The 118,333-nt window shown below is 45.1% G+C and overlaps 3 protein-coding genes and 1 pseudogene across 8 annotated transcripts; 3 read left to right on the top strand and 1 right to left on the bottom strand.

Moving 5' to 3' along the window:
• The first annotated feature begins 3,989 nt into the window (after positions 1–3,989).
• C1H20orf173 (chromosome 1 C20orf173 homolog) lies at positions 3,990–6,855 on the top strand. The gene is made up of 4 exons (XM_063091253.1): positions 3,990–4,301; positions 4,538–4,720; positions 4,868–4,966; positions 6,793–6,855. The coding sequence occupies exons 1-4, from the start codon at positions 3,990–3,992 to the stop codon at positions 6,853–6,855; spliced, it is 657 nt and encodes a 218-aa protein (XP_062947323.1).
• Positions 6,856–34,741: 27,886 nt separating this feature from the next.
• On the bottom strand, positions 34,742–82,298 carry CEP250 (centrosomal protein 250). 6 transcript variants are annotated; one of them, XM_063097814.1, is made up of 34 exons: positions 82,229–82,298; positions 76,492–76,604; positions 73,573–73,861; positions 72,813–72,869; positions 71,603–71,685; positions 71,207–71,372; positions 70,132–70,238; positions 69,635–69,886; positions 67,896–67,992; positions 65,841–65,942; positions 65,159–65,320; positions 64,432–64,610; positions 63,946–64,128; positions 62,384–62,528; positions 61,408–61,554; positions 60,250–60,480; positions 59,174–59,367; positions 58,821–58,948; positions 58,439–58,608; positions 52,649–52,816; positions 52,104–52,238; positions 50,235–50,378; positions 49,452–49,585; positions 48,743–48,881; positions 47,428–47,770; positions 46,754–46,875; positions 45,695–45,815; positions 44,504–44,625; positions 41,473–44,085; positions 38,826–38,939; positions 38,488–38,643; positions 37,884–37,985; positions 36,847–36,909; positions 34,742–35,331 (listed from the first exon to the last, which is right to left on the bottom strand). In XM_063097814.1, exons 3-34 carry the CDS (start codon positions 73,756–73,758, stop codon positions 35,062–35,064), a joined length of 7,335 nt encoding a protein of 2,444 aa, XP_062953884.1. In that variant the 5' UTR covers positions 73,759–73,861; positions 76,492–76,604; positions 82,229–82,298; the 3' UTR covers positions 34,742–35,061. The 6 variants fall into 6 exon arrangements, with proteins under 6 accessions (XP_062953884.1, XP_062953894.1, XP_062953913.1 ...); XM_063097824.1 differs by lacking the exon at positions 71,603–71,685 and having other exon boundaries at positions 71,207–71,377; XM_063097843.1 differs by lacking the exons at positions 72,813–72,869; positions 73,573–73,861; positions 76,492–76,604; positions 82,229–82,298 and having other exon boundaries at positions 71,207–71,377; positions 71,603–71,659.
• Positions 82,299–89,341: 7,043 nt separating this feature from the next.
• Positions 89,342–89,716, top strand: LOC134390565 (small ribosomal subunit protein eS24-like; annotated as a pseudogene).
• A 6,104-nt stretch (positions 89,717–95,820) lies between these two features.
• On the top strand, positions 95,821–99,669 carry GDF5 (growth differentiation factor 5). Its single transcript, XM_063079085.1, has 2 exons — positions 95,821–96,445; positions 98,795–99,669. Exons 1-2 carry the CDS (start codon positions 95,821–95,823, stop codon positions 99,667–99,669), a joined length of 1,500 nt encoding a protein of 499 aa, XP_062935155.1.
• Positions 99,670–118,333: the final 18,664 nt, after the last annotated feature.

Here is a 118,333-nt window from a genome sequence, read left to right as displayed (position 1 = left end):
TTCATACAGAGAGCACAGCTGTGGCTTTTGCTGGCTCCTGCTCCATGCACTCAGCTGCTCCAGCCTGGATGCGGCAGAGGCTCAAAACAGTCGGAGGGTTTTTTCTTTCATTGTGGCTTCTCCCACCTTCATGTACTCTGTAAGTCTCTCCTCCTCTTCCCCCTGAGTTCTATTGGCCCCAGCTTGGCTGTCATTGCTGTTTTATAGTTGTAAATTGGCTGATTTGTGGGAGAGAGTGACACTGGGGACCGTCTATTCTGCCATCTTGACCAGAATTCCCCCACCCGTTTTCTCTTAATGGTAGCATCTCACTATATAGTTCCTATAGAATGTTATCAACACTGAGAAATTAGACTTCAGACCTTACTCAGAGTTTGTGGTGAGTTTTTTTAAAAGCTATTGTTTTAGTCTGTTTTGTGTTGCTATAACAGAATACCTGAAACTGGGTAATTTATAAAGAAGAGAGATTTATTTGGCTTATGATTCTGGGATAGCTGCATCTGGCATGGGCCTCAGGCTGCTTCTACTCATGGCGGAAAAGTGGCAGGCAGCCAGTGAGTACAAGTAAATCACATGGCAAGAAGAAGCAAGAGAGAGGAAGCAAGAGAGGGAGAGAGAGGAGGTGCCAGTGTCCTTTAAGCAATCAGGTCTCGTGGGAACTAATAGAGTGAGAACTCACTCACTACCCTTCTTCCCCCAGGGAGAGCATTAATCCATTCATGAGGGATCTGCCCCCATGACTCAAACAGCTCCCAACACTGCCACATTGGAGATCAAATTTCCACATGAGTTTTGGAGGGGACAACACATCCAAACTCCATCATTCCACCCCTGGCCCCCCAAAACTCATGTCCCTCTCACATACAAAATACAAACATTCCATTCCAACAGTCCTAAAAGTCTTAGTTTGTTCCAGCACCAACTTAAAAGTCCAAAGTCCAAAGTCTCCTCTGAGACCAAAGCAAAAGTCCTTCCAGTTGTGAACCTGTAAAAGTCAAAACCAAATTTATCTACTGCCAAGATACAATGGTGGAATAGACATTGGGTATACATTCCCATTCCAAAAGGGAAGAATAGGCCAGAAGAAAGGAAAAACAGGCCCCAAACAAGTCCAAAACCCAGCAGGGTAGGCATTATGTCTTAAAGCTCCAAAATAATGTTCTTTGACTCCAAGTCCTGCATCCTGGGCACAGTTGGGCATCTGGGCCCCCAAAGCATCAGACAGCCTCGTTCCTACAGCTCTGCCAGGTGCAGCCCAGTTGGCCATGCTGGTGCCTGTGGCTTTTCCAGGCCTACATTGCACATTACCAGTGGCCCCAGAGTTCTAGGGTCCTGGCAGCAGCCCTACTGCATTGGCTCTACTAGACATTTCCCTGGAAGGGGCTCTCTGTGGGGGCTCCAACCCCACTTTTCTGCTCAGTATTGCTCTAGTGGATGACCTCTGTGGTGGCTCTGCCCCTGCGGCAGGTCTCTGCCTGGGCTTCCAGGCTTTTCCATACATCCTCTGGAATCTGGGTGGAGGCTGCCATGACTCCACCGCTCTCACGTCCTGCCGGTCTGCAGACTTAACACAATGTGGACGCCACCGAGGTTTCGGGCCTCTACTCTTCAAGGCTGCTGCATGAACCATATTTGGGGCCGCTCTAGCCAGAGCAGCGGGGATACAGGGAGCAGGTTCCTGAGGGCAGCTGTGCCCCAGGTCTGTCCTCTGGGACAACTCAGTCCTTCTAGGCCTCAGGGCCTGTGATGGGTGGGGCATCCTTCCAGACTTCTCAAATGCCTTCAGGGCTTTCCTCTCATTTTCTCCGCTATTAGCATCTGGCTGCCTCACCACCAAGATAATGTCTTCAGCAACCAGTTTATCTGCTTCACCCATGCATTGTTCTCTGGCTCTCTGCTTCTTTACTGCATGGCCAGGCTGCAAAGTTTCCAAATCTTTACGCTATGCTTCCCTTTTAAATTCTGGCTTACATCATGCATTTGCCACCATAACTCAGAGTAGGCTGTTAGAAGTAGCCATGCAGCGTCCTTAATGCTTTGCTGCTTAGAAATTTCTTTGGCTAAATGCTCTGGTTCACAACTCTTAAGTTCCACCTTCCACAAAGTCCAAGGGCATGGATACAAGGCAGCCAGGTTCCTTGCTATGATGTAGCAAGGGTTATCTTTTGTCCAGTTCCCAATAAGTCCCTCATTTCTATCTGAGACCTCATCATCCGCATGGCCTTTACTATCCACATTTCTATCAGCATTCTGCTCACCACCACATAAGTCTCTAAGACATTCCAAACTTTCCCTCATCTTTTGATCTTCTAAGTCCTCCAAACTCCTCCAACCTTTGCCCATTACCCAGTTCCAAAGCTGCATCCACATTTTCTGGTATCTGCATAGCAACATGCCACTCCTTGGTACCAGTTTTGTTTTAGTCTGTTTGTGTTGCTATAACAGAAATACTCAGGCTGCTTCTACTCATGGCAGAAAGAGAGAGAGAGAGAGCGGGAGGGAGGGAGGGAGGGAGGGAGGGAGGGAGGGAGAGAGAGAGAGAGAGATCCAGGGTCCTTTAAACAACCAGCTCTCGCAGGAACTAATAGAGCGAGAACTCACTCATTACTCCCCCTCCCCCAGGGAGAGCATTAATTCATTCATGAGGGATCTGCCCCCATGACTCAATCAGTTTCCAACACTGCCACATTGGAGATCAAATTTCCACATGAGTTTTGGATGGGACAACACATCCAAACTCCATCAGCTATTAAATATTCAGTGTAGATTTCCCCTAGTTAATATGAACAATTTTACTGTTCTTATCTTACTAAAGAAAATGTTTTGATTAAAAAACAATAATAAAATTTTTTTTCTGAAATCTTATAAATAAAGTTTTCATTTTATAATAACTTCCACAAGGCTAGGGTTGAATTAAAGGGGGTGGCAGTGGAGATGAAGAGAAGAAAGTAGTTTAGAGATAGAAACAAATGGATTAAAAAATGGATTTGGGTGTTGTAGGAGAGGGAGGAATCAAGAATACATTGATTCAGGCTTCAGAATCCATGGGTTCTGGCTTCAGTAACTGGGGGATTGGTGGGACCATTTATTGAGATAGAGAAGTCTTCGGAAGGGGTTGGTTTATAGGGAAAATCATGTGTTCAGTCTCAGGTTTGTTCAGGTAAGATGTCCCTGAGACATCTAAGTGCAAGTCTGGTAGGCTGTTGGATATAAGATCTAGAGAACAGGAGAGGTCTGAGTTGAAGCTACACACTGGAGAGGGGGCATCACACACAAATAGTATGCAAAGTTCTCTCTCAATGCCTATTCACTTACTCTGTAAATATTTATTAAATGAGTCCAAGTCTTGGGAATGCAGAGGTAAAGAAGAGAGACAAGGCTGGTCCCTGTCTTTTTTTTTTTTAAAGATGACCGGTAAGGGGATCTTAACCCTTGACTTGGTGTTCTCAGCACCACGCTCACCCAGCGAGCAAACCAGCCATCCCTATATAGGGATCTGAACCTGTGGCCTTGGTGTTATCAGCACCACATTCTCCGGAGTGAGCCATGGGTTGGCCCTTGGTTCCTGTCCTTTTATATTCAGGGTAGGCTATTTGTGTATCAGAGAAAGGACAGAGTGGTGGCTTTTTCTAGGTGGGCTAAAAGAGAGAGGTCATAATGTGTGCTTTGTGATGAGATCAATGATATAACTGGTATGACACCAAGGACCCCACTGAGAGCTTCCTGAGGGATGTTATGGGACACATCACATGTTCTGTCTCTGCTGTGACATCTTCCATCTCAGGCCCAGTCAGAGTCCTCGTTAGGGGTGAGCAAATGGATAGGGAGGCAGGAGATGAGGGGTCAGGGGTGTGGAGTGGAGGGTTGGCAAGCCATGGAGGCCAACAGGACAGAAGGATGCTGGTGCTGTCTGTGGCCTCAGCCCCTCGTCCTTTCAGATAGAGAAGCCAGTCTGCTGCCTGCCACGGAAGCCATTGCCTGGGCCAGACATGAAGTGCTGGTGGCAGATTTTTGTCCTGTGTATCTTCTGGGTGCTCATCTTGTGGCTAATGACTTCCTACCTGGATCTGACACCTGAATCAGCACTCCAGGAAAAAAGAATGTACTTGGGAACATGGCATTGCAACTGCCCTTGGTTCAAATTCGGGATGTGCGGCTGCCCTTCTGGGACCCTCAACTGCTCCTCCTGCTACTACACAGTCAGAGAATGGAACTGGTTTGATGCATGCTATGAGAAGACCATGGGGTACCTGATGCAGACAAAAGAGTCTATGACTTCTGACATTGGGCTGTGGTGGCTGGTCAGTGGTCAACACAGGACCCAGTCCCATACTCTACCCTTCATAGGCCTGGCCCATCTCCCACTTTTCAGTTAAACTCCTGCCCTCAGCCCTGGCTTAGGACATCTCTCATCTTCACAGCCTCAACCAACCCCTGACCTCCAGATGGAGGTCTCACCCACCCAGGTCTGCTTTTCTTCCACTGGTTGCTGATATCTGGGCCCAGACCCCAGCTTCCTCCCTCCTGCTGTTTCTAGGGCATGAACTCAGCAAGTGTGTTTGGGAAAGTGTGGAAGATGCTGTTTAAAGTTATTCCCAGACCGTTGGTGCACCATTTTGATTTCTACTGTGAGACTTGTGCAGTGTTGGGGAACTCACTGATCCCACCAGGTTCTGGCCTCAGCAACAACATCGACCAGCACCCCATGGTCTTCAGGTGGGTACTGAGGAGAGGGCAGGAGCAGGAAGATCAGGCCTGTTCCAAAGTTCCACGTTTCTGCTCTCCTCCCCAGGATGAACCAGGCCCCTGTCCAGGGCTTTGAGATGGATGTGAGGAACCAAACCACAGGGTGCTTCGACTACCCCAGAAATACCAGCAACCAGGGTCCTGGAGGTGGCTGGTGCTGCTGCTGCTGAAGCTTTCTGATCTGTCATGGACTTCAGACACTCTGAGTGGTGAGATGGAGGTAATGTCCCCACATATTCTCAGTGTCAGGGTGAGGGGAGGTCACTGCTGGAGAAGACAGTGGGGGTGTTACCAAACTGAGTGGGGTCCATTTGCTGTGCTCCATGAAAAGCCATTCACCAAAGCATGTGTCTATGCAGTAGAGAAAGAAAGTTTAATCACAAGGCAGCCATTGTGAGAAGGCGGGAGACTAGCATCTCAGATCCACCATCCCCCAATGCGGGAGGTGGTACATCTATGGTGAAAGGGTTAGGGGCGGTGCGAGGCATGGGAGATCATGACTGGTTAAAGGGTTTGAAAGAGGCCTTCAGTGATCTGTGCCAGCGCAGGCTGCACGCATGTTCAGAAGGTGGCGCCATAAACTGGATCTGGAGGTGGAGCCCTCGCCTGCTGACCTCAAATGTCAAACATTCATGCAGGCTGAGTAGAGAAGTCTGCAGGCTCAGCTGGCCTAGTCTGGTCTGGATTGGGCCAAGCTAACCTCAAGGATCCTGTAAAGAAACCTTGGGCACACAGCTCATGATTTCTATGCCAGTGATCATCTTAAAGGGCGGATTGGAAGAAACAGAATGAGAGGTTAGTTATGGAAACTTACTGAAAGAATGAGCAATTTAAACAGGGAATAAACTTTATTTATTTATTTATTTATTTGTCTTTTTCGTGACCGGTACGGGGATCGCAACCCTTGGCTTGGTGTCGTCCGCACCGCGCTCAGCCAGTGAGTGCACCGGCCATTCCTATATAGGATCCGAACCCGCAGCGGGAGCGTCGCTGCGCTCCCAGCGCCGCCCGAGTGTGCCATGGGGTCGGCCCTAGGGAATAAACTTTAACTGAAAAGCTACAATTATAGAGGGTCTCTCAGAGTTTCTCAGGGTCTCTCAGAGCCCCTATAACTGTGGCTTTTCAGTTATTGGGGGCACCTGCAGGTCCTTTCCAGGTCTTGGGGGCTGCTGAAACTCTCCCACGTCCAATTCTTTCTTATATTTTGGAAGATGATCAGGTTCCCCAGTGGAGTGGAAGATGCAAAGACATCTGAGGGGACAGGGAAGGAGTAGGATGTGGCTATGGGCTGCTGTGAGAAGGGCCCTAGGTCAGCTCCCTCCTCTTCCTCCCAGGTACAACCAGGACAATTGGCTGGATAACCAGGGCCAGTATCTGTCCCTGTGGCCCACGGCTCTGTTCTATACCTTGTACACCTGTGCCCAGGCAGGAAAGATTCTTGTACTTTCCTCACTTAAAACTTCTGTTCTCCAGTGCCTTCAGCATAGAGTCTAAAGTTTTCTCCCAGGGGTTCAAGTCCCTGCATGATCTGATCCCCTCCTTTGCCTCCTCTCTCCCAGGGCTTCTTGGAGTCCCCCAAACACACCAGCTGCCTCATTGCCTTCTCACAGGCCATTCTCTCTGCCTGGAATGCCCTTCTTTTACCTCCCAGGGGAAATCCTCTCTCTCCTCCAATATAATAAGGAGCAGCTGCTGTCTTTTTTGGGCTCTGGGGTCACTGTATGAGAGTGTTTACTTCACCATGTCCAGAGTTTGTCTTCCCTGGAGAAGATGAGCTCATTCTCCTCCCAGCTCCCGGAGGCAGGCCGTCACACTCGATGTTGAATGAGGGCAAGTGGGGGTAAGGATGGGATTCAGCTTGCTGACACATATATCCCTCTCTCATCTACCAGGCCGCCCTGTTTGGATTTGGATCAGAACAGCAAGGAAAGTGGTTCTATTACTGGGAGGATGATAATCAGACTAATGTTTCCAAAGAGATACTGCCCATGCATCCACAACGACGCCCAGCTGAGTCTATACCTGTCTGAGTTCTTTGCGCCTCAGTGCAGGGTAATCTTGGGATTGCAGCAGCAGCAGGAGGAGGACTGTGAAGATTTTCAGGGGTAAAGGGCAAGAGGAAATTGTATGGAGATCAGTCTGGTACTGAATAAAATCCTGGCCTGATTCTCTTACCTGCAACCACAGTGTCTGGGAAGGAAGGGCCAGACTTGGCTTCTAGATCTCAGGGGCGATACTTAACGTTAGTTTCTCTGCTTTATACACTGGATCATTCAGGAGGTGGAAATTTAGACCCCACTCCATGTGAAATGCAAGCCCATACTTCTAGTTGTTGGGGGAGAATCTTTTCCCACTCAGATAGAAGAGGTGAGCCTCCTTGTTTCCCCATGCTGAAGGGTGGATTTTTTTCCAGCCTAGCTTTTCATTGAGGTTTTCAGTTTTCTGGGGGGCCTCAGTTCCAATTCTCTGCCTCCGCCTGGGCTCAAGTGCCTCTGCCCACATGGGCATTAAAACTCCTAAGTCCCTGGGCTGTTTTCCTGTTCTCTTTTCAATTCTGGCATCTGGGGACTTCCTGTTTTTCTTTAAATCTTTGCTCTGCATTTAAGATAATTCTTATTTAAACAATATATATGTATATGTTTATACATTTTCCAACTCAGAAAGGATATATAAGACATTAGGAATGGTAATGGACATTGGGAATTGCCTCTGGGGAGGAGGCTTGTAGGTGGGGAACAAGGGATGCGTGGATACTTTTCATACGTTTTGGATTATGTACCATAGATTCATATTATACATTAAAAAATAAATACAATTTTAAAAATTTTTAAAGTTTTGTCCAGCAGTTCCAGACATTTTTAGTAGTAGTAGGGTTTTCAGGTTATCTTTTAATTCATCAGTTTTCTAGAATTGGAGCCAAAATTAAGTCTTCGTAACTATCCTCGGTGTGTGACCAGGCCAGTGAATCCATGGGCTGCAGCTCATTGCCTTATTTGTCACGCTGAGGGGCATACATGATGGAGGATAAGGCACCTATGGCCAGGGATAATGGTGCTTCTCAAACCTTGATGGGCAGGTGGGAAAGTTAAGATACAGAATTGAGTCTTTTTCAACAAGGACGAATTGCTGCCACCAGGTGGCCGGGTAGTTCCCTTGGGGAATGGTACCTTATCAAGAACTGGCAAATTTGGGATTCAGAATAGCAGCAGACAGGTGGGCCTCGGTGAGGAGAGGTCCACGTTGTCGTGCTCAACGTAACCTCCATTCTGGCCACTTTGTTCATGTGCTCATTAAGCAAACACTGGGGAACAACTTGGGTATGTTGCCTTAACATTTTTTTTCAGTTTTAGACATCTATTTGTTCCTAGTATGGAAGACAAACATATTTATTTATTTATTTATTTTTAAAAGATGACCTAAGGGGATCTTAACCCTTGACTTGGTGTTGTCAGCATCACCCTCTCCCAAGTGAGCCACGGGTGGGCCCTAGAAGATAAACATTTAAGCTCTTTTACATCATTCTTCCCCTCAGGTATCTCCCTTTTCAGCCTCTGAAAATAGTTTCATCACCACTTTGGTTATTATGACTTTAAGAAAATTGCTTAGCTTCTTACACACCTATCATTAATTCTTTCCTAAGCTTTGAGAGATTGGCAAATCTCTTCTCAATATGATTAAACACACTAAGTAAATCAGTTTTATTATTTTGGGAGGAAGTAGGGACTGTTCAATATATATGTATTAGTTCGTTTTTGTTTCTTATAAAAGAATACCTGAAACTGGGTCATTGATAAAGAAACAAAATTTCTTTCTTACAGTTTTGCCAATGGTGAAAAATAGCAAAGAAGGTGGGGGGAAAAGGTGAATATTTAAAAACGCTCTAACCCAGCAATTCTACTCCTCAGTGTATACCCAGAGAATATTACACTTGTACAGCAGGAAAAATATGTAAGAACATTCTTAGCAGCACTCTTTCCAGTAACAAAAGCCTGGATATAACCCTCACATTGATCAACACAAGCATATTTTTAATTTTAAAGAACTTTTGTTCTCTGAATGTTTCTTTTTAAAACTGACCCGTTTACATCTCAGAGGCTCCAATCTGCTCTTAGCAACTAATAATGTAATTTTTGAAATATTCTGCTCCCTGTGTTGTCTGTTTCCTCTGAGTTCCTTTTCTCTTAATCTTTCTCTAGTTAGAAGTTTTTCTGAAATGTCTGGTAATCTTTTGCTTTCCTTTTAATCTTTTGCTTTTCCTATTGCTGCTTAATAAAAAAACCTAAAACTTAGGGGCTTAAGCCAACAACAACCATGTATTTGCTCATGATTCTGCAATTTGGGTAGGACCCAGTGGGAACATCTCTGTGTTCCGCATGGCTTTGGCTGGGTTGTCTCAAAAGGATCTAGCGAATCCACTTTAAAAATGGCTCATTAACATAGCCAGCAAGATGATTCTGGCTGTTGGTTTGGGGGCTTTCAGTAGGAACTGTTGGCTGGGGCTTTGGTTATTACCCATGTGGGTGCCTCAGTGTGGCTGCCTGGATTTATTCCCAGCATGGCAGATGGGTTGCAAGAGGGAGAATCCCAAGAGGAAGCATTCTAAGAGCTAGTAGAGGAGCTGGTGCTTTCACTGGGGAGACGTTCCAATGTCAATGTCTTTAGGTTTTTCTGTCAGATGTTTCCTTAGAGAGGAAATCTCCTACCTGAAGAATTATAAGCCTGGGTGCTAACAGGTTGGGATCCAAGTTGAGAAAAGGGGCTGGGATCTCACTGTGCATCCTCTCAATCCCCTTCCTTCACCTCAATTCCATCAGACCTCCAGGAAGTGTAAAGTATGTAGTCTCATTGGGGTATGAGTTGGGCGCATAGTTGCAGGTTGGAACTGGGAGCTGATTTGCTCCTTAGAAATAGTTCCAACCCATCCTCCTATTTATAACTCCACCTTCATTCCCGCGTCACAAATAGCTGGTAACTTCAACCCCAGACTTCCTATGGTAAGAATTGTCCTCCTTGTTCAGTTAGTTACCTGTCTCATGCTGGATATCAGCTTTTCCATGTTGCTGTGTCTCTTTCTGCTTGTCTCTCTGCTGCCCACCTTGGAAATGTTTGTTTATATGCTCATCTGGTGTTGCCTCTTCTCCAGTTTTTTTTTCTTTTGTCTTTCATGGGTTTGTGTCTTTTTCCTTTCTTTACTGTTATTTTAGGAAGGCGCTCAAAACTCCATGTTTAATCAAACACCTCAGCTCCTTCCTGGGACCCTCCTCATAGAGTCCATCTGCTGTGCTGTGATGAAGCCCAAACACTTGGAGGGGAATCAAGGCCTGTGCACAACAGTTCCACCGAGCCCCCAGCCAACAGCTCTTGATTCGCTATTGGGAAGGAAGAGCAAGCTCCACTTAGACCTTCTTACTTTGTTAGTCTCAGCCCAGGGAGTCGGTGTGAGGAATGTGCCAGAGGCTGAGAATGTTCACTCCACATAGTCACTCAAAACCTGGGGAAGTAAACACGATGTGTGTTTAAAGTACTATTGGACCTATGTGAGGTGAACTTAGATGAAAACTTCGGTTATCACCATATATTCATAAACAACCACTTCAATGATATTTTGTGTTCTTGGAAATCAGTGTTAGCTCAGAGCTCGTGTACAATAACCCACAAAAGTCTCCGCATTTATCTTTTTAAACTTATAGATACCATAGAAAACAGCATAGAAACTAACGTGGTTTTTGTCTTATTGTTTAGGCAGTTGGGCTGCTATACAAAATACCGTAGATTTGGTGGCTTAAACAACAGACAGCTATTTTCACAGTTTAGGAACCTGGGAAGTCTGAGATTAAGGTGCTGGCAGACTTGTTTTTGGTAAGGGACCTCTTATGGCTTGTACACAGCTGCTCTCTCACTGTGTGTTCACATGGCCTTTCCTTGGTGTACACACACACACACACACACACACAGACACACAGACACACACACACACACACACACACACACACAGAAAGAGAGAAAGCTCTCAAGTGTCTTCCTCTTCTTAAAAGGGCACCAATCCCATCATGAGGGCACCACCCTCATGACCTCATCTAAACCTATCAAAAACCCCACCTCCAAGTACCATTTCATTGGGGTTTAAGGCGTCAATGTATAAGTTTTGGGGGAAAACAAATATTCAGTTCAGTTCATGACAGTCATATATTTTGAAGCTGTTATTTGTTGCATACACATTCAGGATTGTTCTGTCTTCTGGTGGATTGACCCTTTTATCATTATGTAGTATCACTTGCTATCCCTGGTAATTTTCTTTGTTCTGAAGCCCACTTTATCTGGTATTGGTATAGCCAGTCCAGAGTTCATTTTATTAGTGTTTGCATTGTAGATCTTTTCACATCCATTCACTTTTAACCTAACTGTATCATTATATTTGAAATTAGTTTCCTACAGACATACATTTGGATCTTTAAAAAAAAAATCCACTTTTGTAATCTCTTTTAATTAGTATATTTAGACTATGTGCATTTAAAGTGATTACTTATATGCTAGGCCTTAAGTCTGCTATTATATTTGTTTTCTTTTTGTTTCCTTTATTTTTCATTCCTGTTTCCCTTTCTCTGACTTCTTGTGGGTTACTTGGACATTTCTTTGGTACAATATTTGGCTTTAGATATAATGTTTTTTAGTATATCTCTTTGTACAATTTCTTTAGTTTCTAGAAATTCCAGTATATTTAAGTAAATATTTGCTACTAGTATCAACATTTTATCACTTTAAGCAAAACACAGGAATCTCACCACCATTTGGGTCCCTTTACTCTTTACATATCAGACAATGTTATAATTTTGCTTTTAACCATCTAATACAACTGAAAATACTCAAGAGAAGGATAGTCTACAAAGTGTGGTATAGCCACACAATGGAAGACTATTCAGCCATATAAAGAAATAAAGTTCTGATCCATGCTACAACATGGATGAACATTGAATATGTTATGCTAAGTGAAAGAAGCCAGACACAAAAGGCCACATATTGTATAATCCCATTTATATGAAATTTCCAGCACAGGAAAATCCATAGAGACAGAAAGTAGATTAGTGATTGCCAAGGGCTAGATAGAGGGCAAATGGGGAGTGATTGTTAATGGGTACAGGGGTTCTTGTTGGGGTGATGAAAATGTTCTAAAATTAGATAGTGGCAATGGATGCACACCTTGTTAATATAATAAAATCCACTGAATTTTACACTCTAAAGTGATGAATTGTATGGTATGTGAATTATATATCAATGTTTTTAATTGGCTAAGGATTTGAATAGGTATTTCATTAAAGAAGAAATATGGGTGGAAATAGCACATGAAAAGATGTTCGACATCAATAGTCATTAGAGAAACACTGATTAAATACAAATGCGATACTACTACACACCTATTAGAATGGCTAAAGTTGAAAAGAATAACCATATGAAGTTTTGGCAAGAAATGTAGAAGAACTAAAACTTTCCTAAACTATTTTTTGAGGTGTTTTTTTTTTTTGGCAGCCAGCCAGTATGGGGATCCGAATTCTTGACCTTGGTGTTACATCATGAACTATTGTTGGAATATAAAATGCTTTAAGGAAAGACTGAGGAACTGCTGTCACACATTGGAAGAGACTAAGGATCCTTGACAAATAGATGCAATACGGGGTTCTGAATTAAGTCCTAGAACAGAGAAGAGATGCATGTGAAAAAAATGATAAATTTCAAATAACTTCTGTAATTTGGTTAATAGTATTGGACCAAAGTTAATTTCTTAGTTTGGATCATTGTTCTATGACTATGGAAGTTGTTAACATGAGGGGAAGCTGGGTTGGAGATGTGTGGGAATTCTTTGAACAGTTTTTGCAACTATTCTGTAAGTCCCAAATTATCTCAAAATGAAAGATTTTTTAAAAACTAATAAGACATAATACATAAAGTTGAATATGTGCATGCCCTAGGAAATTCTACTGTTAGGTATCTATCCTAGAAAAGTTCTTCCATCTGTGCACAGGAGGCTGGGGAAGAACATGCATAGTTGTGATTTTTTTTTTTAACATGCATTATTTTATTTTATTTTAATTTATTTTTTATTGAATCAAAATTGATTATACATATTTTGGGGGTTCAACATTGAGATATGTTGATCAAATCAATATTACTAGCATATATATTGTTACAAATCGTAATTATTCTTTATGCCCCTTGTCCAATCTCTCCCCTTCCCACCTCCCTCCTCTAATTACCCTAGATTTCTTCTCTCCCTCTGAAAGAGTAATGGTTACTCTGTTCATTTGTTGCCTAGATGATCTGTCCAATGCTGAGAAGTGTGATCAGGTCCCACAAGATTATCATAGAGCAGATGCTTCTTCTGTCACTCTGAAATGGGCTTTGTGGAGAGGGACATCCTCTTCTTTTCTTTATCTCTGCTGGTGACTCTCCTTGTGTCAATGCACTCCAGTGGCTGGTGGACTATCTGTGTGGTGGTTGTGGTGTCTAGCTGCTTTCACAGCAGACATGGTTATTGTGGTGGCTATGGTGGGCCACCCACATGGAGGTGATGTTTTTGGCATGCTCCTTGCTGCTGGTGGTGTGCCTGGTTGTACAGAGTGTCTGATCCCTGGCTCCATACCTCGGGTCCCCAAGTGGGCCCTGAGGCACTGGCATGGTGTGCCTGGTTGTGGGAGGGAGGTTCAGTCCCCTTCGCCATGCCGCAGGTCCCTGAGAGGGCCCTGAGGCACTGTCACGGTATGCCTGGTTGTGGGATGGGGGTTTGGTTCCTGGCTACTAGCCCCAGGTCCCCGGGTGGGCCCCAGGGCGTTGGTAGTGTGCCTGGATGTGGGAGTGGGGTTCGGTCCCCAGATCCAAGCCTCAGGTTCCTGGGTAGGTCCTGAGGCACTGGCAGTGTGAGTGGTTGTGGGCGGGGGTCCTGCCCCTGGCTCCATGCCTTATGTCCCCTGGTGGACCCCAAGGAATTGGTGGTGTGCCTGGGCCAGAACTAATTTGTTGTCCTTTGCTTACTTCTAAAGTGGGGGAACTTGCTGTGAGGACCAGTATTTGAGCTGAGTGGTTGAGCTAAATTGCTGTTTTGCTGCTGATTCCCTGGGGAAGGCTTTTCATGCAGCTCAGGTTTTAATGGTTGACTTTATAGGATTTCCAGGGTTAGCGAAATCCAATGCACCTAGGTTGTATAGAAACACTGGTATGGGCCTGAGTCTTTTTATCAAACTGCACCCCACGCAATTCTGTATTCCTGCCCAGTCTCCTAGTAGTGGTCCTATGCTGATTGGGAGGCAGATCAGCTGTCCTTGCTGTGTTCCAGTGTTCCCCTGGTGGGCCTGTCTCCCCCACTGCCTGTGCTGCAAACAGTTTCCATGGGACGGGCTGTATGTGGGTCCCTTGCGATGACTCACCGGCCTCCAAGTGGCTCCTTTTTTTCAGTTGTTGTGGCTCCTCACTCCTGTGTGGGTCCATGGGAACCCTATTAGTGGTCTTGGTGGCCCCCAGGTCCCAGGCTTTCTTCTCCCCTGCTGCCTCCAAGCAACTTCATCCAAAGGGCACAGCTGCGGCTTTTGCCAGCTCTTGCTCCGTGCACTCATCAGCTCCAGACTGGACGTGGCTGGGGCTCAAAATGGTCAGAGAGGTTTTTTTCTTTCTCTCATTGTGGCTTCTCTGGCCTTCACGCACTCTGTAGGCCTCTCCTCCTTTTTCCTTGAGCCCTAGCAACACAAGCTTGGCTGTTGTTGCTTTTTAATAATTGTAAATTAGTTGATTTGTGGGAGAGAGTGATGCTGGGGACCGTCTATTCCACCATCTTGACTGGAAGTCCCCACTTGTGAGACATTCTTTTGGACAGATCAAGTCATAAAGTGACCCAAGATTCAAGTAGTGGTGAAATGGACTCCTCTTCCTAATGGAAAGAGCGGAAAAGAATCTGTGGCCATACTGAAGCTACCAGTGTCAGGGGCCCAGTTGTGGTGGCAACAGTGATGGCTTTCCAGACAGGCCATTCTTGGGGTATTCTTCTGCCATGTCTTGCTTCTCTTGGTTATAGACTGAGCCTTGTTCTCTAGCTTTTGCATCTATTCTGTAAACTACAAAATATTTAACCAGTGAATTGTTTTTCTCTTAAGTTTACCAGTCTGTTTTTGTTGCCTAAGACCAACAATTCCAACTACTACAGTTAAAAAAGATAAAAAATCAGACTCTTGTTAAAAACATTGAATGCTGGAAGATGATGAAACAATGTCTTCAAGTGCTGGAGCTATTTTTTTCGACGTAGAATCTTTATATGCAGCTAACCTATTGATCAAGCCCAAGGGTAGTGTATTTGTTTCCTAGGGCTGCCATAACAAATTCCCACAAACCACGAAGCTCAAAACAACAGAAATTTATTTTTTCACAGTTCTGGTGGATAGAAGTCCAAAGTTCAGGTTGGGTCCTTCTGGAGGTTCTGAGGAAGAATCTGTTCCATGTTTCTCGCCCAGCTTCTGGGGGTCGCTGGCAGTCCTCAGCTTGTAGATGCATCGCTCTCGTCCCTGCCTCTATCTTCATATGACACCCTCCCCTGAGTCTTCTGTTTCCGAATTTCCCTCATCTTATAAGGGCACTAGTTGTTGGGTTATATATCCCGCCTTCACACAGTATTATCTCATTTTAATTGGGTTATATCTGCAAAGACCCTGTTTCCAAATATGGTCACATTTGCAAGTATCAGAGGTTAGGATTTAAACATATCTTTCTCAGGGACACAATTCTACCCACTACAATCAGAATAATGGCTTTTCCAGATATGCAAGGACTCAGAAATTTTATCTCCTACACACCCTTTCTTACGAAGTTATAATGAACAAAAACAGGATAGTCCTAGTTCACTACCAGACCATATAGGAAGCGATATTTATCTAGTCACAATACTGCACGTATTGATAGTAGATTTCTGACTTTTAGAATCATCTTGTCGTTCTGTGCTGTCCAATATGATGAATGAGCGCCTGAAACATAGCTAGTGCAAATGAGAAATGAAATTCTATATTTAATTTTAATTAATCTGAACTTAAAAATGAACCCAATCCAGCTATTGGAAAACTTTTAAGTTTGCTTGTTATAACTTGGGTATGTAAAACTACTTTCTCAACTGTATAATTTTATAAAATCTATAGATCATATATTCCTGACAAAAACTGAGTGTCTGAATTTAGATATACTTCAAGTGTAAAAATACACTGGATTTAGAAGATTTCTTTTTAAAAAAGAATGCAAAATATCTCAACAATATTTTTGTATTGATTATATGTTGAAATTATATTTGGACATACTGGGTAGATATATTATTCAAATTAATTTCCTCTGTTTCTTTTTACCTTTTTTTTTTTTAACTTTGGCTGCTAGAAAATTATATATGTGGCTCACATGCTATTTCTTTTGGACAGTGCTGCTATAAACAAAGTATATGAAATGTAATTATTCTTACACAACAGCATGTAGATGTTAGCCTTGATGATGCAAAGTTTAAATTATCAATGTTGGGAAATATAAAGGGAAAAAAATTGAAAAATAGAAGCATACAGGCACATATTCTCATTTAGAGAAACGGGCTTCAGGAAAACTTATTTTGAGGTTACAGAATGAGAAATGGGTTCATTATGTAAGGTTAGGATTCCCTATGTAAAGTTAGCAAGGTAACCAAGTGGTTATTACTAAACATAATGATATGATCATATATATAGCAGGGAGTCTAGATATAACATGGTGATATAGTGGTATAGGCATATTCTTTAGCAATATGGAAGGAAATGCCAAAATAGTTTGAGGAGGCAGCCTCTAAAGAGAAGTCTCAGGGTAAGGAGGTGTGAGGGGAGGGCAGGAGGCGACTGCTCCATGTTTAAAGACTTTCTGAATCATGTAATTAAAATAAAAAAACAACCTGCATGTTTTGACCTTGGGAGCAATTCTCAAAAAGATGAGAAAGTCAAACCCTGGGAGGTTTTAAGGGTTGGCCATACCAAGTATTCCCTTTCATCAGTATGGTAAATTCTCTCTGGCCTAGGAGGTTCCAAGTGGCCCTTCCCTCTCTGCCTCCTGCTCATCCACCCCAGCCCTGGCACAGTCCTCTCCCTCCTCACCCTCCCATCCCCTTGATGTCTGACTTCCAAGCCTCTCTTGTCATCTGGGCCCTGGGCTGAATGCCAAAGTGAAGGAGGGGGCCTTGCTCATACTCCTTTGTGCAGAAGGTCACAATGTGGCCTCTGTGCTGAGGTCCCTGTTATAGCTGGGCTGGCATTGAAGACCCCATTAGGCATTAGTCTCTTAGGGAAGGCCACAGGATACAAGAAGTATCACCTCTCCCTTCCTTTCAGCCTCTAGCCCAGGCCTTGGCAGCTTTCATTAGTGGTTAGCAGGTGGCTAGAGGAAAGAGGTAAGGTGTTGGGAGGATGTGTGGTGTGGAGGGTTGGGAGAAGGATGGAAGCCACCAGGATGGGGGTCGCTGGAGATGCCTGTGGCCCCAGTCTCCCCTCCTTCCCAGTGCCAGGTGTCAGAGTCAATCTATTGCTTGCCAGGTGCATTAATGTCAGGGCCAAAGATGAGGGTTCGATATTAGAATCTGACTCTGGTAGCTGCCAGTGTGCTTTCATTATGGCTGATGGCCTCCTTCCTGGACCAGCATTCCAGCCAGAACCGTGTCTGTAATATGGCCAGAAAACACTCAAGGACTTGCCATTGTCCCGGAAACTCTTCCAGGAAGTGCTGCTGCTCACGTGAGGTCCACATGGATTGGGGTCCACAATTACTCCACCTGCCTCCACATACATACCTGGAGAGCCTGACTGGTTTGACAGATGCTTCAAAAGGGCCATTGAGCCCCTGCAGAGGTCAGAAGATCCCATGTGCTATGATTCTCTGATGTTGTGGCCGGTCAGTGCACAATCTTGGTCTCTGTCCAGTTCCTGTCCCCAACCCCAGGCCCAGGCCATCTCTCCCTCATAGCTCTAGGTTCTAACCTTCTTCCACAGGTAGCGAAGTCTGGGATAAGTCCCTAAACTCCTCCCTCCTATGCTCCTAAGGACTTCAGGGAGTCAAGTCAGAGGACGAGGTTGAGAATAAGCAGCAGCAGCTGATGGAAGCATCTCCCAGATGCCCACTGGGCCATGTGGAGTCCAGATGCCTGACCTGTGCAGTGGTGGGAAACTCAAGGTCCCTATGGGGCTCTAGCCTTGGCTTCAGGATTTAACCAACATGACATGGTCCTCAGGTGGGTGCAGTGTAGGCCAGGAAGTCCAAGCCAAATCCTCCTCCTCCTCCAAATGCATCCTGCTCTCCTTTCCAGGATGAATGAGGCCCCTGTCCAAGGGTGTGAGGCAGACGTGAAGAATACAATCACCATGCGTGTTATGTACCCCGAGACTGCCAGCACTCACGATCCTGGTACCCAGCCGCTGCTGCTTCCACTGAATTCATCTGGTCTGGAGTTGTTCATAAAAGTACTCCATGAACAGAACACCTCCCAGAGGCTAAAAACTCTTGGTATGTCAGTGAGCCGGGGCCATTGTTGGAGATGACAGTGGGGACTCCTTGCTGGATATTGAGGCACCCCTAAACTTTATCTAAGCCTAAGAGCTGCTGTGTCAAATGATTCTGAACCGCTCCCCCATCCCTTTTCAGATTTCAGATAGTCACGTTTCCTGGTAGAACCAAAGAGAGCAAAGACAAGGAGAGGGACCCAGGGAGGAAAAGGGGTAGGACGATGTGGCTGTGGGTAGCCACAGGACAGGCTTCAGGTCAGCACCTTCCTCCTCCATCTTCCTCAAGTCTGGGTGATCAGCCTCTCTCCTTCCTCAGGTATATCCAGGAAAGCTGGCTGGGAAACCACGGTTGGTATCCATCCTTGGGGTTCGTGGCTCTGTTGTATGCTGTACACCTGTGACCAGGTAAGACATCTTTTGCAACTCACAGACCTTCATTCCTCTGCCACAAAATTTCTGTCTTCCCAGGGACTTCAGGTTAAATGTAAAGTTTTCTGTGTGGCTTTCAAGACCCTGTATGATTTGACCCCTCCTCTTTCCCAGGCTCCTACACCAGTCTTCTTGGGGTTCCCCAAACACACCAGCTGCCTCATGCCTTCTCACACGCTGTTCCTGCTGCCTAGGATGCCCTTGTCTCTCAGGCGAATCCTCTCTTCCCTCATTATAATGAGCAGCTAACTAATGCTCTATTATCTGGGTTCTAGGTCACTCTGTGAGTATTCAGAGTCTGTCTTCCCTGGAGAAGGTGAACTCCATTCTCTTCCCAGCTTCAAGAGGAAGCTTTGCACACTAGATGTTAAGTGAGTGTTTGCTGAAGAAATGGGGTGGGCGTGGGGGCAGGGCTGGATACAGCCTGCTACCTGACGGCCATCTTCTGTCTTATTATCCTATCTCCCAGGTATCCTTGTTTGGTTTTGGGGTAAACAATTTCAAAAAGTGGTCCCATTACTGGGATGATAAGTATTGATTTAAGAATACCATGCAAAATTTCCCAGCAGAACACCAGGTCACCTTTAAGCTGCACTGTGAGGGGAAGGTTGCTGTCTACAGCTGAGATGGTTCCACTGGAGGCCCTAGCAGGCTGACAAATAGCTAAGGGGACCTTGGAGTGTCAGAGAGGGACTGGGGCTTCAAGCTGACCCTGGATGGAAATCACTCTTCTACTGAATAAAATCCTAGCTTATTTCTCTCACTGGATTCCTGGTGGCATTAAAGGGCTATATTCTATTACTTATTCTCGAAAGCAAACATATCACCATGTGACTCTTTTACTATATCTAATCAAAAAATAAAATTAAGTGAAAATGGGGAAAAAGCAAACCCTTAAATGGATCTAACTGTTTATCAAATTGATAACACCAGAGAATAAATTATTTCAAGTTCCTTTAGGACTTAATACAGTGTTTATCCTTCATAGGATATTTTCTGTGGACAAAAAGAACTACAGAGAAATTTTAAACTTCACTCAGTATATTTACTTTAGTATTGGCATTATTTTTGAAACTATATAATATTATAGAATAAAGTAATTAAGTGATTATATTATTAGGAACCAAATACAAAATTAGACAGGTAAAGTTAAAAACTCTGTGACATTACGTTCAAACTGGAAATATCATTATGAACTCAATTTTTAATTTTTTTTATCATTGTAACTATTTAAAACTGCACAGTTCAATGGCATTAAGTACATTTACACTGTTGTGCAACCATCACCTCCTTGAACTCACAATTTTCAAAATACATTTTCTACCTCTGTCATCTGAATACCCATAACGTCCCAGGAGCAATGATCAATGCTGAAACCCAGATTTTGTTTCCTAAGTACTTTTTCCACTAAAAGATTCTAGGTCTGTACAAGAAAAGTACAAGGAAAACCTAGACATCAAATCTGGGATAATTGGAGCATCAGAAACAGCAACTGTCATGACTGCATCTAAGGAATATGTAGAAAACCATGAGTCCATAATGATACTCAAAGAGAAAGAAAAACAGTGCATTGGAGATGTCTATTACATCAACCCCTCATTCTGAAAATCAGGAATTAAAGGTGTGTGTGTTGGGGGCAGAGAATTTACCCTGCCTTTTTGGTAGAAACAGTAGTTCAAACCAAATAGCCTCAGCCAATGAGAGGTTTCAGTTGCTGGGTATCTGAAACAAATGTCCGCTACATTCTTCCCCTGCCCAACAAAGTAAAAGAAAAAGAAAAGAAAAACTACCCCTGCCCAACAACCACCACAACCTAACAAAATGCAACTATCCCTCATAGAACTGAGGGCACATTTGCCCACCAGTGGCACTGTGGTGTACGGGGTGTCTGGAAGTGAGGTAGCTTGGAGCCGAACCCAAGAATCCCCAAAGGTGTGAGTAGTGCAGCGTCTTGTTCCAGATACTGAATCCATTTTGGCATCGTATAAACATTGATATTTAGAGGAATAAAGTTAACCCCTGGAAAAATAAAGTTTTAAAAAATTGGTTGCCTCTGGAGAGAGGTTGGAGAAGAAGGCGGGTGGGAAACTGCTGCCTTCTTTTTAATTTAATTTCTTAACCATGTGTGTACAATTGTTTCATTTTAAATAAATGAAAAGAAAATCTACCAAAGAAAAATGTCAGATGGATAGGAAATTTATTTTTAATACTATTACAAAGTTTTCCTATAGATTCTTTCCTCAAGAAGGACCAAAAGGCTTTTCCTTTCTGCTCTCTGCCTGCTGCTTGGCAACCCCGCACTAGGAATAGATGACATCCCTCTCAGGGACACACCACACCAGCCTGGGCACATGGTCTTGCCCTTTTGAAATAGAGCTCCCTACACCCTCATAACATACGCTATCTGCTTCTGTAAAATTGCTTGCTTAACCTAAGTAATTCCATTTTGCCCCCTGTCTGACCTGCAGACTACCCCCACCTTCTGCATGAGAAACCACTGACCTTTTCATAGAAACAAAAAACAATTGCATAGAAACAGGGAGCCATACTCAGTGAATTATTACATGGGAACAGGAACCATACACAATGAAAACTTATATGCTTGACTGCTTGAATTGACCTCTATGACCTAGCTCCCTAGCTTGCTTTGTGCACCTGGACAAACCCATGTGCCAACGGGATGTAGTTTTTGTCTTTAAAAACCCCACAAGACCAAAGCCCAAGGCTGCTCTTCCTTGTTTGCCCCTTGGGAGACGGTCACTGGCCAGCTGGAGTGAATAAACTGCCCTTTTCTGCACGAGTGGCGTGTAAGTGCATTTCTTGTGGGAGGGTGCCTCACAACATTTTGGAGGCTCCAGTGAGATACTTTCTCTTGTGAGCATATCCCTCCCTGAACTTATCTCCTAGGAGAAGATAGAGAAGCTGTTCCTCTTCTCCCTGGAGGTAGACGGGGCACTTTACTCTCTCCCCAGGTAGGTGAGATCTCAGTAAGGGACGGTGCACCAATTGGTGGACTGAGTGGGAGGCTGGATGCCACATTAACTCCCCTGGTCCTTGGGCTCCCAAGACGTATCTGGGCCCAGTGGTAATTTGGACTTGGATTTGGGACTTGCAAGTCAACAGGAATTGTGTTTCTGTGTTTCTTGTTCATCTTTGTCATTGTGATTGTTGTGTCTGTGGATATCTTAAGGTAATGGGTAAGTCCTGATCTAAAGTCGCTTGCAGGGTCACCCCCTTGCAGGCAGTCCTTTCTCATTTTGGTTATTTTCAGAAAAAGGCCTCAGATTACGGGAAGTCAACTGACCCCTATGTTCTGCGAACCTTATGTGAATTAGAATGGCCCTCCTTTAATGTAGTTTGGCCCTCCTATGGCACCATTGATCAGGACATTGCCCAGAGAGTCCAAGATGTTATTTTCGGGGATCCAGGCCACCCCAAACAAATGCTATATATATCAGTTTGGATTGATATCATCTCAGAGACGCCACCTTGGCTTAAACCATGTCTTCAGCCTTGTGAGTGTAAGGTCCTTCTAACCAAGTCTACAGGTCAGGATCAGCAACAAAAGAATAAGCCATCGGATCATCACTCCTCGGGGGCTCCAACAGTGCTGCCGGCGACCGAGGACCTCCTCGATTTGCCTACACCCCTATCTCCTACCTCTGTACCTTCTGCTCCCCCCATTCCACCTTCCGCACCCCCTCCTTACCCCGACTCCACAAGTCCCTTCAGTCCTCCACACACGCGCAGAGGCACCTCTTATAATACGGAGGCTGGCCCCACTTCTACCTCCCCCTCCCCTGGGCCTGCTCCGCTGCGACCTCTCCGGCAGGCTGCTCTCCCTCCAGGCACCCCACTGATCCCTCCCCTTTCGTGGTGTATATCCCCTTTTCCACAAGTGACCTATATAATTGGAAAAATCAAAATCCTTCCTTTTCAGACAGCCCACATGGTCTCATAACTTTGTTGGAAACTGTTTTCTTCACTCATCAGCCTACCTGGGATGACTGCCAACAGCTCCTACACACCCTCATCACTGCTGAAGAACGGGAGCATATCCGCCGGGAGGCCCTAAAGACCATTATGGGACATGACGGACTTCCCACGGATGACCCTGAGCGACGCAATCATCTTTTTCCTCTGTCCCGTCCTAACCGGGACCCTAACTCCAATGCAGGTAGGGAGGCTCTCGATCAATATCGCCAGACTCTACTGTGTGGCCTATGGGCAGCAGCTCGCTGCCCCACCAATTTGTCAAAAGTAAGCGAGACAATCCAAAAGCCAGATGAGTCTCCTGCTGCTTTTCATGAAAGGCTTATGGAAGCTTACAGAGTATATACTCCAGTAGATCCCGAGGCCCCTGAGAATAGGCGAGCTACTAATATAGCCTTTGTTACTCAGTCAGCCCCAGACATTAGAAATTGCAGAGATAGGAAGACTTTTTTTTTTTTTTTTTTTTTTTTGTCTTTTTGTGACCGGTAAGGGGATGGCAACCCTTGGCTTGGTGTCGCCCGCACTGTGCTCAGCCAGTGAGCGCACCGGCCATTCCTATATAGGATCCGAACCCGCGGCGCCGCCGGTGTGCTCCCAAGTGCTGCACTCTCCTGAGTGCGCCATGGGGCCCGCCCGAGATAGGAAGATTTTGAAGGGAAGTTATTGTCAGAGTTGGTAAAAACCACTCGAGTATTCAACTCTAGAGACTCTCCCGAAGACAAACTAAATGAATGACTAAAATCATGGTTACTGCCTTGACTGAGATGCAACACAGAAAGCCCCGTATGAATAAAGGTTCAGGACAACCATGCGTAGGACAAAAGGGGGGATGCCCTCCTCTGGGACGAGACCGATGCACCATCTGTAGGCACCAGGGACACTGGAGAAAGGAGTGCCCCCAATGTAAGGACCACCAAGTCCTACAAGTAGGAACTTTAGAAGAGTAAAGGGGCCTAGGCTCCAACAACCCCCCTGAGGAGCCATGGGTCACACTTACTGTGGGGGGGAAGCCTGTGGACTTCCTGGTGGATACGGGGGCCACCTTCTCAGTCCCTAAAGAAACAGAAGAAAAACTGTCCAATAACAAAACCTTGATTCGAGGGGCCACAGGAGAATTCCAAGCATACCCCTGGGCCACCACTAGGATTACAAATTTGGGAAAAGGAACTATTACTCATGCGTTCCTTGTCATGCCAGACTGTCCATACCCCCTGTTGGGTAGGGACTTACTACATAAACTAAAGGCCACCATCTCCTTTGACGGGGACACTACTCACCTTACATTAGGAGGACAGCCTATCAAAATGCTAGTGACCTGCCCAATAGGAAAAGCATATATCCTACATGAATCACTCCAAAGCCAACCTACCAACCTCTTGACAAGTCTCCTAGGAGAAATCCCAGGTGTATGGGCAGAAAACAATCCTCCTGGCCTCGCTGCACATCGACCCCCAATAGTAGTGCAATTGGCCAGCCATGTCACACCCATACAAATAAGACTATTCCCCTAGAAGCAAAAATGGGAATAGCCAAACACATAACAAGACTCAAAAATAATAATATTCTTGTTCCTTGCAAGTCGACCTGGAACACACCCCTGCTGCCTGTGGAAAAGCCTGGGACCACTGACTACAGGCCAGTTCAAGACCTCCGACAGGTAAATAAAAGAGTGGAAAATCTCCATCCAATCACCCCAAATCCATACACGTTACTCAGTTTGCTGACGTGCACTCACATCTGGTACACTGTCCTGGACCTGAAGGACGCCTTCTTCAGTTTGCCCCTAGCCAAGGTAAGCCAGCCGCTTTTCGCATTTGAATGGACAGACCCAGATGGGTCCTTTTCGGGCCAACTAACCTGGACTAGACTGCCACAAGGGTTTTGTAACTCCCCCACTCTGTTTAATGAAGCTTTAAGCCAGGATTTAACCCACTACCGGCAGACACACACCAAAACCATCCTATTACAATATGTGGATGACCTCCTATTGGCTTCAAAGAACAAATATATCTGTTTACAAGCCACTAAAGACTTGCTAACAGAATTCCAAAGTTTGGGATACCGGGTGTCTGCCAAAAAGGCCCAAATATGCACAAAAAGGGCCACATATCTAGGATATGAAATTCCTGAAGGAAATCAGACTCTGTCCAATCATCATGTTGAGGTCATACTAAAAATTCCAACCCCTAAGACTAAACAGGAAGTCTGAGAGTTTCTTGGGGCAGTCGGATATTGCTGACTATGGATACCAAACTTGGCTGAAATTGATAAGCCCCTATATTCTAGCACTGGGGGAAAACAACCTCAACTGCACTGTTCAGAAATAGAACAAAAGCCTTTGAAGCTTTAAAACAGGCCCTCACTTCTGCCCCCGCTTTGGCCTTACTCAACATTAACAAACCCTTCATGCTGTTTGTTACTGAAAGAGGAGACATAGCAAAAGGGGTCCTCGCTCAATCATTGGGACCTTGGAAAAGACCAGTTGCCTATCTTTCCAAGTGGCTCGATCCTGTAGCAGCGGGATGGCCCCCATGCTTAAGAGCAGTGGCAGCAACAGCCCTCCTGGTAAAAGAGACTGACAAGTTAACAACAGGCCAGAGATTAACCATCATGGCCCCTCATGCAGTCCCAGCTCTATTGAACAGCTCCACTGAAAGATGCCTCAGCAATTCTAGGACTGTTCATTACCAAACTATGTTGCTAGACCAATCTCATATAGACTTTTCCAGCACCACAGCTCTAAATCCAGCTACACTCCTGCCTGATGCTGATGAAAACCAGATCATCCACGAATGTGTCGAGACTCTGGAGGCACTCCAAGGACTCAGGCCAGACCTAACAGATGTTCCCTTTCCTAACCCAGACGACACCTTTTACACGGATGGAAGTAGTTTCATCAAGGATGGTATCAGGTATGCCGGGGCAGCAGTGGTCACACTCACACAGACTATTTGGTCTAAAGCCTTACCTCCAGGGACTTCTGCTCAAAAAGCTGAACTAATTGCCCTCACTGAGGCTCTAAAGATGGGAAAAGACAAAACCGTCAATATCTACACTGACAGCCGGTATGCCTTTGCCACAGCCCACGTACATGGCGCACTTTATCAGCATCGGGGCCTCATAACCGCAGGAGGTAAAAAAATAAACAACAAATCCTAGATTTACTAGAGGCTATCTGGGTGCCTAAACGAGTGGCCATTATCCACTGTCGAGGTCACCAGAAAGACAATTCCACCAAAGCCCAGGGAAATCAAAAAGCAGACCAAGAGGCTAAACAAGTAGCTGTCACTGGGGTGCCCATTTCACTTATAACTATGCCACCCCCGTTCTACCATCTCAGCCTCACTATACAGATGAAGAAAAATTACATGCAGAGGCTCTCGAAACAATTACAGACAAAAGGGATGGAAATGTCTCCCTGACAGAAGAATCTATCTTCCCCAGGAATTAGGAAGAACTCTCATTTTCCAGCTGCATCAAGCCACCCAACTGGGAGCTATCAAGCTTGTTGAACTGTTATGCCATTCTTATTATATTTACAATCTTGATAAATTAACCAAAAGCATAACCTATAAATGTGAAGTCTGCCCCTAAAATCTCCGGAGCCAGGAGTCACAGATCACTGCCAGATGAACAATGGGAAATAGACTACACACAGGTAAAACCTGGCCAATACGGATATAAATATCTCTTAGTCTTTGTGGACACCTTCTCTGGGTGGGTTGAAGCTTTCCCTACCAAGAATGAAACTGCTCAAACAGTAACTAAAAGGCTCTTTACTGAAATTATTCCGCGATTCAGCTTGCCCATTGCCCTGGGGTCTGACAATGAACCTGCCTTCACAGCACAAGTATCTCAATTACTAGCAAGTAGGCTAAACATAAATTGGAAATTCCATTGTGTCTACAGGCCACAGAGTTCAGGTCAAGCAGAACATATAAATAGGACATTAAAGGAAACTCTAACCAAACTTACTCTAGAGACTGGCGAAAACTGGGTGAGTCTCCTTCCTTTCGCTCTCCTCCGAGCACGCTGCACTCTGTATGTCTCCGGTCTCACTCCTTTCGAAATTATGTTCAGGCGGCCACCGCCGCTTTTACCCAAATTAAACGATGAAATAATCCAGGAAATAACTAACCAAAATTTGCTTCAGTCCCTCCAGGCCCTTCAACAAATCTTCTCCAAAGTTCACCCATACATGCAAGAGGTATTTCAACCCAGGGACTTCCCTGAACCCCCACCCATATCAGACTGGTGACTACGTTGTGGGTAAAAAGACACCAGCCTGACAATCTACAAGCTCGCTGGATTGGCCCATTCCAGGTCATTCTGACCACTCCTACTGCTGTCAAAGTCGCTGGGAAAAGTCACTGGATTCATCATACACAACTCAAACCAGCAACCACTGCTGACCTGCCCAAACAACGGGCCATCTCACGGGACCCAACCAATCCACTAAAGATAAGACTGTCACGCGCTTAGTTTCATTTTCTTTGTGGGCCATGTTAATTGTTACTTCTGTGGGAACTCCCCACCAACCCAGAAGTTATACTTGGGAACTGAGGGATGCCGTCACTGGGGAAGTTATCCACTCTATCCACACCTCTGGCGCCCCCGTTTTCCTAGTAGACCTTTGTGAACTTATGAACCCGGGTTCTCAGCCCCACACTTATACTCCGGATGGATATTTTGGAGGAGGACCCATGATCATCTCCCCACACTCAATGCGGCCAGCTCAGTTATGAACAAGGCCTCCAGCAAACCCAATTTTATGCCTGTCCAGCAGCCTCCAGTCCTACCTGTCACTCCCAAGGAGAGTACTATTGTGCTTCCTGGGGCTGTGAAACTGAATCATCTCGGTCTCACACAGACCCCTGGATAATTCTTACCTGAAGGAAAAGCCCCTCAGGGCCTTGCCAACTGAACAAATGCAACCCCACGAATACCACGGTTAAATTCTGGAATCCTTATATAGATACATCCTGGAAGGCTGGACATACCTGGGGAATTCGCCTATATGTCCCCAGTAAAGACCCAGGATCTGAGTTTACTATCTGAGAACATACAACTTATGTTCCCATAGGGCCAAATAAGGACCTACTGCCCCAATCTCCTGTCCTCCTTCTGCCCAATAACAAGCCCCCTCCTCGGCCTTCCTCTAGTCCAGCTAAAATCCCCTATCAACCTACCCCCTGGTCCGACCTCCCATTCCAAAACCTTCCTTTAAATACTGTTGATGCATTATTCCACTACTTAAATATGACCGATCCCAATGTTACTCAAAGTTGCTGGCTGTGCTTAAACCCCAAACCCCCTTATTATGTGGGATTAACTATAGATAATATTAATATCTCTACCTCTTTAAGTCATAATTCCTCCATTAGGTACTTAAACCTAACCTATATTAACCAACATCACCTTTGTCCCTGGGGTTGAACACCTAAACTAACACTAGGTGGCATCCAAGGACAAGGACTTTACTTGTATTCCCCAAACTATAACCTGTCTGCCTCTCCTTATAATGCCAATTGCATCTGATCCCAACTAGTAAATAATACCAATCAACCCACTTACTTAGTTGCCCCAGCTCACACTTGGTTCGCTTGTTTAACGGGATTAACTCCTTGTATTTCTACCCAATATTTCACCTCTTCTAATGTCTCTGAAATGTGTGTTCTGGTATACATAGTACCCCAAGTATATTATTATGAGGGAGAGGCAGGTTTCCACCATTTTATCGCCAAACAGCTACACCAATCCTAATCCCCATATTAGTTGGCTTAGGGGTAGCTGGGTTTACCGCTGCAGGGACCACAGCCCTAATTACAGGAAGGCAGAACCTCCAAGAACTCAGTCAACAAATAAATATAGATTTAGGGGAATTAGAAAAATCTGTCAATAGATTAGAAAAATCCTTAGACTCTTTAGCTGAGGTAGTCCTTCGAAGTACACGAGGTTCAGATTTACTCTTCCTTAAACAAGGTGGATTATGTGTAGCACTTTGTGAAACCTGTTGTTTCTATATCAACCATTCAGGTGTTATTAGAGATAGCCGTGCATTAGTCAGAAAACACATTTTAAAAAAAGTCATATAGTAATAATAAAAATTGGTTTGAAAATCTTTTTTCCTGATCACCTTGGTTAACGACCTTAATAACAGCAATCTCTGGTCCCCTAGTCCTCTGTCTCCTCCTAGTTACTATTGGACCCTGCCTAATTTCCTGCCTCACTAGCTACATTCAAAAACAAGTACAACAAAAAAAATAAAAAAAAAATAAAAATAAAAATAAAAATAAAATAAATAAAAAATAAAAAAATAAAAATAAAAAAAATAAAAATAAAAAAAAAAATAAAAAAAAAAAAACAAGTACAATCAGTCAAACTCCTTGTCTTACATACTAAGTACAACAAATTAAGTACCGATGAATCAATGATTTGATTCCTTCCTAAAGAGTTGGGAATGAAATAGAGCTCCCTACACCTTCATAACGTACGCTATCTGCTTCTGTAAAACTGCTTGCTTAACCTAAGTAACTCCATTTTGCCCCGTCTGACCTACAGACTGCCCCCGCTTCTGCATGAGAAACTGTTGACCTTTTCATAGAAACAAAAAACAATTGCATAGAAACAGGAGCCATACTCAGTGAATTATTACATGGGAACAGGAACCATACACAATGAAAATTTATATGCGTGATTGCTTGAATGGCTCGTTCTTGGCCTCTGTGACCTAGCTCCCTAGCTTGCTTTGTACACCTGGACAAACCCGTGTGCCAACAGGATGTAATTTTTGTCTTTAAAAACCCTACAAGACCAAAGCCCGAGGCCGCTCTTTCTTGGTTGCCTCTTGGGAGATGGTCACTGGCCAGCTGGAGTAAATAAATTGCCCTTTTCTGCACGAGTGGCATGTAAGTGCATTTCTTGTGAGAGGGTGCCTCATAACACTTTTTCATCTCTGTCCCCATTACACTTAACTGCCAAGCCCTCCCTTGTCAGCTGGGCCCTGGGCTGAATGCCAAGGTGAAGGCTGTCTATGGCAAAGCCTACAGGCAGGAACTCAAAACATGACTTGTGGGATGAGATTGTTGATATAATTGGGCTGGCATCAACCCCTTCGTCAATCCCAGGGAGGCATTAGGACACACTGAATGTCACCTCTCCACTCCCTCCTCTTAGCCTCCAGCCCAGCCTCTGGCAGAGCACCCGTTAGGGCTTACTAGGTGGATAGGGAGGCAAGAGGTGAGGGTTGGGAGGAGGTGTGCTGTGGAAGGTTGAGGAAGGCGTGGAGGCCAAAGGCAGTGGGATGCTGGTGGAGTCTGTGACCACAGCTTCCCACTTTTCCCAGTGCCTGGTGTCTGAGTCAGCTGGCCACTTGCCATGTGCTCTGTCCCATGGGATAAGAATGTAACTTTCATGGGAGGTGTGAAGCTTGTGGGCCGCCTTGATGCTCACTTGTAGCTGACGTTTCCACTTTGTGGTCAGAAAAGTCTAACTGGAATAGTTAGCTGGTACTCCTTGAGAGCCTACCATTGCTCCCCCTTGACTCCATACATCTGGTGCTTAAAGTATATGTCGAATTCACTTTGAAAGGGCCCTCAAGCCCTTTCTTCCTCCAAGATGTTCTGTGACACTCTCCCTGGCCTCATCAGGAGCTGACAGTTTCTTCTGGGCATCTGGGTCATTCTGCAAGGGTTTGTGTCCAGGTTGTCTCTTCTGGAGATGAGCCTCCACCTTTTCAGCACTCAGTGTGGAGCTTTGCGACACAGACATTTAATGAATATTCACCAAATGAATGAAAAGCTTGACTAGGGGCAGGGGCAAGCAACCAGCCCATTTCATCTGCCAGGTGTCTCTGGAGGTGGCTCTTCATACAGGGAAGATTGTTATATCCAAAGGCTCCAGCCTGAATCGTCAAACCATAATGCAACAGCAGAAGCCAAGGTTATCAGTCAGCTGGAATGGGAGACCACTATGGAATTGGATCTGACCCACAGGGCTGGAATAGTCATAGACATAGGAGAGGTTTTGAAAGGAAACCAAGATGGGAGGTACAGGGGCGATGTAAGGGTTATCAGTCTGGCACTGAATAAAAGCCTTCCCTTCCCTCACCTCAACAATTAGTAGTAATTAAGGAAGAACCAAATTTGAACATGATTTCTTGTCCCGCTCCCTGCCTCCAAATAAAAGTCCATTAGCTGGGAATAGAGAACACCTACTCACTCTCAGACGGACACGTCACACGGCCTTAGCAGAGACATCTCTCCTGTGACTCCTAACCCATTCAGTATTGTACTTCCAAGCCCTCCCACCTGAGCCAAGCTTCAGGCCCTGTGAAGGCATGTAAAGAGCTGGTGGCACTGGCAGCAAAGGGCTAAGAAGAAAAGAGGTCATTATAAGTGGACCAAAAGAGGTCCACTTTGTGACCGGGCTACTGGTGTACATGAATTGGGTGAGACCGGTGGGGCCAGGGGCGCAGTCCAGAGGAGCCTCACCTCTCATCTTCACCTCCATCAGGGTCCAAGCAAAGCTGGTCCTAGCAGGGTAGAGGGCCAGGGCCCCAAGGCCTTGAGACCCCATGTTCTTGTCCTTCCTCCTCCCCTTCCTACTTTATAAGTGGGTGAGCATAGTCGGGCCTGCACCCCTTCTCTACTGTGCCCCAGGATCACATGGAGGGGTGTCATTGCTTGGAGCACACTGGTAGCCCCACTTATTCCTCCTCCCGCCCCTGCCCACAGCACCATTCCCCCTGCTCTTCAGAGTAGTAGTCAGGAAGGAGGTGAGACATTGCAGTGGGGACAGCTGAAGGTGTTATCTGACCCAAGGCCAAACTAAGCCTAACAGGGTACCTGTCCCACGGGCTGAGATGAGATCTACATGCAAAGTATTGGGCCTGGGGGTTGCCTTGCTGTTTTTGTGGCTGGGGTATCCCCACCTCCCTGGGTACTTCTGGAAATCCTGCCACTGGTCCAGAGCTGCAGAGGTGCTGTGGCTGCTCAGCAGGGCACCACCTCTGCAAAGCCTGCCTCCACCAGCAGGGTGCATCTGCCTGGTCTGATCCACACTTCACATGGACCCTGAAGCCTCTGATGGAATTAGAGACCACTCTGTCTCCAGAGGCTGGTGGATGGTCAGTCCTAGACTCTCAGCTGCATCCTCTCCTTGACCCCTTTCTCTGTTGGGCCTCCATCTCCAGTGGTTTCCAGCCTCCTCCTGTACCAGAACCTGGGGTGAGTGATCAGTGGTCTGTGCTCTTCTCCATAGGCACCAGTGCCAGGAAACCTAATCCAATTCCAGCTGACCCCCAGGACACAGCCAGACCCTAAGACCCATCCGTGCTAGTCCTGTGCTATGGGGGTTGGGGACTCGGGGAATCTGAAGTATTTGGAATATAGGATAACTATTTGGAGTATAAGAGCACCAGGCTGAGCTCAGGTGGGACACGAGGGTGAAGATTGGGAGAAGTGCCAGGCTGTGAGCTCTAATGCCTGCCTGACCTGCTTTCCTGTCTGCAGAATTAACCAGGCCCCACTTCTGGCCTTTGAGAATGATGTGAGAAATCAAACTTCCCTACACTTAATGCACTAAGAATGCTCACGACCTGGAGAAGCCCACAGGCTGCTGGTGTTGAAGCCTCCAGACCTAGTGTGGACTGCAGTGGTTTCTTCAGGCAGTATGACTGGTGGAGACCCCAGGCCTGCAGCAGACAGCCCTTGCCCTCACTAGTCTGTAACTGTACATTCCCCAGCCTCCTCACCCCAACATAACCACCAGCTTCTTCTTCAGTGGGTTCACTGGTGCCAGGCAGCTTTTCTGCCTTCAAAGTGCTGGCAGTCCCATGTGGGGAAGCATAGAAGGAGAGGTAATGGGGTCATGATGTGATGACTGTTGCTCTAACACACAAAGCATGGAGGCTTGTTGAGACATCAGGGGACAGTACCCACCAGACTCAGGCACTCCCTGGGAACAAGAACAGTGCCCAGACCCTGACTCCACTCTTGTCCCCTTACACTTTCAGGCATTTTGGGCCTGTACCAGCCTCTACCAAAGCAGACAAGATTAGGGGAAGGAGGAAATTTTGTGAAAGGAGATGACCTCTGTGGCTGAGCTCTGACCTTCTCCCCCACCAGGTTCTGGTGATCAATCGTGCCTCCCTCAAATACATCCACGATAACTGTCTGGTTGGTCAGGGACATTTCCCACCTGCTGGAATCCCTGCTGTGGTTATGCCCTGCTTCATGTGACAAGGTGAAGAAGGAAGCTCTGGCCTCATGCCCTTAGGCAAGGGTGGGTCCTACCTGGATGACCCACACTCCTTCCTTCATGCTTCTCCACTTCAGCTCTCTCTTTGGCTTTGGAGCTGATGAAAAGAGCAAGTGGCACCATTACTGGTGGGACCTTCCACAGAGATGATCCTACTGTTGGTCAAGGAAAATGTACTTTAGAAAGCTGGAGCAGAAAATCACTCACAAGCTAGAGTATGAAGGCAAGAGCATGGTCTCCACTTGAACTGATGGCCAACCCCAACCTGAATATCTGGTGGGGAGGGGAGACGCAGAGGGCTATGGTCTGTAATGAAGGTGGGGGTTTCTTGAGGGTTGGATGGGGAGGAAAGAACAAATAGAGGTAAGTATTGAACAAGACCCTGCTTGGCAGCCTCTAAAATGTCTTTCATCCACTGGAAGGTCTCTCCCCAGCTCCCACAGTATGAAGGGCTTAAGGCCTTGGCTCATGACCTACAGATAATAGTACTGAGAAGAAACTCCAAGGTAAAAAAAAAAACAGGTCCCCTCTGTCAGCCTCTGAGCCAGAGAACCAAAAAATGTGAGGAACCAGAAGTCTTGTTTGTCCTTGAGAACCCACAGCATAGAAAAGGCCTAAAGGCCAGGTGAGGATTTTAAGCCACAGGAAATCTGACTAAAGGTAAGGACCAGGCCAGTGGCTCTCTATGGTCCCAGATCTAGTTCTGGGAAATGTAAATTTTTACTAGGCATCTGTTGCTGAGTTGCATGCATGTTGCTGAATTTTTTTTGGGGGGGGGGGGAATGTTCTAGCAGTTGTGAACAGCCCCATCTCCACTCTGGTGTGAGGGGGTACAATGAGGCCTGAACTCCAAGTTGGTAGGTCTGGGTGAGTGGGGTGCTGCTCTCAAACCCCCACATTCTTTGCTAGGCCTTATTCCATCCCCAGGCTTAGGGGAAGAATTTCAGGTTATGGGTGGAATGCCACAGGAAGGTCATGGCCTGTTTCTTTAGGAAAACCATCCTTAGGCTTTGAGGAAGTTGCCAATAACAGGTCTTAAGCCTGTGTACTGGGTTCAATCCAGATCACCTCTACAAGGGACTGTCCGTAAGTGACAAGTTCTATCACAGTCCATCCTCTCAACTGGCTGACACATGGTTGGACTACAGGAGACCAGTCAGTTCCAGCTGATATTATCCCCTCAAGGGCATTCACCCAGAGTAGAAGGGGAATGGGGCCAGACAGAACTTCTGAAGTCCAGGGACTCAGACTTTAGCCAAAGGTCAACTCAGTGTTTTTGAGGCCCCAGAACTTGTGTTAAGTCAAGAACATTTGATGGTTCCTCATTGTCCATGAGTTAGAACTAGAGACTCTTCAAAATCTCCCCTTCCCCCAATCCAACCTCAGCCCTAACACCCTGCCACAGCCAGACCAGTCTTCTCACTTAAGGTATGCTTAGCAGTGCTCCCAACTCTTCATCCTTCAAGGCCACTTCATGCCTACCTTCCTCAGCCCCTGGAATTTCTACAGTACTTCTAGTCACATGCAGAATTGTCTGTGACTCGTTAACACGTTAGTCTGTCTTCACCAACTGGACTGCAGGCTCTCTGTGGACAGGGGCTTTGTCTTGTGTTTCTTCTGTACCCTTCCCTACCAGAGTGCATGGCATACAATAAATTCATGCCGCCTGACAGGAATTTTTGTGTGACTGCTTTGTATGAGTTTAGCAAATGCTTCTTTAATAAATTCCCTTGATGTGCTGCTGCTGCTACTGCCCAGCTACACAAGTGGAGACAGCAGCACAGAACTAATACAAAGACCCAGGGTTTATTGTTGAAGGGGAAGGTGAAGTGCTGAGAAAGTAAATTCTGGCCTCAGCCAGGGTGAAGCAATCCTCCGGGTGACTCTGTAGGCTTGCAGGCAGATGTAACTTGCCTCATTCTCGAGTCAGTCAGGGCCCTCCCTGCCTCGCAAGTTTCCTTACTCTTCCTGGGGCTCCCAGTTTAGGTAACAGAGCCAGACCCTTCTTTCGGCAAACCTGTGGCTGTGTGGCGGGGCCATGACCCACTCCACAGTCATCTGTCTGTGTGCTCCCAGGCTGGCCTGTAACCTGCCCTGGCTGTGGCTGCTACCTGGAGGTGGCTTGGGTAGGGCTGGGGCTGGGGCTGGGGTACAGCAGGACCGACCCTGGGGATGTAAGACTTTGAGTCAGGGACTCGTCCAGCTTGCGGGTCTCAGCCTCCAGGACAGTGGCCTCGGGGGCCTGGGCCACAGCAAGAAGTGAGTGGGAGAGGCTGTGGTGCAGGCCTGCTAGCTCCCGGCTGGTCTGAACTGAGCGAGCGATGTAGTCCTGCTTCTGCCTTCGCTCCAAGGCCAGCTGGGCTCGCAGCAAGGCCACCTGGTGGGCAGGAAAATCAAGAGGGAGAACAGCTGAGGGCCCTGAAGCTGTCCCAACTCTTTCTGCTCTGTATTCCCCTGACTCTCGTTGGCCCAGAATTTGAATCAACTCTACCACATACACGAATCTGCGAATCAGGCTTTAGAGTGTTCAGGGGAAGGGCCCTTTAGGACTCATAGAGAATCCAGTGAATCTCAAACCTGGCTGCACATGTGACTCAGACAGAGGGCTTAAAAACAACCATTTACCAACTTTACTGAAGAAAACTTTACATGTAATAAGATGCCCAGATTTTAAGTGTACATTTTGATGAGTTTGATAACATATATACCCGTGTATGACCATTATCCCAACCAAGACACAGAACATTTTGATCACTACAGAAAGTTCCATCATGTTCCTTTTGGAAGGTTTTAAAAAATATTCTGATTTAATTGGATTGGGTGAGGCCTGGGTATCAGTGGTTTTTTTTTCCACAGCTCTTCTGTTGGCTCTTACGTGCAGCTGAGGCTGAGGATCACTGGCCGGTCCTTCCATTGTTCACATGGGTATGCTGCTGAGATGGCCAGGAAGCAAAGATACTGGGATCTCAGGGCGGGTCAAGGACTAGGGCACAAAATTTAAGGAGGCATTCCATGTCAAGAGTGCCTCCTTAAATTCTACACCCAAGGACCCTCTCTTGTCCTAGTCTGGTCCCATCATCAGGATGGCTTTGTATGAGTTTAACAAAACTCAGAGTAATAGCTTAGGTCTAGCCACAGAGTCAGGCCCTGCCAGTAGTGACTACTGATTTCTGAAACAGACTCGGAAATAAAAATCCCACACTTAATTACTCCTGTGCCTTTGAAAGAAAGTGAACCTTTAGGTGAGGCCTAAGAGGCAAGAAGGCAGTTGATGTGGTTTCCCTGAGTGTGCCAGCTTGACCTGAACTATGGATCCTGCACTGGTGGCTGGTCCTCTTGCTTGGTGTGCTGGCAACAGTCCTATCTGCAATAGCACATCTGAGGGCAGAGGAGGCCAGGATGGTTCTGCTTGCGGTTCTGCTTGCTCTTGTCTGTCCTCTTAGAATCTTCTTTCTGCTTCTCCACCCTCTTCCTTTTCCTTGCTCTTCCTAAGTAGGAATCTGGAAGTCGGGGGCCTGGATCATGCTTTCTCCCCCACTCCTACCCTAAGCACACGAGAGGGCTCTTATTGTCTCCCATGGAGACTGAAGTTCTCTGAAGGCAGGAGATACTTCCCTTTTCCCTGCTGGAGGTGCACAAAGGCCGAGCACGTAACAGACTCTACAGGCTTGTTGCCTGAGTGCTAGGGAGGGAAAAGGGACTTAGAAAATGAGCCCTCCTTCTTTGTTCAATTACACTTCTGCACAACTATCCACTTCATCAAAACTAAGCATAAAATACACAGGTTTACCTGTTTTTTGAGGTCTTTATTTCTGAAGGCTCTAATGTCAAATAGAAGTTAAATCAATTTTTATGCTTAAAAAAAAAGAAAATGGATCCTTCCAGAACGTACCTCTTGCTGCAGTTCAACCATATGCTTTGCATCTGAGAAGCCCTTCTGTCCTCCTCTTCCATCCTAAGGAAGACAAATACCACTCCTGTTGGAACAGGCTTTCCCACTCCAGGCAGGCATCCTTCAGCCATCTCATCACAATCATGGGGGCCTGGGCAAGGGCTAGGGGCTGGTCTGAGTACCTGAACTGGCTGAACCTCTATGGGGCACCATGGACCTGGGGCCAGAAGAGGTCCAAGAGGACCCTTGCCAGCATAATGGGGAACCCCATGGAGACCTGATGCTGAACAAGCATCTAAGCATCCAAAGGCTTAGATGGCATGTGCTTCTTTGAGACACTTTTTTATTTAACAGAAGTATACCATGCATCTGCTTTGTGCTAGCCCTGGGCTGTGAGCTAAGAATGCAGAGAGGAAGTAAGACAAGGTGCCTGACTTTGGGAAGCTTTCATTAAAGGAAAGAGGATGGAGAGCTGGAGATGCTCAGCCACCACAAACAGTCCCTCCCTGCCAGGCTGCAAGGCGGAATCTATCAATGGACATACTTAAGCCAAAACAGTGCTGGGGATGTGTGGTTGGGGTCTTCCTGAACCCCTTACCCCCAAAAAGGACTCTGACCCCCAAAAATACCACAGACCCTCATCTTGAAAACTCAGTACTACGAGGAGCAACGAGGTCTAAGAAATCTGCAAAGCTGCACTCAAGATCCTGGGCAAGTCAGGGGCTGGCATGCACCACGCAGCACCCACATGCCAGGGATCCTGACAGAAGCCAGTTAGCCCTGCTCCTGGGAGCAACTGAGGCACTGGTCTGAGAGCAGAGCGGCTAGCCTTGACTCCACCCCCACCCCCTGACATTGGGCCTCCTCCTCAGGGACAGAACGAGCCATGATGAGTGGGACTGAATCCAGTCAGGAGGGGCTCTCCACTGTCTCCCTGTCTGTCCAAGGGTGGCCTGGGATAGGCAATGCAGAGGGCTGAGTTTCTGGCGGCTGGGGTTGGGCTCTCCTGAGACTACAGTTGAGGAAAACAGGTAAACCTTCTGTGTGGGTGATGAACCCGGGGCTTTGCTCATCGCCAGGGCCCCTGCCCGGGCTGCATGCATGGAATCCCTCTTCAGCTTCCTCCGCTCTCGCTCCACCTGCCGAGATACAAGTGACAAATCAGGGCTTGGCTTGGCTCTGAGGCTGGAGCACAGCTGCCTTTCTTCAGAGAGGGCCAGGCATGTGCAATGTGTCTCCAGAGGGGACAACAACCATGGGAAGCTCAACTCCGGGGCCAAGGAGAGTGCATGCTAGTGCAGCCCTGAGTGCAAAGAAGTGCTCCAGGGCAGAAGAGGTAGGGCCAGCCTCTAGGGCCTTTGGAGCAAAGGTCAGCTAAATTTTTCTGTATTAAGCATTTTAGGCTTTATGGGTCATTCCATCTCTGTTGCAACTATTCAACTCTACTGTTGTAGTGGGCAAGAAGCCACAGACAGTGTGCATGGCTCTGTTCCAATAAAACTTTATTTTCAGAAACAGGCCACAAGCTCAATTTGACCCACAGGCTGTAGTTTATTGACCCCTGCTTTGAGGGCTGCACGAGAAGTGAAGATGCATGCCCACTGGACCGTACAGGAGGGAGCTGAGGACGGCAGGAGTTACCTGCTCCAAGGTGGTCCGCAGCTGGACATTGTGGTGCTGCAGTCTGCTCCGGTCAATCTCCAGCCGTGCCACCGCTTGCTGCAGATGTTCAAGCCTTTCTCTCCATGGCTGCTTCTCCTCCATTCCAGAAGTAGGCTCAGCCTCCACTCCTGAGACCTGTGGGAAACACCTGTGAATCTCACCTGGGCAGTCCCTTAAGCAAGTAGGGTAACAGATAGAGGGCAAAGGGACCAACCTGGCAGTTCCGGGCTTCAGGAACCCAGTTCACAAGGGAAGAGGAAAAGCCCCCAGACAAGAGCTCCCTCCTGGGCCAGTGTGCTCACCAGGCCCCAGCTTACCTCTCCTGGCTGGACACCCTGCTGTCCTCTAGGCCCCCGCTCTGCTCTGCTGGTCGAGCCTGGGCTGTGTAGCTGCTCCTTCTCCAGAGCCTGTCTGGTGAGTTCTAGCTCATCCTGGGGTAGTGAGGTGTAGAACAAAATCATACCAGGCCAACCTCATATCTAGACCCACCCACCTTCCATCCTCATAAAAACTAGTTCAATTTCCTCATCAAGTTATAGTCTTATTTTTCCTGGAGTCTCTGAGCTATTCTAGTTCAGAACCTTCATTTTACAGATGGGTAAAGCAAAGGAGCCGAGAGGCATCTACACAAGGATACATGCTGAGCTAGCAAGTGTGCTAGGACCAGAGCCCCTGTCTCATTTTAGATCGTCCACAAAACTAAGCAATAACTTGGAGCACTGATGTGCTATGGAAAGAGCTGGGTGTTATGTCACCACTTACTGGCTCTATGACTCCGGTCAAGACATGAGCTCTCTCCAAACCCCAATTTCTTCATTTACTTATTTTATTTCTTCATTTATTTCATTTTCAATTTATTTATAATGACTACATGCTCCATAAAATAAGGACCAACCCTTAGGGTTAAATCCCTTTAGATAAATGGGGAAACTTAATACTAAATATTTTCTAGGCACACTGTGTTTCATAAATGACACTGGTTGAGAGAAAAAATGAGAAAGAAAAAATAGAACAATTGAGTGCATATGTGTGAGTGAAGGTTGTCTGGGAGGAAGAGCTCAGTGGTAAAAATCCTGAGCTCTAGAGTCTGACTACTCAGATCTAATTCTGGTTCTGTCATTTCCTAGCTGTATGACTTTGCACAAGTTACTTAACCTCCCCGAGCCATTCCTATAAATGAGGATAGCTGGCATGTAAAATGCATAGAATAAAAAATGGTACTACTGCAATGAAGGACTGCATCTGAAAGATGTCCTTGAGTGTTGGGGGCATGGGGGATGGTGAAGGGAGAGTGGGCGAAGTGATAATAACCTGAGTTACATTACTGACCTAATACTGCTCCGTAACCCAACAGTATGGAAGGAAGTGCCCTCCTGCCCAGTTATACTCCTTACTTTTGCTGTGCCTGTAAAAATGGGCCTGTAAATAGGAAAAGAGTTCCACTTATTGAGGACTTTCTTCCTAAGCACTTTACATGTCATCTCGTTTCATATCATCATTCCCTATTTTATTGACAAGAAATCCAAGGGTCAGAGAAGTGAGGGCACCTACCTAGGGTCACACAGCTAATAAACTGCAGACTATATTTCAAACCTCAGAATTTGATTCCAAAGTTCATAAATGTAACTCCTTCTCTACATATTGTCCCTTAACAATAGCAGAGCTTTGTGAGTTCTCAGAAGGCAGGTCCCTGGGGGATTGTGTGTCTGAGATGAGGAAGGGGCTTCTCTGGGCTCAGTCAAGGGACCAGGATGTAGAATCAATTTCCCTGGAAAAATGGGCTGGGTTTCTCTTGGCAAAAGAGACAATGCCTCTCTCTGTCCAGCAGTCAACCTAGCTTTCCTGATTGCCTATTCTGTCAGACCTTGTGCTCAGTGCTGGGTGTAGACAGGTGACTAAGACATGGTGCTTGGCCTTGAGGTTAAACGTTATACCCTAAATTCCTATCCTAAACTACTTCCTCTCTCACTTGACATTCTACCTACAGGAGCCCACTCATTTCTAACTGCTGATGACTCCAAAGTCTCTATCTCTAGCCCCAGTCACCATCCAACTTCAAACCACTTTATTGATTTGCCTACTAGACATCCTCTTACATGTCCCACAAGTACCTCACTCCATTTCCAAACTGAACTCATCACTCCACTCCTCTCTCTCAAACCTGCTTTTCTTCATTCATCTCAGTGAACAGAAACCTAAGTGTCATGACATCTTTCTGCTCTTTCTTTACTCCTCCCACCTCTTAGCCAATCAGCCAGCAGAAGTCCTATGAATCTGTCAGCTCTACCCCCATGTCTCCAATCACATTTACTACCTAGGTCACCACCTCTCCCCTGGAGTTTATTACAGCCTCCAAATTGGTCTCCCCAGATCTGTGGTTGCTCTACATGGCAGCCTGAGTGATCTTTCTGATCTTTATCTCTGATCACATCACTCCCCTGCCCAAACCCTTAATCCACTTCCCACTAGTTACCCAGGTCCTTAGTATGACATATAAGCCCTGAATCCTGGGGGCCCTAATGTCCTCTCTTCTCCTGCCAACTCTCCCCTCTATGTCCCAGGCGACCTGAACTACCTACAGAGATACTCCATATGCTCTCTCCTCCAGAAATCTCCTCCCTCACTGGTTTTACCAGAAAGCCCTTTGGAACCCAGTCCCAGGAAAGGTTGGGCATCCCTCCAGCATGCTTACAGCACACTAAACTTCCCCTGTTAGGCACTAACCACACTGCATTATAGCTGCTTATCCACTAGACTGTAACCTCTGTGATGGCAGGGGCTGTGAGTATCTTATCCTTAGTCTCCCGTCAAACTAGCACAGTAGTCTGAATTCCACTATGTTGAGGTGCTCACGATCTCTACTTTCTCACATCCTCTGAGTTGCCACAAGGCCCAGTGTGGCAGGCAGCCCCTGAGCTCAGCCAGATAGGGCTCTGTCCCCTGGGCCTTACTAGACTAGCTCACCTGCAGCTTCTGCTGTTCCAAGTCCCGCTCCAGGACAGAGGCTTGTAGGAACATGGCTAACTCCTGCAGATGGTTGACACTGGCTTTGCTCTGGGCCAGGGACACCTCCAAGTCCTGGGCCTTCTCCCTCCACTCTATCTCCCTGGCCTCTGTCTGTCTCAGGGCTACATGTAGTCGCTCCAGCTCCCGCTGCAATCCAGGCCCTAAAGCTTCATATTTTGGAGATGGCTCCTCCACTGAGGAAGCTTTGTGGCTGTGGGGTGAGGCCTCCAGAGTCTTCCTTTGCTGGGCCTCCCTCAGCTCCAGGATCTCCTCTTCCTTTTGGGCTAGAATCTGCTGTAGATCCCTCAGACTCTCACGAAGGCCTCTCTCTTCCTCTTCTCTTTCCTGCCCCAGGTTCGGGTTCTCTTGGATCACATTCTCCTGGCCCCTTTGGTCCAGAGGCTTCTCCAGCAGCTGCCCCTGTTCCTTCTGATGTCTCAGCTCTTCGTCCCTCTGGGCAAGTGCCTGCTGGAGCTGCTGCACATCCTCCTGGTGTCGGAGATCCTGGTCCTGGATCTCACCTTCTCGCTTCTTTAAGGCCTCCTCCAGCTGCCGGGCGTGTGCCTGGCAAGCGTCCAGAGTGGCCTGCAATGTGGCAGTGCTGGCCTCCAGGCTGTGGCTCAATTCTGCCTGCCCAAGGAGATGCTGCTCTTTCTCCTGCAGGGCAGCCTGAGCCTTGCTGAGGGCCTCCTGCAGAGCCTCAGCCTGGCTCCGGGCAGCCTCCTCCTGATCCTGGAAGGACTGGCTTTCTGCCCGCAGAGCCTCCAGCTCCTGGTCCCGTTCTGTAAGCATTGCCTCAGCCCGTAGCCAGCTGTCCTGCAGGGCCCTGGCCTCTGCCTCATGCTCCTGTGCCCGTTCAGCACACTGTTGCTGGAGGGCCAGCAGAGCCTTCTCCTGCTCTTGAGACTCAGCCCTTAGGTCTACTAACACCTCCTCCAGGGCCTGTACCCGCCGTCCCTCCACTGCTAGCTCTTCTTGGAGCCTTCGCACCTGCTCCTTGTGGTCCTCAAGCTCTCCCTGGCGTTCCTTCAGTGTCACATGGGCCTGCTCCAGAGCTCCTTGGAGCATGCTTGCCTTTTCCTTCACGCTCTCCTCCTGTCCCCGCGCCTGCCGCTCTTCTTGCTGCATGGCCTTAAGTTCCTGGTCTCTCTGGGCCAGGGCTCTCTGGGCTTCTTCCAGTTGCCGCTCAAGTGATTGCTTCTGCAGCTCCTCTTGTTCCCTGGCTTCCTGCAGGTGCCGCTGCAGGACCACTATCTCCTGCTCTCTCTGGGTCAGAAGCAGGCTGGTCTCACCCACCTTCCTGTGTAGGCCCTGGAGCTGCTGCTCCAGCTGGTCCTTGTGCTTCTGCAGTTCCTGGATATGCTCCTGCTGGCTTTCCACCTCCTTCTCCTTATCACGCAGGATCAGCTTCATGTGCTCTAGGCTCCCACGCTGTGCTTTACTCTGGCCCTTCCCTTCCTCTGCTTGTTCCTGCATCAGCTGCCTCTGAGAGGCCCGCTCCTGGCCTCGCTCTCTCAAGGACAGCTTGATCTGTTCCAGGTCCTCCTCTAGGATCTTGGTCTGTAGCATCCTTTGATCTTCTAGAACCTGAATCCTCTCCTTCTGCACCATCAGCTCCTGGTCCCTCCTCTCAAGATCCTGAGTCAGATACTCTTTCTGCCTCTGCAGCTCCTCAATCTGTTCTCGCTGGGACTTCGCCTCCTGGTCCCTCTCCTGCAGCTCTCTTGCCAGAAGGGTGCTGTGGTTCTCCAGTTCATGGATCTGGCTGCTTTGTGCCTGCAGCTCCTGGCTCCTTTCTTCTAGATCCAGTGTAAGGTGGGTCAGAGCCACCCTCTGCATTTCCTTCTGGCCCTCCAGCTCCTCAATCACTTTTTGCTGGCACTCCATTTTGTGATGGTTTTCCTCCTGTTCCAGGGCCAGGCACTCCAGAGTAACCAACTGCTTTTTCAGATCCTGAATCTGTCCTCTCTGGGACTCAATCACTTGGGCCTTCTTCTCAAGTTCTAGAAGCTGATGCTCCAAGATGTTCCTCTGAGTCTCCCGATCCTTCTCAAGCTCTTTGATTTGCTCCCTCTGCGCAGTCAGCTTCTGCTCTCGCTCCTGGACGGCCATGGGCAGATGCTCTAAGACAGACCTACACTTCTCCAGCTCCTGAATCTGTTCTTGCTGCAGATCCACCTCTTGGTTCCTCTTCTTCAGGTCCAGAGACAGCAATTCCAAAGCAGCCTTCTGCATTTCTCGTTGCTTCTCCAGTTCATGGATTTCTCCCCGCAAAGTCTTGACTTCCCCTTCTCTTTCGGACAGGGTCTGGGCCAAGATAGCCAAATTCTCCTGCAAGGCCTTCCCTTGGGCCACCTTCAGCTCGCCCTGGTCTTGCAGAGCCTGGGCTCTCTCACGTTCACTCTCCACCTCCTCATTTTTCAGTTTCAGTGCTGAGCGAGCTGTTCTCAGGTCTTCTTCCAAAGCCCTGGCTGCAGTTGCCTGAGCCCTGGCTTCTGCAACAGATGCTTGCAGATGTTCTATCTGGGCTGTCAGGTTCTCCTTGGCTGCTTGAAGTAACTCTCGTTCACTCTGGAAAACAAGATGCAAAAGCACCTTAGACTACACTTCCCTGATACTGTCACTCCAACACTAGCCTTTCTCTTCCTTATTTTGAGGCACGAGCAGTGACAAGGAGTTAGGCAAAAAAGTGGTGTATTACACTTAAGCTGATACTGTAAAAGAACACCCTACCAGCCCCCAGGACTGTGCTATGCCCAGAGGAGACAGTCTGCTACAAATGAGCCATCCCAGACTCTGGACCTTCAGAGCAAGGGATAAAATCTCTACCTCAATTCAGAAAAATAATGTCCCTTGGGGACATGGGGACAGCCTGAGAACTGAGAGACTTGCTGAAGGAAGTTAGGCACATGGCCAAGGGAGCTAGAGCCTTGGGCCTTACAGGACTACTCCTGAGGCAACCCCCTCCCCAAAACCAGTCCCACTGCACCTGGGCTTCCATTCCTTGTAGCTCTGCTTGCCGTAGGCGACTCTGTAAGGATGCCACAGTTTCATGCAGTTCCATCAGCTCTGATTCCAGGGAGTTCTGTTTTTCTTCCCACTTGGATTTCTCTTTGGGAAGAGGAGAGGTAGTGGAGTAGGGCCCATGGTTGGCGGTGGAAGAAAAGAGGGATGTAGAGGCAGATGGAGGATGGGGAACAGAATCAAAGGGGAAGAAGGCCAAGAAGGAGAGAATTACATCCAGTGTGCTAGAGACATTACCCATCTGCCAGCTGCCCCTATGTGTCTAGGATCCCTATTGCTGCCAGACTCATGTCTGTCTGCTGCCTGCCCTAGTACTGCCTGTTAGTCATCCTAACACCTCCTCATCCTAATCACATAGAGATCCTCCACCCTTGATTCAACAGGGTTGAGCTAGATCACATTGGAGGCCCCTCCCAGCCCCTTACGCTATGGTTTTCAGAGGTTCCTAGAGATCTGGGTGGCTCTGCTGGCTGCCCCCATCTCTGCAACATGCACTGAAACCCAGCTCTATTCATGTGGCTGTCACTGCCCTCAAATGGCCTCAAGAAAGGCCCAGACCCATTCTCCAAGTTGTCCTCCTCTCTTCCACAGCAGAATCCTGAGCTTCAAGACCTTTCCCTTTCCTTTCCTTTCCAAGCTTGGATTTGTTCCACAGATATGTTCTCACTTCCAGGGACATGTTTTTCCCATATTCCCCCACTTTGCTTTCTCCCAAATAAGCCCATAATACTTCTGCCATCAATGCCTAATTTTGAGGACATAGTTGGAGATGAAAAAAATAAGTAATGTAGATAAATTATTAAAAATGCAGAATTTTATCGTATTCTCATAGTCCTGGCCCTGGGTGTCCAGTTTTTTTTTTTTTTTTTTTTTTCGTGCAATGATAGAAAAGAGAGGTCTAGTGAGCTCATTCTCTCAGATCACCAAATCTGTTCCTCCTAATCCCTTCTTCCAGGATAGCCCTCAGAGGCCACACACAGCAGAAAAATAGCTCAAGGGAGAGTCATCACCCTTTGGAGATGCCTCTATATATCATCTCACAGTGGTGGATAAACAGTAAAATGAGTGGCTGCTAAGCCTGCTCCTGCCACTTCTGGACTTCCCACCTATCCTTTCTCCTACCCCCAAATCTCCCTCCCTGTCTCAAGCTTCTCACCTTCCTGGCTCTGGGAGAGCTGTCTCTGCAGATCCTGCAGCTCTGTGTGGACCTGGTTCTTCTCAGCCTCGGTATCAGTTAGACGCTGTTCCAGCTTCTGGGTCTGATCTCTCAGATCATTCTGGGAAAGGAAGGGGATGGCTAACCTCAAGCTCCTTATTGCCACAAAGCTATCCCAGCCAGGGCTCAAGCTCTGTCTTCACTCTGTGGTGGCCATCGTGGACTTACTCCCAGGTGCTGGCTCATTTACCTCTGAATTCATACGCATTTAGCTCCTTGAAGTGATGACAGGCTCTGTTCCAACTGACTGGAGCCGAGAATCCTCTTCTGACCTATGTCTTTTGAAATGGAACTCCTGCCCAAAGTCTTAGCCCAGAGGTCACCTCTTCCTGCCTTCTGACCTTCCCCAAATCAGAATGAATTGTCCCTTCCTTCTAGTTCCAACAGTGTATCATTTGTATCTGTTATTGATCCAATACAGTATGGTTCCTCCACTATGTCACAAGCCTTCCTGAGAGCACAGATCAGGTCTTTCTCCTTTTTGTATCTCTAGCTTAGAATGACTGGCATATAGGTGGTGCTCAATTTGTACTGACTGACAGGTTCACTATGAGGTGGAATGAATGGAACCTTTAGTTCATCTTAGGTCTAGAATGCTCCTACGAATGGCAACCTCAAATCCCAGTGGTCCCCCACTTGTCAGGTTTCTCTTGGAGGCCTTGGTACCAAAAATAAATTCATGGCTGAGAGGAAAATGATGCAAAATGATACCACACATCTGTATAGCACTTTATAGTTTATAGGGCTCACTGAAGACTCTCACTGATTTAATCCTCACAACAAATCCTGTGAGGCAGGCATTATCTGCCTTACTTTGCAAGTTAAAAACTTGCAAATCAAATGCCAGGAAATCAAATGCTTTATTTATGGTTGCCAGATGGTAAGTGATAGAAGTTGAACTCATTCCAACTTCATCTCAGGAATAAAACAGGTCAAACTGCTTCATGAGTATTTTTAGGGGAGGTGAAGAGTTCCAGGAAGGAGAACAGAGAAACATACCCGGGCCTGCTGAGTCTTCCTCAGGTCTTGGTGGAGCTTATGGAGCGCAGATGCTACTGCCTCAGCTGAGAGAGCAGTCAGGAGGGGCCCTCTCTTAAAGAGACTCCTAGTTCCATTCTGGTCTGAAAAAAATGGAAAAAAAAAAAAAAAACCCAAAAAGAAAACCTCCACATCTGGCTGCCACTATGAAAAGAAACGGCCGTACCTTCCCAGATGTGGCCTTGGCCTTCCCACTGGTCCCTCCTCTCCTCAAAGAACCCCTTCTCAGCAGTTCATTCACCATGTATTTTCTATATAACCATGTGCCAGGCACGATGGTGGGCACTAGATAATACCAACTATCATTTGTCATGCACTTAGCAAATGCCAGAAACCATGTGAGCTATTTACATATGTAATCTCACTTAACTCATCAGTAAAATCCTGAAGTAGGTACTTTTAACATCCTAATTTTATAATTGAGGAAAATCAAGCCCAGAGAAGAGAGGTGGCTTGCTTAAGGACATATAGCTAGCAAGTGGCAGAGCTGGGGTTCAAACCCAGAATTAATTTCAGAGTATGTGGCCTTAACCCGGATGCAAAATTGCCTAAGAGACTGCATTCCCCTTCCTCCTCCTCTGGGAGCTAGGCTTGGCTTTGGCCCAAAGGACTTAGTTCTTGGGTGGCTGCTTCACCTGTCTCAGGGCCCCAGAGGGAGGGAGCAGAGTCTCCCCCACCACTGAGCTCAGGCCTGCTCTCACAAACAGACCCCAGGGCCTGCTGCAGGACAGAGTAGAGGCTGGCCAGCTGGGCCTGGGCATGGTTCCCAGGTTGTTGCTCTGCGGCCAGCGCCTCCAGCTGGCTCTGGGTGCTGCACAGTCTCAGCTGTAGTTGGGCTGCCTTGGATTCCTGTGCCCACAAGGAAGCTTGCAGCTGTTCCTCTGAGATTCGAGATGCCTCCAACTCCTCCAGTAGCTGTGCTTCCTGGGCCAGAAAGTCAGCCTCCTTTTCCTTCATCTCCTGCCTCAGTAATTCCATCTGCCAGGGAGGAAGAGTGCTCACTCTGAGCAGGAAGTGGATACCCTTTCCTCAGACCCTCGCAGGCCTGACCCCACTCAATCCCTGTGCAAACCCCGATCAGGGCTGGGAAGATTTGAGGAAGCAAAGGGGCTCTGAAATGACAGGGTCTTCTCTAGATCTGACAGCTGGATGCCTACAGGCTCCTGACACATGGGCCCAGGCTATGCTAATTGGCTTCAGCTCTGGTTTTCCAGGCAGATATGCCAGCTCTCTGCCCTGAAACCCTGACATTGAGCCTAATAAGAGCAGTCACAATAACAATGGCTACCATTTACTGAATGTTTACAGTGTTCCTGACACTTTACATATCCCTACAATGGTTAAGAATTATCACCCTTGTTTTATAGATGAAGAAACTGATGCTCACACAACTAGGAAGCAGTAGAGCTGGGGGTTAAACTCAGGACTAACAGCCAGACCTGTGTCCTTATTTGCTGCAATCTACTTTCTAGCTCTTACTCTCCCACTCTTCTCCTCGCAGGTCCATCTGTCCTCTGTACCCAAGGTCTGGGGCCCTGCTACGAGCAGACTGAATCCCTGGAAGTCCTCTTGCTGCTGCCTACCTCATCTGCAGTATTCCCCGTTGCTCAAATACCCCTCTCCCCCACTGCATCTTGCCGACCAGACCAAATACACCTGGAAGTGGCTGTCCTTGACTCAGGCCCAAGTGGGCTCTGCCCCTTTGGGCACCAAATTCTGAGCTGTCAGGTTCCCCACAGGAGCCATTATCATTTCTGGGTCAGGCTTCCAAGTCCCCACCCTGCCCAGTCCTGGCTTCCCCCCAACCTGCCAGGACTGTTGAGGTCCTAGCTAATCTTGTAATTAGGAAAGAGAAGGGTCTAACCTATGAGAGGACTCAGCAATCACCCTACCATTCCAGGAACAGGCTTCCACCAAGGAAGCAGGACTCATAGTCAGAGAGGGAGGTACCTGGGCACTGAGCTCTTTCTGCCCTCCCTGGGCCTCCTGCATCTCCTGGCGCAGGGAGCTCAGCTCTTGTTGTCGAACAGAGTCAGCTTCTTGTAAAACAAGAAGTCTCTGTTCCTTTTCCGCCAGTGATAAAGTCAGGCTAAAAAGAGAAGGGTTAGAGGGGTAAGCCATTCTTTCAGAGAATGAAAATACTCCTTCTCACCTGACTGTTCTAAACATAGCATTAATAATTAAAATAGAAATAGTAATAATAATGATTATAGTGTAACAGTGAAAGCTACCACTTATAAAACACCTACTAAGTACTCCTAATTACTTCACGAATATGATGCCAGTCTTGTTTATTACTGTATTACCGACCCTGGCATAGTGTCTGATGTCTAAGGTGTTCTCTAAATATTTACCAAATGAGAGCTGTCCAGTTAGCTCACTTTGTTAGAGCATAGTGCTGGTAACACCAAGGTCAAGGGTTCGGATCCCCGTACTGGCCAGCCACCCCCAAAAAATAAACAAAATAAAAATATATATTTATAAAATGAATGAAGTGTAAGCTTTGAAGACAGGGACCATGTCCCCTCCACATGACTACATGTACATCCCAGAGCTGGAGACATGAAAGGTGAAGTGGCCTGAGCAAAGAACTGCCAACGTCACAGTGACCACTGTAGCCAGACAGGCAAAATCCACCTTCCTGGCCTTTCTAGCCTACCTGGCTCTTTCTCTCTCCAGCTCCTTCTTAATTTGGCTACACTCCTGGGCCTCTCTCAGCTTCTTCTGAACCTCCTGCTCCACCAGCCTCTGGGAGTCATCCTGGGCCACCAGCTGAGACTTCAAGTCCTCCATCTGGAAATTTAAGGGCATGAGGACCAAGATAGCAGGGAAGGGAGCCAGTGGGAGGATGCTTCTCACCTAGGGCTTTAGGGTCCTGCAATGTGTGCCACAGTCAGTGGCCATTTCTAATGCTCTGGAGGTCTTACCAATACCTACAGGCTATTTATAACCACCCCTTCCTCAGTACCATTCATCCTGGTCATCTGTCTCCCTAGCTTCACAGATGTTGCATAAAGCAAACACAGAAAGAAATCTTGGCTGAATATAACTATGTCCAAAGGCAAAGTGATGGACAAGCATATAGTGACTACATTTTTTAAAATAAAAAATCAAAACATCATCTGATACAGGATTCTGAGGAGAAGCAATCTGGTATGTAAAAATATTGGATTTATGGTGAGGATGGAAGGAACAATTGAAACTGGGATTGCCCAAGAAAATATAAGCTCTGTGATCACTACAGAGAAAGAGATTACTATTCCAGGGCTCTAAGAGGCACATGTTTAGCTCTGAGCATCCTTCAGTTTTCCACTCAGTACTGTGGTCTATCCTCCCAAGTTCAGGTAGCAGGGCCAAGGTTCTCCCTGTCCTGCAAAAGGAGTGGGAGAGCCTGGCTATGCTGGGGAAGGACTGTGGGGCTGGGTGGAGAGGAGGAAGGGACCTGCTTCTGCAGGTCTATCTTATCTTGCAGCAGAGTGCTGCCCTCTTCTTGGAGGACAGCAAGGTCGTCTCTGTGCTGCCGGGCTGCCTCCTTCAGCTCCCGTTGAGCCTCCCAGAGCTGGGTCTGCAGCATCCCAGTTGTCTCCTGCAGAGGGAGAGGACATCAGTGAGTAGAGAAAAGCCTCCACTGGGGCCTTGATCTCAAAATCTGTGTTGTATAAATACTGTTTTTTTTTTGTTGGGTTGGCAAAAGCTGAGGCAGTAGTAAATTCATGTTGTTTCCACCTCAACTCCTCACCTCCTACTCCCTCTCCTCCCTCAAAAGTGTACTAGCTCATCCAGGTTTCTTGGTCAGGGTCCATGAGCTGGTAATAGTCCCTCACCCAGACCATCGCAACAGCCCCCTGACCATATCCCTACTTCCACTTGATGCCACCAACCCCTACAAACACACACACACACACACACACACACACACACACACACACACACACACACACACACCACTTTTGACTCAGCGGCTATAGTATTTAAAAAAAAAGTACACATGTACACACGCACAGTCGTACACACACACGAGACTGGTTCCAGGACCTCCTGCAGATACCGAAATCCATGGATGCTCACGTCCCTGCCATAAAATGACATTGTATTTGCAAATAACTTATGTACACCTTTCTGTATACTTTAAATCATCTCTAGATTACTAATAATACCAATAATACCAATTACAGTATAAGTGCTATGTAAATAGTTGTTATACCGTATGGTTTAGGGAATAATGACAAGAAAAAAAGTCTACGTATTCAGTACAGGTGAAATTTAAAAAAAAATATTTTTGATCCACGGTTGGTTGAATCCACAGATGCGGAACCCACGGATACAGAGAGCTGACTGTATATAGTATATAAAATTGTGTCCCACATCTGCTTATAAAATACCATCTAACAGTCTCCCATTGTCCTTAGAACAAAATCTGAACTCCTTCTACGGCTGACGAAGGGCCCCTGATACCTCTCCACTCGCCCCTGAACTTATCACACTAGAGCCATGCTGCTTCCTTTTTGTCCCTGAACTTCTCAAGTTGTTTTCTGTCTGTCCCAGGGCCCTTATGACAACTATTTCCTCTACCTAAAGTGTTCTTCTAATGCATGGCTTCTTTTTTTTTCCAATGACTTTACTGAGCTATAATTCCCATCACATACAATTCACCCATTTCAAGTATACAATTAAGTGGTTTTAGTATATTCACAGAGTTGTGTGACTATTACCACAATCAATTTTAGAACATTTTCATCACCCAAAAAAGAAACCCCGTACCCATTCACAGTTACTCCCCACTCCCCGCCCCCCCAGCCATGAACCTGCTTTCTGTCCCTGTAGAGTTGCCGGTTCTGGATATTTCATTTAAATTGAATCATATAATATATGGTCTTTTGTGACAGGCTTCTTTCACTTAGCATAATGTTTTCAAGGTTCATCTATGTTGTACCATGGGGCTGGCTTCTTTTTAACCAAAAGTCTTAGGTCAAATGTCACTTTCTCAGTGAGGCCGTCCCTGACCACTCTGTCCAAAGTGGCCTCCTTTGAATCACTCTCAATTACATTGCCTTATTTATTTCCTTTACAGCACTTATTACAAACTGTAATCACCTCATTTATTTTTTGTCTGCTCATTTTTCGTCTGTCTCTGCCACTAGAACATAAGTTCCTTGAGGGCAGGGACCATGTCTGTCATGTCAGTTATTGTGCCACACCTTTATATATTTGGCACATGTCAGCACCTAGCACAGGGCCTGCTGCATAAGAAGGGCCAAAGAACTATTCATCGTTGAATGGGTAAATGGACCCCAGGACCCACCCTCCATACCTTCTCCTTTAACTTCTGAACCTTCATGTCCTGCCTCAGCTGTTCCAGTTGTTGGCTGGCATCTGCCAGCTCCTTCTGGGTCTGCAGCAGTGTCTCCAGGAGGGACACTCTCTCCTTCTCCGTTTCCAGCTGCATCTGTGGAGGGGTGGAAAGGGTGAGGGCTTGCTGGCTCAGGGTTATCACGCTCACCCATGAGGCCACAAGCACAACCCAATGTCTCTAGTGCTCTTCCAGCAAATGAAGTGGGGGCTGAGGGTGAAGGAAGGTCTGAGCCCACTGACTCCGAATCAGGAAGTACAAAGATTGCAACTGGTTTGAAGACAGACAGGATGTGGTAAATGTGAGCCCTCCCTCAGGAAGTGTGACATACTACTGGTCCCGCAGCTAACAGTGCGGATCACCCTGCTCACTGGTAGCAAAGTCGGCAGCTACATGCTCTTCTGGAAGCCCCTCTGCAGCACCACTCTTGGGAGTAGAAAAGGAAGTGGTCAAAGGTAAGGGGATCACAGATCAGATGTGCAACTCTAATCCTCCTAGCTTCCCACCTGGCATAGGGCACTCTCAGCCTGGGTCTGTTCTTCTTCCCTCTGTGCCCGGATGGCCTCTGTTTCCGCCTGCTGCTCCCTCAGCCTCATTTGCAGCTCCATCTTTTCCCTTTCCAGGCTCTCCAGAGCCTTATCCAGCGCCTGCTGGTGCCTGGAACGCTCTTTCTCCTGGCCACATGAAGAAAATGATGTTAGAACCAAATGGTGAGGAGAGAGGCAGAAGGAGAACTGGATTGGAATAAGAAGTTTCTCTACTACTCACTAGCTGTGTGACCTCGGTACCTCTCTAAGCCTTTTTCTTCACTTGTAAAGTGAGGCTAATAATCCCTGCCTTTTCTATCTCACCAAATTTTATGAGAATCAGAGATTTATAAAAAAGTCAAACGATATACATGTAAAAATGCCTTCTACTAAAGTGCAATTGTCCCTCACATAAATTAAAAATACCTATTTTTTAAAAGTGACCACATCACAGTTGACGGTTGTAATAATAAATGGAAACAGCGTCTCTGGCTCTCTGCTGCTCATCTCCTCTGCTCACAGTTGCAGAGTTAGTCCCCGAAAAATCAGGCCTGGCCCAGTTAGGATGTCTCCCTACATTACACAAAAATATCTGAACAGGGGTCCTGGTTCTCTCAGAAGTCCACTAGTGACCAAAACCTTACTGGATCTCCCTGACTATTCCAGGAAAGACCCTCTATTAGGTCCTCAGGATAGTGATCAAGGGCTCTGGAGTCAGGCTGCCTGGGTGACTATCTTTACTCTGCCACCACTTGTGTGACCTTAGTCAATTTCTAAATATTTCTGTGCCTTAGTTTCCTCATCTATGATAACAGGGACAACAACCATGTCCTCCTAGGGCTGCTCTGAGGATTGGGTTAAGACATGTAAATCACTTTAAACAGGGCTTAGCACAAAGATGGCAGTCAGTCAGTATACGATGGCTAGCATCATCATCGCATTAGCAGTTCCCCGAACCTTTCCTGTGAAATGCTTGTAAGTTTGTAGTTATCTATTCATTCACTGGGAATACCTCCAGTGTTTCAGCCCTTTCCCATGTCATCTTGTGCAGCGGTCCCCTCACTACACACTAGTTATACTGGCCTCCTTGCAGGTCTTTGAGCACAGTGAACACTTTCATACCTTACGGCCTTTCAGATTCATACTTTTCTTCTACCTGGAATGCTCTTTCCCAACCCCACTCCATCATTCCTCACAGCTTAACTGACACTGCCTTGGAGAGGCCTTCCCAGACCATACAATCTAAAGAGATCTCCCCTTGTTATTCTTTCTTATAACACCTGGTTCTTTTCCTTCATAGAATTTCATAGTCGTTTACTCATTCATATGTTAACATGCTTAAAACCCATCTTCCTGCCAAGACTTTAAGCTCGTAGGAGAACCATGTCTAGTTTGGTTTCTGCTCTGTCCTCAATAAACATCCAGCACTGTGCCACCCAGTAAGTACTCAATCAACATTGCTTGAATCAACCAGTGACTAAATACATTCCAGAAGCCTAAGAACAGCAATGTATAATGTCACCATAATACAGCAGTCACAAATGACAAATCTTACACTCTGGTTCGAAAAGCCAACTGTAAAAATATGGGGAAGATGAATTTTAATAGTAACAAGTGTTAAAAAAAAAAAAAAAAAAAAAAGCTGACCTATTACTCCATATGAGTTAGAAGTTTGTTATAGCTACCAGAAGAGCTAATTCTGTGATGTCCAGGAAGTAACAGTCCAGCTTTGCTGGTTAGAACCTGATCAGAATATTCTGCCCAGTCCAAAGTGCCACCTTTATGGGCACATAAATAAACTGTAACATATCTAGAGGAAAGCAACCATGGTGGTGAGGTATTTCAAGCAAATCAAAGGCTGACTTATTTCAAGCAATAGATTTTGACTCAACATGAATTTTCTAGTGACCAGATCTTTCTAAAATAAATGGGAAGCTATTGATGGAATACAACAGAAGCTAAGCAACCATATGGAAGAGATATTATAGAAGTAGACACAGTATATATAGTTAAGAGTTTGGGCTCTTAATCCCTATTTTTCCACTTAGTAGCCATAAGTGAAAAATCGAAGCATTTATTCACATTTACCATGTGAATAAAGCATTTAGCATGGTGCTTGGCAAGGGGAAGTACTTAATAAATTTCCAATATCCTTACTGTCAAGTGGATACAAGCACTAGATGGAAAAATGGAGAATATGAGGATACTTCAAAAAGTTCATGGAAGGGCCGGCCCGTGGCTCACTCGGGAGAGTGTGGTGCTGATAACACCAAGGCCCCGGGTTTGGATCCCATACAGGGATGGCCGGTTCGCTCACTGGCTGAGCGTGGTGCTGACAACACCAAGTCAAGGGTTAAGATCCCCTTACCGGTCATCTTTAAAAAAAAAAAAAAAAAAGTTCATGGAAAAATTCACATTATCTTTCAATTCTATTTTTCTAGAATTTTTTGAAGAACCCTTGTAAGAGTTTTTCTAATTGTTAGGATTCCAGGAGATGACAGTCACTGTTAAAACCAACAGACTGTGAAAAGTTACAAGAGGGCAATCGAACCTTTCAATCAGTAGGGAGATCATAAAGTCAGACAACTAGAAGTCAGGAGAATGAGAGATAAGGAAAAGAGGGAAGAGGCTCTCCCACAACCTAGGTATGGCCATGATGGGTCAATTCTTTCAGGAAAACCAAGGCTATGTAGGTAGCTAGCTCATCATTCAGAAGCTTTATAGCATCTTCTACTTGTGGGGTTTTCAGCAGGTAGTATGCCTGACTCTTGCTAGGGAACTGCCTTGTGGACAGTGTTCATTCAACAAATATTTTCAAGCACATACTATAATCAAAGCACATAATTCTAAAAACAAGCAAACTTCTGGTTACCATCTTGCCAACATGTCTGCTTTGTAATACAATCAAATCACAAATACACATAAAGCACAAGTCAACTTCCATTTCCAAATATCTTATAAACAAGGTCTCTAAACCCTCTAGCTACAAAATGGCAAAAAAATGCTAAATAAAATACTAAATATATATTTTAATGTATCACTGAGCCAGCAGGAAAATGATAAAAATTCCACAGGAGCCAAAAACAAACCAAGACTTGTGTTATAAACACATAAATGAGCACAGAACTGGCTTTCCGCTGGAGGCATCTGCTATACCAAGTAACCTTTAAATTCTTTTTATGACTATGTGGGGAAAAGAAAACAGGAGACAATGGGTGGGGAGTCTGACAGGAGATTCCCACGTAAATCTGGACCTCCAAAGGGACATACCAGGAGTTAACAAATTACGGTTTGTGGGCCAAATCTGGCCTGCCACCTGTTGGCCTATGAGCTAGGAATGTATGTATCTGTGGCCTGTGAGCTAAGAATGGTTTTAACACTTTTAATGGTTGAAAAAGAGTCAAAAGAAGAATAATGTTTTCTGACATGAAAGTTATAGAATTCAAACATCCATATAAATACATGAAGTTATATTTGAACACAGTCACATTCATGTTTACATATTGTCTATGGCTGCACTTGCACAACAGCAGACTCAAGTAATTGTGACAGACACCATATGGTTTGCAAACCTAGTGTGTAGACATTTACAAAAAGAACTTGCCTATCCCTGGGCTATAGTGTCTCTCCAGTAAAAGGGAAAACTTGAGAAAGAAAAGGAGAGAAGGGAGAGAAAGGGGGAAGAAAGAAGGAAAGAGAAAAAAGTGAGAAGCAGCAAAACAAAAAATTCCTCAGGAGGGAATATCAAGGAAATTTGCTTGTCTCAACCTTTATACAGGGTAGAGAAAAAAATCTCCCCTGAGAATTCATAACCATAAGCTGGGCTTCACAGGGTTGAGGACCTGAATGTGGCTAAAAAACTACACAGAAAATTTATTTTGGGTAGTCCTGGGATGGTAGTCCTCCAGCTTCCTGAGAGAACGAAAAGCAAATCATCTGAGGAAAAACTCCTTCACCTCAGGCCTAAAAAGATTCCCACAGAAAAATTTCCAAAGAACATGAGCTCGTAGTCAAGAATCAAAACACACAGGGAAACAAGGCCATGAATAGGAGCCAAGAGAAGCAATATATTACAGATGAGGCCCCAAAAGATTTGTTACTTGTTGCTGTCTTATAATTCCAGTATGTTTCAAGTGTTGAAAATATAAACTAGGAAATATAAATTAAGAAAAAGAGACTAAAAAATGACCAAGGAGATATGAAAAAATAGCTGAATAGAACATCTAATAAAAAATTTAATAAGTTAAATTTAAAACTTGGTGAATAATCTAAACATCACATTAGACACAGCTGAAAAGGGAAATTAATGACTACAAGAGAGATCTGAAAAAAATCATTCAGAACATAGCACAGAAACAGAAAAGTAAAAATGGAAAATGTAAGAGTGAGTGGAGATTCATACAGGATAGAGTAAGAAGGTCGGACATACAACTAATCAGAGTCCAGAAAGACAGAAGAACATAGAAAAGAGATGGTATTTGAAAAGATAATGAAGGAGAATTTTCCAAAATTGATATTTCAACATGAAATCTCAGATTCAGGAATCCAATAAATCCCAACAGAATAAATAAGAGAAATATACACCTAAATACAAGAAACTGCAGAATGGTTAAATGAAAGCTAACTTCTCAATACCAACAATGTTGAGAGAAAACAACTGTCATCCTAGAATGTTATACCTAAATTTTATACCCTGTGAAACTATCTTTCAAGAATAAAAGTGAAATAAAAACATTTTCAGACAATGAACTATCAATAGACCCTCAACAAAGGAAATCTTTCTTTAGGCAGAAGGAAAAGAAATCCAAATAGAAAGTCTGATATGCAAGAAGAAATGGTGAGCAAAATATTTATAAATTTGTCATTGTATCTAAACAAATATTGACTGTACAAAACAATAAAAATGTATAATTTGTTAAAGTAGTCAGAACCGAACACATTGAACAAAGTAGCATGTAAGTCAGGGAGGAATAAATGAAAGTAAAACATTCTAAGGCCCCTGTATCATTCAATAAAAGGGTAGAGATACTGATTAACTTGACATTTTATTAAGTATGTATTTTAAAATATTAAAGGTAACCACTAAAATAATTTTTCAAATACTATACATATCATCCAGAAATTTAGAGGAAAAAAGAGGTGAGAAAAGAATACAACTTAATCATCCAATTTAATCCTCTAAAAGTTGTTTAAAAAGGTTATCTCCCAAAAGATATAAGAAGGCAGGACAAATAGCATAAGATGAGGGCTGACCGGTTAGCTCACTTGGTTAGAGCATGGTGTTGGTTACACCAAGGTCAAGAGATTAGATGCCTGTTTCGGCCAGCCATCAAAAAACAGCATAAGATGGTAGAAATAAACCCAAATACACCTAAAATCATAATAAAAACAAATGGACTAAATTGTATAATTAAAAGACAAAAGAAACAAGTTCTGAATTGAGTAGCAATGCATCCAAGGCATTCCTTTGACCCACTTATATCCTGGGGCCAGTTTAATAATCCTAAATCCCAAAGCCCATTTTTAATTCTCTGTACACACCAAAATGACAATAATAATGGCTAACACAAGAGCTCACTATATGCCAGGAACTATTCTTAGTGTTTTTAATGTGTTAACTTATTTAATAGCTAGAAGCTGGATTTCACACCTTGGCAAATTTCACTCTTATAAGCAGCAGTATCTGTACCAATAGTTAGCAGGTGGAGCACTCACTTAAGGGAGGCCATGTCTGCCTCTCCCATCCCCCAGTCACATTTTACCACTTACCCATTTCTCCTGGAGTAGGTTTACCTCCTCCTCATGGGCCACCTTCTGCTGCTCCAGGGCAGTATGTCCCTCTTGTTCAGCCTGGGCCAGCTGTCTGGCTGCTGTATCCCGCTCCTGCTCTGCCCGGCTCCGTTCAGCATCCAGTTCCACCTTCAGGCACCTCACTTCCCCTAAGATGCCAGGGACAGGATCAGGTTTCTGCCCCTCTGCCCCATTCCTTTTACTTAATAATATTCTTCCTCTCCCCACTATCTCATGAACGACTCCCACCTCATAGGCCCTGTGTCTGACTGGAGAAAGACCTCTAATAGCCTCCTACTGCCTTCCTAGCTTTCAACATCCCCATGGAAAGGAGTATGCCCTATCCCACTTGGGTTCTCACCTTGGATGACTTCCTTGGCTTGAGTGACAGTTTGGATCTGGAGCTCCAGCTGCCCCTTGGTGACCTCTATCACAGAATTTTGTTGTTGGGCCTCGAATAGACTGCTCTCTAGTTGTTCCTTGGCTGAGCTGTGAGGTTCAGGAATCAGAAAGAGTTCTTACTCATCAAACCCCTTACCCTTCCTTAAGATGTGTTAGGTTCTAAGTACTGGATACCTGGAGAAGTTTGGAGGAGGCAATTATAAATTCATAACTCATTCAGAAGCCACATACTCAAGGTAGGGAGATTAGCTTGGCTACCCCTTGCCTTGCAAAGCCCTCTCTGTGCTTGGCTGAACTGTGTTTGGGCCATACCTGAGCCCTAATAGTTGTGCAGCAAGGTCCTGCCGGTCCCGCTCCATAGCCTGCAGCCGTACCTCTAGAGCTGCCCTCTCTCGAACTAGGGCCTCCTTCTCCTGGACTGCCCTAGCAAGTACTTCTTCCTGTCGCTTTGCCTCCTGATGCAGCTGCTCCAGCTGAGCTGTGGCCGTCTCCTGCTGGTGACGTGCCTGAGGGGAAGAAACTGATGAGATACACAGCAGAGGCAGGATTCCCCCCAGGGTTGCAACCACCAGGTTAGGACCATTGGCTCTTCAGAGACTCTGGACCCAGTTCTGTGAGCCCTGAGCATTGCTCACTCAATTTATCTATTTCCAGGTGGCATTTATGTATTTCCCTGATCAACCCACAGAGCCCCCAGCCCAGGAAGGATGTTCTCCTATGAGCAATACCCTGTGCTAGGGACAGCAGGAGACCTGCTGCTAAGGAGCTTTTACTTTTGAGAAGACACCCATAATACCAGGAAGAAAGTGATCAGTGTCCTGAGATAGGGACTCTGAAAAGGGAGATTATATATAATCATTAGGGCTATGAGACATTTGGTAGAGGAGAAAGACGACCTTTGAGTCATGTCATTCATTGGTTCAGGAAAAAGTTTACTGAGCTCCTGCTACACATTAGGTACTGTGCTAAAAACTGGAGGAATAAAAACAAGTTAAGACACAGCCTTGCCTTCAAGGAGCTTTTGTTCTAATGGTGAAGACATGAAGACAGATAATTACAGTATGAAGGATGTGGTGATTGAAATAAGCACGAGGAGTCTACAGCCATAGCACCTGAAAGCACCCTGATCTCATCTGAAATAAGCATGAGGTGCTATCAGAGCACACAGGAAAAGCATCTAATTCAAACTGGGGGTATGCAGTACTGAGGAATCAGTGAAGAATTCCTATAAGAATTCTTTTAAAAAATTGGAAGATATACTGCAAACTAGTAACACTGGTCATTTCTAGGTCATTTTTCACTTTCTGAATCATTTCTGTAGAGTTTTAATTTTTTACAATGAGCACATTTTACACCTTCATGTGATGGTGTCAGTTTTGTCTTCTCACCTCATTTAGTTTCTCTTGAATTTCTTCCTTGTCTTCTTGGATGCCCCTGAGATCTGCCTGCAGTTCAGCCCCAGCCTCTTCTGCTTTCTGCAGCTGAGCCTCCAGGTGAGTTTTCTTTTCCCACAGTGCTTCCTTGTTCCTTTCTGCTTCTGCCAGGTCCACCTGCAAAGCGATTTTCACCTGCTCTGCTGCCTCCATTCTGCTGCACACAGACTGGTTCTCCTGCTCTAACTACTGATAAAAAAGGGAAGAAGGTACAGGGTATCAAAGACAAAAGGTTACAGTTTAGGGATCAAGTGCTGAGACTGGAATCCAAGTGAAATATAAATCTATTCTCCAAAGATGAACACAGTAGTACTTCTAACAGAGGGAGGAAATCCATTCATTTGATTTAGTGCTATATTCCAGGTCCTACCTAGATGGGCTGCATGGTGGTGGAGATGGAGATAGAAAAGGCAAAATCCTGCTCTCAAAGAATTCAGAATGGAATATTGAACATTTCTGGGTCTCAAGGTAACGGGTAGCAAGATTCCCTCACTAAAATTACAAACATTTGTAACCTAAAGAGAAGATTCATTGGGACTTAGGTTCTTCAGCAGACCGTTTTCTGGTGATTGCTATTATCTCACCCAATGGGATTAAAAACCTATCTTCTCAGGGCCGGCCCATGGCTCACTTGGGAGAGAGCGTGGTGCTGATAACACCAAGGCTATGGGTTCGGATCCCTATATAGGGATGGCCGGTTAGCTCACTTAGGAGAGCGTGGTGCTGACAACACCAAGTCAAGGGTTAAGATCCCCTTACCAGTCATCTTTTAAAAAAATAATAAATAAATAAATAAATAAAAACCTATCTTCTCTCCAGAGGACATGGGCCCCTTCCCAGCCCTGGTGATTTACTCTGAAGCCCAAAGTTGGCTCTGCTGTAGGTGTACGAGGGGAAAATTTCTAATGGTTAAGCCCAATCCTTCTAGTTTTTGCTCTCTTCTCACCATAAATTTTCCTTTTGCTCATTTCAGAACTACAGTTGGGAGCTGATCTGTCTTGGGCCGATCCATTAAGGGCTCTGCCCTATCATGGGCATCAGCTTTGTCTGTCACTGGCTTATTCTCAGTCAAGGCCCAGACATACTCCGGGTATCAGAGAAATCTTTGCTCACCTGGAGAAGCTGCTGATTCAGCCCAACTTTATCTAAGGCCAAAGCCTCATTTAAGGTACTGAGCTTGACAGCTGCAGCCCGAAGATCAGCCACCTCTGCCTTCAGGCTGTTCTCAGAACTTGACAGCTCTGCAATTGACTGTTCTGCCTAAAAACAAAGAGGGTTAAAGAGTTTCCTATTTCTAGTTTTTCTGCAACAGTAAATAGTTCACATTCCCAACTCCTGATGCTTTTTTTGGATGGAGATCAATTAACACTCCATTTCCTCCTTTACACTGAAACAAGTTTTTCCTTCATTCATTCGTTGCGGAGTAAGACAGGAACTCATAGTATACAGGCATGGACATAAGGATGTATACACAACTACAGTTGTAATGACACCATAGAAAACGTAAGCACAGAGTGCTCTGGGAACTCAAAGAAAAAATTAATTCAGTCTGGGGGAGTCAAAAATGCCTGGTAGAGGAGCTGACAGTTAAGTTGGGTATTGAGAGATGAGAGGAATACTCTGCAGTTAAAAGGAGAGGAAAGAAGCAGTTCAGGGAAAGGAAAAAGTATATGCGAAGTGTTAGAGTTATGAAAGAGCATGATATAACTGAGAATACAATTAATGCCACGTGGCAGGAGGAAAAAAATATGAGAAATTAGGATGGGGTTTTAGAGTGAAAGGAGAGGCTAGAAACACAGTTTGGGGCAGATGGCACAGGGCCTTGAATATGGCCCCACAAAGCTGGGAAGCCACTGACTGGTTTTAAGAGACTGACATACCAGATTTATACTTTAGAAAACTTACTCTAATTCCAACACAGAGTACGTTGGGAGGGAGAGAACCCAGAAGCAGAAAGCAACAACTGAGGAAAGAAATATGAGGGGTCATGGCTTTAAGGGTGACGAATGAGGCAGGCTGCATGTCCCTTTCCTGGACACACAACTTCCTAAGCTGTTCACCAGCAAGTGAAGAGAAGAGGCCTACGCACCCTGGCCAGAGCTGTGGTCACCTCTGCTTGCTCTTGCTTCAGTAATTCCCCTTCCAGGCGACTTGACTCCAGGGCTTCCCGAAGAGTGATCAGTTCACAGAGTGATTCTGACTGTTTGGCTTCCAGGCCCACCAGCATCTCCTGACTAAGATGGGAAAAAGAGAGGGCTAGAGGAAGTCTTAGCAAGTGGCCATACCCCACAAGGTAGCAGGAATATAATTATTCTTTGCTACGTGAAAGAATGAGGAAGGTCTCTAAAAACTGATAAGGAAAGACCTCTAAGACATTTCAAGTGAAAAAAGCAAGATGCAGAACAATATATATAGGGTACTACCTTTTATGCAAGAAAAAAGGGGAAGAAAGAAAATATGTTTATATTTGCATGAAGTAGCACTTGAAAGAAATAAGAAATTAATAAAAACGGTTATGTACAGGAGGAAGAGATATAGGATGGAGAAAGCATAGAAGGCAGTAAGAATTCTCTGTGTATATCTTTTTAAATAGTTTTAACTTTTGAATCATATACATGTATTATCAAGTCAGATAAATTAAATTCAAAAACGTATAATTATCTCTGTGGATTGTCTGCCCTTCCCCTTGGTACCGGCAGAACATTCCTAGCACAAGTCATGACCCTTATGGTAGTCCTTCAAGCTTCCACTTTTCATGCCTATGAGGTGCACAGGAGGAGGGAAATACACAAAGATAAAGAAAATATATCCCCACTACCAGTTATTAAAGACCTAACATATGCCAGGCTCTATGCTGGCATTTTCCAAAACACTGCTCTAATCTTCCCAACAACCCTTCCAGGTAAGTATTATCAACCCCATTGTACAAATAAAGTAATCTGTCAAAATGGCAGAGCCATAATTTAAACCAAGCTTTTGCCCAGTTCTAAAGTCCTTGCTTCTTCTGTGACATCATATAGAGAACTTTACAGATTAGCTGGGTATATTTACTCTGGATTTCCCTTTCTTGACCAGCTCAATTCCCATTACTTCCCAGTATAAGTTTTACCCTTTAGCTAGCCCAGCCCACTCGGAACATGTCATGAACCTTCCTGCCTCCTTTTTTGCTCATCTATTCCTTTATCCCTTCTCCCACTCTCTACCAATCAAAATAGGTCACAGCCCGGCTCAAAGTCTACCCCCTCCTCCATAAAGCTTTGCTTGGTCCTCAATAATTAACTGTTACTCCAATGTTCCCAAAGGATCTGACTTGAAGCTCTATTTAGCTCATACTTCATCTGGCCTCATGTCACAGTTAGTTGTTTACATGTCTGTCTTCTCCACTAGACTGCAAGCACCTTGAGATCAGGGACTTTGTCTTATTCATTTCTATATCCCCCACAGTGCCTCATCCTTTATGGGTGCTCAGCAAAGTCTAGATGAACTTTCTATATTTGTCTTTCTGTAAAGGAACGAGCAGCAAGCTAATCTGAACCCACTGCATTTCAGGCTTCTATATAACCCACCTTCTAAGAGAAGGGAGTGGGTGGGGAAGGGTGTGGAACTGAGGGAGGGCCAAGCCCCAGCAAGGAGGGGAACGGCCATACTTACAGGCGCTCCCTTTCCCGGACAGCCAGGTGCAGCTCCTCTTGCTGCTCCTCCTTCTCTCCCTGAGCAGAGTCCCCCTGCAGCTGAAGCTCCATGTTTACCCTTCGCAGTCGCCATGCCTCCTGTTCCAGCACCTCCAGTTGCTGCTGCAACTCTTCTCTGGCCTTCTGCAGGAGCTCTCGCTCCCTGGAAGAACAAGACTAGAGATGAGCAGAGACCTCAGTACCTAAAATCCTTGCTGGATGCAGACATCACAGGCTCAAAGAGAGGTGCCTATTTCCTTTCAACATCCCATCTTCTGAGCAGGAAACCATTCTTTATAATCATAAAGACCCAAAATCCAAAAGCTTGTGGCAAAGCAGCCCTTAGGAGCCTTGGATCTCAGGGACAGCAGGATCTGCCAACCAAAAAATGATGGGAGTGGATAAATGGCTGGATGAGGACTGAGACCTGGGGTGGAAGGGTGAGATGAACAGCCTGCCTGCTCACTTGCTGAGAGAATCCACCTCTTCCTGGAGGTCCACAGTCTGCCCTGCCAGAGTGTCCCGCTCCCCAGTGAGCTTCTGTAGCCGCTGTCTCAAGGCTTTGCCCTCTTCCTCCCACTGATCGTGCTGCTGCTGCAAGAAGCTCATCGCCTCCTGGCAGCCTGAAAGCTGCTGCCTTAGGTCCTGTGGAGGGAGACAAACAAGCCAGATGATGAGCAAGAAGGCAAGGGCAAAGGAGTGATGTCAGAAGCCTGAAAGCAGGGCTGGATAAGGAAGGGTTAGGGGTTGGTGCAACAAGGGTAAGCAGAGAATAGAGAAGTGACCAGTCAAGAAGACAGAGGATCAGAGGTTATTGGGCTTCTGTGGCTCTAGAGTCTTAGAGTTCATCATCTTCAAATGTACAGGCATGGCAGGATGGCAACTGTGCCTGTGACCTTCAGAGGGGGAACATTTACCCTACCATCCCAGGGCTCTGGGTGTCATTGTTTGCATAGTAATATGCAAAGATTGCATACAAAGTGAAACATGCCAGTGGTATGGAGAATGAGCTTGTTACCCACAGTACAATTGGGCAGACACAGAGATTCTAATGGGTACTTTGGGGTATTGACAAAATACTTCCTGGCTGGTCAACAAAGTGAAAGGGGCAGTCCCGGCTAGGGAGGTACCTGGGTCACAAATCAGTTGAGACACTCACCCCGTGGCTGAAGAGGAACACTGGGGTTTCTCACCTGCACAGCCTGGCGTCTCTGAGTCAACACTGAACGCACCAGATTAAGAGCCTTGTCTGGGTCCTGGGAGTCAAACTGGGAGGAAAAGCCACTAAAGTCCAGTACCAAAGAGCTCTCATGATCAGTGCCTTGGGCCATATTTTCCCCTTCTTCCACCATGGCCTGAAACCCAACACAGTGGGGTCACCACCCTATTGACCAAGGCCTAGAGTGGATACAGAGGACTTATACTACAGCCTGGACAAACCTGATGCTTTCCTTCTCAGGCCCTCTCCCTGGGAACAGGAGGCGGGTATGTGAAAGCAAAAAAGTCTGGTTCCTTCAACTCTCTGCCTTTGGTCACCCAAATCTAGGACTAGCAACAAGGCTAGCACACTTTCTAAGGCAACAATAAATGAAGAAATGAAGGAAGAAGAGGCTACTGAGGTAATGAAGATCAGAATCCAGCCTCTGGCCTGAGAATTACAGCTGGCAACAGGAAAGAGGGCCTATTCCACCCGGCAGTTCTAAGATATAAACACTTAGCTAAACTGTAGGGTTCCAGTCTTCAAATACACTCAGAAAACTCATCCCCGCAAGACCCTGAACCCAAAACCGACTGGAAATCTAGGCATGCCTGACAGGACATGGAGGCCTGGGTATAAGAGTGACGCATAACCCTGTTACCAAGGCTTACCAGTACCTGGGTTATATCTTTGATCACCTGCTGTAAAGACAACTTCTCCTCTTGGGCATTCCTACTAAGAGATGCCTCATGTTCCATTAATTCTGCATGATTTGTCTCCTGAACAGGGAAGAGAATAGAACCTAAGAGCCAAACTCTCAAAAGAGAATTTATAATTCCAGGCCCCAACTTGACCAAAGTCTCATTCTGTCTATTCTATCAACCCCACTTTTCCAGACTATACCTGAATGCTAATTGCCCAAGGGGTCTGAAGACAATGTGATATGGTAATGAAAGTTCAGATTAAATGATTAAAAGCTCCAAACTAGACTGCCTAAATTAGGATTCTTGCTTTATCATTTACTAGTTTAGTAAACTAGGCAACTGCTTCTTTGACCCTCCTTCTCTTTAAAATAGGAATAGGAGGGCCAGCCCGTGGCTCACTTGGGAGAGTGTGGTGCTGATAACACCAAGGCCATGGGTTAGGATGCCTATATAGGGATGGCCGGTTAGCTCACTCGGGAGAGTGTGGTGCTGACAGCACCAAGTCACGGGGTTAAGATCCCCTAACCAGTCATCTTTAAAAATAAATAAATAAATAAATAAATAAATAATAGGAATAGGGATAATTAACAGCAACTACTTCACTAGTTTGTTTTGAGGCTTAAATGAAAAAAGCATGTGAATCACTCAACATCTCAACATGGTGCCTGGTACAAAGCAAATGTGAGCTATTATTGGATGGGGAATGGCTGCTGTCTCTGAACAGTAAACTGATGCTTAAAACCTAACACTGAATAAACCAGAGAGACCTCTGGCCCCAAAGCTAGAAATAATCTTGAAGAGTCAAGATTTCCTCTCTTCCTTCCTATTGTATTTGTGTTAGTGAAGGCCTGAAGACATAGACCTACTGCTGTGTTTTATTTGGCCTGTACAAACTTTCAATCAACATTTATCAATTGAGATATTTTGCATAAAAAAAAGAATTTCTGGATTCTCTCAAAAAGTTAACAAATGGTCCACACCCATTCTTACATGGCAACAATTTACTAAGTTGAACAGTGGATACCTCCTCTAGATGAGACATTTATTCCTCAGGATCCTAAAGTCCCTACCACTCCTCACAGTTTCCTTAATACTGAGCTCAAATCTGCAGTACTGAGAACTAAAAATGACAACACCAGAAAAATAGAATTCTTATGACAGAACCCAGTTTGCTCATTTACATTATCTGAGCACTGTAGATATCTGAATTGGCAAATTCCTGACAAAAAAGAACCAAAAAGGCACAAACAAATCCAGCTCCCGGTTGATTTCAACTTAGATGAGAAGATTAGGGCTGTGCATGTGAACAGGGGTTCAAGAGCTGCCTAAAATTAGAGATCTGAAAACTCATAGAGACGAAAGGAAATGTGGACCCAAGCCAGAGGTCCTACTGTCCAACCTTAGAGAATCCCTTTGATAACATCCCTGGCGGGTGTTAAGCAAGTGACTGAAACCTCACTTGTTCTCTAGACAGACTGTTCCGTCAGCTCTAGCTGTAAGCCAAAATCTACCACCTTATAACTTCTAGTCATTGATGTTGGTTTGTCCTGGAAAACATTAAATAAGTCAATTCTCTTTTCCCCCATCTCAGTCCTTCAGATATGTGAAGGCAGCCATCACGTCTTCCTCTAGCCCTTTCTTCTCCAGGCTAAACATTGTCATGCTCTTCAGTTGTTTCCCATATGACTAGGTTCTGAACCTCTCTACACATCCCCTTCCTAGTGACTCGACAATTCGCCAGTGTGTCTCTTCATGTATGTGCCATCTCTCTCTGATAAGAACATACTGTATACATATGCCACTGTAGTTTCCCCAGGAATACAGTAGGGGTAGTAGACACTTAATAATATTTATTGAATGAATAAATGAATGAGTTAATTAATTTTCAAATTCAGTCAAAATTTATTTTTTAGCTTTAGAGAATTTCATCTCAGAACACTTAACTGGTATCCTGTACTATTTGTCCATAAAAGACAATAAACCTACAAGCCCACTCCCAACTCCTTTCTAGAACAAAAAATCAGGTACCAGGATCTCCATTGTCTCTCTCAGAGCCTTCACCATCTTTTCATAATCTTCATTTTGCTTCTGAGACTGGATCAGCAGAGCAGAGATCTCTGTCACCCTAAAAAGAACAGCATATAGCACTGTCACCTGGGCAGCCCAAGGATGTAGACAGAGCTACTACGCAGCACACCCCAGTCCAAACACAGACACTCCCACTGCTGCCTCCCCAAAATCCCTTGGGTGCCCCCAGCCCCTCTGCACTTCCTGAATTAACATATGATGCTATAGTCTTGATCTTGGGGGGAAGCCAAAAGCCACTCAGACACATGCAGGGATTTACCACATCTCAAGACTGGAACTCGTGTTTGGGGGCCCGAGAGCTGAAGGAAAGCCCTGGCCCAGGCCCTTCCAGGCCTCGCTTGATCTTGAAGTCAAGCACCCTGAAGCCAATAAGAACATCAGAATTGCCACATGGGGTAGTCCCAAGGCCCCTCCATCCCAAGGTTCTGACTCTGATAAGGAAAAAGGAGGAGCATTTTGGGGGAAATTATGGCCAATCTATCTGATATTAACCTCAAAGTCCAGCAAAATCACCAAATATCTTTATTACTTAATCTGGAGCTTAGTACCCGGTATTATAAGGGTAGGTAAATAAATATTACTTGAATGAGTATCATCCAGGAGTTTAAATCTTTTTTCTGAAAGTCTTAATAATTTTATCTCTAAGAGCCTTATCTCACTGTATGGCCATTCATTTAATTATTGTATCATTCAACAAACATTTATTGGGTGGCTACTATATGGAAGGTGAAGTGCAAAGCACTAGAGACACAAAATTTACTAAGATATGGTCTCTGTCTTTGTGCTTCTTGCTGCCTCCAAAAGCAAAGCAAAACAAAATAGTCCTGCAACTTATGTACACCACCAGTAGAAGGAGACAAAGCCCTAGTCATGGAGTATAAACTGAACTTTACCCTGAGACTCAATGGGGCTCTGTGCTTATGTCCCCGCCCTTCTTATCATCATTAAAAAAAAATCTGAGGGCCGGCCCGTGGCTCACTCGGGAGAGTGTGGTGCTGATAACACCAAGGCCACGGGTTTGGATCCCTACATAGGGATGGCCGGTTGGCTCACTTGGGAGAGCGTAATGCTGACAACACCAAGGGTAAAGATCCCCTTACTAGCCATCTAAAAAAGAAAAAAAAAAATCTGTTCCATCATAATCCAAAAATTAAAAAACCTTAACCCCCTTCCCCACAAAAAGGAAACTACGTAATTGATGAGATACAATGAGATCAACGCTGTAACAAGCAGGTCAAAATACCACAGAAGCACAGTAACTTAATAGGCTATTGAGGTCAGAGATGGCTTCATAGAAGTAACATTTGAACTATTCCTTAAAGGATTAGGCAGAGAGAGAAGGAAGGGAAGCATTCCAGGCTAAGGTCAGCATGTACAAAGGCAGGGAAGCATGCAAGAGCTTGGCTGTTCTGGGAATAGCAAGTAGTTTGGTGTTGATAGAGGACAGAGTCATAGCTAGCTCTATAAATCAAAAGGGTAGAAAAAGAGCTGCAAGACAGTCTGAGGGCAGAGGTCAGTGACAAGCCCCAACTGTGGCATAGGGCTTCAACTAGCCTCTCTGGCACATCTGCTTCCCCTCTGGTGGGGATGCTCTTGGCATCTCCACTGCCTATCCCTAACTCTCTAAGGGAGTCGGCTTTTCCTCAGAGAACCCTTCCTGGGATGCCAGGCCATCTCACCGATCCTGAAGTTCAGACTGCTCCAGATCCCTTTGACTCTTCAGCTGTTTTAACTCCTGGCTCCTCTCATAGGCTTCCTTCTCCAGCTCCTGGGTCTTGGCTAGTAACAGCAGCATCTGGGCTGGCTCACTCCCATCCTTTGTCCCAGACCCATCAGATTCCCGAGACTGTGCTCCCACAGTCAAGCGCAGACAACAGGTCAACAGGGACCCAGAAAGCCTCACATGCTCAGCCTTTAGCTCCATCAGATCTCTGAGTACAAGCAAGGAAAAGAGCAGATTCTAATAAGGACCAGAGAAGGAAGCATGGATATTAGGCCCAATGAAGCCTCAGGAGCAGGTCTGGAAAAATCATCTGAATAGAGCAGTACCAACTCTCCCTACCAGCTCTCCCACCCACCCCACCCCCACTCCAGATCCCCCCTTCTACAGCAGCCCACTGCCGTAAGTCCAGAATTAGTAGGGGCAAACTTCCTTCCTTCTTATCCCCGCACTGACCTGTCAGTAGCTGACTTCATTTCCAGGAAGTGGCGTCGGAAGGTCACCACCTCCCGCCATAGACTGAGAAGGCGACCATGCTCCCCTTTCAGGTAGCCCTTGAAGAACTGTAGGTTCAGAAACTCAGGTCATACCAAAGGGCAGAGGACTATCTTTGGCCAACACAAGAGTCTTGGATTCCTCCTGACTACTGGGGGGAAGGAAGGAAGGACTTACAGGAGATAGCTTATGAATGCATATCCAAATTCAGGTTATACTGAAAGGTTTAATAAAGTTGGCAGTGGAATGCAAGAGGTCAAAGGATCTAGGATGGTATACGGCCTTCCTCTGGGCTAGATTAGAAAAGCATACACAGAAGCTGCTTAACAAATGGGAGCTATTACTATAGATTTACAAGGAGGAGTAAATGATATAAAACATGTAAATCACTTAGCACAGATCAAGGATTCAGGAAACATGTTTCCTTTAGCTGAGATCTGAAAATCCCCCAGGGCCCATAACTGGTCTTTCTTTCCCATTCAATTTCTTTTTTTTTTTTTTCTTTTTTTTTTTTTTTTAAAAGATGACCAGTAAGGGGATCTTAACCCTTGGCTTGGTGTTGTCAGCACCATGCTCAGCCAGTGAGCAAACCGGCCATCCCTGTATAGGATCCGAACCCGTGGCCTTGGTGTTATCAGCACCACACTCTCCCGAGTGAGCCACAGACCGGCCCTCTTCCCATTCAATTTCAATAGCTACCTCCTCAGCACCTAGATATGCAGACCTTCAGATGAGGGCTGTCAATAAGTTTTCTGATCCATCTAAAACCTAAGCTAGTCGATTTGGCAGAACAGAGTTGTTTTGAGTGTCATGGTACCTGCCAGCAAAACCTAGACTAGGCAGGTAATAGCAGAACTAAGCTGAAGCCCAAGCAGAGCAAAGCTGTCAGCCTGGGCAGGTAAGAATGGTCAGAGATTTTAACAATGACAGATCAGTTTCTATCCAAGTCCTGAAGTTAACCCCTTCCAGCCCTAAAAAGGGCAGTGCCCAGAGTGCACAGCCCTCCTCTCACAGTTCCAGCCTCTGTTCTTCCTACCTCCTGCTCCATCTGCCACTGGCTCTCCTTCCTCATTAGCTCATCTCGGGCACGGCTCCAGTCCACTGTCAACTTTTCCACATCTTCCCGAAGGGCTTTATTCACCATGTCAGCTTTTTCCATGTGCAACCGAAGCTGGGTGTTCACTTCTGCTAGACTCTCACACCTGCACTGGGGAGGGATAAGAGCAAGTACAAAATAAAGGTCTGGTCCAACCCTTGAACCTCTAGGGAGTAAGATGACAATCACTGGAATTTTCCATTCCAGACATTAGAGGGCTAAGGCTGAAGTCCATAACTCTAATCCATGTTAGCCCACAGGCCAGAGGTCTCCCATCAGCTTTCTCTACCCACTTACTAGCCAATCACCCAGGTCAGATAAGTTAGGGTCCATCACCTCTGTTGCTCCTCCTCCAATCGGATTAGCAGCTGTTCCAGGTTCGGCTCCTCCACATTTTCCCACCTCTGAGGAATTAGTCCCTTCACCAGACATAAACAAGCCTTATTTACCTCCAAAGAGAACATCACTCAGACCAATTCCCTGGTGCCCCCTTCTACAGCAGCTTACATTCCTTTTATTCATTCTCCCCTTTGTTAGCAATATGTTTCTTTTATCAATCACTGCATCCTGAAAACAAATCCACTGTATCCCTCTCTCCAAAAGCAAACCAATGACCTCTCCTCAAAGATGGTATTTGGTAGTGAAAATAACTTTTTTTTTTAATCCCTATATAAAGATGACCGGTAAGGGGATCTCAACCCTTGGCTTGGTGTTGTCAGCACCACGCTCAGCCAGTAAGCCAACCAGCCATCCCTATATAGGGATCCGAACCCATGGCCTTGGTGTTATCAGCACCGCACTCTCCCAAGTGAGCCACGGGCCGGCCCCTAGAACTTTCAACCTAAGAAGCCATAAGGTATATCTTTCACTAATGGCCTTCACACCTACTACACTACTTTTTGAACCTTGGGAAGTCACTTAACTTCTCGGAGATACAGTGTCTTCAGCTACCAAATGAAGGTGATATTCCCTTCAGAAAGTGGCTTTGCAGATTAAGTGACACAACTATATGACAATACATAATGGTACCTGGCCTACATCAAAGGTGCTCAGTAAATTTTGGTTCTTTCTTCCTCTGAAAAAACTTGCCTAAGGGGACCATGAGAAGGTGCCAAGAGGGAGCTGGAGTAAAGGCAAATGGGTTTTTCAAAGCCAGTCCTACCCAGCCAACAGCACAAGTATGTATCTTTGCTACAGACGTCTTTTTTAGGCCCACAAAGGCACACATCTCTCTAAGACAGATAAACACTGACACCTGCTGGAGGAAAAACGCATTTCTTCCCTCTAATTCTACACTCCTACCAATCTGATTAAGTCTCCTGAAGCTGCATTTCATTCTTAGAGAAGCAAGGGTTGGAATCTGACAGGCCAGTGATAGCTAGATCTAATGTAAATATCAGTGTGATAAGTTCTTAGGAGCTGAAGAAAGAGAGACTTCTACCAAACACCCCCTTTTCACACCCCAGCCTCCCTCAGTCAGCAAATGAAGCCTAACAAGTATATTCACTGAGGGTTCAGGGGAAGCACAGAACTCAACCTCACTCACTCCAGTGGTTTCCAGCCGCTTCTCCAGCTCTTGGCACCAGCTCCGGTACTGCAACACCTGGGGAAAACAGAGCAGGCTGTAAGTAATGGACACAGCTGGTACAGACAGCCCAAACCAAAAGCCCCTGAGGATCTTGGGCAAACCTGCTGTGAACAGAGGATCTGGGTGGTGATACTGAGATAAAGCCGTAACATATTATAGTTTCTGTCTGGGCATTTAAATAATATTTTCCATGTTTCTTGTATTGAAGATGAAAGACCATGGGCTTTGGACCTAGGATCAGGTCTTAGCTCTACACTAAGAGAATAAACCTGGCCAACTAATTTAACCCTCATGAACACCATCTTTATTTTTTTTATTTTTTATTTTTTTTAAAAAAAGATGACCGGTAAGGGGATCTTAGCCCTTGACTTGGTGTTGTCAGCACCACGCTCTCCCAAGTGAGCTAACCGGCCATCCCTATATAGGGATCCAAACCCGTGGCCTTGGTGTTATCAGCACCACACTCTCCCAAGTGAGCCACGGGCCAGCCCTGTGAACACCATCTTTAAAAGGGATATAATACATACCTCATGGAGTAGTTGTAAGCATCAAGAGAGGCTTTATATGAGAGTTAGAAGGCCTGGGTCCTTCCTCTCACCAAGCTAGGTGTGGGCCATTCCCACCACATGGCTTTGCCTCCTACAATTCTTATCCCACCGCAACACCCGGCTCTAGGTGGTGTTCTCTTTTACCTTCCCCAAAAGGGCAGCTGGCTCACCTTGGCCTGCAGCTTCCTCACAAGGGTTGCTTGCCTCTGCTGGGCCTCCTGGGAGTTCTTCAGCTTCCGCCAGGAGGCTGCCTGATTCTCCGCCATCTGCTGCTGTAGTGCCAGCACTTGCTCCTCCAGCACCAGCTGCAGTGACTGGGGCTTCATGTTGCTCAACCCGGGGCTTCCTGTCTCCATAGGGGCACCAGAGAGTAAGCCCACAGGCCCCTATGCAGTCAGAGGCTGTTTGCTCCCAGCAGTGTCTCTAACCATTGCTGTGCCACTTGGACCTCCTCTTGAGCTGGGGACCAAAGCACACAGTGGAACTGAAAGGACTGTCTAAATGGCTCAAATTTATTCAGCAAACATTAAGTCTGGCAAAGCTGGGTTGGACAAAGCAAATAGGTTCCTTTACTGTAGGTCTCCTCAGAACCTTTAAAATACTAAGATAGACCCTAATCTCTAAGAAGTCGTTATGAAGAGCATCATTTCCCAAATTTAATTGACCATGAGAAAAGCTCACGAGACTAGTATTTCCTGGCACGCCTTTTGGAACTCTGCACTAAACCAAGAGCTCTTAGCTTATCATTGCATCCCTAGTGCCTGGCACAGTGACTAATACACTTTTGTCTATGAAACAGTGCAGATGCTTAGTCTAGCAGGGCAGACAGACACAATTACAATACAATGTGGCATGTGCAGTAATAACAGAGAACAGTATGGGAAAACAAAGGAAGGGCACTTAATCCAGCTTAGGGGGCTGTGAGCTGTGTGTATCATCATCATCGTAATTAATATTTGCTGAGTGCTGTGGGTCAGTTGCTTAGTTAATACTTCATAGCCATTATGTGAAGTAATAGTTGCTTAGTTAGGGCCGGCCTGTGGCTCACTCGGGAGAGTGCGGTGCTGATAACACCAAGGCCACGGGTTCGGATCCCATATAGGGATGGCCGGTTAGCTCACTGGGTGAGCGTGGTGCTGACAACACCAAGTCAAGGGTTAAGATCCCCTTACCGGTCATCTTTTAAAAAAAAAAATAAATAAATAAATAAATAGTTGCTTAGTTAAATACTTCACAGGCATTATGTCATTTTGTCTTCACAAGAATCTTGAAGCCTTCCAATGCCTTTCCATCACACTTCACTATTATAATTCTTTATATATGGATGAGGAAACTAAGGCTTAAAATGCTTAAGCAGACAAATGATTAAGCTTTGTAGTGATGAATATGCTCATTACCCTCTTTGGTCATCATAGATAGTACACACGTACTGAAATATAACTCTGTACCCCACAAATATGTATAATCAATATGTTTCAATATATTTCAATAATAAATAAATAAAAATAAAATACAATTATCTTAAATAATAAAAAATTATAACATCAAAAAAAATTAAAATTAAAAAAAAAAAAGGGAGAGGTTAGGCAACTTGTACCAGGTCACACAGCTGGCATTTGGACACAAGTAGTGTGACTCTCTGACAAAGAAAAGGGTTAGCAGGCACTTCAGGAAAGGGATCCAACGGAGAGAAGGAAGAAGGAACCAGCTGCAGCAGGATGGCAAACCCTCCTCAACCACCAGGAGTTGGGCCAAAACAATGCAAAGGGCTACCTGCAGGCAGGAGCAGCCAGCCTAACACTGACCTTCAGAGATATCCAGGAAAGGGGGAGGCATGGTGGTAAAGAAGAGTTCTGGGGGCGAGTCCAAGCTCTGTCTCTAATGGGCTCTGTGACCTCAGGCATAGCACTTCCCTTTCAGTTTCCTTATCCAAAAATAAGGGCATCCAGCTACATGAACTCTGAGTTTCTTACACCTCTAAAACACATAATTATCCTATAACCTGAGAGAGGCAGGAGGGGCATTCTGTCATTTTTAACACTAAGACTCCCACCAGCATGGTTAAGGAATATCTGTATTTCCAACTACCTATCAAGAAAACAGTATACGCAGCAAATGTGAATCTAACACTTGCACATACAGTAGAGGTTCCAAGGGCCCCAAATCCCTTTAATACACCAAAGTGCTGATTTCTTACACCCTGGCTCAAATGCCTCCTCCTATCGTGTCCTCCCAGATGAACGCAAGAAGAGTCCATCACTTTTATAGTTACACACACACAAAAATATATTCTAATATACATATTAATGTATATTCTAGCATATTACATTTTATCATCATTATTTGTCTATCATCTCTACTAATCTGTGAATACCTCAAAGGCAGGAGCTGTCAAATTAATTTTAGTTAGTGGGTTGCCAACAATGCACAATGAAGAAATGTGCGTGGGCCTCACTCCTGGCAGATCTAAACCCTAGGCCAGAGATTACAAATCAGCAGCCTGCTGGCTCTTTTCAACTATTGTGTAGTCTACCCATTGTTTTTAAGAATTCAAATTAGGTGCAACATTTATCATTGGGAGAATGCACACAAAAAACCATATTTCTGGCCTCTCTGGAAAATCAGAATATCTAGTGACCCTTGATATCCCCACAGGGCAAGGACTAGCTGTAGTTGAACAGAGCTTGCCCCCTTTAAATAGGGTATACGCTCTCCAGTTTACAGTACCTTCCTCCAATATACACTGCCTATTCTCTCTCACACATTGACAGCAGATTTCAGTTGTCATTTATCATTGCAACTGTGCTACTGTTTTTCTTATAATAGAGTTATAGAGGAAAACTCAGCTTACTAATTTAATTAACTCCTGGGCAACTGAAGATACCTGAGTTTGCAGAGCCTGTACTAGGGCATAAGGAAAGTGCATAAAGTAGGATGAGGAGAGTGGCACCAATAAAGGCTTGGTGGCCCCAATACTCGAGGCCACCTCTTCCTAGCCTGTGAACTGGGGTAATACAGCCTTCCCCCAATACTACAAGTATCCTCCTTTTCTGCCCTTCCTTTTCACCAAGGCTACGTAACCAACTTACCATGGCTCCATGAATTGCTGGCTCTGCTGAGTTCAGTGAAGCTCCATTTCTCTCTGCTGATTGGAGTCACAACTTTCCAGGAAACTGCTCCTACTCCAGGATTTCTGCCAACACTACCAACGATAACAGTAGATCTGAGTTGCTTCAAGGGAACTGAGGAGCCTCTTCTCTCCTAATACTGTGAGGGTCGAGCCAGGCTTTTGCACAGAACCAGGCTTTTGAATATAATAAGAGTTTCAGAAGCCCCAAGGGCCACCTCACCCTCCTTTGAATTCCTGTCCCAAAATATTAGGTTGAACCATATGAAACTACTAATATTTGCCCATTATTTTTTATCTAAAAGAATGGCAATTTCATGTAGTTCAATCTAATATAAGCAGCCCTGCCACCATTCCAAGAATTCTCATTAAATCCTCTTTTAGGATAAGGCTGACAGGAACATGCAAATATTTGGGAAGGTGATATTAGTACTACTTCAGCAAATAAATTAAATTATATTAGAATTACATGATTATTTTGCTTTAGCAGATAATGAAAAATTTTTAGAGCTATTTAGAAATTTAATCCAATTTAGGGCCAGCCAATGGCTCACTTGGGAGAGTGTGGTGCTGATAACACCAAGGCCACGGGTTCGGATCCCTATATAGTGATGGCCAGTTAGCTCACTTGGGAGAGCGTAATGCTGACAACACCAAGTCAAGGGTTAAGATCCCCTGTGGCTCACTCGGGAGAGTGCGGCGCTGGGAATGCAGCGGCACTGGGAGTTCCGAGGCCGCGGGTTCGGATCCTATATAGGGATGGCCGGTGCGCTCACTGGCTGAGCGCGGTGCGGGCAACACCACACCAAGGGTTGCGATCCCCTTACTGGTCATACACACACACACACAAAAAAAAAAGAAAGAAAAAAGAAAAAGAAAATTAGTCCAATTTTACAGATAAGGAAACTGAGGCTTACAGTGATTAAATAATTTTATTTTGTTCATATTTTGTTTGAACACATCTCAAAAAATGATTTGAAATTGTAGCAAATATACCATACTAACATAAGATGTTATTAATAGGGAAAACTGTATATAGGACCTCTCTGTACTATGCAATTTTTCTGTAAATCTAAAATTGTTCCAAAAAAGAAAATTTATTTTAAATAATGATTTGAAACATTTTATGATTAAAATAAAAAAACCTCCATAAAACTGACATTCACTAAAACAAAAATAAAAAGGGGATGACAGAGAAAAATTACATCAGGGATCTTTCTGAAACTGAAATTTTAGTTCTGAGCTCCCTCAAGGCACAGTTCAGCACCTTTTTTGTAACATACTATCAGATCAGCCAGGGAATAAACTAGCAGAGCAAAGGAAGGGTAGGTTTCAATGTCCCTCAGAATAGGAAAAGGTCAGTAACTGGTAAATGGTTACAGACTGGATTGCATTCAAATAAGACGAGTGTCAGTGTACTTTGTAAACTGTAAACCACTGAATAGATGTTATCATTACTGCCAGAAAAGGGAAAAGGTTTACTTCTTTTATACACTAATTTATCCCACAAACACTCATGAATTCCAACTCAGTATCAGGAGTCTCCTATGGTGGTATAGATAGGAATAAGACCTACTTCCTACTTTTGTTAGGAATCATAGTGGGAAGGGCAGGAACCTTACTAAAGACCAATAAGCTACCTGTGAACCTAGGGTGGAAAGTGACAGAAGGGTGATATAAATTATGACATAAATTAGTCCTCCCTCATGCAAAATACTCCAAAAGGAGTATATAAAAGAGAAGCAACACCACCTAAACTTGGAGTAGAGGCATAAATGCTACAAGAACTAAGGTGCGAACTGGTATTATTAAGTAGAATTTGTCACTTAAAGCAAAAAAAAAAAAAAAAAAAGCCACTTGAGGACATAAACATTTTATTTCCTGAGCAAAGAAACTATTGCTATTTGTGTGCAGAGACAATTTCTATTTCTTATTCCAGAAAAAAAAAAAAAAAAATAGCATGCAGCTCCTCATATAAGTCTCATAAGTGGGGTCTCTCTCTCTTCTCCTCCCACCTCTCCGGCCTCTCCCACTCAGTCTCCTTTGCTGGCTTCTCCTCATCTTCCCAACATCTAAAGGTTGGAGGCACCGGGACTCAGGCTTCAGACCTCTTCTCCATCTACATTCATTTCCTAGGTAATCTCATCCAGTTTCATAGCTTAAAGTAGCACTTGTACACCCATGACTCTCAGTGTGACATCTTCAGCCCACACATCCCTGTGGAACGCCACACTGCTATACTAAATTCAAACATCTATTTAACTTCTGCATATAGATCTCTCACAGGCATCTCAAAGTTAACTTGTCTAAAAGTGAGCTCATGCTCCTCTGATCTTCCCCATTTCAGTAAACGGCAATTCCACTCCTCTGCTTGTTCAAGTCCAAAGCTTTATAATCATACTTACTCCATTCTCCCACACTCTACAACAAATCTATTAGCAAATCTGTTAACTCTACCAGATCCTATCACTTTTCAACCCCTCACTGCCATCCTGAGCCAAGCCACCACACTCTCTTGCCTGGTGTGGTGGTTTTAAGAGATGCCCACAAATTCTTTAATACTCCCCCCTTCCAGAGATGGAGCCTTGACTGTGGGCTGAAATAAAATTAAATGAAGCGGAATAAGGTAGAACTGACTTCTGAGACAAGGCTGTAAAAGGCACTATGGCTCCTTGCTTACTTACTTGCTCCCTCCCTCTCTCTCCTTCAGCCTTATCAATCTCTCTGTGGGAAGCCACCTGCCATGTCCTGGGGCCACGCAGGCAACCTTCTGAAGAGGCCAGACATAATAACTGGGGCCTTCTGCCAACAGCCCCGTGAGACAGCCATCTTAGAAGCAGATCCTCCAGGCTTAGTTGAAGCCTTTCAGATCCTTGCAGCCCCAGCCCTCAACTTGACTGCAGACTCATGAGAGATACTAAACCAGAAACATCCAGCTAATCTGTTCCTGGATTTGTGATCTATCTACAACAAATGTAAGAGATAATAAACAACTGTTGTTTCGAACTGCTAAATTTGGGAGTAATCTTTTGCACAGCAATAGATAACTAAAACATCTGTATTACTGCAAAAGCTTCTTAGATGGCAGTGAGGCTTCCTAAATTTTGTTTTTTCTTAACAAAGTAGTCACAGTGATCCTTCTAAAACATAAAACAGATTATACCACTCAGAACCCTTCAATGGCTAGAGTAAAAACCAAAACCCTCATGATAGCCTATAGGGCCCTAATTACTCGATCCCCACCCCCAACTGTTTTAATTGCATTTCCTACTCCTCTCCCCTTGGCTCACACCCCTCCAGGCACACGGCCCTCCTAACTGTGCATAGTTGGAACACACCAAGCCCCACACCCATCTCAGGGTCTCTTCTAGCAGCTATCTTCATGATTTGCTCCCTCATATGTCTCTGTTCAAATGTCACCTCAGGAAATTGTTCCCTAACCACCAATATAATACCACCACCCCTTCAAAAAAACTAAAATAAAATAAAGTATTCCTATTTATCTTACCAAAATGCTTTATCTGTCCCTATCTAATTATTACATGTAATATACCTCCCAGAATGTAAATTATGCACAAGTGCAAAAACATTATCTTATTGAATGCTCTATTCTCAGCTAGTAAAATTGCCTGGTATATAGCAAGTGCCCATTAAATATTTAACTGACTGCCTGAATATAAGGACATTACCTAACATGATCCATATTATCACCAAGGGTCTTGCAAAATGCTGACAGTTCTATATAACCATCTAAAAAGCAAAAACAGACCAAGTACAGTTTGCACAACACTTTACTCTCACAACAATCACTTCCAGACTTCATTAAAAACCCTTTAAAGGGGGCCGGCCCATGGCGCACTCGGGAGAGTGCAACGCTGGGAGCGCAGCGCCAGTCCCACCGCGGGTTCGGATCCTATATAGGACTGGCCGGTGCGCTCACTGGCTGAGTGCGGTGCTGAGGACACCACGCCAAGGGTTGCGATCCCCTTATCGGTCACGAAAAAAAAAAAAAAAAAAACCACAAAAACACAAAAACCCGGCCGAGCCCGTAGCGCACTTGGTAGAGTGCTGCGCTGGGAGCGCGGCAACGCTCCCGCCGCGGGTTCGGATCCTATATAGGAATGGCCAGTGCACTCACTGGCTGAGTGCTGGTCACGAAAAAGACAAAAAAAAAAAAAAAAAACACACAAAAACCCTTTAAAGGGAGAGCGTGGTAACACCAAGGTCACAGGTATGGATCCCAGTACTGGCCAGCTGCCAAAAAACAAACAAACAAACAAAAACCCCAAACAAAACAGAAAACCCTTTATCATTGTCCTCATTTTACAAAGAAGAAAACTAAGACTCAAAAAATGGAAAAGCGGGGGTGGGGGTGGGGGGGGTGTCTTGGCTGATTAGCTCAGCTGGTTAGAGCATGGTGCTGATAACACCAAGGTCCAGAGTTCCATCCCTGTACTTTGCAGCCACCCAAAAAAAAAATTTTTAAGTAAAGATGAATCCCAATCTGATTCCAAATTCTATGCTCTCTCCATTACATTAGACGCCTCCTAATGCACGAACTATGAAACCACAGCTGTGTGAGGGGCCCTTCCTACTGAGTGTGAAGTGAGCACATTTAGGTCTGCAGCTTTCTGATGGAAAAGGAGCAAAGAAAGGTAGAATGTGGCTGAAGGAACAGTGGGCGCACCATTACCAGGTTCTGGCCTTGGTTTGTTATGAGCTCGCTCTGTAAAATGGGAATATCAATTCTCCCTTCTAAGCCTTCTCGAGATCATAATCCTGGTCTCCATAACTCATAGGGCTAATGTAAAGATCAATTCAACAGACATTTATTAAACCCAAAGGTCTAGTGAAGACCAAGTGAAGTTATCACACGCCCTGGCGACAGGCAGTTTCCCAGCGCCACCCACTAATTACACCCACTTGTGGGACTCAAATTACTTCATCTATGAGATGAGCGCCTCAGTTTCTTCATGTGTTAAAATACGAAAACACAGAACCCAACTAACAGAATTGGTGTGAGGGTTAAATGAACCTTTACGTATGCATTTAGTGCACCTGACCCTTTTCTACTACTCGGTAAGTATTAGCTATTATCATCATCATCATGTGCTAGACCCTGGGATATAGAGATGAAAAAGGCAAGGTATAACGTCTAACGAACGAGCTCACGGTGTCAAAGAAGGGCAGGAAAAGTAACTCGCGGAATAAATGCAAAAGCCCAGAAGCGAGATAAGCTGCGCCTGCAGAACGCGGCTGGGAAAGCTTTCCGCGAAGTGATATTCGAGTTGGGTCCTGGAGCATGAGTTCCAGGGTCTGGCGTTGGGGCGGGCCTGGGCTTTCGGACAGATCACGTGCAAAGCCGCCAGGGCACAGGGGGCTGCAGAGGTCCGGGGCGCAGACAGCGAGACGGGCGGGAGAGCGCAGCGCCTTATCCGGACCCCGGGGTTTGTCGGCTGTTGGAAACGAGGATCGGGAAGTTCTCTTTCTGCGCCGAATAGTGCCCAGAGTGGTGGCGGCAGCAAGAAGCTGAGGCAAGCCGGCCGGGAGCTTGCCCCTCTCCGGGCCGCGGGTTCCTTCCGAGTAACGGGAGGCCGCTGCCCCAACGGGATTCCCTGCGGCGCCCCAGGCAGGTCGGTCTCTGGGCCTCAGACCGTTAACCCGGGCCCCTCCCGCCTGCCCCTGAAGCCCCATCTTACCACGCTCGGCTCCCGCGGATTGCCGGTGTCCCGCACCGCCGCTGAGGCCCAGCTGGGGGCGGGGACCCACTGCCCGTCTGAGGCCCAGACCCCGCCCCCCCAAACTCCCGCCCTTTGGGAGGGGCCCGCCCCGCAGAGTAGTGCGCCTATAGGCCGCTGTGCCGGTGTAAGGGCCTCCCGCCATGTTGGGTACTGGCAGCTAACTTACCAGAGAGGCCCAGAATGATCGAGGGGATTATCTTGAGGCGTAAGATCCCGCGCCAGAAGTGGGGACATTCGGAGTCTTTGGATTCGAGCAAGGGACGTTTTGGGAACAGAAAAAAACTTGCATTGCCATCATCCCTCTTTTGGCTTCAGAGTTACGTGCTGCGCATGTGTACGGTCACCTAGCTCTAAGTGCGCCTGCGCACTGCTCCAACCACAAATCCGAGTGCAATTACAACTGCGTGTAAACTACGGGAACCGGCGCGACTGCAGGGCGACCAGTTGTAGGGGTTTATCACTTTCGGACCCCGAAGCTCCGGACAGCTTCAGGCAACACAATACTCACAGCAGTTACTTAGTGTCGTTTGGAACACAGCACCCTGTTCCGTCTACATGTCTTTGCACGGTTTTACCTTTGCCTGAATGCCCTACGTTGTCGGGAGCTACAGTTTGTCTAATTTTCTGCTTAAGCCTGACTTCCTCTGGAGGATTTTTTCTTCTCTAAGACCTAGGCGTTACTCCCATAGCATTTTGTGCATAAATTATCAATGCATTTTCTTAGAGTTGTAAATTCCATTTACCTGCCTCTCTTCCACTCAGTTCTCTATTCTTAGTAGTAGTTTTTAAAAAATAATAAAACTAGGGAACTTTTAAATGCAGACTCTCGGATTCCACCCCCTAGGAAATCAGTAAACTGGGAGGTGGAACCCTGGAATCTGCTTTTTAGCACATACCCCAGGTGATTCTGATACATAGTGAACACATCTTAGGAAGCATTGTATGAAGATTGTGAGCTCTTTGAGGGTAGCTACTGTGACATGGTCATCTCTGACTCTAGCACTCAGACCAAGGCCTGCTACAAAATAGGTGCGAATAGATGGATGGATGAGTGGATAGCAGGAGTGAAACAGGCATCAGGCCTCCTGGTTAACCCACAGCCGAAAGGAACCCGAGAAAGGAACCCTTTGTTATGAGCTATATTGTGTCTTTCTCCTGTAAAAACACACACAAAAAGTTCTTAATAGCTACTTCGAGAAAAAAGAGAAAGTGGGGAATAAAGAGGGAAGGAAAGACACTGATTCTGAAAGGCAAACTATCTGGAGAGGGAGGAAGAAACATCTCTAGGCACTGGGCAGACAAAAAGATGCAAAGAGTCAGTGGTGTAGGAATCCATCCTAGGAAAATACTCCCACAACAGGCACTGTGCAAGTATGTTCCCTGCAACAATATTTGAAGTTGATAAAAACGAAACAACCTAAATGTTATACACATCAAGCTCTTTTCTGTCTCAGGGCCTTTGCACATACTCTACACACCAGACCACTTTTCCCCCAGCTCTTGGCTTAGCTGGTACCTTACCCTCCTTCGGGTCTCATTTTAAATGATAATTCTTTAACTAGTTCCTCTCTGACCATGCTATCTAAAGTAAAGCTTACCCTATATTTTTTGTCACAGTCCTCTGTTTCTGTCATAGCACTTTCTACTTATTATTTTGTTTACCTATTATCTTTCTCTTCTTGTAAAATTTAAGCTTCATGAGGATAGGAGATTTTGACTTATTCCTAGCATTTCGCACTGAGCCTGAAGCATGGTAGGTGCCAGATAAGTATCCATTGAATGAATGAATCAAGGCAGACTGAGTGTTACAAAGTTTAATGACATAAGATCTATCAGCAAACTAGATAATGTATTTTAAGACTCTGAGGAGTAAAAAGTACATTTCATACTACCAAAACATACCACCAAAAGGTAAATGGAGCAGAAGAGAATCAAAACCAAACAGTAATATTTGATCTTAGTAAAGGGGGATTCATTATTCATTCCCTTATTTATTTATTCATTCACCCAGAAAACATTCATTGAATGTCTATTATGTTTTAGTATTGGATAATAACACAATGCATTAACAGCAAGTTGGAAATTGTATTAAAACAGTATAATAAAGTAGTACAACAGTACTGATTGGGCCAAAGCAGAAGGTAGAGTTAGCTAATGTGTGAAAGTGGGTGACATTGTCCCCAGAGGTTCTCTAGGTGCAGAGTGTGCATCAGCCTTCAAATGTCCTGCAAAGTTCTGGGAATATTTGGGACATATGAACATATCACTTGAATTGCTTGGAGCCCAAGAGCACTTTGGGAAAAGACTTAAACCAGACACAATTAAACTCTGGCCGTGTTCAGACCTGTCTGATGAAACAGACTGGAGAGAAGGCCTCACAAGAGTCTGGATTGGAGGGAGAGACAATGGATCAGTTGAAAGGAAACTATCCCTGGTCCCCTCTAGGTGAACTGGGCTTCTTCCTTTACATCCTAAATTCCATCTCTGGGAATATGCCTAATATCCCAACCCTCTCCAATAGCTATAATATAGATCCTGTATCCCAGCCTTGCTCATTATTTATAGATATTCCACCCATCCCAGGCTGCATGAACTAAATGACATTCCTTTTTAAAATTATATATGTGAAATTTCAAAGTGAGTAAATCATCATATGTATTTTTTTTAACAGCTAAAATCTGTTTTAAAGTTTTTAAATCCCTTATTCATTGCAAGAATGTAAAGCAGTCAAGAGACTGAATGGTAGAGAATTTGTATGGAGATATGTCTGGCTATGAGTACCTACCTCTCCTTGGGAAAGATTGGTGGGGATTCCTCAGTGGGCAGCAACAAGAGACAAGCCTGCTCAATGCTTTGGTGACAGACCCAGGAGAGTGCTGCTAAATTAAGGTTGGCCTGCTCTCCCAGAATTTGTCAGGGAGTGTTTTCTGTAGGCCAGACATGGGCTAAGTGAGAAGAAAAAAGAGAGCCTATATAGGCCCATCCTAGGTCCTGTCCAGTAGGGCCTTCTAGAGGGCTAAAGGGAACCCAGGAAGAAGCAACTAGATAAATGACCATTGCAAATAGAGATGTCTTTGCTAAGAGAGCTGCAGGAGAGGGACCCAGAAGAGAACACCCGAAGAGCCTATAAAAGCACCCCATGATGCTTTGATGATGGGCAGAGACAGCTATACACTTCTGTGAGAGCCAGCAAGCACAGAGCCAGCTACGATACTAGTTCAAAGAAGACTTTTTCCATCCCTTTCCACATCCTCGTCTCCATGTCAAAACCTTGAGTGGTTAAAGTGAGCTAAGGATAACAGAGGAGGGAAATAGAGGGGGAAAACAACCATTTTCCTCTTTCTTGCAATAAAATAACAGTCTTAAGTAAAGACAGGGACACCAAAAGAATACAGTCTCTTGTAGTAGATTGTGAACAATTTGCTGAGTCCATCTGAGTCTATTCATTCATCATTAAAAAGATATTGATTGAGCAGCTCTTATGTGCCAAATCCTGAGACAGACACTGGGAGGGACCCAAAGAACAACACAAGACCCTGTCTAGGGCCTCAGTTCACAGACTCACATGGGAGGCAGGCATGTAAATGAATATTTTGTGCATGGATAGTGTGGTAAATTCTGTAAAGAGGGAGTGTCTGGCTTCACAGAGGCGGTGATGTTATAACTTGATTGTGAAGGATAAAAATGCTGAGCACAGTGGGAAGCCATTCCAAGCCGAGTGTTTGCAAAGGCACAGCAGTGTGCTAGCACATGGGATGTTTGGGGAATTCTGGGAACTTCCTCTGGGAATGCCTCTGACTGATACTACCACCTGGCTGAATTGTGTAAATCTCCTTGGACTGGATAATTAGACAATAATACAATACCTTCCATCAGATGGATATTTTCCCACTGGTCCTGACTGTGATTCTGTGGGCAGATCTAATTCCAGTTCTAGCCTCTTTCTACTGAACAGGTCAGTCTCTAAGTGACCAGCCCACCCAAGCTTGACACTCCTTGAAGGAAGTGGCATCTTCTTGCCACTGTTCAGGACTTGGGCATTAAAAGATGGTTGGTCACAACAAAATTCAACATTCGTTCGTGATAAAGACTCTACAAGTTAGGTATAGATGGGAAGTATCTCAACATAATTAAAGCCATATGTAATAAGCCCACTGCCAACATCATCCTGAATGGGGAAAAGCTGAAAGATTTTCCCTTAAGAACAGGAACTAGACAAGGATGCCCACTCTCACCACTCCTATTCAACATAGCGTTGGAAGTACTAGCCAGAGCAATCAGAGAAGAGAAGGAAATAAAGGGCATCCAGATTGGAAAAGATGACATCAAACTGTCCCGGTTTGCAGATGACATGATCCTATATATTGAACAGCTTAAAGCCTCTACAAAAAGACTCTCAGAGTTGATAAATGATTTCAGCACAGTAGCAGGATACAAAATCAACACACAATGGTCAGCCCGTAGCTCACTTGGGAAAGTGTGGTGCTGATAACACCAAGGCCAAGGGTTCAATCCCTATATAGGGATGGTGCTAACGACACCAAGTCAAAGGTTAAGATCCCCTTATCAGTCATCTTTTATAAAAAAACAAAAAACAAAATCAACACAGAAAAATCAGTAGCATTTCTATACTCCAACAGTGAACATGCAGAAACAGAAATCAAGAAAGCTAGCCCATTTACAATAGCCACCAAAAAAATAAAATACTTAGGAATAAACTTAACCAAGGATGTGAAAAATCTCTACAATGAGAACTACAAACCACTGTTAAGAGAAATTAAAGAGGACACAAGAAGATGGAAAGATATCCCATGCTCTTGGAATGGAAGAATTAACATTGTGAAAACATCCATACTGCCCAAAGTGATCTACAAATTTAATGCAATCCCCATCAAAATTCCAATGACATTTTTCTGTGAAATGGAAAAAACCATCCTAACATTTATATGGAATAACAAAAGACTATGAATAGCCAAAGCAATTCTGAGCAAAAAAAAAAAAAAAAAAAGCTGGAGGCATAATACTACCTGATTTTAAACTATACTACAAAGCTATAATAACCAAAACAGCATGGTACTGGCATAAAAACAGACACACAGATCAGGAAATAGAACAGGGAATCCCGAAATCAACCCTACACCTACAGCCATCTGATCTTTGACAAAGGCACCAAATCTGCACACTGGGGAAGAGACTCTTCAGCAAATGGTGCTGGGAAAACTGGATATCAATATGCAGGAGAATGAAACTAGACCCATACCGCTCACCATATACTTAAAACAACTCAAAATGGATTAAAGAAGTAAATATACATCCTGAAACAATAAAACTTCTTAAAGAAAACATAGGGGAAACACTCCAGGAAGTAGGATTGGGTACAGACTTCATGAATACCACCCCAAAAGCACAGGCAACCAAAGGAAGAATAAACAAATGGGATTAAAAAGCTTCTAAAAGCTGCACAGCAAAAGAAACAATTATCAGAGTTAAAAGACAACCGAGTGGGAGAAAATATTTGCAAAATATACATCTGACAAAGGATTAAAATTCAGAATATACAAGGAACTCAAACAACTTTACAGCAAAAAAAACAAGTAACACAATTAAAAAATGGGCAAAGGAGCTGAATAGGCATTTCTCAAAGGAAGATATACGAATGGCCAACAGAGACATGAAAACATGCTCAACATCACTCATCATTCGGGAAATGCAAATCAAAACCACACTGAGGTACCATCTCACTCCAGTTAGGATGACTAATATCTAAAAGACTGAGAATGATAAATGCAGGCAAGGTTGCAGAGAAAAAGGAACCTTCCTACACTGTTGGTGGGACTGCCAAATGGTGCAGCCTTTATGGAGAATAGTTTGGAGGTTCTTCAAATAATTAAAGATAGATCTACTATATGATCCAGCTATTCCACTGCTGGGAATATATGTAGAGGAATGGAAATCATCATGTCAAAGGGATACCTTATTGCAGCACTATTTACAATAGCCAAGAGTTGGAACCAGCCCAAATGTCCAACAACAGATGAGTGGATATGGAAAATGTGGTATATCTACACAATGGAATTCTACTCTGCTATAAAAAAGAATGAAATACTGCCATTCGCAGCAACAAGGATGGACTTAGAAAAAATTAAATTAAGTGAAATAAGTCAGGCACAGAAAGAGAAATACCACATGTTCTTCCTTATTTGTGTGAGCTAAAAATATAAGTAAATAAGTACACAAACAAATGGGGGGGAAGAAGACACAACAATCACAATTCCTTGAACTTGTTAAGATGAGTGAACAGATATAATGTTGATGGGTGGGAGGGGGAAGAGGGAGAGGGAAGGGAGGAATTGGTAAAGGGACACAAAAATCAATTACATTGTATATTGATAAAATAAAATAAATAAATAAATAAAAATAAAAGACAAAACTACTGAAAACAGAAAAAAAAAAAAGATGGTAGGTCACAGGACCAGTTCTATTTCTAAGAAATGAGCCCTTAATTGTATTCTAACCTGAGAGTTTATTAGCTGGCTCATGTGACACAATGACTGAACTCTAAGATTCTGCACAGGAATCAGGCAGAGGAACACGGCAGAAAGAACACTGGACTTGAGTCAGATACAAGTCTGACTCGTGGGTTTGAACTCCTGGCTCTGCCTGGTGTCCTTGAGCAAGCCATGTTCCCTCTCTGAGCCTTAAGTTCCTCAGCTGCAAAATGGGGATGATAATACTTAACTAACAGGGTTCTTATATGCAAAGTGAGAGATGGACTTAGATGGAGGGAGGCAGGAGCAGAAGGAGTCCAGCAAGAATGTGAGGTTTCTGAGCTCAAGAATTACAATAAGGCAGCCTTGTAACACCAAGGTCAAGGGTTCAGATCCCGTGCCGGCCAGCTGCCAAAAAAAAAAAAACGATAATAGGAATGGTCAACCTCGCTTCCTGGGCCATGCTCCCACGTTGGCGCTGCCCCAGATACTGCAGTGTGCGTTGATATAACTGGTGGTCGAACAGTGTCTCTTTTTTCCTCTCTTGCTTCCTGATGATTGATAGTCATCGTGAGTGACAGTAACTATCCAGACCAGGAAGTTCATGACCAATCCACTATTTCAGAGGAAACAAATGGTCATTGAAGTTCTTCACCCTAGGAAGGCAACAGTACCTAAGACAGAAATTTTGGAAAAACTAACCAAAATGTACAAGACCATACAGGATGTCATCTTTGTAACTGGATTCAGAACCCATTTTGGTGGTGGCAAGACAACTGGCTTTGGAATGCTTTAAGATTCCTTGGATTATGTAAAGAAAAATGAACCGAAATATAGACTTGCAAGACATGGCCTGTATGCGAAGACCTCAAGAAAAAAGCGAAAGAAACGCAAGAGGGTGAAGCAAGTCAGGGGGACTGCAAAAGCCAGTGCTGGTGCTGGCAAAAAGAAGGAGTGAAGATTCTATGGTGAATTTATCTGCAGTGATTAATTTAATTAATGATTAATTTAATTTAATTTAATTATTACATTGTTTAATGTATAAAACATAAAAAAAAAAAGAATGACAATAAGGTTTCCAGGTCCCTACTTGTTAATAGTGGTTACCTCTGGGGAGAGAGGCTGGGGTGGGTGGGGAGAAGGGGACTTTCTCTTTTAATATTATAAACTTTGGCATTGTTTGAATCTTTTTTTACAATAAACGTGATTTAATTTTGTAATTAAAATATGTTTGGTGCAAATATAGTATGTCAATAAAAGTTTTCAAAAAGCTTATATCACTATATTGCATGGAAAATCATCCAGGAGACTAATAAGAGTGGTTGCTTCTCGGGAGGACTGAAAGACCCAGAGTTTGGGGTGGGAGGATGATTTTTTCTTGTGCACTCTTTTGTAACGTTTGATTTTTTTTATTATGAATTCATATTACTTTTCTAATATGTATTATTTTCAAGAGTTTTAAATTTATTTTAATATAAGAAAAAATACTTTAAATAAAGAATAAAAGTGAAAAACATATGGTTATCTTGTTCACACACACCTACCCACCTGCGACAGACAGAAACACACATACACCCACACACAATGTCCAGCTTCAGATTGTAGCATTTGCAGCTCAGAGGGAGGGATTGACCTGGGAAGGCCCGGACTCTCAAACAGGGTGCAGTTCCCAAGAAGCTCAGCAGGGGGAGCCATTGAGAGCTCGCGCTGAGCGGTGACCGCTCCTGGGGAGTTTAAAAACCACTAACTAGAGTGGTGGCTGCGGTGGGGGTGAACAGAGGTGGCTCTGCTGTTACCTGGGCTCTCTGAGCTCCCCTGAGTAGGGACAGCCCAGGGTCCACAGATTAGAAGAGCACAGATGGAAGGTTAGGAACTCTGGGCCCTCCTCCCGGCCGGCCCATAACCTGTGGGGTGGTCAGTCCTCCCTTGCCGTAGAAAGAGAACTGGATTCCGAGTCAGGTTCCTGACCTGGGTCCTAGCTCTGTTATTTCTAGCTATGTGACCTGTGCCAGTCATTTAACTTCTCTGAGACTCAATTTCCCCATTTATGAGACAAGGACAATGTGAACCACGGAATCTTTTTTTCAGCTATAATTTATGGAGCACTTACTCATATGCTGGCCAATGAAAGAAAGATGCTTTACATATATTAAATACGTTCAGTTCTCACAAGCACTCTGTGAAGCATGTATTTTTATCCTGATTTTACGGGTAAAGACACAGGTTCAGAGAAGTGGTTTTTTAGAATGTGAATAATAGCTGCCATTTATGTAGAACTTACTATGTACAGACACAGTTCTAAGAACTTTATTCACAACAACCAAATGAGGTAGGTGTATTATTACTATCCTTATTTTATAGATGAGGAAGCTGAGGCACAGAGAGATTAAATAATTTGCTTGAGATTACACAGCTGGTGAACTGGGGAGCCAGGATTTGAAGGCCGGTAGCTCAGCTCTTAACCATTATATTACAACTCTCCTGCTTAAAATGCTCCATTGTATTTCCCACTGCACTAAAAATAAAATCCAACTCCCTTTCCATGGCTTGCAGGGCCATACATGATGTAGTTCGGGCATGAACTGACTTCGTCTCCTAGCACTCTACACCTTGCTCACTCTGCTTTGGCCACAACAACTTCTTGTGGTTCTTCAAATATGCCAAGTGCATTCCTGCCTCAGGACCTTTGCATTTGCTGTTCCCTCCACCTGGAAGCCAAGCGTTGTGAACCTGGGCAACTGGAAGGATCATCCCCCCGACGTTTGTATGGCTCATTCCCTTACTGCATGTGAGCCTTTGCTCAAATGTCACCCCCTCGAAGAGGCATTTCTATCTAAAACAGACACCCCTTCAAGCCTGCTCAAGTGTTCTTCACAGCAGTTAGAATTCTCTGAAATTATGCATTCGTTTGTCTTTTCCACCAGAATGTGAGCACAGACTTGGTTGTCTGGTCTACTGCTATACATCCAGTGCTCAGTTCCAGGGCCTATTGCCTGGTAGATACCCAATAAATATTTGCTGAGTAATTAAGTAAAGAAATGAATGAATACCCAAGGTCATCCAACTGGTAAGTGGCAGAGCCAGGACACAAACTGCGTTGTCTGATCCTGGAGCCTTTGGTGTTAGCCTCTGTGCGATACTAGACTGACTCGTGGAGAGATCTTGGGAGGTTCAGATAGCGTGATGAATATGAAACTACTTTGAAAATTGCCAAGTTCTTGGAAAAAAGCAAGGGATCGTTATTATTATTATTATTCAGTTCACTGTTTGCTCATCCATGAAACACAGGGATAATAACACTCCAGCTTACTGACTTTATAAGTATGTTTTGTGGGGTGCCAATGAGATAATGGTTAGGGAGACATTTATAAAAGTTAAAGGCTCTACACAGTGGAAGAGACTGCAAAGATTATTTCCATGCCGGTGGCTTCCCAAGGCTCCTGTCCTCTACTTCAAGTTTGATGTTAATATTGCTGACAAGAAAGGGGGAGGCAGGGGGACATGGGGGACCCAGAGACTCTGTATCCCAGTAATTAAACATGTCGGGACTGAAGTGCTGCCAGCGGCAACATCTGGTTGCAATTACTAGAGGGGACCAAAGTGATTAGTCACCTTTATAGTGAGAGCCAGGCAGGAACCCTGGGCTCCTTCCTGGAGAGGGCTTTCTACCCAAGCTCTGAGTCCCTTTTCCCTGCTCTCACCCTGTTTCTGGGAGTTCCCTGGTCCTCAGATAATAGCTGCTGCTATGAGACTCCTCCATGTCCCCCAATCCCAACCCACTGTGTGAAACGTTGGCTGAAAGTCAAAAACACCATAACTTCCCCTACCGCCCTATCATTTCTGCTTGTGTTTCTAGAGGCCAGATTAAGATTCTTTGGTATAAAATGCATTGAAGGAGAAATTAGGCTTAAAATTAATTTAACCTTTCTGAACTTCAACTTCTTAATCTGTAAAATGGGGGTATTAAAAGCACCTTCATCATAGCATTGAAGTGATAATGAGATAAAAACGTGATGGAATACAAAGGTCAGAGTCTCGCTGGCCAAGGAAGTGCTCAAAAAATAGCAATTGTTATTAGTATTTGCCAGGTGCTAGGCTAATCACTTTTTATGATTCATTTAATTCAATCCCTAAAAAAATCCTGTGATGTAAGCACTCAGGATTATCCCTATCCAGAGTTTCAGAGAGATTTAGAGGATTCCCAAGATCACAAAAAGTAAAAAAAAGCAGAACCAGCATTCAAAACCAAGTCTGTGTGTCTCCAGAGCCCTTGCTCTTTATCCAGCCATATACAGGATGTCTTGGTTGTTTGACCCGTTCATCCCTTCATTTATTCACCTGCTCGAGCTTATATAATGCCTAGTAAGTGGCAAGACAGAATCCCTCCCTTTAAGGAACTCAAAGTCCATCAGGGAAGGCACGATATGTCCACAGTAACTACACCTTACAGTAGAAAATGATGGCTTTTGTATATAAGTACCAGTTAGAGATTCATTCATTCATAGAACACATACTGAGAATCTGCTATGTGCTGGGTCCTGTGCCAAGCACTGGGAATAATTGAAAGGTACATATGGTACAGTCTAGTCATGATCTAATGGGGGAGACAGATAAGTTAATAAATTATTATAGTTATAAGGAATTGTTATGATAAAAAATACAACAAAATACCTAGAGTGGAAGAAATGAACTGTGTTGAAGATGGGGGTAGAGGCAGAGACTGTATAAACTTTGAGCTGCAAAAGTGTAAAGGAGCACAGAAAATGTGAAGGCAGTTTAGGAGTGTGCATTTTCTGGGGGATGAGGGAAGGCTTCATGGAGATGGCACGTGGGTTGGCACTTGTTCAATGGGTGGGTTTTAGGTAGAGGGAGGGTTGAATCAGAGAGATCCTGTAGTATAACTATAAGGGATTTATAGCAGGACAAGTGGTGAGGAGGATAGGGACAGTGATGAGGCAGTAGGGATGGATGGGGGGAGGGTGACAGAGAAGACTGGTTAAGTGGGGACAAGTCTAAAGGGAAGGCAAGTGTTGTGAACCTGGGCAACTGGAGGGATAGTAATGAATTCAGGCCTTCCTTAAAGCTCCCCCAAGGAATGCCCAGTGATGCATTGGTCCTTTTAAATGGGGAGGTGGAGCTCTACTACCTTTTCTGACCTGGGAATACCAGAGGAAGCTTGGAATGTTCAAGTGGTGCTGCTGTGCTCTGAAGATCTGTGAAGACCTGGGAGTGTCACCATGAGAAGTCTGGGTGGGCACTTGGACATCCCTGCTATGAGTTTCATCTTCTTTGATTCATCTTACTGAGCTTCTCTGTGCCAGGCTATCCTGGGAAACCAACCTGGTGACCTTAGAGAACAAGCAGATCGCTTTTAGGTAGGCTGAATGAATCTCAGATTAAGAAGGTAACCTACCTGACCTCTGCTTCTCCTGCTGTTATCCCTCTTACAGCATGACAAGTGCTGTACTAAAGTGCACAAGAGGGAGTGATTGGCTCTGTCTGGGGATCAAGGAAGGCTTCCTCAAGGAGGTGAGTTTTCAGCTAAACCTCTCAGGATGAGGAAGGCTTCCTCCACTTGTGGGAGCGAGAGGAGGATATTCCAAGTGAAGGGAACGGCTTTCCCCCCGTGACCCTGCGGTAAGTTGTCCAGGGGCTCTATGGGGCAAGCTCCCCCCATAAAGGGCCTTCAGTATTGCAGTGAGACACTTTAAGAACCCTTCAGTCCAGCTGGAATACAGACTTCTTCCAGAGCTACCAGCAAAGCATCATGTGGGAAATCACTTTTCTAGCCCCCTGCAGGGGTCGCTGCTGCCCCAAGCTGGGGCTGCCACCTTCAGACTCAGCCAGTCTGTTCTAGGAAAACTCTGAGAATGTCTTTGCTGGGGGTAGTGCTGGGGTACACCCCGAACCTGCCTCAATCCAAGGAGTGGTCTCAAGGGTGGCAGTGCCCCCAAGCCTGAAGAAATCATCTGAGTTCAGCCAACAGCATTTGTGGCGAGGGAGGAGTATAGTGACCACTGATATTTTTCTGTCTCTGGGTCACCACAAGTTTATTAAAATAAAAGAAACTGTGGGTAAATGCTGCCATCTGTGCTGTCCCCCCCAACACACACACACACACACACACACACACACACACACACACACACACACACACACACCAAATCAGGTCCCAGACTAGACATAGGGATTGAAACTACTTTAAAAACACTCCAAGGATTTAACTGAAAACCCACATTCCCCATGCTTCTAGGGCTTAAGATCTTTGAGCTCATTCCTCAACATCTCTCCTCAGGAAGGTGCAGTGGGCTGCTTTGTGAGGTGGAGGTGAAGACCCCTGAGTCCGCTTCTTGGACTGGGAGGCCCCCTAAGCCTAGAGTCCCTTTGTGGGGCTCTGTGCCAAAAGTCCCTGTGAGCCATGGCCTTGAAAGGGCAGTGGTGATTTTTTTCACATAAATATATCGCACTTAAATGAGTTTAGACAGCATGACATCAGAGAGTAATTAAATTGGTTTGGGTTGGAATTCCGTTTCCAATTCCCGAGTTCAGGTTTGTAAAAGATTTTTCTGGGCACCTGCAGGCCTGTGTGTGTGTGTGTGTGTGTGTGTGTGTGTGTGTGTGTGTGTGTGTGTAGTATTTTCACTGGAAAGGATTCAAAACTAGGGGGAAAAAAAAAACTGGAGCACACAGGCAGCATTACGCCATTCTTCCTTCTTGGAAAAATCCCTCAGCCTTATACAAGCCTCCTTCAAGCCCTCAGTCAGTTGTGCAGGAGAAAGGGGGCGGTCGGCTTTCTCCTTTCAAGAACGAGTTATTTTCAGCTGCTGACTGGAGACGGTGCACGTCTGGATACGGGAGCATTTCCACTATGGGACTGGATACAAACACACACCCGGCAGACTTCAAGAGTCTCAGACTGAGGAGAAAGCCTTTCCTTCTGCTGCTGCCGCTGCTGCTGCTGCTTTTGAGGGTCTTCTCCTTTCATGGTTTTTCCTGCCAATCCAGAGGCACCTTCGCTGCTGCCGCCCTTCTCCTTGGTGTCATTCAGCGGCTGGCCAGAGGATGAGACTCTCCAAACTCCTCACTTTCTTGCTTTGGCACCTGGCTTGGCTGGACCTGGAATTTATCTGCATTGTGTTGGGTGCCCCTGACTTGGGCCAGAGACCCCAGGGGGCCAGGCCAGGATTGGCCAAAGCAGAGGCCAAGGAGAGGCCCCCCCTGGCCCGGAACATCTTCAGGCCAGGGGGTCACAGCTATGGTGGGGGGGCCACCAATGTCAGGGCAAAGGGAGGCACCGGACAGACAGGAGGCTTGACACAGTCCAAGAAGGATGAACCCAAAAAGCTGCCCCCCAGATCGGGTGGCCCTGAACCCAAGCCAGGACACCCTCCCCAGACAAGGCAGGCTGCGGCACGGACTGTGACCCCAAAAGGACAGCTTCCAGGGGGTAAGGCACCCCCAAAGGCAGGATCCGTCCCCAGCTCCTTTCTGCTGAAGAAGGCCAGGGAGCCTGGGGCCCCTCGAGAGCCCAAGGAGCCCTTCCGCCCACCCCCCATCACACCTCATGAGTACATGCTCTCGCTGTACAGGACACTGTCTGATGCTGACAGAAAGGGAGGCAACAGCAGCGTGAAGTTGGAGGCTGGCCTGGCCAACACCATCACCAGCTTTATTGACAAAGGGCAAGGTGAGGGGGCGGGGTGGCAGGGGCACGGCTCAGAGGGAGGGACATCTGCAGGCAGAGTGGCTTTCAGAGCCCAGACGCTGCCCTAGTGGGAGACAGTGTGTGTATGTGGCCTGGGTGGTGTCTGGGACTTATCTCACACACACCAGGTCCCAGACTGCTGGCATGTCAGTCAGTGCTGGAGGGCACCTAACGATCTCCAAGTCCAATGCCTGCAAGGTGCAGAGGTGAGCACTGGAGCCTGGAGAGGAGACAAGACCCACCAGTTGCTGGCAGAGTTGGAGACCAGCCTCCAAGACTCTTGATTACCAGGCCAGGCTCTGTACCTTTGTAGGTTGGCCTCCCTTTCCAGGCTCCAGGTTTTCTGAGATGGCAGAGAGAGAAATGAATCTTTAGTTCTGCATCATTCTGCAACTTTGCCCTCAGGTTAGGTGGCAGAGGAAGCAGGATAGGTGAAGAAAGAAAATGGGGCATCTTGGAGTCATGGAATGACATGGAATGTTTAGGTATATGGGCAGGCAGCAGACCTGGGGTCTAACTCACAATGTAACCTTGGGAAAGCCCCTTCTCACCTTGGGGTCTCAGTATCCCAATCTGTATACCCATATGGGGGTTGGATGGGGTAATTTCTTTTCTTTTTTTTTTTTTAAAAAGATGACCAGCAAGGGGATCTCAACCCTTGACTTGGTGTTGTCAGCACCACGCTCAGCCAGTGAGCGAACCGGCCCTCCCTATATGGGATCCGAACCCGGGGCCTTGGTGTTATCAGCACCGCACTCTCCCGAGTGAGCCATGGGCCGGCCCTGGATGGGGTAATTTCTGAGAGCCCTTTATTATGAAAACTTTATGTCCTGTCCTAAACACAGATCGTTTTCATCATTAACCTAGGAGAATACCTGCCCCCTCACTTCTCTCTCTGCCCACCTAGTGTTACCATCTCAGCTTTTTCCTCTCAACTGGCTGTTGTGATCTCAGCAAGTCCATTCCCCTCTCAGGGCCTCAGTTTATCCACAGCGTGAAGAGGGAGGTAGACCACTGATTGCTAAGGTTGCTTGCAGCTCTTATGCTCTGGTTCTGAGTTTTAGGACTTTGGCTGGCAGGGTGGGGGAGGGGTCCGAGAGTAGGAGAGGCTCCTCATTAGAGCTGGCCTGTAGGGGAATGACAGGGGGCGGGGAGACACAGAGGTAGCAGGTCTGGCTGAGGTGGGGGAGGTGGCCTGGCTGCCTGCCCAGCCAGGGAAAGCTGTGACCCCTTGGGGGCTCATAAAATAAGCCCTTGTGCCCCCCAGCAGTAAGAGAGCTTGGTGAGGGGGAGATGGGGAGTTTAAAGGCCTAATTAGTCACCTTCTAGGGCAATATATGAATGCTCCCTAATGGCAAATTGGTATTTAGGAAGGAGGGCATGCTGATTCAGAGATACTACTGAGCTTCTCTCTCTCTCTCACACACACATACCCTTTTATTTATACACATATACTGAATCACAAGACACATGTACACCCACATCTTCTTACTTATACACATGGAATCATACATATACATACACATATACACCTCTCAAATACTCACATAAGCCCAGTCATAATACACATAACGTGTCACTCACATATATATGACCTTTCATACTCATACATGAATCCAGTCACACACATACACATACAAACTGTCACATACACACGCAGTAGGCTAAGACACATATACAACAAAATCACTGGAATGGGAAGTCACGGAAATTGGCTTGTACACCAGTTTTGTCACTAGCTTGCTGTGTGACCTTAGTAAAGTCACTCCCCATCTCCGTGCCTCATTTGTAAAGTAGAACACTAAGATCTCCTTTAAGGTATAGTGAGCAGCTCAGGACTGGGTATAAATAGCTCTAGACTAGAGTTCCAACTCTGCTTTTTCCTAGTTGAGTGATGTTGAGCAAGTCACTTAACTTCTGAGTCTTGGGCTCCTCCTCTAGAGCAACAGGGATAATTTAAATGCCCACCACCCATCTCACAGATATCATGTTAGATAACAGATGGGAGAGAGACAGGTGGAAGGCAGTCCGATAAGGCTAATGAATCTCTGATACACATAGATCATTGACACAAAAACCCAAAGTCATTCAAAATCAGCCACAGCCACAGCTACAGATAAATGCCCCCACTTGGTTGGCTGTTTAGGAAACTCCCTCATTTTGAAACAGGCTCTCAGTGGTTTATGTCTTAGCCTCTGTCAGAGTGGGGTTAAAAAAAGAGGTTAAGAAAAGCTCTGGAGGGGGAGAGAGCTGGGGCCCTCCCCTGAAGCTTCTAGGTGACTAGTTCCCATGGTGAGGTTGCAGAGAATGATTTCTGGGTGTTCTCTCTAGATGACCGAGGTCCTGTGGTCAGGAAGCAGAGGTACATGTTTGACATTAGTGCCCTGGAGAAGGACGGACTGCTGGGGGCTGAGCTGCGGATCTTGCGGAAGAAGCCCTCGGACATGGCCAAGCCAGCAGCCCCTGGCAGTGGGCGGATGGCCCAGCTGAAGCTGTCCAGCTGCCCCAGCGGTCGGCAGCCGGCAGCCTTGCTGGATGTGCGCTCTGTGCCAGGCCTGGATGGATCTGGCTGGGAGGTGTTCGACATCTGGAAGCTCTTCCGAAACTTTAAGAACTCGGCCCAGTTGTGCCTGGAGCTGGAGGCCTGGGAACGGGGCCGGGCCATGGACCTCCGTGGCCTGGGCTTTGACCGGGCTGCCCGACAGGTCCATGAGAAGGCCCTGTTCCTGGTATTTGGCCGCACCAAGAAACGGGACCTGTTCTTCAATGAGATTAAAGCCCGCTCTGGCCAGGATGATAAAACAGTGTATGAGTACCTGTTCAGCCAGAGGCGAAAACGGCGGGCCCCACTGGCCACTCGCCAAGGCAAGCGACCCAGCAAGAATCTCAAGGCCCGCTGCAGTCGGAAGGCCCTGCATGTCAACTTCAAGGACATGGGCTGGGACGACTGGATCATTGCACCCCTTGAATATGAAGCCTTCCACTGTGAGGGGCTGTGTGAGTTCCCCTTGCGCTCCCACCTGGAGCCTACGAACCATGCGGTTATCCAGACCCTGATGAACTCCATGGACCCTGAGTCCACACCCCCCACCTGCTGTGTGCCCACGCGGCTGAGTCCTATCAGCATCCTCTTCATTGACTCTGCCAACAATGTGGTGTATAAGCAGTATGAGGACATGGTCGTGGAGTCCTGTGGCTGCAGGTAGCAGCACTTGCCCTCTGCCTTCCTAGGTGGCACATCCCAAGAACCCCTCCTTGCACTTCTGAAACCATAGAGGGGTCGGGAAGCTGCAGCTAGGAGTATCTATACAGCCTGCATGAAAGGGGTTCCAACAGCCTTGCTCACTCCCTGAGTGCGACTTGGGCTATCCACAAGTCCCTGCCATCTGAGGATTTCTGCCCTTCTGCTGCTCTGACTGGCAGGGACAGGCCTGGGGAGATAGACTCTGAATGGAACTGAGACCCAGGAGACAGTGTTTTCCAGTGATACTTAGTCCAAGATCTGATCTCTCCTTACCTGGGCCTCCTTGGTCTCTGGACCCTCCAAGGAGGTCTGGTACCATTCTAAGCACCTCTTGGGAGAGCCACAGGTGCCACCTCCTCTTTGAATCACCTTTGTTCCTGGTGACTTTCTGCCCCTGGGGCAGATGAGATGCTGATTGGGCAGGGTGGGAGAGGGCTTGGGCAGGGTTGAGGAAAATGAGGCTATTAGACTGTTAGATTAAAATGTACATTGATGAGATAAAAAGCAAAACTGTGCCTAAAACTGTGGCAAATTTCTTGTTTGCTCCAGGGGAACCAGTGACCCCTGAAAGAATTACTAACGTAGGGAGGGGTGGTCGGTTGTCTTATGCATACATTCAGTTTACAGGGCTGGTCCCCACCCCCACTCCTGGAAATTGAAGCAGAATGGGACAGAGTATGCTGAGCAGGGCCAGTGCTACCTCTAACCCCATTCCTGTTCCTTCCAAAAGCCCATGGGTCCCAAGCTCAATCTGCTCTGCTATGGCTTGGCAACAGAGTTCGATTTTCTTTTTCATATTCCTTAGTCAAGCTTGTCGTCTCCGAAATGGATCCCTAAATGGGAAGGAAATTGGGGATTTCATTTCCTCCATTATCATTCCCATTTCATTCACAGTATCTGCCCTGCCTTCCCCCCCATAATCACAGAATTAACTGGGCACCATTTGAAGGGCCCTCTACCTCTCTTCTGGGGAATCTGGACTGCAGCATCTTCCTTTTTGCCACCAACCACTGTTCCTTGAGGAACCATGTCTGTGGCCCTGCTACCCTCCAGCTCAGCACATTAACCACCCTTCATCACTCACCCATCACCTCCTACCCCTCCCCCAAGCTCCAGAAACAGAGTTGGAGCTCCCTCTCTTTACATTATACATTGTATAAATATATACTTGCAGATTAGATAAATAATCTCCCCAATAACCTCAGACAGACCAATGCCAGGCACATCCTGATGATATTTCCTGCTTAGGGCTTGGCCCAGGGTAAATGCTCACTTCCTTTTCTCAGCTAGACTCTTTAGAGAGGCATAAGACATGAACTTTGGGGAGGAGACACAGCCCTCTGGTGGGAAAATTTGGGCACCTGGGTTCTACCTGGCTGAAGAGAGACACAGGGAGGACCCGGGCAAGTCTAAGCCTCTGGTTTGCTTCCAGGCGGGCCTCAAAATTTTCCCCACCTCTCCAGCTGGGTCTCTGATTCTTAGGGCTCCTAGACAAGGCTGTTTAAACAGTAAGGATTCCTGCCCAGCAATGGGCAGATCTTGTGCCCCTTCCCTCTAGGCCTGAAACTTGGGTTGTCAGGACCTGAACCAAGAGCCCAGTGCAGGGAGAAGCCTACCTTTGAGCTGCTTCCTTGGTTTAGAGGACATTACCTGTCCCTGAGGGGCCAGACTGAGCCTGGAGCCTATCCCTCCCTGGCCAGGCTTAGTTGTGTTTGGCTAGTGGTAGGCCTGGGCACTCTGGAAGTAAACAAAGGAGCTGCCATGGCAGACAAAGCCTGGTGTGTGTGAGAGGAGAATTACCCTGGAAGGGAGGTGCTGGGGAAGCCAGGGAGTGGGCTGTAGATACAGGGAGATCAGTAGAGGAACTGGGTGGCTGGAAATCCAAGAGCAGAGAGACAGGGATGACAGGGTCGCAGGTGGCGCTGGCTCCTACACCCACTTGCTTCCTGCGCTGTGTGTCCCTGGTTTCTTGGAAAGTCCTGGCACAACTGGAGGTTCTCCATGCCTTAGTCCCATCACAGAGCTTCATGTCATCTGAACCACAGTGCTCTTCTTGATGAAGGCCTGAGCTTTGAACTGACTGATGTGGCTCTGGCTTGACACCCTAGGAGCTTCCTCTCCCACCTTAACCTGCCCTAGAACTATCTTTCACAAAAGAGCCACTCGGACTGTAAACCCTCCCCCTCTCCCCACCCAGACTCTGGGGATCTGATCAGATCACCGTGGGTGAGAACAGCCCTTCCGTCCTAACCACTGGATGTGTTCAACTGCCTCCTTGGAAAATATTCTCCACCAGCCTCCACCTCCAGCCCCAATCATAACAAGCTGCAAACTTGCACAGTACATTCTTGCCACAGGTGCTCTCACATCCATGGTCTCACAGCTTTGATGGGCTCAAAAGGCTGCATAGTTTCACATTTCAGTTCTGTTACTTAGAGTTAGAGGCCTTGGGCAAATAACTTGATTTCAAGAACCTTGGTTTCCTCATTTGTAAAAAAAAAAAAAGTGGGGTAAACGTTATACCTATTTCATAGGGCTGACTGAGATAATATGAAAGGCTCTCAACACAGTAGCTGGTACAGAGGTGGTGCACAGTAAGTCATCTGTTAACATTATTGTGCCTCAACAGTCCTAAGAAACAGGCAGGGCAAGGACTATAACAACCCTCCCCCATTTTTACAGATGAGGAAGCTGATACGCAGAGAGGGGAGTGGCAGAGTGGTAACTGCAGGTCCCAGTGTCCTTTGTACCGTTCTTGCTGCTCTTCAGGACCCCGATTCCACTGACTCCAGTCCCGGCAAGCAGTTGAACCACCTCCCTGGGTCTTGGCGCCCTGGTCTTAAAAGTATGTCCTTGGGGACACACAGCACTGTTAGTTCCTAGGGAAAAATAGCTAACCGGAGTTTAGGGCAGGGAAAATGAGAGGTCCACAGGGGAGAAAAGAGGAGTGGCATTCTGCTTCCCAGATCTCAGCCTCTTCTACATCCCCATGTCCCAGGGTCACAACAAGAGAATCAACTTTTTTAGAGCTTGGAACACATGACTTTGGGAAGCCTCTCAGACTTCTTTCTGACTCCACGACTAGTTCTTCTGATCTCAACACAGAGGTGAGGAGCCATAGTAGGGAAGGGCTAGTCACATATACTTGGGAGTCAAGCAGACCTGGGTTTCAGTCCCGGTCCCACCACTTTCTAGCTGAGTGACTTTGGGCAAGTTATTTAACCTCTCTGAGTCATACTTTTCCTACTTATAAAAGAGGGATGATATCAGATTTACTGGACCTGGGATTCAGGAGAGGGGATATTCATTCATTCCATCAATCTCTGATACAGTTATTCATTCATTAGTCAATATTTGTTGAATATTTACTGATGGTCTACTATGGGCCAGACACTGTTCTGAGTGTTGGGATAATAATAACCACAATTATTAATGTTTATCAAGGCCTTAGTATGTGCTAGGGACTTATGCTTAACATTTTACAGAAATTCTCTTACCTTGCAATGATCCTGTCCTCAAGGCTGATGCATAAATAGAAGAGAAAACAAAGATTCAGAAGGATATTAGGATAAAAAAGCCTGAATCAAAGGAAATGAAATAAAACAGGAAAAAAAGTCAAATTATCCATCTGAATTCATGAAATGAACTGCACAAGTACAGAATGTAGAAAAATGTGATTTCACAGCTTCAGATGGGAAAGAAATATTGTTTATAGGTGGCTGTGAATTCAATGAAGTTAACCGAATATAATGTGGCTGCCTAAGTGTTAGCCTATGCCTAAGCATAGGCTTCATTAACAGACATGTAGTGTACAAACCCAAGGAAACTATGGTTCTGCTCTGTTCAGTGATTTTCTGACATTTTCACCTAAGCCATAATGAGAGGGGCAGAGGAGGATAGAATAGTGAGGGCCCCAGAAACAATTCAGCTGAAGAAATGAGATATGGAGATGGGGGATACAGGGCAAAGAAGGTGGCTTAGAGGAAACATGATCATAGCCTCCAGGAACTAAAGGACTACCATGGGTAAAAGAGAAATGATTGGTTTGTGTGGCTCCAGAGCACAGATCTATGCACAAAGAGAAGTAAAGTATAGCTACTTGCTATCATATATTGTGCAGTTCCTGGTGCTAGACATGGTGCTAAATGCTTTCATCCTTATTTCATTCATTCCTTGCAACTATCCTGGGAGACAGCTACTGTAATCCCCATTTCACAGATGAGCTACTATATTATATTGCTCCTTAGGCAGATTTCAGATGAATTTAAAGGAGAGCTTTTTAAGTATGAAGATGGAATAGGCAAAATACCAAGTTTTAAGGAAAAAAAAAAAAAAAAGACAAAAAAAAGAGACAAAATACCAAATTCCCTATGGTCAAGAAGAGCTTTGATAATTACTTGCAAAAGTGGAGAAGGGATTTGAGTATGCTTTAGGGGAAAGAGAAAATGGCAGTACAAGAGAGGGAAGTTGATTAGATAAATACTAAGGTTCCCTCCAATCCTGCACATTGACCATAGGTTAGAGCTCTGGTGTCAGACTGTCTCAAATCAAATTCCAGCTATGCTTCTTATTAGTTGTGTGACCTTGGGCAAAGCCATAACATCTTCATTTATTTATTTTATTTTATTGATATACAATGTGGTTGATTATTGTGGCCCATCACCGAAACCTCCCTCCCTCCTCCCTCTTCCCCCTCCCACCCAACAATGTCCTTTCTGTTTGCTTGTCATATCAACTTCAAGGAATTGTAGTTGTCATGTCTTCTCTCCCCCACCCCCGGTTTTGTGTGTGTGTGTGTGTGTGAGTTTATTTATTTATTTTTAGCTCCCACCAATAAGTGAGAACATGTGGCATTTCTCTTTCTGTGCCTGACTCGTTTCACTTAATATAATTCTCTCAAGGTCCATCCATGTTGTTGCAAATGGCAGTATTTCATTCGTTTTTATAGCTGAGTAGTATTCCATTGTGTAGATATACCACATTTTCCGTATCCACTCATCTGATGATGGACATTTGGGCTGGTTCCAACTCTTGGCTATTGTAAAGAGTGCTGCGATGAACATTGGGGAACAGGTATACCTTCGACTTGATGATTTCCATTCCTCTGGGTATATTCCCAGCAGTGGGATAGCTGGGTCGTATGGTAGATCTATCTGCAATTGTTTGAGGAACCTCCACACCATTTTCCATAGAGGCTACACCATTTAGCAGTCCCACCAACAATGTATGAGAGTTCCTTTTTCTCCTCAACCTCGCCAGCATTTATCATTCAGAGTCTTTTGGATTTTAGCCATCCTAACTGGGGTTAGATGGTATCTCAGTGTAGTTTTGATTTGCATTTCCTGGATGCTGAGTGATGTTGAGCATTTTTTCATATGTGTGTTGGCCATTTGTATATCTTCCTTAGAGAAATGCCTACTTAGCTCTTTTGCCCATTTTTTAATTGGGTTGCTTGTTTTTTTCTTGTAAAGTTGTTTGAGTTCCTTGTATATTCTGGATATTAATCCTTTGTCAGACGTATGTTTTGCAAATATTTTCTCCCACTCTGTTGGTTGTCTTTTAACTCTGTTAATTGTTTCTTTTGCTGTGCAGAAGCTTTTTAGTTAGATATAACCCCATTTGTTTATTTTTCCTTTGGTTGCCTGTGCTTTTGGGGTCATATTCATGAAGTCTGTGTCCAGTCCTATTTCCTGAAGTGTTTCTCCTATGTTTTCTTTAAGAAGTTTTATTGTTTCAGGGTGTATATTTAATTCTTTAATCCATTTTGAGTTGACTTTAGTGTATGGTGAAAGGTATGGGTCTAGTTTCATTCTCCTGCATAAGGATATCCAGTTCTCCCAGCACCATTTGCTAAAGAGGCAGTCTCTTTCCCAGTGTATAGGCTTGATGCCTTTCTCAAAGATCAGATGGCTGTAGGTGTGTGGGTGGATTTCTGAATTCTCTATTCTATTCCGTTGATCAGTGTGTCTGTTTTTTATACCAGTACCATACTGTTTTGGTTATTATAGCTTTGTAGTATAGTTTAAAGTCAGGTAGTGTTATGCCTCCAGCTTTATTTTTTTTGCTCAGCATTGCTTTGGCTATGTGTGGTCTTTTGTTATTCCATAGAAATGTCTGGATAGTTCTTTCCATTTCTGAGAAAAATGTCATTGGAATTTTGATGGGAATTGCAATGAATTTGTATATCACTTTGGGTAGTATGGACATTTTCACTATGTTGATTCTTCCAACCCAAGAGCATGGGATATCTTTCCATCTTCTTGTATCCTCTCTAATTTCAGCAGTGGTTTGTAGTTCTCGTTGTACAGATTTTTCACATCCTTGGTTAACTCAATTCCTAAGTATTTTATTTTTTTGGTGGCTATTGTAAATGGGCAGGCTTTCTTGATTTCTCTTTCTGCATGTTCACTATTGGAGAATAGAAATGCTACTGATTTTTGTGTGTTGATTTTGTATCCTGCTACTGTGCTGAAATCATTTATCAACTCCAAGAGTTTTTTTGTAGAGGCTTTAGGCTGTTCGATATATAGGATCATGTCATCTGCAAACCGGGACAGTTTGACTTCATCTTTTCCAATCTGAATGCCCTTTATTTCCTTCTCTTCTCTGATTGCTCTGCCTAGTACTTCCAACACTATGTTGAATAGGAGTGGTGAGAGTGGGCATCCTTGTCTAGTTCCTGTTCTTAAAGGAAAAGCTTTCAGCATTTCCCCATTCAGGATGATATTGGCAGTGGGTTTATCATATATGGCTTTAATTATATTGAGATACTTTCTCTCTATACCTAACTTATAGAGGGTCTTTCTCATGAATGAGTGTTGAATTTTATCAAATGCTTTTTCAGCATCTATAGAGATGATCATATGGTCCTTGTGTTTGATTTTATTAATATGGTGTATCACATTTATTGATTTGCATATGTTGAACCAACCTTTCATCCCTGGGATGAATCCCACTTGATTGTGGTGAATAATTTTACGTATGTGTTGCTGTATTCTGTTTGCTAGTATTTTAGTGAGGATTTTTGCATCTATATTCATCAAGGATATCGGCCTGTAATTTTCTTTTTTGGTTATATCTTTACCTGGTTTTGGTATCAGGATGATGTTTGCTTCATAGAATGAGTTTGGGAGATTTGCATCTGTTTCAATCTTTTGGAATAGTTTGTAAAGAATCGGTGTCAATTCCTCTTTGAATGTTTGGTAAAATTCTGCTGTGAATCCATCTGGTCCTGGGCTTTTCTTTGTTGGGAGCCTTCTGATAACAGCTTCAATCTCCTTTATTGTTATTGGTCTGTTCAGATTTTCTGCGTCTTCATGGCTCAGTTTTGGAGCTTGTGTGTGTCCAGAAATTTATCCATTTCCTCCAGATTTTCAAATTTGTTCGCGTATAGTTGTTTATAGTAGACTCAAATGATTCCTTGTATTTCAGATGAATCAGTTGTAATATTACCTTTTTCATTTCTAATTTTTGTTATTTGAATCTTCTCTCTTCTTTTTTTTGTTAGCCATGCTAATGGTTTGTAAATTTTATTTATCTTTTCAGAAAACCAACTTTTTGATTCATTGATCTTTTGTATTGTATTTTGGGTTTCAATTTAATTAAGTTCTGCTCTGATCTTAATGATTTCTTTCCGTCTGCTAACTTTAGAGGTTTGGATTGTTCTTGTTTTTCTAGTTCTTTAAGGTGAAGTGTTAGGTTGTTCACTTGCCATCTTTCCAATCTTCTGAGGTGAGCATTTAATGCAATAAATTTCCCCCTTAATACTGCTTTTGCAGTATCCCACAGGTTTTGGTATGATGTATCACTGTTTTCATTAGTTTCAATAAATTTTTTGATTTCCTGCTTGATTTCTTCTTGGACCCATATGTCATTAAGTAGAATGCTGTTTAATTTCCATGTGTTTATATTGTTTCCAGAATTTCGTTTGTTATTGATTTCTAATTTTAATCCATTGTGGTCTGAAAAAATACATGGGATAATTCCATTTTTTTGAATTTGTTGAGACCTGATTTGTGACCTAATATGTGATCTATCCTGGAGAATGATCCATGTGCTGATGAGAAGAATGAATATTCTGAGGTTGTTGGATGGAGTATTCTGTAGATATCTGCCAAGTCCAATTGGTCTAGAGTATTGTTTAGATCTTGTGTTTCTCTACTGATTCTTTGCCTAGATGATCTGTCCAATATTGACAGTGGGGTGTTCAGGACCCCTGCTATTATGGTATTAATATCTATTTCCTTCTTCAGGTCTAATAGAGTTTGTTTTATAAATCTGGCTGCTCCAACATTGGGTGTGTACATATTTATGATTGTTATGTCTTCTTGATGGATCAGTCCTTTTATCGTTATGTAGTGTCCCTCATTGTCTCTTTTTATGGTTTTTAGTTTAAAGTCTATTTTGTCAAATATAAGAGTAGCTACTCCAGCTCGTTTTTCTTTTCTGTTTGCATGGTAAATCTTTTTCCATCCTTTCACTCTTAGGCTATGTGAGTCTTTATGGGTGAGGTGGGTCTCTTGAAGGCAGCATATAGTTGGGTCCTCCTTTTTGATCCAGTCAGCCAGTCTGTGTCTTTTGATTGGGGAATTTAAGCCTTTTACATTAAGAGTTGTTATTGAAAGGTGTTGATTTATTCCTAGCATTTTTTTTTTTTTTTTTTTTAAAGATGACCGGTAAGGGGATCTTAACCCTTGATTTGGTGTTGTTAGCACCACGCTCAGCCAGTGAGTGAACCGGCCATCCGTATATGGGATCCGAACCCGGGGCCTTGGTGTTATCAGCACCGCACTCTCCCGAGTGAGCCACGGGCCGGCCCTGTTCCTAGCATTTTATTGATTATTGTTTGGTTGTCTTAGGTGTCTTTTGTTCCTTGCTTTCTGATTTACTGTTTGGTTTCTGTGTTTGTTGGTTCCTTAGGTTGTAGATAGCCTTTTTGTTTGTTTGTTTTCTCTTCATGAATGCCATTTTTATTATACTAGTGGGTTTTGATTTTTCTTGGGTTTTTATGGCAACGGTAGTTATTTTTCAGGAACCAAACCCAGTACTACCTTGAGAATTTCTTGTAAGGGTGGTCATGTGGTGGTGAACTCCCACAGTTTTTGTTTGTCTGAGAAATATACTATTTGCCCCTCATTTCGGAAGGATAGCCTTGCAGGGTAGAGTATTCTTGGCTGACCATCTCTGTCTTTTAGTATTTTAAATATATCATCCCATTCCTTTCTGGCTTTTAGGGTTTGTGATGAAAAGTCTGATGTTAGTCTGATTGGGGCTCCCTTATAGGTGATTTGATGCTTCTCTCTTGCAGCTTTTAAGATTCTCTCTTTGTCTTTGAGTTTTGCCAATTTGACTATAACATATCTTGGAGAAGGCCTTTTTGGGTTGAATACATTTGGAAATTGTTGAGCTTCCTGGATCTGAAGATCTGTGATTTTTCCTATACCTGGGAAGTTTTCTGCCACTATTTTGTTGAATATGTTTTCAATGCAATCTCCTTTTTTCTCCCCTTCTGGAATACCCATGACTCGGATATTTGAGCGCTTAAGGTTGTCTGATATCTCTCTCAGATTTTCTTCAATGCCTTTGATTCCTTTTTCTTTTCTTTTTTTTTTTTTTTTTTTGTCTGCTTGTGTTATTTCAAACAGCCCATCTTCAAGCTCAGAGGTTCTCTCTTCAACTTCAACAAGCCTGCTGGTTAAACTCTCCGTTGTGTTTTTTATTTCGCTGAATAACTTCTTTAGTTCAGCAAGTTCTGCTACATTTTTTTTCAGGGCATTGATTTCCTTGTACATTTCCTCTTTCAGGTCCTGTATACTTTTCCTTGTTTCATCATGATGTCTAGCTGAGTTTTCTTGTATCTTATTCAGTTTCCTTAGAATTATCACTTGAAATTCCTTGTCAGTCATTTCAAGGGCTTCTTGTTCTATAGGATCTAGAGCTTGAGAGTTATTATCCTTTGGTAGTGTACTCTTGATTTTTCGTATTTCTGGTATCTTTTCTTTGATGTTTATTCATTGTGGCAGGGGGTCTCACAGTCCACAGGTTTGACACTATTGACTGACTAAGATGTTGCTGGGGTTGCCAATTTGGTATGGCTCCCTCAGTGACTACTCAGTTGGCCACTAGTGCCTTGTGTGTGTGTGGTTGCCTTGGGTCTTGGGCCTCTCTGGGGAGCCACCTCTCTGGTCAGCTTGGACTCTGCCGGGCTGCTGGATCACGGGCGGTACCGCAAGGTGTGTGGTCTCTGCTGAGCTTCCACCTCCCATGCTAGACTTCTCCCTGTTCCGTGCGCTCTGGCCCGGGCTGCTGGGATGCGCCTAGACACCGCAGAGCGTGTGGTCTCTGCAGAGCTTCCCCTTCCCCTGCAGGATGTCTCCCTGCTCTGTGCGCACTAGGCCAGGCTTGGGATGGAGCTGGGTGGCGGCGGTGAAGCCTACCTGCTGCTGGATCGTGCGGCGGTGGCCCCCCCACAGGGTGTTTGAACTCTATGGAGCTCTGTCTCCCTGGCTGGATGACTCTGTGCTCCATACACATTTGGCCGGGCTGCTGGATCGTGCGGCAGCAGTGTGGTCCCCGTGGAGTTCCCGCCTCCCCTGCCGGATGTCTCCCTGCTCTGAGTGCACTAGGCCAGGCTGGGAATGGAGCCGGGTGCCTGTGGTGAAGCCTACCTGCTGGATCACGCAGTGGCGGCCCCACAGGGTGTGTGGTTTCTGCGGAGCCTCCAAGAGTAGACACTCTACTCTTGCTGGATGTCTCCCCACTCTGTGCGCACTGGGCTGGGCTGGGAATGGAGCCGGGTGGCGGCGGTGAAGCCTATCTGCCGGATCATGCGACGGCGGCCCCGCAGGGCATGTGGTCTCAGCGGAGCTTCTGCCTCCCCCGCTGGACATCTCCCCGTTCTGTATGCACTTGATGTTACGTTTTTATAGTTTAAATCGGCTGATTGTGGGAGAGAGTGACGCTAGGGACCGTCCGTTCCACCATCTTGACCGGAAGTCTCAAGATATTCCCTTTTCAATTAATTCTTCTCATTATGTCAAAGAGAGGGTCTCGGGTGCTACTAGTTCTTCCTTTTGAACCAATAGGACTTAGGCTCAGTGGCAACAGTATCCACCTAGAATTTGAAAACTTTGTATCCTTTTCCTGGAAGATCAGGAGTCAGCAAACATTTTAGTTTCTGAGGCTGAGAAGTCCAAAGTCCATCTGGTGGTGGCAACAGTGACCCAGGGGTCTCACATTGCAAGATGGTGGAAGCAGAGAGCAAAGCCATAACATCTTTCTTTCCTCAAGTTTCCTCATAGTTTCTATGTCTAGAGCTGTTGGGAGGGTTATATGTAATACATATAAAAAGTCCTTTGAACAGTGCCAGGCCTGGAGTAAGCAAGCACTCAATAAACTTTAGGAAACAAGGCCTGTCAACCTGAAGTGTTAAATAATCACATAAGAAGTAAAGAATGACGCAAGGAGTATATGATAGTTTACCTCAGGCATATAAGAGAAAGAGGATAATTAAATGCCTAAGTGACAAATGAATGGAACAATGCTGAAAGGTTGGTAGGAAGACTTCATGGAAGATGAGGGACTGGAGCTGGGTCCTGAAGTCTGAATAAAAATGGGATAGGGGTTTGCCATAGTCTGTTTTCTGCTGCTATAACAAAATATCACAGGCTGGTTAACTTATAATGAGCAGAAATTTATTTAGCTCATGGTTCTGGAGGCCAGGAAGTCCAGGAGCATGGCGTCAGCATCTGGCAAATGCCTTGTGCTATGTTATCTTATGACAGAAGGATGGAAGGACAGAAGGTGGAAACAAGTGCACAAGAGAGAAGGGCACCTGGGTCCAGACTGGCTTTATGACAACCGACCCTTGAGATAACTAACCAGCTCCAGCACTAATAACATTAAGCATCCTCCCACCACATTTATATATTTGGGGGGAGGGGTTGGGTGGGGGGGCAGCTGGCCAGTGCAGGGGTCTGAACTCTTGACCTTAGTGTTATAACACCATGCTCTAACCAACTAGCTAACCGGTCAGCACCCCCACCCTTAAAATCATACCATGTTGATGATTGGTTCCACTGACTCTGTGAGGGATGGCTCCAGCTGTGAGCTGTCAAGTCCCTTAGATATGGGCACCTGATGCTGTCCACTTGCCTTCTGAGAGATGCTAACCTGGAGAACAGAGAAAACTGAGCAGCCAGGGCCTCAAAGTGTCTTCCAAAAGAACTTACAATCTAGTTGTACAAACAGGCATGCAAACAAAGAGTTGATGAGGAAGGAGAACAAAAGTAAAAATTGGTGCCAGGAACTCCATGATATACCTAATACATTTTAGATATCCAGGTTATACTCATATGGAAAAAATGATCTTTGAAAATTCTTTAAATGTTGTACTCTCTCCTCTCTTGACAAGTGCAATACAACCATTTTTTTCCCTCCAATATAAGAAGTTTCTTTATTTTGGCCTTTTAAAATTTTTATTTATTTTTTAATTGATACAAGATCATTGTACATATTTATAAAGTACAGTGTGATATCTCCATACCTGCATTCACTGTGTAACGATCACATCAGGGTAGTATATCTGCCATCTCAAATCTTTATTTTTTCTTTCTGTTGCAGAACAGTTTCTTTGACTGAGGTCCATATAAGCAGTTGGCTTGCATGTCAGGGCCATATTGTAAGAAAAACATTTATCTTTAAACAATAGAATCACATTCAGCCTGGTGAGACGTACGTACTGTGAAAGAAAGGAACTAAGACCAGTTTCAGGAACAGCAGATTCACGCTCGCATCTCACACATCTGCTAGCTGATTCTTTTTTCGAAAATCGTGGCAAAAAAAATAAGTAACAAAATTTACCATCTTAAGTATTTTTAAGTGTTCAATTCACTACTGTTATAATTATATTCATATTATTGTGCAATAGATCTCTAGAACTTCATCTTGCAAAACTGAAACTCTATACTCATTGAATAAATCCCCACTCCCCTCTCCTCCCAGATCCTGGCAACCACTCTTCTAGTTTCTGTCTCTATGAATTTGACTGCTCTATGTACCTCATGTAAGTAAAATTATGAAGTGTTTGTCTTTCTTCTTTATCTTTTTATGTTTTCCCTTTCTTCTTTATCTTTTTATGTTTTCCCTTAGCGGTCAAGTAAGTTGAATGGGTACATAATGTGACTCTATTGTAATTGTTGAATGAACTTCAAAAGGAGCTTAAAATATATTTGTACAAACAGGCATGCAAACAATTTTCATTTAAAGAGCTATGAGAGGGCCGAGCCCGTGGCGCACTTGGTAGGGTGCTGCGCTGGGAGCGCGGCGACACTCCCGCCGCGGGTTCGGATCCTATATAGGACTGACCGGTGCACTCACTGGCTGAGTGCTGGTCACGAAAAAAAATAAAAAATAAAAAAAAAAAAATAAAAAAAAAAAAAAAATAAAGAGCTATGAGAGCACAGAATAGAAAGAAGCTAATTCTGTCTAAGGAAGTTAGAAAGGGAGAAAAAAGATTTAATGACTGATTGGAAATGCTTTCAGTATCTTCAATACTGCTCATTCATTTATTTTTTTGCCCTGTTTCAGATTGATTTAAGGGTTTTACAAGGATATATAAAATGCAAGACAAGCTAAATCAAATGTTAGTCAAGAGAAAAAGAAAACAATGTGACAAAGTGAAGCCAAGAACAAGGCTAAAATGCAGATCATAACGATCTATATCTGCTACAAGTGGGCTGTGGGCTCTAAGCTATGTAGCAGCCAATACAAAGCAGGAAAACGGTATTTACACAGGTCATTACATCTATAAGTAAGTTAAGTAATTGCTCAGCAGGCAAATTGTACAACCATTCTTGAAACCTAATGCAACACACTATCTTCAATTACATTATTATAATAAATGCAACAACAATAAAATTCATAGATTGATTTCTTTTTTCTCATCTTTTTTGTTTATTTTTCTTTTCTTTTTTATAGAGTGGCTTCTCAAATCATAATGTTGTTGGCATTGCACTAAGGTACAGAGAAAACAATTTTATAGGGGCCAATATGACACAGTACTCAGCTCTCTGCTGGGTTAGCTTGACACAGAGGGAAAGGGCACAGACTGCTCTTCAAAGAGAAACAGACATCAAAACTTTGATCCCGTTGGCAAGTGTATTAGTCTGTTTTTGTTGCTTATAACAAAATACCTGGAACTAAGTGATTTACAAAGAAAAACAAAATTTATTGCTTACAGTTTCTGAGGCTGGGAAGTCCAAAGTCTATCTGGTGGTGGTGACAGTGACCCAGGGGTCTCACATTGCAAGTTGGTGGAAGCAGAGAGAGCAGAGAGAGCAGAGAGACTTTCCTCTTCTTTTAAAGCCCTCAGAACCACGCCCCTGACCACCACTATTAATCCATTCACTACCGCACTGTCCTACAATCCAATTACCTCTTCAAGGCCCCACCTTTCAATTACCATAATACGATTGATTTTCCACCCTCTTACAGTCACGGTAGGGGTAAGTTTCTTTACTTTTTAATTTTATTTTATTTTATGAATATACATATTTTTAAATTCTATGGTGTTGCTTCAGAGCAGTTGGGAGGGAGGGGGAGAGGGGAAAGGGGAAGGAAATGGGATGGAAGAAGGAGGAAGGAGGAGGGGCGAGATTGAGGCCTATGGCACCCCCCACATTCCCACAGGGGAGACCAGGGGGCTTCCAGTGGTGGCTTGGTCATTGCTGGGCTGGGTGCAGATGTGAGGGGGGTGTGGCAAAAGCCCTCGCCTCCCACCTCTCCAGGATGGGAACGTGGGGCCCTTCTTGCTGAGGCTTGGTAGTCATTGCTGGGCTGGTTGCCAGTGTTGGGGGGGGTGACCGAGGTCTGAGGCCCCCCCACCACCCCAGCTCAGGAGAGCCCAGGGTGCTCCTGTGGCAGCTCAGTGGTCATTCCTGGAGTGGTTGTGCTTGTTGGGGAGGTGTGGCTGACGCCCTTGGCCCCCACCCTTGGGACTCGTTGCAGGTGTCGGGGGGCATGGCTGAGGCCCCCAGCCCTCCCCACTTTCTGGCTTGGTATCCCAGGGAACTTCCAGTCCTTCTAGGTGTTATAGGTGTTCTTTGGTGAAATGAGACCTTTACTAGTTAATATCAAATTTTGTCTTTGGTTGTGGGTACTTTGTTTTTCCTTTCAGTTCTTTGTTGGTTTATTTGCTGTTCCTACCATTCAAACGCTGCCCTGGAACTAATTTGCTGTCCTTTGCTTACTTCTGAAATGGAGGAACTTCCTGTGAGGACCAGTACTTGAGCTGTGTGTTTGAGCTAAATTGATGCTTTGCTGCTGATTCCCTAGGGAAGGCTTTTGTGCAGCTTGGGTTTTTTTTTTTTTTTATTTTATTTTATTTTATTTTATTTTGTCGATATACATTGTGGTTGATTATTGTTGCCCCTTACCAAAACCTCCCTCCCTCCTCCCTCCCCTCCTGCCCCCCAACATGCAGCTCGGGGTTTAATGGTTGACTTTATAGGTGCTTCTAGATCTCCAGAGACCGGGTGCACCTGGATTGTATAGAAACTCTGATCTGGGCCTGAGTCTTTTCATCAAACTGCACCCCATGCAATTCTGCATTCTTGACCAGTCTCTTCTGAGTGGTCCTGTGCTGACTGGGGGACAGATTGGCTGTCCTGGCTGTGTTCCAGTGTTCTCCCAGTGGGCCCATCTCCCCCACCACCAGTGCTTCAAACACTTCCCATGGGACTGGCTATGTGCTGGTCCCTTGCAATGACTCACCAGCCTCTGCATAGCTCCCCTTTTTCGGCTGTTCTGGCTCCTTGCTCCTGTGTGGGTCCATGGGAACTCTATTAGTGGTCTTGCTGTCCTGGGGGCCACCAAGGCCCTCTTCTCCCCTGCCACTTCCAAGAAACTCCATATGAAGGGCACAGCTGCATCTTCTGCCAGCTCCTGCTCCATTTGCTCAGCAGTTCCAGCCTTAAAGCAGCATGGCATGAAATGCTCCGAGCAGTTTTTTCTTTCATCATGCTTTCTCCCCCTTCATGAACTCCGTAGGTCTCTCCTCCTCTTCCTCTGAACTCCAGTGACCCCAGGTTGGCTGTTGTTATATTTTTGTAGTTGTAAATTGGCTGATTTGTGGGAGAGAGTGACGCTGGGGACCATCTATTCCACCATCTTGACCAGAACCCCCCTTTGCCCATTTTTAATTGGGTGTTTATTTTCTTCCTATAATAGTTCTTTATATATTCTGAACACAAGTCCCTTATCAGATATATGATTTGTAAATATTTTCTCCGATTCTGTATTTTTTCACCTTTTCTTTTTTATAGCTGGCCAGAACAGGGATAGAATATTTTTTTCACTTTTTTTGATGGTATCTTTTTTTTTTTTCTTCTTTGCAGCTGGCCTGTACAGGAATCCAAACCCTTGACCTTGGGATTATAACACCAAGCCCTAACCAAATGAGCTAACTGGCCAGCCCTGATGGTATCCTTTGCAACACAAAAGCTTTAAATTTTGATGTAGTCCAATTTGTTTATTTTTTCTCTTCTCATTGGTGCTTTTGGTGCTAAGAAGGCTTTGCCTTACACAAGGTAATAAACATTTACTCCTATGTTTTCCTCTAAGAGTTTTATAGTTTAGCTCTGAGTTTTAGATCTATGATCCATTTTGAGTTAATTTTCCATGTGGTGTGGGGTAGAAGTTCAACTTCATTGTTTTCCATTGTCTTTTTTAAAATTTGTGAATATGTATTATAAACCCACCCACCTCCAACTGTAGTATCCTTGAGAGTAAGAACCAAGTCCTACTTCTTTGTATTTCACAGAAATCCGATGAGTACTTTTTTTTTTTTTCCAGAGTAAGATTTTGAGGGTGAGCTGGGTATTTTAGTTTAATTTTTAAAGGTAATTGTATACAAATGGTACAAATTAAAACATGATAAAAGGATATATAGTGAAAAGTATATATACCTTCCATACCTAACCTTTTAATCCCCGTCTTCTTCCTCAGAATGGACAACCATAACCACCATTATGTTTCTTGTATATCTTTCCAGTGATTTTCTACACCCATACTAGCACACACTTAGAATAGAATCCAAAGTCCTTACCATGGCCAACAAGATCCCCCTTGATCTGGCCCCTGGCCATTTGTCAATCTCTTCTCCTACCATACTCTCCCTGTTCATTTGGCTCCAGCCATAATGACCTCCTTATTCTTCCTTGAAAACACCAAGCATTCTCCCATATTGAAGCTTTTGCACCTGCTGTTCTATCTGGCCTACTCTTTTCTGAGATATTTACGTGGGTCACTCTTGCACCTCATTCCCATTTCTGATCAAATTCAGTGAGGCCTTGCCTGGCCATCCTATCTAAAACAGCATCTCACTCTATCACTTTTTATTTTTATCCTTCTTAGCATTTACCATTACCTGATGTTAGATTATATTTATTTGCCTATTGCTTGTCTCCCCTCACCGGAACATAAATTCCACAAGGGCAGGAACTTTGTTATATTCCCTACTGTATCTGCAGCATCTAGATCTGAGCCCGGATCATGGTAAATGCTCAGCAATTATTTTTTTAAGTGAATGACTGAATTTCAATGTGGGGGCCTGTAAGGAAGTATGGAGATTCTGAGGAGAGGCAGTGTAAAGAGAAAGATGAAGCTTAGAGAGGGAGAGGGAGCTTTGGGAGAACAATGGAGAGATTGCTGGGGCTTCAGGCTGAGTGTTTAGGGGACAAAGAGCGGAGCAGCCCTGGGGAGCTGAGGCTGAGGACTATGGGGAGGAACACTGTTAGGGGTCTTATGGAACCCACGACAGACAACCTTGTCTATACTGCCATCCTGTTCCCAGAAAGTTCCTTCTACTTCCTGTCTTAACTGAAATCTGGCCTTACCTTTTGAATATTATTTTCCTCGTAGCCCTTTCTGGTATGTTGCTTGTCATTATTCTGTATCCTATATGTGTTAAGACTGGGAGTTGGAGTCTTCATCTGCTTGCTTTCCAATACCACTTTCAAGTCATTGCACAGAGGCCTGCTACTCCCTTAAGGCTCAAATTATACAAGTATGTTCATTCTATTACCAACCTCATGGACACTCCCCGTTTATTGTAGACTTTGGCCTCAGGCATAGAGCAAGCCCCTTCATCCCAAGTCTATCTATCATCCTAGATGACTGAAATGTCTGTGTAAGTGACCCGTTTTAAATCCTGGGCTCTCAATTCTTTGAAGCCCTCCACTGCAGGGTTTTCACCTCCCTTTCACTTCAGCCACTTTCTTCCACAGCTTCTCCTCCACATTGTCATTACTCAGAACAGTTCTAATCCTAAAATATTAGATTCAAACATCTCACTGTCTGACCACAATTTCTTATCTTTTAAACTCTCACTCAGTTTTCTCATTACATTTTCTTTTATTCATTTGCCCCCTCTTATTTTCCCACAGCCCCATCCTCTCTTTATTTTTCTCATTATACAGATTTCCTAGACTGTCACTGGAAAGTTTCTTGACAATATCATCACCTTCTTTGCTCTAATGACATCCATTCCTGAACTGGAAAAACCCTGATCCTTTATTGAGCTCAGCTATAGCTGTCTCCCCTACTAATCCCAAGACAGCAAGTGATTT

This window comes from Cynocephalus volans, chromosome 1 (genome assembly GCF_027409185.1).
Source record: "Cynocephalus volans isolate mCynVol1 chromosome 1, mCynVol1.pri, whole genome shotgun sequence".
Lineage (NCBI taxonomy): Eukaryota > Metazoa > Chordata > Mammalia > Dermoptera > Cynocephalidae > Cynocephalus > Cynocephalus volans.
Note: the sequence above shows the minus strand (reverse complement) of the source record. Positions and strands in the feature narration are given on the sequence as shown.

Excerpts from the sequence above, each read along its gene's own strand:
- C1H20orf173 (XM_063091253.1), top strand. The coding sequence starts at position 3,990 with ATGAAGTGCTGGTGGCAGATTTTTGTCCTGTGTATCTTCTGGGTGCTC. Across the intron at positions 4,302-4,537 it reads ACATTGGGCTGTGGTGGCTG|GGCATGAACTCAGCAAGTGT; the intron begins GTCAGTGGTCAA and ends TGCTGTTTCTAG. Across the intron at positions 4,721-4,867 it reads ACCCCATGGTCTTCAGGTGG|AAATACCAGCAACCAGGGTC; the intron begins GTACTGAGGAGA and ends CGACTACCCCAG.
- CEP250 (XM_063097814.1), bottom strand. The coding sequence starts at position 73,758 with ATGGAGACAGGAAGCCCCGGGTTGAGCAACATGAAGCCCCAGTCACTG. Across the intron at positions 70,239-71,206 it reads AGTGGCAGATGGAGCAGGAG|TTCTTCAAGGGCTACCTGAA; the intron begins GTAGGAAGAACA and ends CTGAACCTACAG. Across the intron at positions 35,332-36,846 it reads TGGTTGAACTGCAGCAAGAG|GTGGCCTTGCTGCGAGCCCA; the intron begins GTACGTTCTGGA and ends CCTGCCCACCAG.
- GDF5 (XM_063079085.1), top strand. The coding sequence starts at position 95,821 with ATGAGACTCTCCAAACTCCTCACTTTCTTGCTTTGGCACCTGGCTTGG. Across the intron at positions 96,446-98,794 it reads CTTTATTGACAAAGGGCAAG|ATGACCGAGGTCCTGTGGTC; the intron begins GTGAGGGGGCGG and ends TGTTCTCTCTAG.